This window comes from Pelecanus crispus, chromosome 11 (genome assembly GCF_030463565.1).
Source record: "Pelecanus crispus isolate bPelCri1 chromosome 11, bPelCri1.pri, whole genome shotgun sequence".
Lineage (NCBI taxonomy): Eukaryota > Metazoa > Chordata > Aves > Pelecaniformes > Pelecanidae > Pelecanus > Pelecanus crispus.
Window position 1 is genome coordinate 11,023,058 of NC_134653.1, and position 121,896 is coordinate 11,144,953.

A 121,896-nucleotide genomic window follows, 5' to 3' on the forward strand; every position below is an offset into this window, starting at 1 on the left:
CTGTTACAACATGAAATGAAAAAGCATAAAAATCCAGTAAAATGAAATTTCCAGATTTTTTTTAGGCAAATACAAACCTGGTTTTATTAAATTAAAAATTCTTGTTCCATTTTTCATTTTTACCATTATAGTATGAAATTTATATGATAGAATAGAATGAAAAAATTATTTAAAAGAAAAAATTCACTCTATCAGTTTGTTTCTTTATTTCCAATCTTTTAAAATATGTTTTTATTTAAATCAACACTTCCTCATTAATTTAATCCATCACAATTTTTTTAGATTCTTATTCCCAGCATTAACCAGAGTACTTAGCTTCTGTAGAAAAAAAATGTGATTACATGCCATAAAGTCACAAAGTATTTTCATCTGGAATATAAATGGAAGTAACCTTTCCAAACAGAATATATTAACATATGCTGGAGAATCCATTGGTTATTCTGAGACCTCTTTCAGTCTTTAATCACTAGAGCCATCATTTTAGAGTCAGTTTTACAAATGGCAAAAGGACCAATAGCTCTCATGAGAATGTCTATGTGGGGGGGGGTCTCAATCCGGGCAAGGTCTCACAAATGTGCTATATTCTAGTAATTATTTTTTAAGCAGAAATGTCATCCCATTCCCTAAAATGATGAACAAATCTGATTCTTCAGAATTCTATTAAGCTCCTTGCAATGAAATAATCCTCATCTGAGAAGTACAAATATGCAGATGGCTTCATCCTATTATTCTTTCAAACAGAAGGAAATTAGAAGGAACTAGAAACTAACAAATATCCCCAGGCAAGATTTGCAAGACCCTGAAGAAAATGGAGAAGCACATCTGTTGCTCTTCTTCTCTTGTGATATGGAGAACAAAACTGATATAATACACCTAAAAAGGGCTCATGTAAGGAGAAAGGAAAATATTTAAGACCTCCTTTAAGGAAGTAAATTGTCAAATGCTCAGAAGAGCTGTATCATAATGTTTTTTAAAAGACCAACTCTTTCTGCTCTAACTTAAATCAATAAAGTTCAAGCTCCTGCCCTTAGGAGAAGATGCAAAACTAAGGATGTCAGTGGCAATACATGCTTTCTTTCAGCCCCTTTTTCCCAGATCCCAGAAGCACCATGCAGTCTTCTTGAAGGCGTATCCAAAGGCTTCATCCGCCAGGAGTCTAAGTGGCGTGCTGGTGTGGATCCTCCAGCAGGGAGCAGCTGCCTGGGGACTGGGCACTGCAATGTTCAGTGACTGTGATGTGGGTCTTGAATTCTTTGGATCTTGGTGGCCATCATAGAGACTATGCACACTTGAACTTCCTATCATCTTTTATCTGTTTGATCCATTTAGACTGTAAGGCCTTTGGACTTTAAGTAGGGACATTTTCTTATGTAGATAGGCAAGGTGTCTAGAACGATGGGGCATTAAATCTTCAGCTTGGCTTTCAGAAAGCTTCCACACTTCAGCTAGTAAATAAAAATAACAATTTGGGACAATGTCCGTGTCATTTAGCACTAAAAACATCCCAAATTTCCATTATGTCCTTGAAAAGCAGATTAAGAATTTCCTTGCTCTTGACAAGACCTTTTTCTGAAAAGTGGTAATGTAAGTTTGGAAGCTGGGATTGTTAATGTACCTTACAGCTGTGGAGCAAGTGAATATGAGGGATTCTTGAGGCATGAAGTATGTGTGAAACCACTTACTGGATGTCAGCTGTAGACTCTGACATTTACTATAATTATTAAAGAAAATATTACAGCACATAAGATTAATAAGACACAATGAATTAGAATTTACTTAGTGAGTTTTGTTAGGTAAAGAATTATTTTAGATGCAGATCTGGGTTATATTCACCAGAACTAGAGCCAGAGCTTGGATACCTGAGACATAGCAGTTTAAACAATTAAAGAAAAAAGCACAGGAACAAAGGGAGCTCAGAAAGGTTCTGCAGAATTGTAAGCAAGTTCACAAAGGAGCTGGAAGGCATAGTTCACACGTAACAGCTCAGAGATGGCTGAACAAAATGAACCTGATGAGACAGGAAGATGTGGAATTAGGCTCTTCTCTCTACGCATAAGAGTAAAATACATTTTGTGAATTGGCTAATGAGCATGAAACATGATATAGAAAAGTCAGCATGGAATGACTTTTTCGTCATTGTGGGACAATTCTGCACTGGGGACATAGGATCAGCAGATGGGAAGCAGCAAAAGTCATCTGACCTAAGGACCTCATACAGTAAGAGACGGGAGAAGTGCCTCTCACTTCTATCAGTGCTGCCCTTTCTGTGTCACACGTGAGTTCTCAACCTCTGGGAACCACAGCTGGGAGAGATGGAGTCACTGGATTTCATGGCCTCTTGGTAGGGTATTTCAGAGGAAGGAAGGTTGCACAGTAACGGTGGTGTTCCTACAGTAATTGCCCAGCTTGATTTGCAGAGAATTGCTTCACGTCAGCACCACTTGGCTTGATAATCAAAACTAGGTTAGCAGAGGAATTTTGGCTCCATTTATGCCAGGAGCTAAGTTTTCCCATTCTGGACCCCATTGTCTTTGTGCAGGTCAGAGACAGGAGTTCTCTTTGAATTGCCCTTGATTTTACCCAGTGCTCAGCATTGCAACGTTCACACCGAAGCTTCATCCTCCAGATTACCATCATCAACGCTATGGGGAGGATCTACAACAATCTGAACAATAAGGTCACAACCAGTGAATGCAGACCATTGTCCAGCCTTATCTAATGCTGTATCTTGAGCATATGGAAGAGAGCTCATTTGTCTAAGAGCACATCCATGTCTGTAGTCAGGACATACTGAATGTTTTGTTTTCAGAGTTACAAATCACGCAATGCATTCACCCAATCAATGCAACTTGTCTGCTCCAGTTTATCTTGCATAATACAATAAGCACTAACTACCATTGGTTATTTTTATGAAATTGCATTCTTTAACTTGATTTGACACTGTACTGGCTCTCTGCTTCCCTCCCAGCAACAGCACACTGTGTGGAAGAAGTTTGATTTTGAACAGAAATCTATGAGTTTACATAGATCAAGGCAGAGGTATTATTTCCTATATAAAAATTAATGAATGCAATAATCACAGACAGCATTCACTACCAGAAAGAACACAGGCTTATTGACCTCGCAATAAGCTCAGGCAGGGCTTTATGGGTGGAGTTTTTCACGAATTAGTTTGACAGAGAAAAGAAACATTGCTCAGCACAGTGAGGAATAAAAGCTAAATAGCCAAATATGTTATATGTTTGTGCCCTCATCTTTCATCTTGTCTGCCACTTCCTTTCTGTATTTATTCAGCTGATATTTAAATGACTGAAGACTATAACAAAGAGGAAGACTTCTAATTGTGTAGGCTATCTTTTCTTTATTGAAAAGCTGAACTTTTTCAGTATTTTGCATTTTTTGCTGTAGAAGATCTGTCTACATAGCTAAAGTGCAACAGAAACATAGCTAAAGACTGAAGCTATATTTATGCACAAGTCCACATGTGAGCCTGGACCTACAACAAACATTTTGCTGGGGCATAGCCTTAGTCTTCTGGAGAGGTCATGCTTGCTGCTTGGTAATAAGTGTTTGACTAACCAGCACCCTTGCGGCAATGGATGCAGGAAAAGGAAGAGCTCATTTATGAAATAGTCATCTATTCTATATATTTAAGACACAGCAGGGAGAGTTGGTACCAGGTTTCAAGCACCAGAAGCAGAGTTTTTCATTTTATAATGAATATTGTATTCTTACTGTAACTCCTACTGCTTGATTTTCAAAGCCTAGATTCCCCCCACTCCCGCCTTGAGAACTGGCTCCAGCAGGATTAGGAGGCAGAGGAGCTGACTTGCTGCTGAAGTGTCTGTGAGTGTTGCTGAAACATCCTGCCTCAGCACCCCAGTCCCTCAAAGAGCCTTTCCACCTTGCTTTGTGAGCTGTCAGTGAGGAATGCTGAAACGGCTGGCTCTCGTACTCTAACATATGGCAAAACTTCCCTGATTTGGGCAAACAGGACAAAGTGTCATAAGACGTCAGCATAGAGTGCTGTGAGACCACAGTTCGGGCTCACAGGACCAAAGTGTCAAGAGATTTATTTAGGTACCTGAAAATGCAAATAGGTGTTTATTAGATATTTTAACGTATGTAATTCTGTAATTTTTATTAAAACCTTGTGAAATAATGGCCTTGCTTGCCTAAACCTTTTAGAAATTCCATCTCTTAAGCACTGAAATATCTCTAAGCATCGGCCTTCAGTGCGCAGGAAGCCCAGTTACAGAGAAAGCTAGCAGCCTGCTCATATTTTAAGGAAGATTAGAAAAACATCAGTGTGGGACAGCAGAGCTTCCAGCTAAGGTGATGATCACCACTGGGCTAACCAAGTCCTAGAAGCCCCTTACTCTCTTTTAATGAGAAGAAAAAAGAAAAAGTGAGTAAATAAGGATAAGCTAGGTGCCTAATTCAGCTACCAGTAAGCACAAATGCCTGCATTCAAGATTAAGTCATTAAATTTATTGAATATTCATATTTAATGAAGTACAGGATAAATCTCTTGTGTTTTTATTTAGCGTTTTGTGATGTACATGCAAATCAGATTCAGTACTGATGATATAAATCACCCCATCTTCCCTCAAGACCTATGGGTATCTGTTGTTGTTTCACATATTTGTTAGCAGTAATAGTCTCTGTTTCTTGCTGTTTTGCCCTTCTGCAGTGCTGAGTTCTGTAACGTACCACATGGAAAGGAAGAGAAGAGATTTATTTTGTCTTTTCCACAATACCTGAACTGCTCCATACACATGGGTCTCATTCCAGGGTCTAAATCTCCATGAACCAAAGTGCCGGCTCATACAGCTGAAAGTTAACACACAGACAAATGGAAGTTGAGTCCCAAAGCACCAACATCTCTTTCTGGCTATCTTCTACCCTGGTGCTCACCAGAAATAAAAAGCATTGAAAACAAACTTGTCACTTCACAAAGTCCATCCATACTATAAAAAGTTAAATTCATGGTCTTATTTCCCATCCTTCACTCAGTGCTCACTGCTCAGAACCGCCACTGCATCACTTACTCCATTCTCACACCTGGGCCACAGAGAGGCAAGAAAAAATTTACTGAGGAGAAAAGTAAAAATATAAACATAATCACAAATCAGATTTATACAGCTATAAACATGAAAAACAACATGTGAAGATTTTTTTTTTAATTTGTTTACTTTGTGAAGTTCTGACTTTATTGTATATCACCAATGCCACATCTGCTCACCATGACTTGAGGCATCACTGCTGGACTGAGCTTTGTATGAGCACACATAGCCGCATGAATCCTTATTAATACAAGCTTGCAATCCTTACAGATCTTGTTTCAGAGCTGACACTTTCTAGTTAAAGTTGGTCTTTCCTTACTTTATGGCAGAAAGAATGACAGAGTCCTTTGTACTTGTATGCCGGAATCGCACTAAGTCTCCTCAAGGATAATAGTACATACAGCTGGAGTGCAGAACAGAAGGAAAACGCCATTTCTGATTTTAAATGCATAAGCAAATTTGCATCCAATTTCCATGCTTATTAAAACAAAATAATTTTTCTCTCTGCACATAAAGGGCTACAAGCCCCTAGTGACAGAGCGGGCTGTTTCAGATTGGCTGGGAATCGCAGGTGCTGGTTAAACTTTGTCAGGCTTCTCTGCATAGCAGAAAACAAACAGCCCAGGCCCAAAGCCTGCAGATGTGCACTTAATGAACTCTTGAGTTCATCTGCTAAGAGAAATCATCCATGTCTGTCACACATCACATGTATTGAGGAAAGGGGAGAGGGGAGCCTGGGCAGCACCCCAGCCCCTCCTTCCGGAAGGAGCAAGCCCTATGGTTCCAAATGGAGCACATGAACGTGCTTCCTCGTGACTGCTGTAAGAAATCACTTAATGCAGCAAACACTAGAGACCATAGAGACAAAATAGTTTCTTTTCATGTGTTTTACTTAAGCCCCTATTAGCTTCTTTTGTGCCTGAGAACAGGAAGGCTTGGAGTGGGAATTTGTTGATGGTTTACCACAAGGCTATGCTTTAAAAAAAAAAATAGACTCAATGTGATGAGAGACCTGTGAAGAAACTAGAGTCTTCGTGATGAGGATTTAATTATTCTAGTATTGACAAAAATGAGAATTAAAGGAGGAATCAACCTGCTGACTTCCACAGGCGGTAAAAAACAGGTTTATCTTTCACTGTTTATTGAGCTCTTGGATGTGATAAATTCCAATAATGGTCTGGTGGGTGTTTAGTGCTTTATGATAATATATCATTGGGCTTAAAGTAATCATGGTCTTAGGCTATGAAAGTAACAAATAAGACTTCAGACAGCATCATATTGCTAAGCTCAAATATTCCCAGAAAGATGGTAGGAGAGGAGGGGGGAGAACAAGGAAGGAGTGATATTTAATGCAAACAGAGTAAATAATGCAATCATGTTGATCCCAGTAATAGCAAACAGTTAAAAGTGATAATGGAAGTTACTGGAGTAAAGCAACAACATATCAAATATAGACAGAAAGCAATTACAAAAGGTATAACAGAAAATTGAAAGGACAAGCTAGCTGATGTAAAAAGCTCACAAAAGCTCTGTAAAACATTCAAGGGGAAAAAGTTGCACTTGCTAATAATAATCCATGAAGGCTCAGGGAATGCTAATTAGTGTAGAGCTGCTCTTCATTTGTACAAGGACGTATGGGCCTGTTCCAGGTTTAAATAAATGACTGAATGACAGAGACTAAATTCATTGGCGTTCTTTTAAAAGTAAAAAAAATTACAGAGTTCTGGCATCAGCCGCTAACACACCAGAAATAGATTTACTGGATTTTCAGAGACTTTCAGAGATTTTCTAAAGCCACCATTCTAGCTGCAAGGAAAACATGACTTACCACACGTAGCGTGAACCCGCCGCTGGCTGTGATTTGGGCCAATGCTGTTGTGCTCAGCTCAGGAAATTTGCTACCTTTCAGGCCTTTTCTACCCCACTCATTTTACTGCATCTACCTTTGCAAGGAGCCCAATTACTTACTGAATTACTTTCAGACTGGAAAAAATAGAAATACAGATACAGTACAAAGCAGGGAATACTGAATAGGAGGAAAATTAGACACCAGTCATCTCAGGGTTCAATTCCACATTCAGCCTCAGCTTTTCTGGACAAGTCAGTTACTTCGATGTCTAGTAGGATTTTCAAAGCCATGTTACCCTCAAAAGCCTCAGGGCTTAGTCCATGTTTCCTCAGCACAGGGCTGAGAAGGGTGCTCATTACTTATTAAAATTGCCAGTTCTACAGTTGCACTTTCAATATCCGAAGAACAAAATTCACGCAAGGAAGAACAGCCGCAGGAATCAAGTTGCGGTCTCAGATGGGTGATGCTGAAGGCCCGCAGCATTGCCTTCTTATTTTCACAGTACAGACGTATTTGCTGATAGAAAGCAAAATATCTAAGGATAACACCACAGTATTGAACTGCCTTATCAGAGGATGGCATGTTTGCTGTCAGCCTTAACAGAATTAATTTTCTTTTCTTTCTTTCTTTCTGTGGTGAGTTAGAGCAGTTGGCAAGGATCATAGCTATTCTGCTGTGTAAAAAGTAACCTGGGACAAGGTCGGGAGCCTCAGTCAGTGTATCAGCACATAAAGCGGTAACATTCATTTTAGAGATTTCCTCCTGAAATCCTATCCCCTGTAGGAAGGGAAGCACTGAGCTGGCTGGGATGTTGCGCACGTCACCACGTTTGGCCCCCGAGAGACCTACAGACCCAACCTCACACTACATTATCATTTTCCCCCTACATGTTCTTAATTAAGAAAAACAAACGAACACTTAGCCCCAAGAATCTGATTCATACAACTATGTATCTTACATTAGACAGTGCAACTCAGCAAATATTGAAATTTAGATTTTAAAAATAAACACAGCACAGACTATTAACTATGAAGGAACCTGTGCTTCTCCACCCTTGCTGAGAATGCTCATTTCTCTAAGTATTTGTTTTCTTGCTTTTAACCGCGTTTGTTTTTTAAATTGCCGTATCTTTATTTAACAGCATTGTTGCTTATGCATCAAAAACACTTGTTCTTGGAATCTGACAGCCATCTAATAAAGATGATGCTTTAGAGATTAAGCTGAACTATAAAGAAATTGTAAAATTCAGTATTAATGATGCATTTCATTCTTAAAAAATAGAGTTCTGCGCATCACTGAGGAGCCAACCAAATATATGAAATATTCATTGTTGCTTTTGATAGAAAAATCAAGTAACATGCAATACCATCTTTATCCAGAGGGCCTTACTCTCATTTCCAGTAGAATTCAGGCATTTGCCCATATTCAGCTCACCAAGCAAATGAATTAATCATTTTTTCACTATTGTGCCTGCAAAAAAAGAATAGTAAACACTAAGCCTTGAAAGTTTTCTAGTAGGAGTCAACATCTCAATGTTAGTCCCATTCTGCGTTTATTCTCTGTATTAACATAAATTAATTAAAGATACAACAAGCAGCTTTAACTGACATTTTCAATAGGCGATACTGAAAAGGCCAGTCCAACTGGTACTGAAGTCTTGATTTTAAGAGCACAAAATCAATTGCAAATCTTAGATATGCAGAGCAAATGATACCTAAATATTAAACTCGGAAGAGTACAGAAGGCAACCTTAAACTGAATCCACCATTTCTGCACTGAAAAGCACTGTAACGCAGTCACGCTGTATAAAGCGGGTCCTCTAGAGCTACCTGCTCTACTGTCCCAACAAGGCAGAGCTATCAGCACCCCAGGCTGTGGGTGAGGGGCTGTGCAGGGGTGCCAGGTACCACCTGGGTACCTGGGCTGAGCAGCTGGAGGCAGGAGTGTGCCCATGCAGACCACCACGGTCATACAAACGCTCCTCCCAGCGCCCCAGGCAGACTGTTCGTGGCTAGCGTGCACAGACCTCAGTCTATCCTCGCTTCATGCATGTGGCTCTGGCGATTTGAGAGACCAACATTGCCGATTCTTCTGCTTGGGTCTGTGTATCTGATTATTGATTTCTAAATATAATTGGAGATACTGATTTCTTGGCATTTAGTTCTGCTTTAGAAAATTCTCTCATGCGTTAGTTTTCCGTGTGTTCTCAAAGAGCACCGTGACTTCTCCGCCAAGTGAGAAACTGCAAGCTATAGTTTTTGTTAGGCATAAACACTTTGAAAGCGGAATAAATCTCAAAACACAGGGCTGGAACCAAGTAGGGCACCAGTGTGCTGCAGAAGGCAAAGAAAAGAAAATTTTGAGAGGAGACAATGGGCAAATCCTAGGTTTAGAAGGAAGCATTAAATTAGCAAGCATTAACACTTTTTTTTTTTCCTTTTTCTTTTTATTTAGAGCATTTCCAATGTTTAAGGTCAATCATCAGTAAGTCCCACAGTTCAGAGGTCAGAATATCCGGTACTCCCTCAAGACGTATGGACATGTGCATTTCTTCTTTATACATTCCCCTGACGTAGCAATACCTTTCATAACGTTCACCAGCTTTGAGCAAAGATGTACTGAAAATGTACAATTTATTGTAACTCTTACAACACTTTGTTTTTTCCCCCATATATTTCATCACAGCAATATAAAATTCAAGGTCATTAAGTAGAGAGCATGATAGTTTATTAGAGCTTCATCTCAAACTCTGTACATACTTGCTTTTTCAACATTCTTCATTTTTATTATGATCTTGATAGAATTTCCCTCAGAGAGATTGGAATGATCACCACATGAAGTTTTAATTATTTAGGCCCAAACTAATGCAAAATACCAACAAAAATAGCATAAAACCTTTAGCATCCACATTTCTAAGAATGGTACGGTTTGCAAGCTTAAATATTTAAATGTAAGGGGACTGTATTTCAAGTACTGTAAAAGAGAAACATTGCCACTTACTGGCAGTACCAATGTCTTTGCAATATTTGTAGGCATTTATGTGCATCTTTCAAAACCTCTATTAACCTTTATACTATTTGTCAATAAAAAGACCCATTAACATTTAAACTGTATGTCCAACTGTCTATTTCAAACAAGAATCAAAAGATAGCCTGTAAGAAACAGTTATTTATTATAGACTACGTTATTAGGACTGTACATGTTGGAGATTTTGAAAAGCTCACATTTCTTAAAGTTTAAAAAAAAAAAAAGGTTAAAAAGTTAAAAAAAAAAAAAAAATCATCATCAATTGGCAAAAAGACTGCACATGGCCTGAGCAGGAGATGTGACAGCCGCACAGGCAAATGGGTATCACCAACAACACAGTACAGCTTTGGAAAGAATAGTACAAGCAGCTGTAGCCACTTCAGGAATACTGGAGGTCTAAAGAGATCACACTGTATATGGAACTGAAATTTAAACACTGCTTTTGCAGTAGGATCATCAGAACTTACCTGACATTAACAACTAGTCTTACCCGACATTAACAATTTGTCTTCATCGAGCAAAGCTTGATTTTAATCAAAGATAACGTAATCATTGGAAAAGAACAAAAATCACAGCTGTGCAAATGACAGACTCTTCAATCAAGCTGCTGAACTGGAAGTGCCAAAGACATAATTCACCAGTTCATGTATGTCCCCCAAAACTTTGTTTCAAGCACCACTGATTTAGTAAAATCCATATGTGCTTCTGTAAAGTGGGTATTCCAAAAGGTAAGGAAAAATGATCCCCAAAATCTAGAGACTGGAAGTGAAGTCAAGCAGTCTATTACCACTGCTTTTACAAATCATTCATGAAGACAGTATGACCTGTTCCACTGAAGAGGGAAAAAAAAAAAAAAAAAAAAAAAAAAATCAGTAATTGTCTTCAAGTATGGGAGATGCACTCACAGTGACAACAGAGGCATTCATTTCATTACTGTACAAGGAAATCTATAGACTCCATAGAAAATATACAACCAAAATGGAGCTAGTGTGACAAACGGTGCTCATGTAGCAACAATAAAAATGTAAAGTCTGCAAGTTCAACAAAAATGTATTTCAGTGGCTTCGATTCCTCAGGCTCGAGTCTTACGCGGCACCACTTCATGCGATCATTCCTTTCATCTCATGTCCGTCTCGTCTTCTGTTTTTTTGTTTGTCTCTTTGCATCCTCGGAGCCACCTGTGTCAGAACCTGTCTGTCCAAGAGCACGTACTCCTTGCAGTCGAGTTGTCAGCTGTAGCAATAAGGGAATAAGCTGGGGGCGGGGGGGGGAAGCAGCGGAAGTGAAGCAGCTTGTGATTACAATGGTATGTAAGGTCTCAATGATAACGTTCTTTAGACCCACGCATCCCCAAACAAACAGAATCTTTGTCTAAATGGCACATCTACAAAAATACCAGAAAATCGCAGAAAATCTTGGGAAGGAATCAAACTAAACTTCTGGGAATTTCTGATAATCAAAACCTAAAATGATTGCCGGTAACCTTTTTCCCTACAGTCATCTAGCCAAGAACAGCAGTTTAAGTCCTGAGTCCAGAAAATGACCGCTATTTTCAGTGGTCAGGCACTTCAGTGTCACTGTAGAAAATCCTGGAGAATCCCATGTTCTGTGCCGTCTTACCCATGTTTAAGAGGAAATCAAATTGCACAGACAAATTTCTTTTATCAGCAAAACAGAAATCCAGTCATATCAGAGAAGACTAGAAGAGCATGGCTTGTTAACACAGGGGGTTATATAGCAGGTAGTTATATTCTTCTTGAGAGCTTTTCACTAGGGAGGGTGTAAAGCTGAAGAGACCAGACTCGATGACTTGCAAGATTTTTTCCAGTCTGATTGTTCCTGAAGCCAATAAAATAATTATTTTCATTTGTATGATCACTGAGTCTGGTTATCTGAATTTGAATGATGCTGTATTGTTTTTTTTCCCCAGAGCCATCAAATGAGAAGACAAAATTCAGAAGCACCACAGGAACCCACCTTCACACTAAGGTTTTTTTTAAAGGATGGTAGTTGTCCAAAAACTTGGCTACATTGTGGCTTTTCTTAAAATATGTCACATAAGGTGACTGCTGACTGCATCTCTGTCTGGATAACCACCTCAACCCTCACTTAACACAGTACAAAGTATTAATTCATAGGACAATAATATTTGGATAAAACAAAAAACCCCATTACCTACCTTGTCATGGTTGTAACCAGCCAACAACAGAAGCAGTGTCAGTGGTAATGCGATGTAAGATCCTTGGGCAATATCTTGTTCAGGCAGCTTTCTCTGCAAAAAGTGGGGACCATGGATTTTGGGTTTTTTTTGTTTGTTTGTTTTTTAAACAGTCATTTTGACTATGAAATCCCTCAGCTTTAAGCAACATCAGCAATAAGATCATGTGGCACATCCAGCCCTACCCCTACCCCTCTGACTTCCTTCTAAGTGCTACTCTAAGATTTACTTTACCTTCAACTTCAAAGCAGTCCCCTTGATCAGATTCATTCATCTGTTACCTTCTCCCTGGGGTTTGCCGGTTTTTAAAGCTAATTCACTGATGGTCAGTCTCCACTTTACAGTCAACCTGGTGTGCTTTGATTTACCTGTCACATGCTGCCCAAACCTCTATGATCCCAATGATAATACTACGGCAACCGTACTAGCACAAAATCTTTCAGGTACCTCCGCATTGTTCATTTATAACTGCCATTTCATGTTTCCTTCATGTTTCACTGGCATCTGAACATGCAGTGATGAAGAAAAGAAATAGATCATTTAAGTATTACAGAACAAACACTTCACTAAATTGACTGCACTGTTCAGAAGTGCAAAAAGACACGTCTCTCTCTCAAGGGAGAAGTTTTCCCCTGCTGTTAGTTTGAGAACCCCTCTGCCTCACCCTCTACCTCAGCTCCAATAAATAAAGCTCTCTTTTTGGCCTAGCGATACTTCTTTCATATATACAGAACTCTTTAAAGGAATTTTGACAACAATCCTATCTTTCTCCTTCAGCCCCCAATTACTGCAACCTTTCAGCTAGTGTCATGGTTACAACTTCTTCCTGAACTCCTTACCTGCCTCCCATAACATACCAGGTCATTACATCCCTGCCTGATGCCTTAAATGTGGCCAAATCCAAATTCATTGTCACTTTAATGCCTCTGATAAACTTCTTTATATTTAATTAATAGAAAGTTTGGTCAAGACCACAAAATACATGCAAGCTATACTACCTCACGCTGCTCTCAAGGTGAATGCTTGAACATTTAAGTATTTTGTACTTACAGTGGGACTGAAGATCAGTGTAATGTGTTTATGATACCCAATAGCAGTGAACGAAACTTGAGGCAGGGTGTAGTCATACTGTGATTTAGACAATGTAGAATCCAGGAGCACCACGTAATTCTGTGGGTAAAAAATACACTCAGTCCACAGCATCAGGAGCAGTCTGAGACAAAAATTAGATTTAAAGGCAAAAAGTCAGTTTAACAGGCTTCAAATCTTCTGAGATACTGGTCACTCCAGCATGAATACAGTACTGCAGGCACACCAGAAATAATACGTCAGTGTCCTTAAGGAAAAAAATTAAACTGACCTAAGCTAATTATTCAGCAATATTCTTACCTCTCCATCTCGGAGCAGTGGTGGGAAATGGAAAAACAGGGATAGGCCTAAGTTGACTGTATGAATTGGGTTGTCAAGATTTTCACTTTTGTAGAGTTTCACCTGTGAGGGAAAGAAGAAAACACAAATCAGGTGTTTCTGGGCCTGCCCCACACTAGATATTTCAGACATCTCACATCTTAAGGGATAAAAGCACTTCAAAATTCATCATGTGTTTTATAAACAGGAAGTTGTCAAGTAAGAACACCTGGAATTGTTCTAATCTGGGATGTGAAAAGTCACAGAAACAGTCTTTTTACAGAACTTGAAATAATTTAGGAACAACTGAATGTCTGACATTTTCACATATCTAGCGTATTAGAATTAGTCTGTGTTGTGCATCAACCAGAACTGAGTAATTCTTTTAAATAATCGCAGCAGTTTCACAGGAATTCGCAGCTGGGGGTTGTTTCTATTTCTCCAATAGGCTCATTTTGCTTGATTTCAATTTCTCTACACTTATTTAACAAGCTAGACATTCTCAAGCTACAGAATAGGCTTGAAGTCCTCAGCAAATACAGTTTGCTCAGAAACCAGCATAATTAAAAGAGGGTTGTATATAGTCGAATAAGGCTGGTGGGGGCAGCAGCACCTCCTTACATGAGGCTGCCTGTACACACAAATGTTTATCAGCCACTGCGCCTCCTCCAGAGGACAAAGTGATGGGTTTTGTGGACCACTCTGAAAGAGCCTTCTAGCATCTATACCATTGTTTGTAAACCTCGGGATCAGACATTTGCGAAGACTCAACTCTCTCTGCAGACACAGCCCAACTAAATTCTCATTGATTCTGCCCAGTGCTACCGTGGTTGCAGCTCCAATCACAGCTCAACAGAGAATTTCCAGTTGTTTCATCAAGCCCATGCAACTAGAAGGGACCAGACTGAGGTCAGAAAACTGCTCACTTGTGTCTGTATCAAATCTTAGCACCTCTTCCAAAGACAAAAATTTCTGCCTTGCAAGCAACGGTGATGATATGCACCCATCAACAGCACATGTGCATTACATGCAACACAAGACCCAACCTTATATGAAACAGGTACAGACTTGGATAACTTCGATATAATTAAATTTTGACATCAATTCCTATTTGCTTAGGCTTAACTGCAAGGGTGTAAATTCCCCCAGAAAAATAGCTTGCTCAGGTGCTCTTCAGTAAGGTGATACATTTTCCCTTCACACCTGCTCTGAGTGTTGGATCCTTTGGATGTCTCCCAAAAAACCCAACAGCTTAGCAATGAGATCTTGGCAGGTGAGACGCATGACAAACTAGTCTGAAAGAAATCCAGGCGCTGCATTTATATTTGTAGGTAACATTTCAAGAAGCTTTTAAATCTGAGAAATACTACCATAACTCCTACCCCATTAACACCTCTTCCAAATACTTCCAGCATTTGCACCCTAAGCCAAAAGGATCACAGTTGTTTAGCAAGTTTTTTTTCAGATTACAGTGCAGTCTTTTGAATCTTGAAAATTTCGCTTTTACTATCTGTCTCATACTCTCTCTTATAACTGTACTTTTAAATTCATGTGTCCTATGGTATCGTTCAATTCACATGGTATCTTCTTGCTAGCAGACACACTATCAAAAATTCCAGGTATTTCAGGAATTAATGCAGTTCTGTGATACAGAGGACTCATTCCACCCCTGGTGCCTTGCTCTCCCTACGGACAGGGCATCCCTAATCAGGGAAGCAGACCCAGAAATGTACAGGCCAACCTAAGAAAGTATTTCTTAAACATGCTCCCATGAAAAATGGAAATATTAAAGCAGTGAGGAACACTGGAATCTTAATTCTAACTGAAATTCAAATTCACCTTCACTGAAGTATTAGTCATAATTTGAATTAAATGTGTGCTCTGGCTACTGAACAATTTGCAGTGACCCTGCAAAAACACATTGGGAAACCAATGGCAAACATACTTGAAAAAGATGAAAGGCTTGAACTTACACATAATGTGGAGAGATATTCAGAAGATGTAATTACATTTCCACTTAAATCAAACTGATTAATTTGCCGGAACGCTATAATATTAACATCATCAATGTCACTGTTCCCAACCTGCAACATAAAACACAGTCACGTTTTTACCAACAGAGGAACAGTTAACAGAGGACAGTTAGCACAGCACAAATATTGCTCATAATTTTAAACAAGAAGTGAATTTTGTTCTATACTAACCACATAGAAACTTGAAGGCTTTCCAATTGCAAGTACTTTTTCTCCAGCGTGCACAGCTCGCAATTACAGACTTGTGCATTATCAGCACAACACTGATGGCATTAAGTTAAACTAAAAATGGAAGAAGTATCAAAAGCACGTTTTTTGGTAGAAGCTGAGTTACATACACAGGACTGCCTGATGTCTGAACATTGGTCTCAGTATTTTGCAACTGTGCTGAGAGATGCATATTACTATGCTAGGGTGTTTACACAGTTGATTAATGACGAATATGCTTATATCATAATATAACCTACTTCAAAGATACAGAATTTTATATTCTTCAAAATTGTTTAAAATACAAAACATTTGTGTTTCTAAGTCTGAACTCCAATCACGGTAAGGAAAGAAATGTTTACTCAAATAATAACTACAGTAACAGACAGGTTATGGTTAGGCCAGGTGCCATATCAACATGGCGCTATATCTGGTGCCACTGAGGCTGTACGTTTTTCCTGCAGGTGTCTTTCAAACGCTTCTCTCTCCTGGAGAAAATGGCAGGCTAGCCAGGATACTATTAGTACAAGCTACTGCATACAGCTGTCAGTTGCAGTACATAACCTTCATAGGATTTTCCGGAATTTGGGTTGGCATTCTCTTCCCCTTCCCAACCAGCAAGCACTCTTAGCAAGAACACACTAAGGACTTGAAAGATTTCTGCCCTTCTGTTTTGCTGCAAAGGAGGGCACCCTGGTCAGGCACGTCTGAGCTCCAATAACGACCATCTCCCACTGAAAAGTTCTGGACATCTAATGAAGGCTAATTAACCTTTGCTGGATGTCAAGAGATAAATGCGAGGCAACTAACCTGAATCTGTAAGGATGGAGGGAATGCTTAACAAGATTTCATCAGTTTTCAATTCAAAGTTATTGTTACATTTTGTAAAGATTTGCTAGTCTGAATGAAAATTTCATCCGCATCACGACTGCAGGATTTGGACCAAATCAAGCATAACAAAATCTATCTATCGGTCAATAACTACATACAAAGATAGCATAACATGACAATTTATGACATTCTCAAGTTGCTAGTGCTTTGTTCCACATCGTAAAGAAATGCTGAAATGTATTCTACACATTTATTCTCTTGTTTCTTGAGGTACAGTTTTTGTGACTGTGAATGAATCCTTTTCACTTGTTTACTGTTTGGGCTTTATCTTATTTCAGTTTTAAGCTATGGTGCTGACACACAATATGGGGCCCGTATTTAGGGAGCTAACTTGCTGAAAGCCACTTGTCTAAACAGAATGCATTCAACTACATTGCTGCTGATAGAACAGACATAATGCCTAGACAGATGCATTTCATGTTTAAGTGATACTACAAAAAAAGAAAAAATTACCTCAATTGCACGATGCTGTGGTAAAGCTCTTTCAATGTGATCGTTGCCTTCAGCTTTGAGTTGGACATGATACACACAACCAGGCTAAAAGCAACATTCAGTGATAAATCCCAGCACTGAATAACATGTACTTTAATTTTAGAAGACAGTAAGAGATTCCATTTAAGATACACCACCCAAACAGACCTAACTATCCAGTTATAGTTTTCCTTATCCCAAACAGAAAATTTAACTGAGTAACACCATTAGGGGTGTTTACTGCCAGCAAATACAAAAGGCCTATCAGAGAACTTTCACTAGTTTATCACATTACAGTATTAAAAGAAATCATCTGCTGTGAAGTGTTTTAGCTAGAAAGAAAATACATTAAACACAATTAAAATCTGATCAAATACTGCTTTCTGCTTCAGCATAATTGCTTACTCCATACATAGTGGTCCCAGAAATTCAGCTTCCATGTTTCCTGCAGAACAGCTTACTTCACATGCATGCCATACAATCATCATCACACATACACCCAATATCCTGCTAAAATACAGTCACAGTGTTTTCACAAGAGAAACTAAACACTTCCCCAAATTCTTTTGCTTAAGATAATTCCCTGCTATAACACCTGAACACTGCTGAACACCTGTTAGACACATTCAGTACATTGACCGGGGGCTCATGTCACATCATGGGAACTGTTCAGTATTTCTGGGAGGCCATCACAGTCTACTGGCAGCAAGTTCCACAGACTTAGACTAAAAGTTTTTTCCCCCTTTACTGGAATGAGTGTTCATTACATGACAGCGTAACACAGAGAGACTCAAGGGAATCTGAGCTAGCAAACGTGATGGGAAAACAGAAATCGGTAGCTAATTAATAAAACACATTTTATTGCTCCATTATCACACTAACATAAAGGTAAGTAACAGAGAGCATTCTGATCCTTACCAGAAGGCCACGTAGCCTGAATTTGCCCTCTTCATCAGTTATCGTGTCTTCTCCATAGATGCTACAATCCTTCTGTCCCACAGCTTCTACTGAGACTCCTTGCTCAGGCTCTCCATTTAAAGAAGAAACTGTGCCATAACAGCTAGAGGTATAAAGAAAAGTAATTGCTACAGATGTGCAGATGCTGTTTTAATGCACATTTTAAAGACATTTTATTGTTATAACTGATGGCAAAAGTAATATATTTAGTATAGCATGGACAAGAAAAGGGGAATTTGTAACGTATATGTAAAACTGTTTAAAGCATTACAACTAGCTGCAGTTCAGAGCACAACTTCAGGAACCCAAGTTCCCTGACCTCCATGAACAGCCGCACTTGCCCCTGAGGGCAAGGAAAGGAAGGATCCTGAAGTCAGATACCTGAATTGGTCTACCATCCCTAGAATAGTCCTCTCCTGTCCCACTGGACATAGCACAAGCCACCACCAGTACCACTGTCACAGTGCTTTCATAGCAATGTTTCTCCTTACAGTCCTGCCACCTGGGCTTAGCTATATATCCACATGCATGAGAAAAGGCTAAAAAGAGTACTTATACACAGCACAAGAAAGTTAAATTGTGCCTTCTAAAGCACTCTCCAAACCTTCAGAACAACCATGTATAAGGAGAAAACACACATTTTGCATAATGCATCCTGATACGGTATGTATTATTTTGCATGGCATTTCAGCTCTACTGACCTGTAAGCTGTTCTGTAACCAGTTATCCGAATTTTAAGATTCTGTCCTTCCTGCACTTCAATCATTTGTGATGATGGTTCAAAGCGAAACTCTTTCATCATGGGTTTAAAATAATACTGTCCTGGGCTCTGTGAAGAGGCATAAAACAAGCTGTTTACTGTTAGTGACACAAAAATTCACCAACTCCAAACAATTACATTTCTGCAAGAGCTCCCTAAAGAGCTGAAGTTCTCTGTCCCAACCGTAGGTTAAACTGGTCAGAAAACACGAGCACTGAAAAACAGGGAGCACATTGGACAATAAATCAATGGAACTCCACCAGGTGATAAAGCCTGAAAAGGAGAAAGGAAAGGATGGCCCTAAAACCTTACTGCAAGACCTCAAGGACAGGAAAGTGACCAGGAGAGAAAGATGTCTGCAAGGAAACTATTAAGGCATGTCTACACACGTGTACAGATCAATAATCTGATTAGATTTCTTTCCTCTAAAGACTCTCAAATGATCATCAACAAATTGGCTTGTTTCAGGTTTACAGACTGCAAATTAGTAACTGAGATCAATCAACATCATCTACTACCTGTTGGGGAGAAATCTCTTGCCAGGTTAGACTTCACATCTTTCTCTTGCTTAGACTGTAAGTGCTGTCCACTCTAAGGGATCTACAACTCTCACTGTGGGTTATGATTTCAAAGGACACCATACACCTCCCTTGCCACTGAAGAGAGCCAATAGCATCCCTATTTTGGAAGGCAAAATAACACAGCATTGCACATGCAGCCACATTCAAAAGAATCAATTTCAACTTACCAGATTGGAAAAAGTCAGCATGCCATTATCCTGTGTAAGGAGGTTGGACCGAAACACCCCTCCACTGAGAGACAAGAGAACTCCAGCAAGAGCCTGGTCATCCTCTGATTTGATCTATTTTTGAAAAAGCAATGGTTTCAAGTGTAAGCAAGGGCTGCTTTATGAAGAAGGCTTCAATTCAGAAGCCCCTTACAGAGTGCACAGATGTGCTGACTCTGAGCACTCAGCTGTAAGCAGAAGAAAACTAGCCACATCTGCAGTGCATTCCCTCCTGTGAGACTGCAGGGCTACAGAAGCTTGTGCCCTCAACATCTGGGCAGAGCTGCACATAGCATGTGCCACCAGAACAGTCACTTCTCTACCACTTCATAGGACATGCTGGGGGCCAGAACAAAGCATCCCAAAGACTAGAACCAGGCACTAGCTGGACCAGGCTGTTCATGAGAAAATCACCTTGAGGGATAAAACTCATTAAGAAAAGCTGGTCCAACTCTACAAAAGCAAACAAAGCCAGTCTTTTGGACTGCAGGCTCTAACTTTCACTCTATAAACCTTGCAAAATATCTTCTGCACAGCAAGTCATGGTCTACAACTAAGCTCAGCCACTGAGACTTGTTTCCCCATGACAAAATTATCCCCAAATCCCACAGCCATTTGTGTTTGGCTGGGACATGTGGGTTAACTTTTTTGCCTGTCTAGCTCTAACTGCACACACTATTCATTCGGAAACAGAAGTATTTAGAACATTACCTCAAACGTCACCCCAGCAAGAGCAAAAGCTTTGAAATCCCCAACTGTTCCTTCTACTGCAGTCAAAACAAACCCTTCCTTCTGAGCAGTAACTGTATATTCCAAGTCACTGTGGAGCGGCCCAACACTTCAAATAAAAGGAAAGAAGAATTCATTTTAAAAAAAGCACTTGGATATCACACACACTTTGTCACGTCACCACTGCACTTTAACTAAAGAATGCAAAAGATCAAAATAAATCTGTTAATTACCTGTAAGCACCTTTGTCATCAGTGAAAACTGTGATGAGCGGGGATGTTGCTCCCTTTTCACCAATGACAATCTCAACACCTTCCAATTCAGGATGAATTCGCCCTTCCAGAAATAAGCCTGCTTTTCCATGAATTTCTATCAGCTTTCCAGGACAACTCTCTTGGTCATTGCAAAGGGGATTTAAGAGAAAGAAGAAAGCAAAAAATACACTCACCATTCTGTCTTACAGCAAGAGTTTAACTACTTCCAAAGTGACCAGTTGATGTTCTTTTACCTTAGAATAAGAGATCAACCCACACAATTCTATGGCCTTTCAACACATCTTAAAACATCTGAACATTCACAAAATCAATAACTAAATTCCAAAGCTATAAGCACATCTCCAAAACAAACATTCTGGATTTGCTAAGTGCTTTGAGGATTCATTAAGTTACATATACTGCAGCCACATGGAGAAGATTCCAACAATATTCCCTTCTAACTGGTATTACACTGAGCTTTGACAAAATTTTTTTCCATCAAATTCAGGTCAGCATATGTTGTGTTTAATGACATAAGCAAAATTTCATTCCCTCTGCCCTCCAGTGTATTTAGAATGTGCACAACAAAGAGGCACATAAAAAGGGGTACCTAACATTTTCTAGTGATTTCAAACAAAGTATGTTCACTTAGGAACCTGAGGACAGGATGGACTTGAATTTGGTAACAAACTGAGAACACAAACATTGCTTTTGCACAACTATTTTTCTAGATGAGAGTAATATGAACAATTCTGAGAATCTGGCATAATGTCCAGAAATCTAGCCCTTCCTCTTGTGCCAGGTGGTCTTTCAGCACTCAGAAGCATATTCTCCTGATAAAAACTGTACTTGCGTCCTCTAGCAAATACCCATGCTTCCAAATTCCAGAGTGAAATTGGCCCAAAGAGATAGCTGCAGTTGAAACTTTCCTAACGTTACCTTTGAAGAGCTATTCATATGTTCATCTATAAGAGTACATTTCTGCCTTAAAAAAATCTACTCCTTTCAAACTAGATTTTATTTATATTTACCTCCACTAACAACTGTTTCCACATAAGGCGGGTAGAAAAGTAGCTCTTTTGATGATGGCGTCACAGTAATTTTCTCTCCAGACCTATAAAACACAAATAAGATACAATTAGAAGAAAATGGAATTAGCAGCCTCTCATGTAGAACAGAGTACTGCATATTGACCCAAGAACCCATCTAAATACCCCAAGGAAAAAAATATCAACAATAACCTAAGCAAAATTCATATGATGTGGTACTAGTTTCCATTTAGCTGAAAGTCAACAAAAGCAGGCACAGGTACCCATACCGCAGCTCTTTCCTATATGGAATACATCACTATTCTGTTCGGTGGAAACACCAGACAATTGTACAAAGAATACACCTTGTCCATTGGAGCTTGGTATTACCTTGCCCAGTATGAAAATTCATATAAGAATGGTCCTTGGAGTTCCTCCACCATTTCTTGCACTGGTGGCTTTGTTCCTTCCTCCTCTTGACCCTTCTTTTCTCTCTCCTGTCGGCGGGCCTCAATTTCTGCCAGCTGCTGCTCCCTACGTAACTCCTGTACAGATTTCAGGGGCCCTAAAACTAAGGCAGGTTCACTGTCAATGGATGACCTGAAAACATGGAGGAGAAAACAAAATCATCTCCTTTCATATGGAAGGATAAGAGCTTGTTATATCTGTTAATTACTGCCTTTATACCACAGCAGACAAGTCCCAGGATTTTTTTTTAAATCCATTCCTTTTTAATTCTGCTATTTATTCCAGGCATAACTAAAACTTTTAACCTTCATATCAATCAGTTACTACTAGAAAGGCTCGTTCATAGGGACTACATATAACCTACGTGGCCTAGCAGGAAGGGACCTACTTGCAACTCTCACAAATTCTGCCCCATCATGCTATAAACATCCAAGAAGTTACGGCCCTGTTGCCTCTTCCTCCCCTCTGCCATGCTTCAGCATCCCACTGCAGAGCCAGTGCCACATGCCTGCATCTCAACCACTTGGCAGAGTCAAGCATCTTAGTTTAGCTTAGGTTTTGGTAAGCAGAGCCTTGATTTTGCACCAAATACCAGACAGCAGCTTTGCTGCAGGGGCAATAACCTCCCACAGAAGCTCTGACAAGCCAGCAGGAGTGGTAAATTCTTAAGCCAAAGGACCAGTTTGCAAGAACACCTTTAACAAAGCCCTAAACTAAAAGAGAAAGGCTGGAATTCCAAACCTGAGAACAAGCTTAATACAGAAAGGATGAGTTATACAAAATAAACAAAAGACTGGTAAGCTCACTTTTTTTTTTTTTCAGTACTGGGCACCTTCCCTCAGAACCTACCTCTCAGGAGTAGAGCATACAAGGAGAAAATAAACTTCTATCACAAATAAATACTTCCAGTAGCTGGCAATTCCTGGGAAAAGCTCTGAGTTCTAACCTATCTGCCCTGTACATTTGAACTATCCAGCTCACTGTCACTGTCCACTGAACAGATTGCTAGATAAGTTTTACCAAGTTCTTTAAATCAGCTCAGAACAATGCATCTCGTCTCACTTTCCCTGATCTTACATCCTCTCTTTCCTAGCAATTTCTTCTAGTCTCCAACCGTCCTTTGTATCTTATCTTCTGTCTCTTCTCCAATAGTCTGAAAAACTGTCACAGAACATTGCAAAATTCTCTATGAGGAGTGAACTGAAATAATCGTGATTACTTTTCCTACAGCCACTTTAGATTATCAGGATAGTTCTGTCTCCTGCTTCAGTCTTCACCTATATTCTGTCTTTTTTAAGAGAAACAGATACTATTGCCCTATCACACTAAGTTTCATCAAGGCTTTAAATTCTTCCTCTGCAGTCCAGAGACAATATAAAAATGTATCAAAAATTTTTTTTGTCTTAAAACCTATTAAAAATCTGTACAGACATGCACACAGTCTCATGACATTAATAATAAACTACTACAGTCTCACTTTTCAAGCACAGCAAGCCATCATCAAAAATTGTTAAGAATCAGCTTCATTTTTGGTTGGGTTGGGTTTTTTTTATTATAACTTGAAAGTTAACAGGTCACTGCCATGCATCTGGTACACAAGCATAGACTTTTAAACAACTGTCTAGCTTTTAAATCCAGAGCTGTTCCTTTTAAGTTGATGGCATTTCACAAATTGGACTTCAGCTGAAAAGCTTCAGGCAGGCTTGAAGAGAGATGGTCTGCGGCAACTGAGCTGCCTTCAAAGCACTTGGTCTCAAAAAACCCAACCAGCCCAGAAGTTCAGTATAATATTCACCTCCTCATGAAGCTGTTCTTAAAATCCTAATGGCTCTCTGCTATCTCAATGTTTCTTTTCCAGCTGCTGTAGTTGCTCAGTAGTTGCAATTATAGGTTCATTAAACTCAGGGAACTCAAGGCAATGCTTTACAGGTAATTTGTTTGTCTGAAAAGATGTTTTCTACACTCAAAAAGTTTGAGAACCTATAGTCTAGAACAAGTGGACATCAGCAGAGCATTAATAAAGCACTCATCGTTATCAGACACTTCCAGGCAGATCTGGCACCTCATACAATTAAAGCTGTTCACAAATCGGTGCTCCCTAGTGAGCTGTCTGTTCAGCTAAACATAAATTGGCGCATTAGTGTGTAATCGCTCTGCATGGTTTTCTTTTTATAACCCTCTTCACACCAGTAACAATGCTCTAAAGCAGTAGATTCTCATTCTGAGGAAACAAAAAAGGAAAAAAACAAATGCCAGTGCTAAAGAGCTCAGACCTAAGCTAAAACAGTACCCTCAGAATCTGAAATTTTAGTTCATCAAAGTGTATAAAAACTCAGAAAATCATTCCTTTTTACCATGACACACAAGTAGAAAGGGGCTATATTGAAATGAAGTGACAATGTTCAAAATGAGGGCTGGGAATTATTTATCCATCTACAAAGAACTCAAAGCACAGCTTAGCATAAAACCTTTTGCAGTCTAGAGTTGGATGCCATCCCCTTAGAAAGCAGCCACTGTGGTATTAAAACCAGAGTAAAACTTTACGAGAGATGTCTTTTTCTTCCCCTTTTTATAGTCCCAAGATTTCTTTGTTCTTACTTAATGGTAATAGTCACATCCATCAGTTTATCTGTTACAATCGTGCCAAGGACATGGTGTCGAACTGCAGTGAGCGTCAGTATACTAGGAGAGGACCTGTAAATCAAAGTAACAGAGATGAATTCAAGGTCCCCCTACTAAAGAAAATAACCAAATCTTATTTAACAGAGTTTCTGCTCCCATCCCTAAGTTTGAAGTGCTTTATAAAAGATGATATACAAATTATACAACAAAGCTATAGCACTGAGATGATAGCATACTGGAAAGGGAGCATTTTCCAGCTCTGAACCCCAACTCACTGCATGACATTGGCCAAATCAATTCCTTCCTTTGTGCCTCCTGCTTCCTCTCAAGCTAAAACTGATTTGATTGATTTCATACGTACAATCCCTTTACACACAGCAGAAGGACACACAAAAGTTTGTCATATTAGACATCATTCACCAAGACACCACAAGTCTAATGGCGCTTTGCTGCCAAAAGAGGGTTTCTGCTTCTATCCATTCACTCACTTAGTGCTGGCTCTCATATTTAGCACATTTCTCTTTGAAGTACTTTTAATTCACTAATACAGCAGAAGAGAATCAGATTTTAATGCTGAATTAATTTTTTGCCATGTTAATGAATTAGAAGTAGTCTGGGAGCAGAAATCCTCTTTTTGGAAGCAAAGAGCCATTAAGCATATTGCCAGACCATAACCTATAAATAACTAATAAAACATGGCTGACTTAGGAAGATCAGCACTGCTTACTTGTGGTTAGGGTGAATATTTGTTCAGCTTGCAAAAACTGGGGTGAGCAGAATCAAATCACCACAGTCATGGCACTAGGGACATACAATGGTGGTATATGCCTCCTAGTAAACTTACTATCCTATCTTTTGCATTTCAATTCTCACAAGTGATCAACAGTTTCCACTGAAATCTGCTTTGTTACAAAGCAAAACCAACATTAAACAGACAGAAGGCTGACAAAAATACCCATTTAAAGTAGCAAAAGCATCTTTAAAGCCTATCATTAGTTGACTATTTTAAGACTAAAAAGGGCAAGAGAACACATCTGATACACTTTGCTAAAGCTTCCCTCTATTGGTTAGAGACAGTCATAGCAACATATCCTGAATTGCTGAAAGAAAGCAGCTGCAGCAGAAGGAAGCTTTATGAAAGCATACTGATAGGCATAAGATCAAACCCAGATTTTGCTCTTACGTGTCATAAGTGTAATATTCATGTTCAAACTGGTGGCAGGAACGTGGGGTCACTTCATATACACCTGTAAACATTAAGTCAAAGAACGATCCACTGAAAAAAAATTCAAGTTTACTGTGTTGGCTGAATTATCAAGATCACATGAGACGTGAGGTATAGAAAGAATTACAAAATTTGACTATATATCTACTGCCTTCCACATGGACACTTGTAAATTAATTCACTTCTGTTCAGTCACAGATTGCTATTGGAAGCTGTGCAGTGCTTCTAACGTACACTACTAAAAAAAACCTATTAGGCATCACTACAGATAAACATAATTACAAACACAACAAACCAAACAAGCTCAGAAGTAACCTGTTATGGTCCCACAGCTGATACCCTTTGACTGATTATAGAACCAATGTATTATTGTATTGTGAATGAGACCACTGGCTCTGAGGATGAAATGTTCAAAGCTGAAAACTGAATCAAAACCAAACATATTTGTTAACTGTTTTGCTAAGGGCCCATAACAGAGAACTAAAGACATTTAATTAAGACATTAAAAGGAGGAAAAAAAAAAAATCTGATTTGAAAACATTATTTTTTCCTGTTATAGATAACCCTGTGGTACTTTTAACAGTTAACCCTCAAGAATCCTGTATTGAAATGAACAAGAATATTTTAACATGCTCTTCATTTATCAATGATCAAAGCCCTTCACTGAGTCCAAGAAAAAAAAAAAATTATTTTACTTCTGGAATCTGTATTTAGGTGAAGGACTAAATAGTCGGGAGAATTCTAAAAACTTAGAACAGAGCATTTATATACAGATGTAAATAAAACAATGTCTCTCAGAAACCTCAGAAACCACAACAGTCTGGTTTTGTTTTGGTTTTTTGTTTTTTTTTTTAAATTCCGAGCAGTATTAGTTGACTGGTTCTTTTTCATTTTTTAAACTAACATTTTAGAGCTGCTACCTGGCTTTGAAAGACAGAATCTATTAACTCCTTTGGAGAGGTTATAAACACCAACGTTCTCTGGTCCATTTCCATCCTGATAAAATTCCTATGAAGCGACAAAACACAATTCACTGTTAGTAACTACCAAACAATGAAATGAAAACAGTATTTGCCTAAAGATACACTAATGCTTCTCTTTTATAGCAGCTAACAACATAAGACCACCAAATCTAAGAGACAAATCTCAAAGCACTCTTAAAAATCAACGTTGCCGTGCTACATGACTCCCCAGAGACATGAGAAAGCCTTGATTCCAAGCACAATCCAACCTACCTACACAAGTTCATTAAAAAAATACAAGGATGTTTGTTACCTACGTACCAGTGTAATTGCATGAGAAAGAGAACACCTCAGCATATATCCAGTCTGCCTGAATTCTACTCCAGAAACATCTTCCTCCATGACTTCCAACTCCAAAGACTTATTCTTCCAGCACCAGTCTTCATGTATAATGCTTACTAGAATACACACCACACAAACCATTTTAGTAATGTAAAACTGTGTGTATAAGGGCAGGTTTTGTGGTATAAAAAGCTTGTATCACTCTAACTTCCCTGACAATAACCTTCAAAGCCAGATATACAACAATGACTGTAGTAACAGACCTGGCACACAGCACTGCAGCATCACCAGGAATCCAGCACATCTTGTAACAGAAAAGCTATTATAAAAAGGAATAATGAAATCTGGTCACTCTGGAAAGTTCTGCAATGTGCACTACCATTGTGACAGTCAAAGAAGCCTGGAGGACATCAGAATCTAACTCCAGTTTCACCTGGCAGAAAGATGTTCTGACTCTTGTATAAAAAGAGCAACCTGTATATACTACTTCTACACCTTTCCCTGGAAAACAATTTATTTCCATAGTAGGCCAAGGCAGGCTGGCCAAAACATGTATTCCTCTTAGGAGAGCTACTCTGGAAGCAGAAGAACTAGGCTGTTCTTAGGCTTGGGACAAGTCAGTTCATGATAAAGCTTTTTCCTCACACCAGCCATGCAGACCCTAAAACTTAGGGGAGCAGTTACCTGTACGCTGACAAAAGGGTAAACATACAAGATTAAAAAAACTTGGTGCGCTGTTACACAGTATTTTTCCAGATTCTCTCAAGTTTCAGAACGAGTTCCATGTTGGGCATACTGTAAATGGTATCCATAATAACAGAAGTATACAGATTAAGTCACAAATTTAGCTACTAAGGTAACACTTCAAGCAGTTCCCCATAATCCTACCTTTGTATTTTCCAGGTAGCACATTTTCAAATGTGAAGGCCACTGAGTCCATGGTTCCAGAGAGCTGCAGGTTGCGTTTTTCACCCTGGCGGCTCACAGACTGTAATGTCACCATCAGATCACCACAAGCATCTGTGCAGAAAAGACAGCAGAAAATGAGACTGCATTCTGGCTTGCCAGCTTTGCCTCCAAAACCCCCACTCCAAGCAAGCTTCGTGTATGCTAAGATTAAAATGATTACTCTCTTCCAGTAGAGAACATTTCAAACGTTTCCAATTAAAACTGTTATTCTTATTTCTTAAGCACATGTTTACCAGTGCTTTTTTGCATTCTTCAGGAAGTTTGAGACTGTTAATCATATTGTTTTATCTAATGGCAAATAACAACCAGAGGCCAACATTAATTCCCTGGGTCCACCTTGCTCTGCAGGGACTACAGGGTGCAGAAAACACCTGACAGAACACCAAGTGCAGAGAGGATTCAGAGAGGAAAAATGAAGGGGTAAAAATGACAGAAGTCAAGCTCCAATCACCATCTGCTGAAATCAGTGAGTAATCAAGGAAAATAGCAGGAGAGAGGACCTTAGACTAAAATAAAGACAAAAAGCTTACGAAAGAGAACAGAGATTGCAAGCTTCTGTTAACAGCCTGAGCCTCTATCCTACAGGCTTTTCCATCCACTGTTTTTCTGGGGTTTTTTTGTTTTTTTGTTTTTTTTTAATGTCTTTTTTGCCTCTAGTACTTCTCTGATTGATGTACAGTATCCCTAGTGTCAGCCAGGAGCATTTCCTTCCAGAACTTACCCATCTTCTGAGGAAGGCAAACTGGTCAGAATTCCTTTGTGAGGAAGGAATACTTGCTTATTCCTAGCAAGTATTAAAAATAGGTACCTAACTTTACTCCAAATTTTATTAAGGTACCTTATTAGGCTGTAAGGTGTCCCAAAAAAAGAGCTGGTTTACCTATGCGCTGGAAGTTAATTTACTTATCTGCTGATGGGGCTAACCACAGCAAGCATCTTGATCTAAGTAGTACTCATTCACACGCGCAGTGCTGAAGTTCTCTGTTCCTGTTTCCACTTCACTTTCAAAACTGGCTTACCTAAACAGGAGATCTTCCCTGAGACGGATGCCAAAAACTGAGAGAAGGTCACATCCATTACTGGTCTGTCTGTAACAGTAACAGGGAACATTTTGGGTTTCAAAGCCAACCCTGCTCTGGTCTCAGCCTCTGGAATAATCACCTGTAGAGTACATGACATCAAGACATCACCAGCTTTCAAATACCGGTCCAAATACAGCCACTCTGGTGAGTTCAATCCACTTATCAGAAATTAGAAAATGGAAATTTACCGTAAATCCCAAACAAAGCAAAACCAGCCTCCCAAATATGCTTTTCAAAATTCTGTATTAAAAATCCTCCAAAGAACTGCAATAAAACTGAGCTAAAAATCCTCCAAGCAGCTCAGATTCAAAAGCCTGAGTGAATTTCACTTCAGGTTGTACTGCTGCTTCTACATTAGGCTATTTCATTATCTATAAAGACAGTTAGAGGCCTTATAACTATGCACTTCCTTATCTTCCAGCCTGCACCATCTCCCACAATGCAAAATTTATGGTGGTTGTGCTACAGGCTTTGCTGTGACCTATAATCTCAGTAACAATTTAGGCACCTGAGAAAGGTACACATTACATGTCTCACAGGATAATATACTAAGACAAGAAGTGATCTAAGGGACATCACAACTAAGAGGAGAGAGAAATAAGAACTTCCAACCTCAATGGCCTGATCTCCTTTTAACAAGTGCAAAGAACATGGAGCATGGGAATCTCAGCTTATTACAGGGGGGAGAAAAAAAAAAACCCAAACCAAAAAAACCCCTGTCACTGTTTAAAAAGTGCAAACAGGAGAAAAGGACCAGGAAAATCTAAATTCAACTTTTCAAATTTTAGATATTAAATGTTTAAAATCTTCTAAAACCTCATGACAGTTCTACAATGAAGAAGCGGAAGGTCTTTCTTACCTGAACATTGTATGTACCCGATTTTGCCTTAAAACAAAATGTCCCGTGAGGGTCAGTTTCTGTTGTAACCAGTGATGCTTTGTCCTTGTCTTGCGGCATCATGGTTACCTTGTATTTACTAATCTGTTTGACTGTGTCAGGGAAACGAGTTACTGAGATTTGGCCACACACACTGAATCTGTTAAATAAAAGCCAGCCATCAGAATAAATATCTTGGTTTGACAAAGCTCATAAAAAAGTACTTGTTTTAAAACTTCCTTAAAAAGTAAACCTCACCATGTTGAGGTACTAACACAGGAATTGGAATGGATTTCTCCTGAAAGAGTGTTCATATCAAAGAGGTACTATAAGCAAACACAGTGGAGCAAGTGCAAACTCACGTACAATTAATGGGATCTTTTCTTTTACAAGGAAGTCACGATGATGTTATGTTTTTATTTGCAAGCAACTTGCTTCGCTCTTCCCCCCCACCAACCCAATCACTTCAAGCCTTTTTAATTTTTTTTTTTCCCAACTATGCAGGCAATTGACTTAGGATTGCCATCCCTCAGGTTTTAGATGATTTGAAATGTTTTGTGTCAAAGACCTCAAACATGATTCATGTGAACACAACCCTAGTACACTTAACGTTTGTGAAAACACAAGATGACAAATTAGAAGCTGTAAAGTTTTACCTTTCACCTTCAACAGTACAACATGTTTAGTGACTGAAAAAACCGTAACTGGTCATTTAACAGCATGCAGGGTCTGATCATTTAACAGGACGCAGGGGTTTTTTTCTAATTAGGTAAGTCTGCATGAGCTAGCTGCCAATTGCCTCAGTAAATTCCTAGTTTTCACTTCTCCGGAAGGTTGCCACTATTTTCTCCTCCAGGAGAAGCTCCTGGACAGAGAACCATGCCCCTTTTGTCTTCCTCAGCTCACATTGTACCTCCCACCACTGCCTTACACTCCCCAAATCATCCTGTTAGTGTTATACAGGCTTATGCCAGTCAGTCAAAGAATCACAAACAAGAAAGAGACAATATATATACATGAGACAACTATGACCTTGAGAGTAATGAGTAACAAAATGCAGAGGTTTGGTACAACACCACACCAGACAGTCACGTAACTCCACTCTTGCACAGGAGGGTATCTGAACTGCAGCATCAGCATCAGAAAGCCTCTCTGTTCCTTTCTTGGTTCGCATACAGTTCTATAATTGCTCAATATACTCGTGTCTTAGCATCTTCATTTGCAAGGGAGAGTGTATTAAGAGGGGGCTGTAAGCCTAAACTAGTATTGTGCAAAATACTGCGGACAAAACATTACCCTGCATTCATTTACCTTGAATTTCTCGAGCAGCATTTAGCTCCTCACAAGAGTATGCAAGTCTGGGCATGACATGGGAAAGGACTACCCATTTTCAAGACCTTGTCCACATATCAAATTACATTTTCATCATGACACCAGTACTTACCCTGTTGCAATGATGTTTGCTAACTGAGGTGTATTTGGTGCAATCTTCACTGTAATAGTATCAAAGAAGAGATGCTCTTTCGTGGCATGAATTGTGTATGTACCTGTCGTTATGTTCTCAAGGCGGAAAGAGCCATCAGCTTTTGTTTTTACTGTAACAAATAAAGAGATGAGTTAAAAAACAGAGCATGTCTTGACCGTCTATCCTTATGTGTCAAAAGAGCTAGGGGGCATGCACTGCTTTTAGGCTATTTTTAATTTACATTGCATGACAAAGAAACAGTATTATGCTTTCTTACTAGACCAACCTTCATTTCTGTATTTCAAAGCACAATTTGGCATGTGGTTGAAAGAAAATAAAAGAAATTTTCTACAGCAAAACAAATGAACACCTAATACTCTCATCTAAGCCAGAAAATGCAAAATTAATGAACTGCATGAAAACCAGCTTAATATTTCAAATAAATTGCAACAAAAGTAGTGTATTATCCTGAAGGCTTAATTCCATCTCATACGCTAATCCTGTACTTATGCTTAATACAGGCTTCCCTGTAGCAATGAAGCCCAAGACCACTGCATACCTTTAATCTGATTGTTCAGAGTCACAGAGGCATCAGCGACTCCTTCTCCTTCAGGACCATTCAACACCCTGCCTGTGACAGAGAAACCCATCACATGGAAAACAGGCTGAAACAGGAAAAAAGTTAACATTAGTCTTTACTCAGTAAAAGCAAACACACACCTACAGCAATCAACACTGACTGTTCTCCCCACACACATATAAAGGAAATTTATTTCTAGCTTTGGGAAAAAAAATTTACCAGGATAATCACAATGAAAGTACACATCAATCTCCAGGCATACTGTTCCCCTAAGTACAGGAACAGATTCCCAATTTGTCTGCATCAGTGCAGTCCAGAAGGCCCAAGTCACAGATCATAATGCCATTACACAAGGCACTCTGCAAACCATACAAACTTACAGGCTCTTCTCCAGAGATGTGACAATCTGAATGAATAAATGTAAGTAACCTGAAAGATTATTACCCGTTTGCAACATGCAGATGAAAGTGAACATAGTAGACAGCTTTTCCCTATTTTGTTTCTTCCTAGTAAAAAGGACTGAAGTGTAGAAATACAGCATGATGCCAGATATTGTCTGCTACCTGCTGTGCAAGAAGGTATGCATAACAAATGTCTTCAAACTTCTTACCAAGAAGTTTTTCCGTAATACACCTGTTTCCTGCCAAAATCAGTTATACTTTTACAGGAATGAATGGCACAAAATTATTATTTCCTCTGAATGCCTTACCTCAATTTGTAAACTGTCATGTTCTACAAGGAAGTCCAATCTAGATGGAGCAACATCAAAGGTAATTCTCTCTCCCCTGTAGAATGGTATCTGAAAGGAGACACATCATTTCGACTCCTAAGAAGCTATGATGACAGAATTGTTTTCCATTACCATTTTCCATGTCCTTATCACCATCAGACCCCTCTATGAAGGGCTGAATGGGCTCTGAACTTCCTGGAAAAAATAACTCGGGGAGCTGGAGACAAGAATAAAGACAGTATTTCAAGACTGTTTGATGGAAACCATATGAGATTATACGAAGAGACAGAAAAGTAACCCTCTACTCAGAACACAGCAAAGATACATGGATGTGCAAGAGCTTACAGATAGACTGTATGATCACTAGAAGGGTTAAAGGAATGAGAGAAGAATCCCACTTCTAGATTATGCAGACTGAGAATGCAGAACAATCATTCTAGGCAGTGCACAGACAACCATGCTCCTACACTTCCCAGACATAATAAAGAGAATGGGAAAAAAAGAAAACAGAGAACTTAAAGGACATGAGGTGGCTGTAGCCAGCTGAAACTTTCACTCTCCCAGCAGCCTGTAGGTGCGGTTCTGTGACTGGCCAATGTATTCAGGTAATTCAGAGCCTGATCTCCAAATAAGTTCTTCCTCAGAAACCACAACACAGAACCCTATCACAGCTACTTCACTGTCATATACTTCAGGTTGGAGGTTCCTATTCCAATTATTTCATCCAATTCAAAATATTCCAACTATTTCTGTTTTAACAGCTACAAAGTTATGCATGATCTAGTTTAGAAAATGAGAGTTAACAACCCAATGGATAAACAAGCAATGAACTTTCTAGCTACTTACCACAGTGTATTTCCCACTTGGCAGAGAAAGAAAGCTGAAAGATCCGTCTTCTCTTGATACAACACTGCACAAGTAGGATAGAGACTCATCTCTTGATTGGAATCCATCCACAGGAGAAATATTGCAGCCCACAACATCCTGTGGCAATAAATGCAATACAACTTTTTTCCCATGGGAGAACTGAGAAAATAATTTCAGGGGGCATGTAAGAGGGTTCAAAATACTATACTGTGAATGAAGGATAGGAAGTACAAAACCATTTTAGAGCCAAAGTTTGATAGCATAGCTTACAATTCATGTATAGGTAAAAGAGGAAAAAACAACCGATCAACTTTATAGTAACAAGGACAGAAAACTTGGAAATTCAACACCCCCCAGTACCCCAGAACTGCACTGCATGTTTTAACATTAACTGACTTCAGTTCTGTGGGCAAGGTCAACATCACAGAACAGAGCTCTACTCTACAAAACAAATCACAGTACGTGACCAAATGTTTCACACTCATTTCATAACACACTTTTAAGGCTGTAATAGAAGCTGTTGAACTTTGTCTTCACATCAAGATGGCAAAGAGCAATTAAGACCTCATGCCGAAGACAAACTACAGCTACTGTACAGTGAATTTCAGGATTTGTCTGGCACCATCTTGTGTCTTGTGCAGAAGCTGGTCTTTCACCATGGAGGAGTGTCATCCTCATGAGGGAACACATTTACTAACCAACACTGAACATGTGAAAAGGTGTAACTGGAAAAATACTGTCTTAAAATTGTAGTCCTTGACACTGTTGACTCACAGGGAATATACAGATCAATAACATGCTGTGAATGTTACTATGTTTTGCACTTGTTGCTTGCTTCAGTTCAGGTCTTTGTCTTCTATGTCCCTGAACAGCCTGATTGTTGAGGAACCTGGTTGTTTGAAAACAATAATGAAGAGTTCAAAAGAGTTGAAATGAAAAGAATTTCCTAATTTCTTGTGTCCAAGAAATAGGTAGACCTTAAGTCTCAATTTTGACAACATTTAAACAGATAGCTATTGTGCTACACACCTGAGTAATTCCACAGAGCTCATGTGAAAACTCAGCATGTACCCAAATGCTGTGTTACAAGGGCCTTGTTGAAAAAAAAAACCCAAACTCAAAAAACAAACAAACAAAATACAGCTTGAGGGATTGTACAGTTTATGTTTTCTATAAGCCAAGCTCAATGAAGGACACAGATGAGTAACAGGGCAATACAAATCTAGAAGCTATTTAGCTGCTTCTTATTTACATCCATACTCATATTGAAAAGGGACTGATACACCATTACCTCTTTAGTGACTGAAGAAGAGAAAAGGAGAAACATGACCCCTTTCATTGGTTCTCCATCACTCCTTACTGACCCAGAAACATTGTAGCCGGCAACAATCAAAGGGCTAGCAGCATAAGCATTAGAACTTGTCACCCGTACCACTGTGTTTGACTGAAATACAGAAACACATACATTTTCATCAAAAGTAGGCACTTAGATCTCATTTACAGCACCTAAATAACAATCAGAAGCTGTATATTCAACAAGAGAAACAGAGGCTAGAGCAGCAATACTCAAAGAGGGTCCACAGACCATTCAAAACACAAAGACACTAAAGCAAAGACACTTGCAAAACAGTATTTTTCCTGTTTCACTGATTTAGCAATTGGTCAGGATCTCAGAGCTCCTCAGAAAGCAAGCAGTCTGAGAGGGAAGGATTAGAGCATCTTCTATAATATTCAAGCTCCTGGAAAATGTATAGGATTAGAAGACCAAAAGCAAGAGCTCATTTGCCAATCATTCCCTGGCTGGCTCCACTATCTCCAAGCTGGGCCTGCACAAGGCAGTTTCTTGACTACCTAAATTAAATTTATGAAAACTCCATTAACCTTGTCCGCTCACAAAAACCCCTCCTCACACTAGCTGATTGAGACAAGGTCTAGCAGATCTGCCATAACTAAACACGTAAACCAGAACTTTTGTAGGCTCTAACCTCTTTCAGCATCCAGGTAGGATGAGATGCAAAGATTTCATATTCGCCAGGAAGCACTTTAAAGAAAGCAAACCTGTAAGGCAAGAAAGGGGTTATGTCTCTTCAGAAATAATCACAAACACTTGTTTACAGAAAAACAACTCAGACTCTATACACGTTAGAAAAAATATTTCAGAACTACCATAGTCCCCATCAATACGGCAGAATTGAAAGAATCTTGTGTAAATGAACAGTATGCACCATGCACACTCACTTTCCTCCAGGTTGTGTAATAGTTGCTTGTATGTTTATGTCACTGCCAGCATTTCTCAGTACAACCTGGACTCCAGCAGGACCTAATGTCTGACCTTTGCTGAGAACCTGTCAAAATGAAGAGAAACGAGAATATAAATTGATAAAAATAACTTGCAGAGCTGAAGTAGAATGTTTTTATGAAGGCAGAATTAGCATAAGATGGAATAAAAAAAGATAAAGGAGTCTAACCTTTCCGTTCACAGAAAACCCTGTGAACACAAAGTTAATATCACCTCCCTTTGTGCAAATGTCATTAATGCCATCCACATGGATGTCTACGCTGGTTGGTTCTGGAGGGGAAGAATGATGAAACAGCATGGTAGTTAGTGAGAGAGCAATCATGAAGCAATTCCACTTTACTTTACAAAACTCTCACAGAAACGCATTAACTCAAGCACACAAGTGTTGTTCTGGAAGTCTTGCCTCAGCAAAGTTAAAGCACCCACAAAACCTGATGTCAAAAATCCCCTTTCCCCCTCCCATTGCAGCCATTTCTGTCAAAAACCCACATTCCTTCAAATCAGTTCATGGGTTACTTTCTCAGTGTCTACGTTAAAGCTTTATTTTCCTCTGGTACAGTAAGTACATTTTAGTTATTAAAACCATACGGTAGGGCATATCTCTTTTGAAAAGCGCTTTATTTTCCCTGCCAACTGCAAGTTAGAGAAGTTAAGTCCCACACTGCAGATATACTGTCCTATTGTAAGAAGACATATGAGCACTTACCGAAACTCCACCCTAGGGGAGGCTCAATTTTAAGAATGAAATCCCCCTAAAAAAAAAAAAAGCAGTAACTGTCTTCACTGATCTAAATTCAACTTAGCTAAAGGATTTAAAAAAAAACAAAAGTCAGAACACAAACATCATGCTGCAGAGAGTAACACAAGACTCAAGTGTCCCATTCTCCTTTCCTCCTAAGATACTCTGTTCAAAGAAGCAGCAACATCTACCCAGACAGGCTGGGATGCTGGGCTCACATCCAGCCAGCTAAGAGCAAAAACTAAGTATCATCATGTTTATACCGCTTCCAGACCAAATCTGGCTCATGTTCAAGCAGCTCAGTTAGAAGGTATTCAAATCTATCTCTACCTGCCCCAACAGATGTGCTCTAAACCAGCCTTTAGTATTTCCACTAGGAGGTCCTACTCAAACATTCTGCCCAAACAAGGGATAACAAAATTTCAATCTTATTAAAAGCTCTGGGCCAAAAGGTTATTAATCTACACAAAGACTCTGTTTAAATCAGTGGGCACCACATATGTTCTGCACACATATGTTCTGAAGTTCATCCATGGAAAGGCTCAAAGACCTAAGAATGAAATCACTGAGATCAGAAAGCATCCTACATTCTTAGATTTGGAAGGGAAGGATTTATTTGACAGGACAAGGAGTAATGGTTTTAAACTAAAGGAGGGTAGGTTTAGACTGGATATCATGAAGAAATTTTTTTACAGTGAGGGTGGTGAAGCAGGAACAGGTTGCCCAGAGAGGTAGTGGAGGCCCCATCCCTAGAAACATTCAAGGTCAGGTTGGATGGGGCTCTGAGCACCCTGATCTGGTCAAAGCTGTCCCTGCTCCCTGCAGGGGGGTTGGGCTAGATGACCTCTAAAGGTCCCCTCCAACCCAAAGCATTCTATGATTCTGTGATTTCTGATCCCTAAATTAACTAGTGCTTTAAAAGGCAAAACACTTAGACCATCTGAGGGCAGCTTATATTTAATTTGAATGTAAACATTTTTCCAGTCTAAATAGACATCAAACTTCTGATACGTTCTGAGCTTCCTGTATCGTTATTTTCTTAAGAAATTTTTAATATCTGCGATTAGTCGTTAAAGTTATTTTCAATCCAGTCATATCAAAACACATTCACATACAGATTTATTTTCATTTCTATAAGTAGATAACTGAAAGCTTTATCTGTACTCTACAGGAACCTGTCCTTTTTGTGAATATTTTTACAGCTGGCAGTAACTCAGGCTCCCAATGCTGCAGTCATACAGATAAATACCACAAACACAACACCGCAGCTAAAGTTACCTGGCTTTTCTCACGATAATACTTAGCACTGAGAAATTAAACAGTTGCATTACAAAAAGGAACAGTTCAAAGTTTGGTCCAAAACAAACTAAATTATGTCCCAATTCAAATGGATGGGTGGGTGGTGTTCTGACATTTAATCTGCCGGCAGCTCCTGCCTCCAGCGTAGAGGAGACAGCACTGGTATTTCAGTTTCTTACCTTATCATAGAGGGGAATCATGAAATACCCATTGTTTGGAGCGCAATCTGTCTGGTATTTCAGAGTACCGTGTTTTGTATATAACTTAACCTAAAACAAACAAACAAAAAATACAAAAAAGGTATTTTAAAAAACGTGAGCAAAGCTGGATCCAGGCACTCTCTAACCAAGTGCTTTTACACAGCAGCACCCGCGTGTCCCCAGGGGGTAAGAGGGGGAAGGTTTATTGCAAGAAGACTACAATCCGCCAGGCAAAGTGGGCAAAGAGCTCGGTCCCGGGCTCGGAAGAAAACGCTTAAAGTAGAGCCCCGCTGCAACCGAAGGCACGCCGCAAGCACAGTCCACTCGAACAGCGGCCAGGGCAAAAGGGCTCCGGTCACGCCGCGCAGCCAGAGCGCCAGGCCAAGCCCCTACGGCCAGACAGAGAGCAGCGTGCGAGGGCCGGCCGGCGGAGGGCAGGGGAGGGGAGGGGAGGGGAGCGGAGGGCAGGGGAGGGGCGGCGGCGCCCACCTCGATCAGGGAGTAGTTGATCTCCACGTCGGACTTGACGAAGCCGCCGCAGCCCACGACAATGTCCTCGGAGCCCCGCGCCAGGCCGCAGCAGAGCGCGCAGAGCAGCGCGGCCGCCCAGGCCCGCGTCCAGGCCCGCATCCCGCCGCCGCCGCCGCCGCCTGACTCAGCGCCGCCCGCCGCGCTGCCGGAAGAGCCGACCCGAGCCGGGCGGGGCCGGCGGGTGCTGCCCCCTGCCGGCCGGGCGGGCTGCGGACCCGCTCCCCGCCGCGGGCTGTCCCGCCCCCGCCGCCCGCCCTCCCCCGCGCCCTGCGAAACCCTCCCCGGGGATCACCCCGAGCTCGTTCGTGCCGCGCCCGTGGGATGCGCCGCGCCGCAGCCCCGCGGCGAGGCGACACGGCGCCCCGCTGGCTTCCCGCCTGCCCGCCGCGGCTGAGGCGAGGGAGCGGCGCGGGAGCCCGCGGCCCCTGCCCCGTCACGCGGCGCCGTGACCCCGAGCAGCTCCCGGCCGGACTTTGCCCGCTGCCGCCGCGGCGCCTCCCGCCGGAACGTGACGGGGCGCCCCGGGGCTGCCGCCGGTCCCCCACCCGCCCGGCGGGAACGGGGCTCCCGGCCGCCGCGCAGCGAGGAAACGCCGGTCCCGCCGGCGCTCAGGCTCGTCCCGAGGCACGGAGCGGAGGGCCCGGGGCCGCAGGCGGCCCGCCCCCGCCGGCCACCGAGCCGAAGCGCGACGCCCCGGCCGCCACCTCCGCGGGCGGCATGGCGGCGGGCGGTGCGCTGTGCGGCGCCCGGGAGGGCTCCGCCGGGCTCTGGGTGAGTGAGCGAGCGAGCGAGCGCCGCGGCGCTGTCCCGCTGCCGGGGGCCGGGCCGCCCCCTCAGAGGCCCTGCGAGAGCGCGGCCCCCCGGCCCCAGCAGCCCGCGGGGGCCCCGCTGCCGGGCGGCCCTTGCCAGCGGCCTGCGCGGGAGGGCGGCGGGCGCGCTGGCAGCGCCCAAGCGTGTTTCCATCAGAGGCGGCTGGTGTGGCGGACTTGGGCGCCCAGGGACGAGTTTTCACCCAAATAGAGAACAGCCCCAGTCTTTATCCAGTTACAGTAAATTTGATGAGAGTTGTGTGGGCGAGTGCAGTCGGGCTGCACTGCTGGAAGGACACTGAAGTTGGGCCCTTTGCTGTCTTCAGAAGGTATCCGCTGAATGACCCACTACTAAAATACCTTTGAAAGGGCTCCAGTGAGTTGATCAGCCCAGAGGCGCGTGGATTTCCATCCTCAAGGCTGATAAACTCCCGTGACAATCTGTGAGCCGTTAACCTGCTTCCTCTTTTCACCAAGTGATTCCTTTCCCCTAGCCTTGCTTTGCATCATAGCCTCCACATAAGGGACTCGAACCACCTCCACAAGCTGCTGAAGAAAAAATACCCTCGCCTGTTCATCTACAGTTGCTATATTTTTAGTAGTATTATGTTAGCAGATGAGATCCGACTATTCAGTCAAAAAAATTACAAATGAATTATAGATACAGCTGAGGAAATGCAGCTGCGATGCAGTTTATGCACTAGGACAGCATTTTGCTCCTAATCTCCATTTCACCGGTCATTCCCTACTGACTATTCTGATGGCTTCCAAATGCCAATAACCGTTTTCATTCCCAAATCATTTTTCTCATTCCACATTCAAGAATTTAAGTTTCCTCTCTTTTTTTTTTTTTTTTTTTCCTAGTTGTGGTACATGATGTCCTTGCTTTGGCATCTTTCATTTTTCCAACCTTCCTCCCCTCTCCCCCTTCTACTTCCATTCCCTCCAAAATGCTGCTGCTGAATCCTCCCTCCCTCCCTCACCTGTGACACCTTATTATTCTCCAGCAGCCCCTCTGTTGCCAAATGTTTTTTTACATTTGAAACCCTAAATCAAATTCCTCTAACGTTATAGTAGATCTCAGTTGTAGCATTAGCAATTTGCAATAGCTGGTGAAATTCTGCATACATTAGCTTTACTGTTTCACTTCCATGTTGATTATGTGGCAGAACTGGAACCAGACATGGTACACAAACACCCCAAGATTTACCTGGTGCTTTGAGAGTACAGTCATTGCTTGGATCCCTTGCGCCTATCTCTGGATCTGTTTTCCTTTCTACTACTTGTATCTTCGACACAAGAACAAAGGCTATATCAGGATGTCCCACATCTTCAAAACCAAACTGGTAAGGGTGGAGAATGGGGTTTGATCCTAACATTATCACAACTTTGATACAGAACTTAATTTTTCTATATCATTAACTCTTTTCTGATGATCCATCTCTGTGTTTGCTTTGACATTTACTGACTCGGGTAAAGTCAGGTCAGTATAGTCAAGTAAAGTTGCAGGAAGAACTGTCATAAGATCTGTACTTCCATTCGGTTTGCTGCTACTTCCCGTAACACTCTCTATCCCAAACTTGCTCTTCCACCTCTCCAGTCTTAGTGCCCAGGCTGCTTGGAGCATTCAGTTCGGTAGATCGTCCCATCATCATTTCAGTCCATTCCAACGTGTGTTTGCTGTCTCTGCCCCAGGTCCTTGGATTCATCCTGGTAATACTGTGTTTTTCTAATGTCTTCTTCGCACTGTGGGAAATAAGCCAAGGAATCCCACGGGCTCCAGCATTCTTCATTAGCCCTGCTATGGTGGGAATCACAATGGTAATTCTTCCTTTGTTTTGTCTGCATGTGGCCCAGCTTAGCCCTCCTGGGGCGGATCTTGTATTTCCCGTGTTTCTCACTATATCTGAGCACAAAGATAGCTGGTGGGGAGTAGAAGGCTGGAGACGCGCTTTGTGAGTTTCTGCTGTGTGATGCAGCAGGGGTTTGGAGTTGGGGCAGACCACTAGGTCTACAGCTACGGTATAGAGCCCTGTGGGCAGAGTACACCTCGCAAGAGCTGAGGTAGCAGTAGTGTTTAGAAAGAGGTCTCACATAGACAAGACAAGATCTAGTTTCTCATAACCGCAGCATGTGATTTAGTGTGGTTTAGAATGAAATGGGATTTCTGTTCAACCTAAATGCCTATCCTCCCCTTCTGTCATTGCATCTTCATAGCCTAGATTCTCCCAGCCTGTTGGCCCACTTGTAGTTTTATTACTTGCCCTTCCTGGAGAGACATTCTTGGGTGCAAAATTGCACATAATGCTTTTCAGTTTTAGCCTTTTAGGAACAATACTGCAGCTCTGAACATCTTGAAAAGTTTGGGCAAGAAACTAACTGATTTTTCTCTATTGCATCTGTTAATTTGATAATAATGTTTGGCAATCCATTACCAGCTATTTATTTGGACAAATTTGTACTTCCTCGCAGATCCTTGCCATGTTCCTTACCCAGGCAGAAAGAACAATGGGCATCCAGTCTTCAGGCATCCTGTTGATTTACTGGCTTCTCTCATTTTTGGCTGCAGTCGTGATGTTTAGTTCCAAAGTCCAACATGCCCTGGAAAGAGTAAGTGAAATCATGGATCTCGTGCAGGGGTATGAAGTCTCTAAACAACAGGGCTCTTTTTGCCTCATTGATTGTGAGGTGGAGAACCAAATTCCTCTCTTAAGATATGTGCTGAGAAAAATGATCAGTGACATTTTGTCATCTCCATCCATGTTATCCTTTTCAATATAGACAGAGTGTGGTTTTCTGAGAGCTCGGCAGACTTCATATATGAATAAAAGCAAAATGAACATAAACACTGTCACTAAACACTGGCCTTACGCCAGATCTTGTATCAGTATAAATATGTTGCTGTATTATACATTTTTATTATTTGGATATTTGTGGTGAATGTTTATTTGTGGAGGAGTGCTGGCTGGGTTTACACATCTGAGACTTAGCGGCCATTTTCCTCAGGCGAACAGTTGTACCTTTCCGTCACAACAAGGAGTAAACAAAAGTTTATGTTACCTGTGTGTTTAAGTCATAGGAGAAAAATATGCAGCCACTAAACAAAAGAGAGTTGGGAACTTGCTTGTTCCTGCTGTGTTGAATGATACTCAGGCACCAGGCCTCTTGTAAAAATAACACTTTGTCACTTCTTGCTACCAAAATATAGTTCCAATACACTCGGACTTTTTCCCTGGTTTTTCTCATTTGCAAAATTAATTAGAGAGCCCTTCATGGAGCCCCTTAGACACACCATTTATAATAAAAACTGGCAGCTGCCTTATTATATCAACAACTCATCCCACTAGGTGAGCAAGGAGCTTGTATCCCTCAGAGCACCCAAAGTTCCCTGAATAATGACGCAATGTGGACATCTGACTGGACTAGACTGCTACGAAGCCTCACGATAAAACCATCACTATAAATAATAAATATGTCCATTATTTAGCATTTTCTGATATTCCAGTTTCAGGAGTCATCTATTTAAGTAGCTTTACATAACTACAGTTTAAATAAATGCACCTCATGCTTCAAACCTCAGAGCTTATGGCTGGTAGAACAGGAGAAGCCATCTTTCTCCACTGATTTCACATGAAGGTCCTTACCTCATTCTCAACAGCATTCTGTTCTGTAGGGCTTCCTGGAAGACCATTTCCGCCACATTACAACTTACCTTTATGCTAGCCTGGTGCTAGGAGAACTTGTGTTATTCTGCTTAGTTGATCACCCTCCCTTCTTCTCTAAAGCTGTCAACAATCCTGTAAGTATAACGTAGCTTTTCGTAATGCATTGCTTCATTGCTCAAACAGGAATTTAAATTTATTGGATACACAGGAACATGAGTATCTGGGAGATGTAAGATGCATCATTCGGTATAAAGGCTCACAATTTTAAAAGGTAACCAGCAGAATTTGGGATAACAGCACTCTGTCTCTCTGTGTATGTTTTGAAAAACTAAAAACCTCTTCTATCCATACTCTTGTTTATTTTAATTAAAACCAGTAGATAGCGCTCATATTGCTTCCCCATGCTTTCCTGTGCAGTAGGACTCTTTTTCGGGTATGAGTATGGCAGAGCTTGGTGCTTCAGAAAATAAGAGTCTTTGGGTATGAAGATGATATTCTTTGTTCCTGCATCTGAGACATTATTCAAAGTCAAATTCACCAAAGCCTCCCGATCCCATTGATCCTCCACAATACATTTACACTGTCAGGGTCAATGAATGGGGTATGTGTAACTTTTTGATTGCTTTTTCTGGGGAAGCACAGAAGGGGATTATATTCATCTGACACATGCCCTTTTCTATATATAAATATCACCCATGTTTTTCCTCCCATCAGAATCGGTGTCCAGAAGCCAGCAGCTCTTTTCTTTCCAAAATCACATACTGGTGGTTCTCTGGGTAAGAAAACACAGAAAAAGACATGCTTTTGCTAGAATATCAGAAAAAAACAGCAGCATAAGAGAGGGTGTAGATGACAGCCAGTAGGAAATATCTCAGCCCCTGAGTTATGTTATGCAGTGAGGATTTAAATTCTTTCTCTGGGGACTTGAGGTATTCTCACAAGATCAAATTGTAAAAATTTAACTTACTTTTCTCAAAGTAGTTCAAAACACAAATCTGTGATTCTAGATAATTCTGTTCCCCCTTCCAACTACCCTTCTAGTGCCCTCCCAATCTTGAAATAGACTTCAGCAATCTCAAAAGATCACTGTACGCCAGCCACAACCCTATCTGTCTGCCAGACCTTCCTGTAACAAATGCTGGGCAAGGGGAAAATAGCGAATGAGGACATTGGCCCAGCGCTGCTTAGCATTCAGAAGTAAAATGATTACATACCTTGGGCCTAACGTCTGCTATGTTAAGGCCTCGTCTGTGCTTCACTGAGCCACAGAGTAAGTAAAACTGAACTTTGTGCCCCACTGTCTAAGACCCAGCTCTCAGTATGGACTAGAGATGAGGGCTTACTTGCAAATCCTCATTATGTTGACAGAAGATAGCATAGGGATTTGAAGCAAAACTGCTGTTCCTGAACATTCATATTTATTCTGGGAAAGGACAGTCCCAAGTAGTGTTTTATGTAAGTCCCTATGTGCTCACTGTGGTGCGCTAACTTAAAGCCCATCTGCTTTGAAAACATTGCACGCACAACAAATCCTTCTGTGCTTACCTTATAGCAGTCTGTGTGTTCTCCAGGCTTGTCTGGAAAGGCTGTCAGCAGTCCTTGGGGGTGGATGACTTGTGGCCAGTGAGGAATGAGGACTCCTCTGAAGAAATTGTTGCCTGGGCTGAAAGAGAGTGGAAGAAGTATCATAGCAGAACCCAGCAGTGAGTACTTGATCTAGAGAGTGTGTCATGGGCTCAGCTGGGCAGTTCCTCTCTTGCCTTTAGACGATATAAGCAAATACGCTCATAGGTGCTGGTGTGGCATCTCCGAACAGGCTTTAATCCCCTCCATTCCCCACAGAGTGCTAGACGGACTGCTTCAGCACATATTCAGGCTCTGGACATAAGCTCTGCTAGGTGCTTCCTATCTGGGCAAGAGAACGGTTGAAAGATTCAATCCCACTGAATTATTTGTCTATTAAACACGAAGAAGAAAAGGATAGCGTACATAGAATGGTCCAGGTACTGCTCTGCTATGAAAACTTGGGGGTCTTTACTCTTCAGTCAGTGAGCGCTTGTCACGAATGCAGGTTTGTGAATCCTGCTGATTATGTTAATTTATTGTGAATGAGTGACTTTACACAGTTTGATTTAGTAGCAGCTTAGAATTTACTTGTAGCAAATCGCAGGATTTGATTGTAATATTTTAATAGCACTCAGTCATCAGTGATTAACAAAGTGATCAGACAAAATTGATCAAAACAGTGACTTAGTTACAGGTTCGAAGATGGCAAGGTTCACTCTATTACTACATGGAAGTGCATAAAGGAAAATTAAGTTACACTGAGTTGGAATGATTCACAAAGAGATTGTGTATGTAGGGGATAAGGAGGACCCTCCCGTTGAGTCACGAGGTTCAGAATAGACCCCCTTGCTTTCTAAACTCATTCTCAGAGAGGAGTCTAGATGCGGCTAGGTCCAATCTTAGTCTCAGACTTGGTCAACGGTTTATAGGAATAAAGATAATGCAGCAGTATAGGACTCACTTTGAAATTAAATCGTATATCTACAGACTACTTAAACTGATTCACACATGCATACACACAAACTTGAATACATATATAAAAATGGTACACCTGTTAAAAATTCCCCTCAAGTTCAGTGAAATACTCACGTCTAATGTCTTGGCATTTCTCAACGGGTGAGGATTGAGCCTTGAGGAGGGAAGGGTTTCAGCCCAGGCTCCGCTGTCGGTCTTCAGCAATGGATTTCTGGTTGTAGCAAACTTTCAGAGTCTGCTAGCTTTGCTAGCTCTGAGAGGCATCTTGCTCAGAGGGAGATGCTGGTGCAGCCCGTGGCAGTCCAGGAGAGCTCAAAGGGCCTCACTTAGGACTGCTCTTTATAGGATTGTGAGATGATTGGCTTTAGTCATCAGTAAATTTCCATCTGAGCCACAATTCAGGTCTGTAGTTGCTGGAATTCCAGTAACGATACCACTCTGTTTCAAGGCTGTCAGGGATAGCTGTTTGTTCTCAATCCCCTCGTTAGCCATAATACAGAGATTTTAATAAGGACAGGACCACTCTCTGCTTCAGCCATGTAGAATTTTCTGGTACAATTAAGGGGTGCTTAACTGACCAACTCACTACACAAAGGCCGCAGTCTGGGATTCCTGAGGTTGTAAAGCGGTTGAAGAGAGAGAAAAGGGGGGGGGAATGCACCACCACAGTGCTCAATGAGTTCCTTTGTGCAAAATCTGATTTTAAGTGTTCAAATCTGCTGAAGAACATCCTTCCATTCCTGGAAGCACGTAACTGGAATTTTTTGTGAGGGATCATTTTTGATGAGCATTTGTACTGAACATGACCCAGTGTGAGATATTTAATGATTTTTTTTTGAAAGCATGAGATCCCCAAGCTTTCTCCAATTGTGGCTAGCTTTCTCATTGTTTCTTTGTTTAGAAAAATGGAGTCTGCTACATTTAAAAAGAGTCAGAAGTGTGAAACTGGCATAGTGGAAGCTGAAGAGACAGAGGTTCTGCTGCAATCAGAGCACAGTCAGAGTGGGCCCTTACTGAAAGCATTTTGGAGCATGTTTGGAACCTACTTCCTTCTCAGCACTGTCTGCTTAGTTATCTGTGATATCTTCTTGTTTTCCATCCCAAAGTTACTGAGGTATGTGCATATTTATAATGCATTTCTATCACATGTACAAGACTGCTGTGTGTGTGAGCTCACACAGAGATGTGTATGCCAGCACCCACAGAGGGGACACACAAACACCTTTTGAAATCTCCTATTGCTGATGAAAAGAACTGGATTAACGTCTGTGCTAAGCTCACAGTCAACTCGGTGGGAGTAAAAACCAAACCACTGTCTAAAGCTGTGCATACTTTCTCCACTGCTGTATTCCAACAGTGGAAAGGACAGGCTGCACTAAGCCTTTGGACAGCTTTACTACAACAGGAGTGATTTAGTTGATGGTTCTACATATCACATCATTTGCACAGGCTGTCAGCCACTTGCTGTAGTCTTAAGGCTCCATGTTCCCTGACTAATTATAAAGAGCACATCTGTGCATCTTACACATCTTAAACAGCTTCTTTAGTCAGCTGACATAATGCTTTGTGGATTGTGTTGGTACAACACAAACCTGCATTACAGTATATTTTGAGGGGCACAATCACTTCTTAGTCACTAAGATTAAAAGAAGTTCTGGAAATGTCAATGACTTCCTTAGATTATGGCTCCCAACTTGCATATTTCTGACAAATTCATGAAATTCAGGAGCCATCCTTAACACTGAAAATGAGGTCTCCCCTGAGAAGATGCTGAGATCAGAGATTGCTTCAAAACCAAGAGTAGCTAAATGTCAAAAATCAGGATATTATAAGACATAGGATACTCAGCAATTTTTCCAACTCTTCTGCCATTTTACTGATAAACATCAGCTGGAGAGACTACAGAAAAATCCCTGGTATTTCTGCCTTTTTGTGTGTGTGATAGTTCATCAGTTCTACATAGATTCATCAACATTTTGCTTCTGTCTTGCAGCCTTTTCCTGGAGTTCATTGAAGATCAAGAAGCACCTAGCTGGCATGGTTATTTCTACGCCTTCACTATGTTCCTTTTGGCTTGTCTCCAGACTCTGTTTGAACAACGATATATGTACATGTGTCTTGTTCTGGGGTTGAGACTGAAAACTGCAGTAACAGGGCTTGTGTACAGGAAGGTGAGTCTGTAGCTTCCTTTTCAGCTTCATTTTTTTCTAGCCCTACATTAGTAGTTACACTGTTGGTACGTTGTTCTTAACAGTATCAGGGAGATGTTATTAGAAACTACTTTTAGGATGTAATTCTGTGCTATATTCATCTCTGAACAGTATGTAGGAGGTATTTTACTATTTGTTTTTCGCATCTTGCCTCTGAAGGAAAAGCCAAGTAAAGGAAAGGGGAAAAAAGCAATAAAAACTTTCTTATGCTGTAGATTATCATTGGGGAAAGGAGTAAATTCTTCATCTTAAAGTGAAGTCACATATCCCAGGCAACAGCATGTTTTCAGTACCTAGGATTTGACATTTTTCTCCCTCTCTTTTTGTCTGTCTTTATAAGGAAAAGAAAGTTGTTTGATTTTTGGACCAAAGCTGCTGTTTGATGATGCCCTTCATTTCTTCTCTACCCTGTCTAGATCCTGGTTATGTCAAATGCATCAAGGAAAGCAGCAACAGTAGGTGAAGTTGTTAATCTGGTATCTGTTGATGTCCAAAAGCTAATGGATCTGATTATCTATTTTAATGGGACCTGGCTTGCTCCTATTCGGATTATCATCTGCTTTGTCTTCTTGTGGCAGGTAAAATATGATGACAGTACTTATCAATCCCTTTCTATTCTAGGTATCAAAGGAAAAATGAGTTTTCAAAATTCTGCTTAGAGCTTTGCTGGTTTTAATAACCTGAAATTGCGATATTTTTTTTAGCTCTGTAGCATGGTGGATTCACTTTTCTTTTTAGAAGATATTTTTATTGGTATAGAATGCTTACCTGATCCTTCACTTCATCTTCTCACCTGTGTATTCAGCATTCAGTCTCTTTTAGGGCAGAGACTGAGTATGGTTATTCTGAGCTGACTGATAAACTTCTGCCTCATATTTTCCTCTGTCACCTCTCTTTTCAACCAAAATGCGGTGGCCCAGTGTAGGCTGAGTGTCCAGTTTCAGCTCCTCAGCATAGTTACAGAACATGAAGGGGAATGGTCTGAAATAGCAACTTGACATACTTCATCCTGAACCCTGATTACCACAAGATCAGTGAAACAGTTTGAAGCAAAGTTGTATGATATTCAAAAAGAGTATTGGATACATTGAATTTCATAGGTATCGAGGAGTTTAGCAAGGAGTGATCAAAACCCAAATTAGAAATAAAGGATGATAATCTAAAAGATCCTTTTTTCTCCCTAATTCAATGTATGGTATTTTCTCAGCAGGATAAAACCTTATTTCTTAGTCCCTGGTTTTGGCAGCACACCAAATGGAAGTGTGAGCACTACAGAGACAGTTGATTCCCAGGAGCTTTGCAGAGGCCTTTGAGACCTTCCTTTGCTAACCAGGATGGACTGTGCCTCGTGCCTGGCAGGATACTATGACCTTGGAAAAGTAGTAACCATGCTATAGACTGTTGAAAAATCATCATCCCTTTTCTAGTGATGCTGACAGGCTGAATGTGGTTGCATGTAGTTGGAACATAATTAACACTTTCTTTGCTAGCATTCATAGACCATTTGTGTAGAGAATACTTTTGTCTCTCTGTGTTTACCAGCACTCACCTCTCTAGCAAACGTAAGCCATCTGTAGAGAGATGTAACTAAACCATGAGAAACAAGGTCTCTATTTTGATATGCAAGTCATTATGAGCCTTGGTATCGAAAAGCTGTGCCAAGAGTACACAGCACAGTATAATGCTACCATTTCATCTCACTAGTTGATGTAAATTCAGACAAGCTGGGTTATTTACGCTGCAAGAATAGTTTGCTGAGGGTTTGGGTTTGTTTTTTAAACAAAACCTGGTTTTGTTTCTGGTCACTTACTTATGCCAGCCACAAGATGTCCTTCGTAACACATCCCATAACAGATGGGCAGAAACAGAAATTATTTGAATTGCCAGCATGCTTCTGGATCGCTTTCAGCACTAATGTAGTTCCTAAAAGGGAAGCAAATAGATTCAGCAGAGCATGATGACAGAAGTTACCCTGCCTGGTGAGTTAACAATCCACAGTGCTTAGGGAGCACAATTCCCAGGAAGGGCAAAGGCAAGATTAGAGTAAAGCCTTAGCTATGAGGGATGTTAGGCATAAGTTCAAATAAGAGGGAAGATGAGTGAAGGGGAATGGAAAACAGTCGTTTCTAGTAATCACCAGAAGTTCTTCCTCTATCCTTTTCTCTCCTGGCAGCTTCTTGGGCCATCTGCCTTGACTTCGATTGCTGTATTCCTTTTTCTTTTGCCTTTGAATTTCGTGATCACCAAGAAGAGGAGTCAGTTTCAGGTACATTTTGCTTCATAAAAATAAAGTGGTTTACTGACTTGAATTATGCTACAGTACTAATTTTAAATCTAAGTTAAAGGCTGCCATGCTCTTCCAGAAAAGGATCACAGGGAACCCAAGGCTACTGACGATTACAGTAGGCATGCATGTTGGGGAAGAAAAAAAAGGAATATTGTACTGAAGCGTATCACTAACATTCAACATCAAGTGATGGCTTAATATTTATTATTCAGGCTGACCATGACTGTCTGAAGGAACATAGGAGGATTCAAAGCCTGCTAAGTTTCTTGAAGTTTAGAGTACGCTGTTGCATGTTCAGTCTTTTACCTTGTTTGCCCACCTTTTCTGTGTTTTTTATGTATTGCCAGTGAAAATAAAGCTCTGAAGATGAAAAGCAAAATATTTCCCAGCCTGGAAGATTCATAAGCAAAAGAGTATACACAGCTCAACTGCAGGGAAATCTATTCAGAACTCAGGCAGGAATAAGGTGTTTTTTCAGAATAATTGCACAGTTAAATATTCAACCAATTAAATGATAAAACTCTTAACATTGATTACAGGAGATCCAGATGAAACATAAAGATGAGCGGGCCAAACTCACCAATGCTATTCTCAGTGACATTAAAGTAATCAAACTATATGGCTGGGAGAAGACTTTCATGGAGAAAGTGCTTGGTATCCGGAAGCAAGAACTTCAGGCCCTAAAAAGATCTCAGATTCTCTTCTCAGCATCTCTAGCTTCTTTCCATTCATCAACATTCCTGGTGAGTGGTTCATCTTCCTACATAAAACATGCTATTACTTCCATTTCTTTTTGTACTCCTGTCTGGACAGATTTCTCCTGTTGGACAGCTAAACATGTCTGCCCAGAGGAGTTGGCGGTCTCACAGGAGTTGGAATCAGCCACACAGACATTTACACTGTCCTAACAGTTCCATGGAGAAGTCGCCTGGTCTGACAGTGTGCTCCAGGCAGACTGAGCCTGCTTTGCAAGAACCACCTGGAGACCTCCAGCTAGACAGAGTTCGTGGCACAGTCAGTAGCAGCACAAGCCACTTTTGCACTTGCTGTTGCAGCTCAGCCATATGTGTTTTCAATGAGAAATGGCTGTGCTTTCACCTTGCTGTGATTGCAGCACCAAAACTTCCTTAAAGCAGAACATGTGTCAAATGATCAGACTTGGTTTTGTCACCAACGTGCAAGGCATTTGCCTATGATATTTGCAGGACAGGTACCACGTATATGGATGATAGCCTGGATTTAACTAAATGGGTTCCAGAGTCTTTAGGAAGGGGCCTGTCACCCTTGAACCATTCTCTTCCCTGTCTGAAGCAATGGGTTTGCTTTTCCTTTGCTCCCTTTCAGATTGCATTTGTTATGTTTGCTGTCTACACGCTGGTGGATAACAAACACATCCTGGATGCTCAGAAGGCCTTTGTATGTTTAACACTGATCAACATTCTCAACACTGCGCACTCCTTCCTGCCGTTATCCATAAACGCTGCTGTCCAGGTTAATTGCAGGCTATGTTCCTTTTTATTTGGCCATAAGTGGTTTCTTACATATCACCATTAACAGGTAAAGGTAGGGATTTCTTAGGGCTTTGAACATCAGGGCTAGCTATTTAATTGCTGTTGTGAAACAGTAAAGTGCAAGGACTTGCAGCTTCGTACTTCATAGTATTGTTTTTCAAAAAGGCTCCATATATTGACAAAATAGTCACCAAGAACAACAACTAAGTATTGTGGGACCAATCACAAGGACCATTAGATCTCAGAGGTGCTTCCAGTTCTGTTTCTAGTCACAGCAATCAGAATAGATGGAGCAAAATCTCCACGGGAGATCAATGGAAACCCTGCTAGCCCAGGCCAGAGAGAAAAGCATGTCATTGTCCAGTAAGACACTGGGAAATTGCACTTCCCTCTTGCACCCCAAGACGACTGTCACAACTCTTCATGTACAGAAGCAAACACTGGAAAGATTGAAGGATGAATTGGAGAAAAAAGCACCAATTTCACTGTGAACAGAATATGGTTTTTTGCTCAGCTAAGTGGAAATAAAGGCAGTTAACATAAGGAAGAGCTGCATTTGTCCATCTAAACCTACAGCATCTGCAACATAGTACCTAGTCAGCATTCTAAGTGGGTCTTCAAGTTGAGTCTTCACTTTAGCTAGGGTTTTAGCTTCCTTTCTATTTTAAATCTTATTCTTTTGTGTCCTTCTTCATTTCAGGCCAAAGTTTCTTTAAACCGCTTAGCAGCTTTTCTGAATCTGGAAGAACTGAATCCCGAGAGCTCAGGCAGAAACACTTCTGACTGTGGTAAGCTTTTGTGTTAGCATTGCTGTCTTATAAGAGGAGTAGCTTCCATTGTTCAGCTTCCACTCTTAGGGTGCCTACCATACTCAAGAGAGAAAAATGTTTGCTGCTTACTGTCACTCTATCTTTCAGGCATATTTCTAATGATGAAATCTAATCTGGTAATTAGCTCCTCCTTTTCATACTTAAGGTTCATTATATGTACTATAAATACACACTGAAACAAAGTCACATAAATAGGGATGTTTCTGTACCTACCTTTGAATTTATAAGTGTTCTATTTCTCCTCATATTCTAGTACAGGCAAGTATCACCATAAGAAATGGGACTTTTTGCTGGAGCAAAGAAACTTCTCCTTGTCTTAGAAGGTACAGACTTACCCTTAGTCATCTCAATCCTGTAGGTCAGGGTAGATGCTGAATGAACTAATTCCTCAGGACCTAAGTGAAGCCAGTGTGGAATACCTAGAGGCTTCTGAGTTTGCTTCATATTTAACGTTGAATTCTGAAAATTGTGAAGTCAGACAAAATGTAATCTTGCTTTTATACTTGGGAGCACATAAATGGGAAGGTGCCTGTATCTGGATGTTGCCTTAATACATGGAGACTGCTTGCTTTACACAATTTTCTACTCCAAATACAAAATTACAGTAATTTAAGTCAAAAAAGTAGAATTGATGGTATGGAGATATTATAGATGACATCACTACATGCTTATTTAAAACACATTGCAGCTTTAGAGAAGAAACAATGTTGAAAAGTGCTGATGTTCAGGAACGTTTTATATCCAGTGCTTTGGGCTAGCCTATCTCCAGAGTGGGGACCTGGGTCTTGGATCTGGGTTTGAAACTCAGATGGGGATGTGGATGAAGACTTTCTGGTTGGAGGTGTTTTTGAAGGGATGACTTCTGTTCTGCTGCAAAAAGTCAGCATGACAGGAAGAGTAACCCTGTGCAACTGAGGCCTCAGGTATGAAATTAGGGGGTTTAGTTGGTACATTTTTATTGCTACAAGCAATAGCAAGAATTTTGGTCATTTTCTTTTCAGAAAGTGTATCTAAAAGGTGATAAGAGACTAATCGTTTCTCTGTAGGATAGATCTTACTGTGCCCCAAGGCTCTTTGCTTGCTATAGTTGGCCAGGTGGGCGCTGGAAAGTCCTCCTTGCTATCAGCATTACTTGGTGAGCTGGAGAAGACAGATGGCTGCATGACCATGAAGGTAAATTTTTCCCTGAGCGTTTGCTTCTAATTAGGCTGTCTTCAGAGATAGTAAGGTATTAACCAAGGCATCAGGTACTTGATAAAAACCCATTTACTGCGGAATTTTAACAAAGGCTGTATGTAGCAGCCCATATTTAATTATCTGAAGGTGCTTAAGACCTCTCTGATGAGCCTGGCCCTTGGGAATGGGAACTGGAACAGAACTTCAAAGATCCAGTTCCATTTCCCACTCTGACAGTGAGCTGAAGCAGCATTATGGTAAATCACGTCACATACTTGTACCTGTTTCCTCCTCTATAAGATAATGAAAGTGCAGGCTCCTATTTTGCAAAGCCCTCTGAGACCTGTCAATGGTGATGATCATTCCAAATTTCTATAAAGTTAACTGGGAGAGTTTTTCTTCAAAGACGGGTTCCCACAGTGTCAAGTTGAGCTTATGAAAAAGATGGTTAACATTCTTCCACTTCCATTTTTATAGGGCACCGCAGCTTATGTCCCCCAGCAAGCTTGGATACAAAATGCTTCAGTGGAAGATAATATTCTCTTTGGGAAAGAGATGGATGAAACATGGTTCAACAGAGTCATAGATGCTTGTGCACTGCAACCTGATTTGCAAACCTTCCCTGCAGGGCAGAAGAGTGAAATAGGAGAGAAGGTACTGGCTTAGGTTTATATTTTGGCCAGCTTTTCCACGAGTAGCTACAACTTTGGGTGTCCTGCTTAAGACACCTACAAAAGGACTAAACTTGCAGAAGGCAGGTGCTCAGTAATTTCTGAAAAGTTGGGCCATGATTTAATGGGGTCTGAAGCCCACCTCCTGACAGTTAACCTACCCAGAGGTATGAGAGATGCTTAAGAGAAAAATCAACAAATCCAGGTCATTCCTGCATCCTCTTCTGCAGGAGAGTGGAGTTGCTCAAGAGAATCTGCCTCTGCATCTCAAGAGCCCTATTTGGAGGGAGGGAGGAAGGAAGGGAGGGAAGCACTGATTTAAAAACAAGGAAATCATAAAACCTCAGTGTAAAATGGAGCCAACAGTTGGCAAATATGCTGTAGCTTTGCAATAAACAGTGTCAATACATTTTTACAGGGAATAAATATATCCGGAGGGCAGAAGCAAAGAGTGAACCTTGCTCGTGCTGTGTACCAGAAGGCTTCAATTTACCTTCTAGATGACCCCCTCTCGGCTGTTGATGCCCACGTCGGACAGCACATTTTTGAACACGTTCTTGGACGCAACGGCTTACTGAAGGACAAGGTGTGTTATAAATCCTGAATTGTAAGAGATTGCAAAATGTATCTAATCATCAGGGCCCTGAAACGTTTCCAGTAAGGTGAGTTACTCACTTTATGAAAGGCTCCCAAATTCCTTTTTGCTAGCGGCAGATGGTGTACTACTGTTAACAACAGTGGAAGTGGAATGGGTAACCTCTGCAGTCCACACAGCACAGGGAAGTCCTGCAGTGAATCTCACCTAGGAGGTGGAAGACTGAAAAGATAGGTTCTCCTGAAAGACTGTCTTTATCCTCATGCAAACCACATGCGTAGTTCCAAGCCTTTCTTCTACAGCAAGTCTATAGTTCTTTGATCTTCTGTCAACATTATCCTTCTCCCTTTTTGATATTTACTTCTAGCATAGTTAGGAAGAGCTGTCTGATCTCTTCCAGCTCATTGTATCTTATCATAATGTCTAATCCCATCACTTTTGAATAGTTGAGTGGCACCTTTACAGTTCTCATCACCCAAATGGTCATCACTTAAACTTCAGTCTCAAAATCCATCTCAAACACTTCTCTTCCATTCTTTTTTGCAATGGTTGTGTTTTGTTATTCCTTGGTATTTCTCTGCTGTCAAGCAATCTGGGTAATAAATGTGGTTACGTAAGAAGGGATGCTAGGGCAGCTCTATTTGTTTCATGGTATGAATTGCCTACAAATACTTGATTCAGTTTTACATTGTAGAAGGAATATATGTAATTTCTTTCATTAGAAAGTCCAATTAAAACAGACATGTCATTACAAATACCTTTCTCTTCACATGTAGACGGCTGCAAGTATCAGAATTTAATTATTGTATTGAAACATAGAAAGACTGGCAAAGAAAGAAGGTATCAGACTTAAGCAGTACTCAAAGGGCTTGATTGTATATTAGAAATATGTAACACGCCAATTTGTTATCTAGGGAAAAATTACTTTTCTTACATCCTTTCCTACATGTAATTCTCTGTGCAAATATGCTCAGAAATTTAAACGAAAAGGAGACGCACTCTAACTCCATTCAGGGTGATGAAGTTTTCAGGCACAAATTTGATTCTGAAATATTGATCTCGGTGACAATAAATGTGGCATACTCTTCAATTAACATCATTCTACTTAAGAGCTTCAGCCTGAGGGGAATCAACAACATGGAACCGGTCAATGAGCCAAGCAAAAGGTCCTCCTACACACAGGGTGCTAGCCTGGGACTTTAGGCTTCAGTTCCCATCCTCACTCTTCTATGCTGTGCGTGACACAAAGCAAGTTGATTCACCCCTCCACTCCCAAGTTCTGCACTTTCAAAATGGGCACAAAGCTGTGCTGCAGAGATAAACTTCATCAAAGAGACAGTCAGAAGTGATAGGAATAAATAACAAAAATATCTCCAAGTTAGTAAAAATCATAGCTCACACTAAGTACATGTCTGTCTTTAGAAGACAGCTGACTGCAACAGCTAGAGTGAGCACGGAAACACCAGAACAATTGTAACTGGTCCCTCTTTATTCAAGCAGACTCGTGTGCTGGTGACTCACACAATCAACATCTTGCCTCAGGTGGACAACATTGTTTTGCTGGTGGATGGAACTATCTCAGAAATAGGTTCCTACCAAGAACTTTTACAGAGAAATGGGGCCTTTGCAGAATTTCTTCATTCACACATTACTGCAGAAGAGAAGGCGGGTGCTGGTTTTCCAGGTAACCCAAATGAGTTGGAATCATTCTTCCTAGGTCTATCAGTCAATTGTTTCCTTAATATTATGCTTAACAGTAAAGAACTGTAGGGCGGGGGGGGTGTCTGCTACTGTTCACAGTTGCAAAGAGGGAAAAGAGAATAAAACTGAAAAGCCAGTCTTACATTTGTTCTATTATGGACATTTAAAGCAGTGATCCAATCACAATAAGCTGTCACTTTGTGTGGGGAAAATATGCCTGTCAAATTAGCTGACTCATCACCTCAAAATTGGTTCTTGAATCAGTTTCATCTTAGTGGACAACAATCATGCAGTAAACAAAATTATCCACTATATATGATATTCTTCAAGCCTCACCTTGATATTTCTATCCTTAGAAACAGTTCTTCATAATGAATCTTTCCTCAGTATTACCAGTCTCTCAAAGGTTATACAGGACAAAAGGGATTCTAAAGCATTTAGAAAAAAAATGCATTTGTTTCACAGCTATAGGAGACACCAAAGGCACCATCAGCTCTAGAAATGGTCCATCACAGGAGAAGCTCTTTAGGTAAGCTTAAAGCTGTCTCAGACACTGAAGAACTTGCTCCAAAAGCCTATACAAGCCTACATGGAGACGCTGAGTATGATACAGGTTTGGGAATGATCTGTAAATTAATAATAAAAGCAAACAAGCAAAACTCAAGAATAGGTAAGAAACTGCTCTTGAATGTTGATGTTGACTAACATTTTCTTCGTATTTCACAAGGAGCCAGAATTTGGTCCAGAGCTCATGTACAAAGCATATTGATGCATTTGCTTGCTGTTCACTTCCCATTGGGGCTGTAAGGTCTGACTCATTTCAAACCAGCCACAGCTAGTGAATGCTTTAAAGCCTCTGTTTGTTAATAGCTTGACAGAGCCCATTCCCTGTGATAAATATGGACAATGGTTGGGGTCACTCTGGATGACCCTGAAAACTGCAGCCGTCAAAAGAGGCATGAATTATAGGGGTGGATGGGTAAGGAGATCCAGCTTTAAAATACTCATTGCCCGGGCTAAAAATTGAAAGGATTTTTGTTTTCTTTATGAAGTGACAATTCAGTCAAATCTTCTGCTATGGGAAGGGAAACCATTCCTGTAAGTCAAGACTGTACCACTGCTGCAGCCACCAAAGGAATATTAACTAAGGGAGAGAGAACTCAGCACGGCAGGGTAAGCATACCATCTTCCTGTAAAGACAGAGACACATACCATGGGTTTATTACTGACCTACTCATGGCAGGTGGGTCAGCTCACTGCCTAAGTTACACCACTGCAACTCCAGCGAAGTCAGCTGAGGTGGACAGCTTTGCCCTATAACTGAGACAGTCATTTCAACATTATTTTACATAGCACCTTCTATGCAAACTGTATTCCCTGGATGCCCCAATCTAAGCACTGGTTCCAAAATAGGAATAATGCAGAGAGCACACTGTGGAAATGAGAGGGGAAGAAAAAACTATGACCACTTGAGGAGAGAGATCCTGATTCAGGAATTGATCTGAAGGCGGAAAGCACGCTGGGGCAATCAGGGTGAAGTAGCGGTAAGGGACAGAGAGAACAGATTACAAGGGACTTGTAATCTTGAGTCTGTCCACAAACTCCTGAGGCTGGTGGGAAGAGGTAAAGAGGCACATCGCTGTTCTCATCTTGCCCAAGGGAAAAACCTCAAAAGGCTGAGGCAAGGAGGGTACTGTGAAAGGAAAGAAGCAGACATGGGATTCCAGCTGGGAGGAGTCAGGCATGGATGAGGTGTGTATTCATAGCACATTGTAGCAGCAGTAAAACATGCGGAGGAAACGAATACCTGAGGCTACACACTGGTACTGAGAAGAGATGAGAGTAAGAAGTCTGACACCCCTAAAGGGGAGCTGCTCTTCCTCTAGGGAAGCACAGTATTAGCCAGACTGGAATTCTCACCTCCGCCGATCAGTAGTTACTCACACAAGCAGTCAGCAGGATACATGATAGTTCTCACTGACCCTGACAGCAAGTGAAAACCACTGCCTGGCATAAGGAAAGCCTTACATGCATTTCAGCAGTAACATGAGCCTATTGCAATAACATTCCTCAGTTGATAATAATCACTCATTAACGCCATGGATTTATTTAAGTATGGCTTCATTATTCATCCATGAGGAAAACAAAAAAAGAACTGAAGTGGTTGCTATGGCCTGTGACATATAACTGAGTAGGTGTGCCATAATAAATCATTCCTTGCTTCAGAGCTGCTTTTCCTTGCTAACAAGCTTGATCCTCCCAACCTCTCCTCCTATTTTTCCCCCAATTGTTTCACTCTAGGTTAATACTTCGATTTATGCAGCCTACCTGAAGGTGACAGGCTTACCACTGTGTGTGTACATCATTCTGTTGTTCATGTGTCAGCAAGCCGTGTCATTTTCTCGTGGTTACTGGCTCAGCATCTGGACAGATGACCCTGTTCACAACGGGACACAACAGCACACAGAGCTGAGAGTTGGAGTCTTTGGTGCACTAGGAGTCATTCAAGGTTCGTTTAACTTGCTCATCTAATTCTTCTCTGTATTTCCATCTCTCTTTCCCATATCTAGGATGTTTTCTCAGAATATAAACAAGTGCATACCCATGGGCGCTTAGCCTCCTGGGCTTTTGGCACCAGTCCCAAAGGTTTGGCATGGAACCTAAAACTACAGGCTCTGAGGCACAGAGAGGATTTCGAAGGGATCCGAACAATATTTCTAGTGTTACTGCCTGAAATTCTACTTCATGCTATACTAGAAGTGTTCTCCTGTGCCCTTCAGCAGACCATGATGAATAGTGTCTTCCTCTATATTTCCTGCTGGAACTAAATGGCCTGAGCCCCTAAAAAACATTCAGCAATGGAAGAACTGCAACATCCTTATTTTTCTATCCTGCCCCCTTGTATCCAACATCATCTGCATATCTTTCTTCCTCTTTCTTACCCCTTTCCATTCCTCCAATATAAATTAATCATATCAAAGAACAAGTGGTGGCTCTTCTCCATGCTGAATTAAATCTTGGTTTAGGTCTTCTGAGTGTAAAGAAGAGAGAAAAAGAGGAACTTGTGGAATTCGACATCTCTTTAAATCTTTCTCTTTAAAAATGGCCACAATTCTTTCAGTCACTCTTAAAAAAAAAAGAAAAACAACAAAAAAACCCCCACTTGTTTTAGGACAGACATAAAATCTGGAAAAATCTCAGCCCAAGTGACAGAAGATTGAGAAAGCTTTGAACAACTTGAAAAGAGTGGGAAGGGTTGGGTACCCTTCTGTGCTAACAGTGAACCTGTAGGCAGGAAACCTAAGACTGAGTAATTCCAGTCAAGCTCATTTTGTGAAGAATAAAGAATTTATCCTGTGTGTTTAAGTGGCTGAATCCATGGCCCCCATCAAGCTTGCTTAGAAACTCTTCCACCCCTCTGTAACTACCCTACAGAAAGGGTAGCTTACCCTGTAGCTCTGAGGCTTGGCTTAATTGCTATCAAAGAGAAGGTCAGCTCCTTTCACAAGTATAGCATTCACAGTACTAAGTGAAGAATCACAATCTCGCAAAGGGGAACTCCAAGGTGAGTTTGTTCAGACCTGGTAATTATTATTTTTTTATATTACAGCCCTGGGCAGATTTACCTCCACAGCAGCAGTCCTTCTAGGTGGTGTGTTAGCATCACACAAGCTGTTTCTGCAGTTGCTGAGGAATGTTGCTAGATCCCCAATGGTCTTCTTTGAGCAAACACCCATTGGAAACTTGCTGAACCGCTTCTCCAGGGAAATGGATGCTATTGATTCTGTCATCCCTGACAAGCTGAAGTCCTTCCTGGGATTCTTGTTCAACTTGCTAGAGATCTACCTTGTGATTATAGTGGCTACACCAAGGGCAGCAATGGCCATAGTGCCCTTGACTCTTCTTTATGCTGCATTCCAGGTAAGAGCTCATAGAGATACACAGACAGGAGAGGCTGAAGCAGCATGGCCGTGTCCCTGTAGAAAGTCTCCTTCCATTTCTTAGGAGACATGCAGAAACTAGTTTCATCACCTTGAATTGCATCTGAACAAGAGTAATGTCAGTGGCTCTTCCAACATCACCTCAGCCTTCCAAAGCATCCCCAGAGACCTCACAAAGAGGCTTGTGCTTTTCTGATGTCCAGATCAAATCCTACTTAGAGCTGTACTCCTTGTCTCCTTTACTGTAAATGCAAGCATATTAAGACCAAAAGCATTTTTCCTTTCCTCCAGAATTCCTACACTGGTTTTTAATATATGCATAATATATCAGCTCTCCCATTGGGCCCTGAAACCTCAAATGCTTTGCCAGCTAAGACTGAACATGAGGGAAGGGCAAGTAAAGGTGCAAGTATGCCTCTGTTCTTCATCAAGCAAAGGGCTGGTCTACAGGAGAAAGTAAGTGTGAGTTTAGAGGCTTTGTGAGTTCAGAGTACCCTGGCTTCTTTGCATTAACTAACTGTGGGGTTACTCTTAATGAGGGTAGGACGTAACACAGGCAGAAACGCTACCTCAACCTTTTAAGGACATCTCCTAGCTGCATTTCAGGTTTTATAATGCTAGGATAGTACATACTATTGCACTTGTTGAGCCCTTCCCAAATTTTCTGTGGAGCACCTCCACAGAGGTGTAAACCTTCTAATCACTTCCCCTTCCATTTCCCTTTGTACCAGCATTTCTATGTCATCACCTCCTGCCAGCTGAGACGCATAGAGGCTGCCAGCAGGTCACCCATCTACTCCCACATTTCAGAAACTTTCCAAGGAAGCAGTGTGATCCGTGCTTACAAGGACCAGGAGAGGTTTATTTTGAAGAGCAATTTTCTAGTGGATGAGAATCAGCGAATATGCTTCCCTGGAGCAGTTGCTGACAGGTACAAATCTGCAGTGTACAAAAATGTTTATTCCTATGGCCTTTGGTGAGTGGAGATGGCTGCTCTTCGGGCTTAGATGGAGGTACACAGAAGATGAGGCAGTGGTGCACAGCGTTTTGAGGGTAGAGTAGCCCCTCTTCCATTATCGCTTGCACTGTGCCTCTGTCTGGCAATGTGCCTCTCACACAACCAATGTGCTCCCATCTCTGTTGTGTGGCTAGGCCCACACATGCTGACACACAGCTAGAGGTATCCCTTGGTGTCCAAAACGCAGGAAGCTGTAAGTACATGCCTGGTGAGGCCCATCATCACATGACAGAGTACATGAGGCCTATGGTAGATGCAGAACCTATCAGACAATAGAGCCATCAGCCACCAGTCATGAAACAGGTGAGTAGTACCAGCAAGAGAGAGAGATGTTAGACCAACTCATCCAAGAAGCTGTGTGCTGGCTGCTGTCATCCAGCAGGCCTTGGAGAAAATCCTAACAGAGACCATAAGCCAACCAGTTTGGACAGACTGGAGCCATTAATGAGGTACAAGGTAGCTGGATAAGAGCAACCAGGGCATGACAAGAGCTTTGTTGAGCACCCTGTACCCCAGCAGCTCCACAAGTGTTTTGCAAAGTCATCACAGATGCTGTTGAGAGACAGGAAGAGGGGACCCAGCAACAGCCCTGTACTCTCCTCCTCTTGCAGGTGGCTTGCTACAAACCTGGAGTTTCTAGGCAATGGCATCGTGTTGTTTGCAGCATTATTTGCAGCAATGGGCAGAACACATCTTAGTCCAGGAACTGCTGGCTTCTCCATTTCATATGCTCTTCAGGTAATTCAGCATTGAAGTAATACCATGCTTGCCTTTCATTAAAAGCAACTTGCTTTTTCATTTCTGCTACCATTTTAACTTCTAAGAAATTATGAACAATTTCTGTGGCTTTCTAGATGCCTTCTCCTACCCAATCCTGTTGTCATTGCTGAAACCCAGAGCATCTGGAGCACCTGGCCCCTTAGAGAGAGTGAACCTGATAATTTATCACCAGCTATCTTTGTCCTGCATCTGAACTCATACTTAAGTCACAGCATGGTCTCAGCAACTGAAGCACGGTCTTCAGTGTGTCTTATCATCTTGTTACACAGCAACCTATGAAACAGTCACGCTATCTTTTAGCACACTATCTTTTAGCAATGTCAGTAGCATTTCATTCTCTATAAACTTGCTGAGAAGAACCTATGGGAGGAGCTGGCTAGGCTCTTTAAGCACAGCTTTACAAACTTTCACAAGGATCCGTGGTTATTTTTTAGCCTTTTAAGGGATGATTTCTCAAGTAATTAGCTGATGAGGAGGTCTTAAACACTAAGACAAAGTACCAGGTACCTCGCAAGCACCGGTCAAGACTTGTTTTATCTGCCCAAATGCTTCTGTTTCTTTCTGCTAGATAACTGGTGTTCTGAACTGGATGGTGCGCTCCTGGACAGAAATAGAGAACAACATTGTTTCTGTGGAGAGAGTGAGAGAATACTTGAGGACTCCTAAGGAGGTAGCTAACCACCTATTGACCTTACTAGCAGAGGTGAACATCTCTGCAAACTAAACAAGTAATTTTTTTGTTCCACCTGGACAAACCCCCTAGTTTCCCCCGTCTAAAAGGCCAGTTATGTTTCCTTTAACTGCAGCATTTGGTTTTTATCCAAGTGACTAGGCTTGTTTTATAACCTCTGATCATCGTTATTTCCTTAAGAGAGTTAAACATTAGATTGCCATTAAAATAGCTTCACTTGGTAACACTCATGGAATGAGCCATATTTTCTGCCCATATTTGGAGCATGTATTTATTGTGCAAGTTCAGATGCAACTCTCTGATAACTGATGGCTGCTAGATAGCCTGTTAGCCACTAAAAATCTCCAGTGCAATCATTTTTGTTCTGTAATCATTAACATTATTTCTCCATATGCTGACCCGAGATCCTACTAAAGGAGACTTTCACAGTCCTGTTCACAGGGGCATATAAATATTTTTTTATTGAACCACTTACAATGTCAGAACTCTGACACGCAAACAAATATTTATCTCCATTTTCAGTTAAGATGATTGGCATCTTTACACAAAGTAAAAAGTCAGCATTTGCAATAGGAAAGTTAGAGGCCTTTTTCTCTTTTGGAAACAGTAAACAGATCAGGGGAATTTGGCACAGATGTCTTCATAAGCTTCCCATTTGAGTATGGCCACTTGATTTGGTAATTTAAATCAGCTTTATACATTGCTGCTTGTTTTCATCTATTTAGGCACCCTGGACTCTGAATGGCAAACTTCAAGATCAAGTTTGGCTCACTGAAGGAAGAATTGAATTTAGAAACTATAGTTTGCGATACAGGCCAAATTTGGAGTTAGCACTGAAGCATGTCAATCTAACCATCAATGGGCAAGAGAAGGTAAGCAAAGCCACTTGTTTCAGAACAGCTACAAAGTGTAAACAGTGCTTTGCAGTGATCAGACCTGGGCAGATACCGTCCCTGCCCTACACCAAGGTATAGTCACTTGTAAGTGTGAAAGCTGCAGTAAGGTCTGAGCCCATCTGTCACACTGCACGCCTCTTCTAGAACAGAGTAGTGTTGCCAGGATTGCTGCATACACTAGACATTCTTCTGAGTGAAATTTTATTTCACAGAGAGTTAGGCAGAGTTACAGCAAAGGAATTTTACCTTTTTAATCTAGTGCCACATCAAGTCCCTGTTCTACCTGCTAAGTCTTGTAGTTATTCTTCCCATCAAAGGCTTTCAAGATTCCTTTTCATACAAAACAATTACAAATTATAAATTATTCCCTTTAAGAATGTATTACTAGACTATGTGAACCCTGAACAGCCCTGAAGATGTGATCCATGCAAAGCTGTCTCTCTTCAAAAGGCCAAGAGGAACTACATGACAGGTCTGTCCAACTGTGGAAAGTGATCAACATCGAAAACAAAAGCTTTCCATTGCACTTTACAGATCGGCATAACTGGAAGAACAGGAGCTGGGAAATCTACTCTTGCTGTGGGATTGCTGCGATTAGTGGAAGCTGCGGAAGGAGCAATCCTAATTGATGGACTAGATATTGCTCAACTAGGTCTCCACGACCTTAGAAACAAGATAACTGTCATTCCCCAGGTATAAAATTAATTTCCAAAATGCTTCAGCAATGTGGTAAGTCTTAACACCCAAGAAGGGTTTATAAAGATTCTGTGAAAGGAGGAACATTCAGAAATTTCAAAGTTGGAAATAACCTCTATGCCAGGCTGGTCTCCCATTCAATATAACATTAGCCACAGATTTGCACCCAGCAGGGAAAACTAGAGTGCTCATTTTTATAATTCATTTCAGGACTTGTTTGTACTGTCTCTATGCTCAGGATCCAGTTTTGTTTTCTGGCTCTCTAAGAATGAATCTCGACCCATTAAACCGATACACTGATGCAGACATCTGGACAGCTTTGGAACTAACTCAGCTCAAGAACTTTGTCGCAGATTTGCCAGATCAGTTGGAATATAAATGCACTGACCAAGGGGAAAACCTAAGGTACCTTATCTGCAGAAAGACAGTAGCAGGGCAGTGCCAGCCCATGGGCTAGGAGAGCATAGAGCTAGTGGGACAAGGAGTCTTAATTCCTAAAAATGAAAATAAAATAGAATAAAAAATGATGCCCAGAGAGCAGATTGCTGCATTATTGCCCTGTTTAGCAGCATAAAATCAAATCATAAAGACACCAAGTGGAACACCTTTGAGACTTAATCATTGTGGTGGCTTGTGTTTGTGGAGTACTTAAAACACTGGAATCCTGTTCCAAGTGCAGATGTCCTGGGTGCTATAGTAACACACTCCCTTCATTTCCTTACGTTGTTTCATGCTGTTACCTGCAGTGCCACCAGCTTCAATCACCCTTTCAGGGAAAGGGAACAATCACTTTTTCATTACTATTTTCAAATTAATCACGTATTCTGACCCCAGGGAAAAGTGACTACTGCTCTCAGTTTACCATCTTTCTTCTTACTTGCAGCACTGGTCAGAAACAGCTGGTTTGTCTGGCCAGAGCACTTCTTCAGAAAGCCAAAATCCTCATTCTAGATGAGGCCACAGCAGCAGTAGATTTAGAAACTGATCTTCAGATTCAGTCCACCCTGAGGGCTCAGTTCAAAGACAGCACAGTGTTAACAATAGCCCACCGGATAAACACCGTCATGGACTGCGACAGGTAATACCTTTAATCACTTTTCCTAAGGAGGAAGGAAGACACAGGCAACCTGTGTGAACTAGATGAACCACAGAGTGTTAGTGAACAGCAATTTCATTTCTGTCCTTTTCTTGTTTAACCCTCAAAGCTTTGCTTTAGAGATTGTAGGAGCTATTTTACATCAGCTAGGCACCGACAGGTTAATTGAACATCATTTATTCCCACATGATGCATTTCATGCTGTATCATACTCCTTTTTCCCCCACTGACAGCAAAACCATGGCTACAGCTCTTTGTTTCATCTTAAAATTGTGAAGCTAAAATACACGTTCACAAATCTTATTCCAGTCTCGGTTGCCACAAAACTCTCCTCCCACAAACTCAGTACTTGAACAGTCACTCATCAGAAACCTCTTTCTGTCCCACAGCTGTTTCCCAGCTGAAGAGCTGCTGGGACGCTTGGTTGAGTAACAAACAATTACTGAAATTTATGTTAGAAATAAGTAACTAAGTTTGTTACAGCTGCTGGTGTATCCTGAAGCTTACACTTCTGTTTTAATGTTCACAGGATTTTAGTCTTGGAAAATGGTCGGATAGCTGAATTTGATACTCTGGAACACTTAATAGCTCAGAAGGGACTGTTCTACAGACTGATGGAAGAATCAGGCCTTGCATGACTCACTCATGGAGTATACCGTAATGCCACCACTATCAGGAATAATTGATCTCGTAATTGAGTTACCTTGGTTTCATTCTAAAATGCCTGACCTTTGACCAAATCTTGTTTGAGCTGTAACGGCAGTGAGTAGGTGAAAAGGGATGACTTGGGATACGTGTTATTTCCGTAGGAAACTTCGCAATTCCGTTTTCATTGTGTTTCCAGATACCAAAACCTCACTCTTCTGTTGAAAATGAGCTAGTCAGAACTTTACTGCCTTGTTGCTTTTATGGTATAAAAGCAAACAAGCCAAAAGAAAGACTACAGCATTTCCAATTTACACTATAAATGGAGCCCAAATATACTGCCCTACTTAAAGATTACACAGATTATTTTTAAAAGCCAACAAGATTTTATGGGCAGCAACCAAGAATTTAACTGGTAGCAAGCAAAGACAAGCTGTAAACAGTTAAGTTCCATGCAGAACAAAGGTAGTCTTTCGCCAGTGTCTTAAGGACTGCTCACCTGAGTGCTGTTCTTACACAAATATGGTGGACTCCAAGGCAGCGGCTGGATCTAGTCATGTAAAATGCACAAACACTGGGGGAGTAGGGAAGGGGAAGCGGGATGCCACTAAGCACGAGAGCATACAGCTGCCTGTGGGCCACCTGTTGTTGCAGCTGGGGATCAGATCCACTTCATCTCCTTCCATGTCAGCTTTGGAGGGGCCCTGAGTGAATCACGCTGTGCAGAGGGCTGACAGACTGCCTGGAGGAAGAGAGCCAGTTTAGAGATGGGCCCACTGACGCAGGAGAGAGTAACGTGGCTGGGAGCGGGCAGCAGAACATCGTTCCTTCTGCTTGAAGGCTTGGAGCAGCCCTGCTGCCAAATGCCAGTTGGTCACTGTGGAGCATGTCCAAATGCCAACACTTCCAAATTGAATTTGGCCACAAGGAATTTGCACGGTGGAAAGTGTCCTCCTCGGATCCCTGCAGTGTGGCAGTCTGGCCAATGGGGAAAGTAGCAGGGACTCACCTGTTGACATCGTGGTTCATTCCTGGTTTTCTTCTTGAGTGCAAGTTTACCTCCTGCATGTGCCACCCAGGCACTGCAGAGCCTCTGGCATGGTCATCTTCCAGATGTTACTTTAACAAACCAAAATGGCAGCTGAAAGCAAAGCCTTCTGGGCTTCCCACAGTGCCAAGGAGCTGCAGTCAGAGCTATCCCCAAGTCTCTCCTCAGGTATAGCAACAAAAAATGTGACAAATGACACTGTGAGATACTGCTGTTTGCTGTGACTTTTGTTAAAGCACTTCATTTTCTAGAAAGCTGAAATAAAAGTAGAATCAAGCATTGAAATGGCTCTCTCCAGTAAGCTCAAGTAAATACAGTATAAAAAGGAGTAATGGGGGAGGGGATGGGAGAGTTCAAACTGGCAAGAGTCAACCCAGACCAGCAGAACCCAGCAGTTTCTTCTCCAACAGCTGTTCAGGAGCCTCTTCACCCACGTTAAGAGCAGTTAACAGCTTCTGCTGGACAAGTGCCTACGATATCGAAGTCCAATGTCTGCTGCCATACTGGTGCTCAAATACCAGGAAAGAGGCGATTTTTCCCTCTGCCTTCTCCAACCCTTACTCAAGGGCAGACACAAAAAAAAAAATTCAAACAACAGATACAAGTTATGAGCACTCTAAAGGTTTATCAATGGATCTCAAAACCAGGAGCATTTAGAATTAGTGAGATATAAGTTAGGTATTTTTTCTTAACTGAGGTCAAAGAGAAACAGAAGTGCCCACATTGCTGGGTAATTCTGAAATGGACATCTTTCAGCATACCATAATCTCCGATAAACATCTTTTAAATGCTCGCTTTCTGTTCCTAAGTTGGTAATGAAGAGAGAAGGCAACAGAAGGTGAAAATAATCAAAACATACTTTCACACTGGTAATCTTTGAAAGGGCGCAGTTTTGCTGTTGGCTTGCGCAAAGTAAGAGCAAGCAAAATACCATCAGCTTTCGCACATCAAGCTGTGCTGAAAGAGCAAAAGAAAAGGGATTCCCAAAATAACATGTGACAAAAAAACCCTGTGTTTCAGATGAGCCAGAGTCCCCAACTTTATGTCCAAGTGTTACTGTAAGTGACAAATCGGGAGCTCAAGTCTCAGAAAAAAGGTAATAGTCATCACAAGGAAGTTATCTGGAAGTTGGTTAAAGCAAAATATATAAAGGAGTTAATACTTGAAGATACCATCCTCTCTTGAAAATCTGGTTTAAGGAACAGAAAGCGGTGTTTAAATGGACAGGTCTGCTGGGTCTTTGCAAAGGTACTTCTTCCTAGATTAGACTATTTGATTGAATTATGCAGTTAGCACAGGAGGCAACTACAGCAGGCTCAGAACTATGCTAACAGCCTATTTCATAAGTTGCTCTGAAGAAATTTTAAATATTAAGAAATAAGTGTCTGTCCAACACGTCCAGTAATCTGAATGTCTAGAGCTGATCAATAGGAGCGCCTGGACTTGCCCCATCTACACTTTTGCAGTATTAATTTTTAATAGCTATTGTGCAGCCTTAAGTGCAACATACACAGAGCAGCTGTGTTTAGCTCAGCGTTAGCTACCCACTCAAAGTCCACATAAAAAGTCCACCGATCTAAAGAGGGTTTATTGACACCTCAGCGACTTTCCAACTCACTCTGTTTTACCCTGTGGAGCAAAACAAGTGTTTCACTGTAGGTCAGTAGGGACTCTAGAGAAAAATCAAGTTTTTACCTAGACCACAGCAAGAACACACGATGTCCCTGTGTTTCTGTGGGAGAACCCGTATTCCCAACCACCCTCTGGCCGGGTGGGCTGAGCTGCGTTCCTGCCTGAGGCCGGCTGCGGCTGGGCAGCCAGGCCAGGCCACTGGCAATGGAGGCAGAACCCAGAGCGGGGTGGGAGCCCGCATCCCGCTGCGCAACCCCCGGGAGACAGCCCAGCCCAGCCAGCCGGAGCACCTGCCCGGGGCAGCGTTTCATCCTCACAAAGCCACCCACTCCACCTGCTCTGCCAGGTGAGCCAGTACAGGACTCCCGTGCAATCGTATGAAATGAGGTCAAGAGCTTAATTAGTCCTATAAAACTTTCACTGTTCCAGTTGTCTGTCCAATCTGACCATCGAGAGTTAGGGCTTTCATTCAATTCCAAGTTAATTTACTTTCCGCCCCCGCCCCTTCTTCCTCATTTAAGGCTATCTCAAACCAAGTGAAAGCACAGCATACGCAGGACAGAAAAACAACCTAAAAAAAGATTCCTGTCTCATGATTCCAAGTTTAAGGTAATACCGAAATTGCCAAAGCTAGAAAGTAGGAATGAAGGTGTCAAGCATTGATTTACACCAAGTTCACTCACAAACACGTAGTTTCTAAGTCGCACTCCTAGCTCCCTAGATGGTCGCAATACGCACAGGAATCCCAAAATGTTAAGGCATCAGTGACCCAGAGCACAACTGTTTCTGTGCTACACTGCAGTTGAACCACTAAAGGATATCTTCAGAGATGTCTCAAGACTGGAAACAGTTTTATAGAAGTAGCTGTATTCACACGCACAAAGCACTAGGGTGTTATTTGGAAGTCTCCTGAAAATCCTGAGCTGTTTTTTCAGCAGAACCAGCTCTTCCAGGTGTGAGACACCTTCCACGTTGCAGCAAATAATGTCAGCCAGGATGTATCAACATGCACTGAAATCCAGTACAGTAAATTCCATGGTTTTTACTCTTTTGTAAATATTAACATGTTTCTAATAAATATGTTAGTGTTTTTTATTAATACCACCACCAGCAGCTTCACATGGGCTGCAGTGGCACACGCAGCATTTCCATTAAGACAGAAGATACAGCACAACAGGAGCTGAACTGGTTTCACAGATCCTTAACATTTTAACAAACAGATTGGAACAAAATGGTTCTGAGAGAAAGAAAAGAGCTTTGCTTTGAAAGATAAGGGTCTTTCAAAAACTGGAAGAAATGGTCCATAGAGCAAAGAGCACAGAATGAACTGGAGAGAGGCACAGCCTTTCTCTAGGTAAGAGCAAGGATGCTAAGCCTGGCCACTTACTCTCGTGCCTGACAGGTATTTGGCAAATTTTTCACAAAATACACATAAATAGCCAGCAATGCAGCTAAATGAGGTTTCCATTTTTCTGCTGATCTAAATGGAATTAATCGTGCCATCTTTATCCAAAAAAAGAAGGGAAAAAAAAAAAGATTAAAACCATGGAGCTAGGCTTTCACATGCTCTGTAGGAAGTGAGAACCTACCCACCTACAGAAGCACAAGACTACCAGCTCTGAAGATCCTGCCAGCGGGCAGCTAATTACCTCCTCACCAGGAGGGGACCTGGAGGACAAGAACAGGATGAACGCAGGCCATGCCACAGCAATACCCTTCAGGGAAACCCTGCTCTGCAGCAGCTGGATGAAGGTGCCCAGCTCACATCCCTCCCGAGGCGTAAGCTGCTCGTTGCAGTACACACTCCCAGTACGGTTCCCACCTCCTGTCCCAGATGCTGTCTTTCAGAGCTGGCATTAGCTTTGCTGCATAAAGGAAAATACGTGACACCAAGGAAGGAAAATACGTGACATCAAGGAAGGAAAATACGTGACATCAAGGCATTCAAAGGAAACAGGTGTCTGCTACATGACTGAGCTCAGCTGCTGGAATTCAGTGTGACACCCCTGAATTTGCTCGCGCTTCCTCCCCCCGGGCAGCTGGAGGGCAGGGTCATCACCCTGGGCCACAACATCACTGATCCCTGCGGGACAGCACCGCTCTCTTGCTTTGGAGGTCACGTGCCGTCAGGCTAGATTTCACTTACCCACAAGTGCTGAAAGTGTCCCAAGTACTAAACAAGCATTAGCTCCAAACACACGCACAAAAATGAAAACAGATTAAATAAAGGGAAGTCTGCTTGTTTTAATGCCAGATTCTAATACCTTACCTTGCAGCACGTTGTATCGTTTTCTGCAAGTGGCCCCAGTAACACTGCATGCAAGGGTCAGTATATAGCCCTCTCCTTCCAAGCTGAAACAGGATCTCACAGCTATACTGCTCCTACCTCAAGGTACCCCAAAGTACCTATACAACACTGCTCTTACACATAGGATCTGTGGGAAGAAAGCTGCATTTGTTCAGCTATCCCTGTGTGTGCAGTAAAGGTTAGTTCAGACTGATCCTCATCATGCATAGTACAGCTTTGTTCAAGTTACATCCAGCCAAAATATTCATCATTTTTATGAGGACAGACATTTGGAATCAGGATCATGAATCAATGCAGCAACAGCACGAAGCACCGACAGGTATTTAGGGCAAACAGAAAAGACCATCTACTCCAGAGCTGGGGCAGAACAGTTTGTGCTAGCAAGTGTATAAATACATAAACTGGGAGAACACAGCAATGCATATTAATAACCACGTCATTGAAAAAGAGCAAGACTGAAGCACACACACAGAGCAGTCTTCTGACCCCTTGCCACACTAGAAGGTTATCCGACAAAATACAGCATTTTGGACAAGCAGTTCACCAAATGATCACAAACAGCCCATGAATAGGACAGAGAACATCCAGTGACACTTTCCAGTGCACCCAGTTTGAGACTGCAAATGCAGTTTAAGTCATTCCTACACAGACAACTCCACTGCAAACATTTAACACAGCAGAAACATAATTCTACAAGTTCTGTATTTCAGACGAACCATGCTCCTAAGTGCAGTTCCATTGTTTTCAAAGGACTCACTCACACGCATGTTAAGGCTTGTAAATCTCTGTTAATCAGTGTGCAATGGAAAGCATCATTTCCTCAAATCTGAAATCGGTTTCCACCAAAGAACGAACTCTAGCAACACAACTTCCCTTGAAATCAATCCCAAACCTGCAGAGTACTTGCAGAGCCCCCCTCTCAGTAATGAGCTACACTAAGCCCGCAAGACTTTTCAAAGGTATTTGAAATCCGGTCTGAATTTCTCCACCGGACATTCTCTGCAGCTCTGCCTCGAGGAGAGCATTGGCGATAACTAGTTTGCACAGGCAAGGAGAGAGCACAGGGAGCTTTCCTGTCTGGTCGTCCAACGCCAGCGGCCCCTCTCCCCTTTCCTTCCCAGGGGTCTCCTGGGGGGTGGAAGGGGAAGGATCACGAAGTGTTCCTGGAGGATGACTGTCCCCAAGCAGGAAAGATCTCATGGTGCTGTTCACAGTTCCTCCTCTCGGTCTCCTCTGCAGGTAGATCAGTCTCCATTTTAATGCAGCCGAGTAAAACAATACCAGCCACACACCTTATCTGACAAGCTCATTTCTCTGCTCTATCCTCGGTTCCTTACTAACCATTTGCTCCAATCTTTCCACCCTTCTGTCCCTCACAATGCTGCCTAAGTGTTAGGTGATTTGAAAAACCAAAACCCGCCACTCCTCCCCAGACTCCCAAATCATCCCTTGCTCACTCCATTTCCACGGAGGAAATTAACACCAAGCTGCCCAGGAAATGTGGCAGAGGCCATGGACACCATGGGTATGACAAAAGCCCGCAGTGGCGCTGAATTCTGCTCTACTGATCCATCGTTATTACCTGGTTTGCTCAAACCGCAATACTCAAATTACAAGAGAAACCATGAGATGTGATCCAGCCCTACCACAGCACAGTTATTTGTACTCAAGGTTTCTTACCCTAACACCCCCCAGACATCAGGCCTCGCAGCCTGCCTAGTCTAAGCAGTACCAATAATTTCTATTTTCAAGGCAAAAACCTGAACTGATGAAGCTAACCCTTTGTCAAATACAAACCAAGAAATGACACGTTGTTATCTTTCAAACAATTTTTACTGCAGGTTCTTTGCAAATATTTGCATAGTCATTACAAAAAATACCAAAGAAAATTTCAGTCTATTCAATTCCAGAGTTGTAATTTACAAAAAAATAAATAGCTTTACTCTAAAGAAGACAATCGTCCAGTATTACGGTCAGCAATATCATTCACAGAAGTCCGCATTCTCAGAGTGCTGAGTATTTGGGTCCGTCTAACTTAGTTTGCCTTCTTCCAGCATTTTGCTTTAAAAGTAAGACTATTCAGAGCACGAGAAAAGTAACTTTTTTCTTCCCACAGAAAACTGAACATTCAACATAGATCTTGAAAACCAGGCTCCACTGCTAATTGAATTGTTAGACCCCTCTGACACACAACTTTTTAAAAAAAAAGTTTTACTGTTTTTAAACAACTGTAACAGAACAGTTTCCCACAAAATTTAAGAGTCAACAGCAGCAGCATGAAGGGCATGTTTCTTTGATATAAGGCTAATGGTCCTTGATGTGGCAGAGCTTCTATTAAAGCACAGAACTGCCAAAGCCAAGGGTATTACAATCAATGTCACGCTGAGCCTGCAACCTCCGCTCGGGCAAATCCTCACTTCTCAACCTTGTCCCCACAGGCATAACCAGGATTCACCACCCAAGTCAGAATTCCTGAGTGAACTGGGTGTCAGATCAGGTATGGCATACTGCAACACACCAACTGCTACACGGATTTGGTTTTGGAGTGATTGTCATTCTAGACATGTTTAAATACTGCTTTGAAGTTGACTATGCTTTTTCACATCAGCACTACTGACTTGTTATAGTGAACTTGCTGCTCTACACTGTAAACACATGAAACCTTTAGGAGAATGCACAAAAGCATTAACCATGTACAGTAAATGTCATCATGAGAAAGTCTGGCACACGTTATTTCACAAGAAGAAAAATCTTTGGGCTATAGTACTATATGCCATAAAATGTTCCAAGTGCATCCCATAATAGATGGCTCACCAAATGAGGAATCAGCAAACAAGCAAATAACTAGCATTTGCAAAAGTATTTTTTTAAAAAAAGGGGAGCCTTCAGAACTTAAGAGCAGATGAAAAGAAAACTTTTCTGAGCTCCTCTGATGAATCACTCTGCCTTACATTTGAGCATATAATGGCAGATTTCTGGCAAAAATTAAAAGTCTCTGAAGTGTTTTGCACAGTGTGCGTGCTTCTCCTAAACCTGGCTAAAATCAATACTAAGGAGGATAAAGAAAAAAATTGCATTTTTATGTTACTTCTGTCGCCACACTCTGGCTGACTTCACTAGGTCTGAAACTGAACTGTACAGTTCACAGCAGCTCCGGGGAAGTTACAGTTCCCTGAATGTATCACCTCCCTCTTCCCCCACACGAACTAACCAAGTTCAAATGCTACACCAAGCCTGAATCTTTGGCCATGCTATAGAAAATGCCTTTTTCCTGAAGTAGGTGGTCTGGGCTACCACACTCCACCACTTCTCCTCTGTCCAGGACTAAAACCCTGTAAAAGAAGGGGGGAAAAAAAATGGTCACAAGAAGATCCAGAAAGCCAATGAACACAGATGCATATACACAGACAGAAACTGACTGTAGCGTAGCCATTATATGCAAGTGAAGACAGTCCAGACTGTGTGAAGGTACACAACTGTGTGAGGTTCTCAACTCTGTTCTTCCTGACCTCATTGCAGATGGTCTGTCTGGTCTATTTTTTTTATGTAGCGTACATTTACCCAGTCATAGATCTGCAGGCTGACATGAGACTTCTGACTGTGCTCTGAGCCAGCCAGAAACTGGATGGCAGCACTTCCTGTCAAGGTGAGTGAGAGCCCCTAAGACCTTGCAAGATCTGGGATAACCTTCCCGTAATACTGCACCACATCAACTGCTGTCATACAGCTTCTGCTGACAAAATACAAATGCAGACATAGCTTACACAAAACAAACGTGCAACTGGAATTAGGAAGTTTACAAAACAAATTACCAGAGTCAGTAAAGCCAGCCCACAGTTAAAACACTGCCTTCAGCTACCTCCACTAATTGGCCAGGCACTGCAGAGATGCTTGCTAAGCCCTTAGCAGGTGCTGCTGCACGGTGTTACCCACCACCGTGACTGAATCGGGTGTTCACCTGGTGACAGTACTGCTGGTGCTGGGCCTCGTGCAGGCAACGCTCCCCTCTCTTATCTTTCACTATTGACAGCACAAAGAGAGGTCTACAAAAGTACACAAAAATCTTATCACTGGTCACTTTGCTCTCTGCCATTCTGTGACAAAAAGGACAAGAGAGCTTAAAACTGAAATTATGAGACAAAAACTCTGCCCTCAACCACACCTTAGCAAGGCAGCCGAGGATGAGGGAGACTGTGTGAACTACAACCAAAAGTGATGGAAACGTTGAATAAACTTCAGACAAGTGCAGGACCTGCCCCCTTGATTCCTTATGCTGTCTGTGCCTAGTTTAGGGTATGAGCTCCCTAAAGTTCTGATGCCTCTTCCAGCTGTGCCTAAATTAGGGCAAGACCCAGGAATAGACTCCTATCCTCGCCTCCCTCCCCTTCCCCGTTTGCCTGGGCAGGAATGCCACAACAGCAGTGCGACAGAGGGATCAGAGGAGCTCGCCAGGCCAAGCACAGCCACCCCGCCCATCAAAACAGGGATTCCAGCAGCTCTGCGGAGAGGTGGCTACATGTGCACAGGTAAACATTCAGCTAATGCAAAGATGCTCATTTAAGTAGAGCACAATGCAGGTCACGCATGCCATTCTTCAAGATAAAAGTGGCATTACTTTACCTTGTGTAGTCCATGATTGTGTTCAGACGATGTGCTATAGTTAATACAGTACATTCTTCAAATTGAGACTTTATTGTTGACTGTATAAGCTTATCTGTTTCAAGATCAACAGCAGCTGTGGCTTCATCTAGAACCAGGATTTTGGACTTCCTGAGCAGAGCTCGTGCCAGGCACACCAGCTGGCGCTGTCCCACACTACGCAAATGGGATGGGAGGGTAGGGAAAAAAGTCAGAACAAGTTTGCAGTATTCATTTTGAAGCCCAGCAATTCCTTGTAAGAGCTCTTCTAAAGTATAGGTACCAGAATCCAGCAAAATAGCTCAGGTCGGTCCTACTACTTCACTGCAGAGTATCTAACAGCATCTGAAACTGCATCCCCCTCACAAGGAAGCCTTGGCAACATAGTAAGAGAATACATTACAAATGGTTTCAGCATAACTGAACCAATACAGCATTGAGGACTGGACTTTACATGGTTTCTACAGACTGAACATACATATCCCTGTTATGGTACAAAAAAGCAAGCTAATAACTCCCTTAGAAAAATTGCATCTGTTGGGCAAGAGCCACGGTAAGTTCAGAGCATCCACTATAACAGGCTGCTGCTACTAAAATCCTTTCTAAGACTGCCCAAGCTGTTGAACCTCACAGCATCCCAAGTTATTTCTTAAATTACATCAAATTCCCAAACTTGAGAGTTTAAAATATGTTGAATAAAATCTAGTTGGTTGATTGCCTGGTCATGCATTAAGAATTCCCCAACTCCCTCCCCAAATTCTGATACGGGGCAGGGGGAGCCCCACACTGCATTGCTATTGCTAGGGTCTAGCTACATACTGTCCCAAGCGAGCCGTAAGGTGCCTGGAAGCGGAAAGTCTAGTTGCAGATGGGAGGGCACACGCACACCTCTCTTGGTTCTCATTTAGTTCTTAAGGCAACTTTCACAAGCACGGCTCTGACATACCTGAGGTTCTCTCCACCTTCAGCACACTCATGATTAAGTTTATCAGGAAGGGACGATACAAAGTTTTTCAGGTGAGCCAATTCCAAAGACCTCCAAATGTCTTCATCGGAGTGTTGGTCAAAAGGATCAAGATTCATACGCAGAGAGCCAGAAAACAAAACTGGATCCTAGTCATACAAAGAGATAATTGACAATGTACACAGAACATGGCAATTGCTCCAAAAATATTGCTTAGATAGTGAAAGGAAAACAACATGTCCAGGTACAGCTGCAAGCAAGCTAATCTACTGAATTCAGGAGTGAGACTTCACTTTTTCCAATAACAGCAAGTTACTCTCCCTCACCCTTACTCCTTATGCCTCTTGGGGGCCTGGCATCTAATCTCTCCAGACTGTGGCACTCTGGACCTTTCCATGAGTCAGTAACTCATGAATCCAGAAGGAAAAAAAAAACCCCAAAACAAAACAAAACAAAAAAACCAGCAAACTTTCTGTTTACTGAGCTACTAAGTTAAAGAACAAGCACTCCCTGCCCAACCTTCTGTCAGCAGGGACTACTAGGTCAAGTTTCCACTTCTTAGGGACTTACACCATCTGTAAATATTTCAAAAGTCTTCAGCTGCAGTATTAATGAAATGAATGCATTTTTCTTCTTGGACATGGAGAAATACTACTTTGGAAATACTTTTGACTTAGTAGTGTCAAACTGATGCAAAGTGATCAAAAAGAGAAAGCAAAGTCCCACCCAGATTTCCAAAAGTGGTGCAGAAAACCTTTTACAGCGTGCTCACTTGTTTTTGCCAGTGTGCATTTTATGGTCTTACTCTGAATCAGAACAGGCAGGCAATAAAGGCTACAGAGCAAGAACAAGAAGACTCGAGACTGTAAATCCAGTGCTCATAAAGCCATATTTCCAAACGTTTTGGACTATCAAACCCACAGCCGCTGGGCTAGAGTGGGATGGTTATGTACAGGTTTCTGTGAGTGAACAGTACTGCATACCTCGCTCACAAGATCCTGCCAAAGCCAGAATGCTTTGTACAAAGGCCCAAAGAGTGCACATCAAGCCTGAAATAGCAACTCAAAATTCCAATCCCTCACAACTAGACTACGCAGCAACTTCATTCCATTTCTAAAAAGAATGAAACTACCTAAAATGAAAGTGGAAACTGATCTCTAGAAAAAGTCCCCTGAGGGCTCTCCACAAGTGGAAATACTCAAGCTTTACTTCTCCTCTACTGGCCAAAAGAGCAATGGTCCCAGTTAACTCAGGGACCCCGATCAGGTGTTCAGCTGGGATCAGACCTCCCCACTCAGGCTAAGCTGTCTATAGCATTTACGTGATCAGCATGGGGTGCTGACAAAGCCCATGAGTCTAAAGACCAAGGTGTTGCTTCCACATCACAATTCAGCCATAGCCAAGCCCCTGCTTGTTACCCAGCACAAGCAAATTGAAGCCAGTCTAGGAAAAAAGCTTGGTTTCAAGTCCATGAAAGAGCATGCTGAAATGACTCAGTTTCATAGCTATAGATCAGAAAAGGAATAAATATATTCTCCCCAGTACATTACAGAAACAGCACTGTTACAAAACGAGTTCTGGTAATGGCAGAATTTCACACCTACCTGTGGGATGATGGTGATCTTGAAGCGCAAGTCATGGAGCCCTATCTTTGCAATATTAATTCCATCAATAATAATTTCTCCTTCAGCTGCTTCATTAATCCGAAACAAACCCAAAGTAAGTGAGGATTTTCCAGCTCCCGTTCTTCCAACTATTCCAATCTGTTGGGTAGAAGTACAGGAACAACTTACTCTGGAAAAGAGTTAAAGCATTTCCAAGCATCTACCTGAAACTGTGTCCTGGTTTCAGCTGGGATAGAGTTAATTTTCTTCCTAGTAGCAGGCATAGGGCTGTGTTTTGGATTTAGTAGGAGAAGAATGCTGATAACACACTGAGGTTTTAGTTGTTGCTAAGTAGTGCGTATGCTAGTCAGGGACTTTTCGGCTTCCCATGCTCTGCCAGGTGCACAAGAAGCTGGGAGGGGGCACAGCCAGAATAGTTGATCCAAACTGGCCAAAGGGCTATTCCATACCATGTGATGTCATGCTCAGTATATAACTGGGGGGGTGGGTGGGGTGGGGGGGTTGGCCGGGGAGCAGCAATCACTGCTCGGGAACTGTCTGGGTATTGGTCGGCAGGTGGTGAGCAATTGCATTGTGCATCACTTGCTTTGTAGATTATTATTACTATTATTATTATATTGTTATTATTACTACTACTACCACTACTACTATTTTACTTTATTTCAATTATTAAACTGTTCTTATCTCAACCCAGGAGTGTTTCTCACTCTCACTCCTCCAATTCTCTCCCCCATCCCACCGGGGCAGGGGCAGTGAGCGACGGCTGTGTGGTGCTTAGTTGCTGGCTGGGGCTAAACCACGACAAACTGGCAGTTTTCAGAAGGTTGTCATATTTTCTGGGCTATCAACACCCCAAAACAGCATAAGAAATTGAGGCTGATCAAAGGGGAAGAAAAATCACTGGATACAAAATAACAAGAACAAAAAGCAGTCAAAATTTGCAATCTAGTCACAGAAGTTTTCGATTCTCCTAGAAAGGCAGATGGAATTCAGTAGAGCAGCCCAAGGTTTCCCTAATCCTTTGTTTGGTTCATGCTTCACAGTTATAATTGCTGACTTGACATTTATCATCTTTGAATTTATAGCAAAAATATACCAAAAGTGCTCAGTTTCATACTGTTATGTTTTGCTTCCCAGTTAGACTGAAGTCTTCACCAATTCTTTTCTTTTTTTTAAATAAGTAAAAAAGACTGCTATTTTGGTTGGTCAATATCTCTTGCCATCTGCCCTTTCTAACCACTCTTGAGGTTGTATACATCTGCCCATATTTGTAGGTAGAAAGGGTGCACTCAGGAAAAAAGCAAATGCCTCGCTGGATACCACAAATAAGGAAGCCGGATAGTAGATCTGTCTTGCAGCTACCTTTTATGCTGCCGTGCAAGATCACATGATTACTAGACATTAGAGAATCCACATAGGACTGGGGTGGGATGCGTGAGCACACGTGCGAGGAAGCAGTAGGAGACACACACACATATTACCATCAGTTTGGCCAGATCCAGATAATCTACTCTCAAGTCTCATTTTTTCCTGCAGAGTCTCACCTTGCAACTTCTGCCTCGCTAGATCAGGGCTTCCCCCCTCTACTTAGCAGCTCATTTTCTTGAGACTATAATTAACTCAATCTCTCTGCAACCTGTACTCCTCTTTGCTTACAGCAAATAAAGTAACAAAATTTCCCAGGAAGGGGAGAGAAGACAGCACAAACCTCACTTCCTTATGAAACCAGACCAAAAGATACTTCACAAGCCCACATAATAGCATATCTTTATCCGATGATGTAGGACACACCTCGAAAAGGGTAAGAGCCCACTACATCTGCCAGTTACAATAAGACTGATTCTACAGAAGCTCTTCTAGTTCCTAAAGATCCAAGGCACACTACAGAACAGGGTTAGACCTCTCTTTGGCTTACGCATGCAGATTTATAAACACTCTACTATAAAATCAGATTCATTACCTTCTCACCCCCATTTATGGTAATATTTATGTTTTTCAGAACTAAATCCAAGTCTTCCCGGTAACGTAGACCATAGCCTCGAAACTCAACCTTTCCTTCCTCGGGCCAGGTACTCGCTGGGGCAGTTTGCTCAATACTCCATTCAGCCTGAAAGAACCACACAAACATATCTGATCAGTTCCTTATTCAACCGGACATGGGCTCAGAGGACTCGAGGAAAGCAATTAAGAGAAATACTTGTTAGTGTGTAATTCACAAAAGGAACTGTGATGATGATGGGAAGAGAGGGAAAGAGCTGCCTCAAGGCAGATGAAGTGGTATATGTAGCCAAAGGCTTTGCTATCACAAATCTTGCTGGATAAACTTTCCTCTTACAAACAGCAGAATCACAAAGGCAGCACACATTCACATAACCTGCTTGTACACTCCCACCACAGTAAGGAAACCACTGGGGAAGCCAGACATGCAACCCGAAGCAGTTTAACTGAGACATAAGCACTAAAAGATGAACAAGCTGGTAAACAGCTGCTACCTTAGCCTCCCACAGAGGTGGGAGAGGAAAGAACACCCCCCACTGCGTTCACTGCCAGTGCCAAACAAAAAGGCTTTTAACTGTATAAACATTGGTCTGCTACCAGAACCTGAGAAAAAAATTCTAGGAAGAGTCCTCATAAGGTCTGGCTGCAAAAATGGTGACTCAACTCAGGTTCAAGTGACAGGCATGGCAAAGAGAAGCCAGGGGGAGCTCTGTTCTGTAGCCAAAAGGGGCACAACTGCAGAAATGAGTTGTTAGGCGATTTGAATCAAAACAAAAAAAGTAAAACCTCTTTACTCCCCACACTGAGAGCAAGAAGAGAAACACAAAGAAAAAAAGTAATGTTTAAGCACTTAGGAAACCAAAACATTCGTACAGCTCCACTGCTTAGCCCAGGGCAGAACAGCACACTTCCTAAATAACACTGTGTAAGTCCCAGTGGACACACCTCAAAAGCACCCACAGGAACTACCCGCTAACATGCAGGCTGTCCCTAGAGGGAAGGCACTGACAGCCCTACGCTCCATCCCGTCCCTCAGCTCGGAGGACGTGCCCAGCTGCACTCTCCAACCCATGCAGCCAGGCTGTGGGTGAGACCTCAGAACAGGGCACTGACTTCTACAGGTGTGGTGGGCAACTCAGTGTACCTCCTTCTCCATTTCAGCATATTCTTTGACTCTTTCAACAGCAACAATGTTGGTTTCCAGCTCTGATGACATGCGAACTAGCCAGTTCAAGTACGCTGTAATCTGCAAGAAGAAAAGATGACCAGAAGCAGTTTACACTATGTTACCTGCAGTAAATAAAAAACATGAAACAACCAAAGCGCTGCAAGTTCATGGAATGCATAATCTTAGACAAGACCTTGGCTAATCAGTGCTGAACAGGAGAAAAGTCCAGATACCTTTAATATGCAGGGGATGAGTCGTCTTAGCCACATCCCCTCACACAGGCAAGGCACAGAAGGAACCTCCCAGCATCTCTCCAGATGCTATTTGTAGTTATTATTCTCTTACTATGTTCCTTATATTAGTTTTCCCTCCAAAGTCATAGCAAGGTTGTGACTTTCTGATGCAGTCTTACAACAGAGAGCTTTTTTCCTTTGTTTGGTTTTAAAAAAGGTAAAATTACCTGCAGTGAGTAGGACACGGAGAGGCCAACCAGTCCTGCGCTGAGCTTGTTGCGTGCAATCACCGCAAACAATGCTGCGAAGAGGACAATACAGTTCCCCACATACTCCAGACGGACAGCCAGCCACCTGGAAGACAGAAAAATGTAATGCATCTTTCAGGTAATTCACCCACAGAGAATTAGGAATGTGGCCAACCAATGTTCTGTCACACATCTTGTTTTTGAAAAGATTAGTAATATGGCATCTGCGTACTGCCAGTGACACAGGAACTGCAAGATATTTGAGGTTCTGCTCCAGCAGCATGCAAACCTAGAGGCATCCAAAATTAATAAACCTTTCAAGTGCATAAATTCCTGTCTTAGTTCAGAAAGCAGTTGCGGTTAACATTGGGATCAATGAATCAAAACTTTTTAAAAAATATCACCCAGAAGTAAGGCAGGAACTCTCAGAAAGAAAAGAAATTCAGAAGTAATCTTAATTCCATCACAGAAGTTTAAGCAAAACATCTGTGAAACAGATATATCCACACAGGCTTCCCTACCCTGGACAAGTACGCTGAGAGCTGTGATTGATAAGGAGCACAGGCAGCAGAACCATGTCCTCCCTATGTAGCTGCCTTTCAATATTTCAACCCCAATGTTACCTGTTTGCAACTATGCTTGGATAATAAGCTTTCTGATTTTGATCCACTTTCATGTCGTTCTGCTTTATGAAACGTTTCTGCTCCTCAAAGGCTCGAATGACACTGACTCCCAGGAGGGTCTCATTGAAGTGAGAATACACAGGAGAACGACTGACAGACTCAAGGCGTTTGAGCTGGCGAGAAGTGGCCACATAAAATCTCTGCAAATCAGAATATGAGAATTACGGTTACATCCCGACTGTGTCTGAAAAGACAAAGGGAACTGTAAGAAAGAGAGTTCCCTGCCATTTGGGCTGTTACAGAGATTCAACTTACACATGGGAATACATGCCTTCTCCAACACTTTTAGGCCTAAAAAGACCATTACATACACTCTTCTGTCTTTAAACAACTGCCAGTCAAACCATCTCATGCAATAGCCATTTTCTCCTCTTTCTCTTCTCTGCAAGCTTAGTTCAACAGTATAAAACACACACATCACCGACTTTAAGGTTAACTAATGGAGCCGGATAGATTCACTAATTCAAGAATGAAAGTCAAAACCCAGCTGCTTCTCTCTGATCTGTACTGGCTCTACTAGATTTCTAAGAGTAAAGCAAGAGTGAAGCAAGCACACCCTGCCTACACAGGACAGGAGTGAAAGGCTGCCATTGTTTCTCTTGCTCTGTAAACAATATTCTGACGAAACAGGCACATCAGCAATGCATACATACCCCTCTAAAGGCTACTCTTTTGTTTGGAAGCAAGTTTTAGAAAAGCCCATACATTTTCCATATTTTGGCTCTGAGCAACAAGCTATACAAAATTTGCCTCAAAATCTAATGGCATTTTTATAAAGTCTGCTTAGGTATTAAAGGACCACCTTCGGCACAGAAGTCATTCTATGCTTGACAATGGAAGGAAATGCCCTGCTAATGTCAGCTAATCAATAAAGCACGCAAAGCACTTTCAGTCAAGCATGACTCAAGTCAAACACATTAAAATCCATTCCAGTCCAGAACTGTCTTAAGTAACAGAGGATGAGTGACTGCTGGTCCTAGTGCTCCCAGGTAAACCCTCCTACCTGCACAAACAAGTAGACCAGTCCCAGAGGTGGAATAATGACGGCAGCTATAGGTGTGGCCAGCAGAATGATGATACAAGCGCCAATCACATTAAATGTCGAGCCCATGAACATTTTGATGATTGGTGGAATGGTGGAGTCAATAGTATCTATCTCCTTAGAGAAACGGTTCACCAGATTTCCACTGGGTGTACGTTCAAAGAAACTCATTGGAGACCTGAGGACATTGTGCAGCAGGTTAAGGTGCAGGTGTCGTGAAGCAAATATTCCCCCTATTGACACAACCATCGAGTAGCCAAACACCGCAATACCTAGAAAAGAAGATTTGTTTTTAACTGCTTCCACCTCTCACACAAAAATTTTTCCTTCATTTTGTCATCACTTAGCATTAGCACCTCTCTAGTACAATAATCCTGAGAACTAGGGTTCACTACAGGTAGACTCAGCAATTCCTCCAAGTAATTAAAAATAAAAATAATCAGTGAAAACACCACATTTCTCTCATGGAAGAAGCTGTTTCTCCATTACAAAATTTTGTGTAATACTTGAGCACTTTCCTTGAGTAAAGACCACTGAATTTTAAGGTAGCATTTAGTTTTTATTGCAGGATTTTTATGGCAATTCTGAAGTGGTGTGCTTGGGGTGTTAGGTTTCATGGCAAACAAACTTTGACTACAAAGAGGACACATAAAAAGCCACTGAGCTGGCCTCCCTGTGGTACCTTGGATGGACCCTCAAATAGTCAGATGAACCACCAGCCTACACAGCTCAGCCAGGCCGTGGCTGCAAGGGATGCAGTGTAGCCATGGCCTCCTGTGAGAAACTGTCCCTGTGAACCAGGCCAGCATGGTTCGTTTACAGGCCAAGGAGCCATTTCCTGGGTCAGACATTTTGCCACCAACTGCTGGCTCATCAGCCCCTGCAAACCACTTTCATTCTTGTTTTGTACAAACGAAAGAAAACCATATTCACTAACTGAATAATTTTATACGTTGGTTTGCTTGCCTCTTTTTTTTAAATTCACTCAAGTTTTTCAACTTTCTATGAAGGAAGAAAAAAAAACCCCACACTCAAATCCTTAGCAAACTGCTGCTGTAGTTCTGGGGATACAAGGTCACCAAGAGCATTAGAAACATTCTGAACCAGCTAATCTTAAAACAGGTAAGACCAAACAAACCTTGAGAAATTCCCAGTGCTCCATACACTCCCAGTCTGACATTTGTGTACTGCTGTGTCCCGTTGATAACAGGATCATCTGTCCATAAACTTAGCCAGTAGTTGGAAGCCAGGGAGGCTATATGATTACACATAAAGAGGAAAATGCTCAAGAAAGAGATAAAGAGTCCAATTGCTTTCATGTAGTCCCAGTACACTGTTGCCTTTACCTGAAGACAGAAGGGAAAAAAAAAAAAATATTCATTTTGCAGATTAAATTTCAAAACCAGCAGTTCCCCCTTCTTCAACCCGTATTTAAAATCAGTATCCCTGCATCAGGCCATAAAAACACAACAGTCGCACTCCAGAGAGCCACTGCTTGGGAACACAAGCTGCAAAGCGTTCTGTGGAGATGTGCCAAACCCGACATCCCTCCAGGGCAGGCACACATCATCTTTCCCTTGTCTTCCAAGGGAAGGGAGGAGAAGGGAGAGGGATGCCTGAAGTAACACAGAGCATCAGTGGCAGAGCCAAAAAACTTCACTGAGGAGTTCCAGGTTTTGGCTCTCTCTTTTTACCACAAGATTATATAGCCTTTAATTAAATCCCTGCTCCACATGGCTTGTATCCTATGATCTATGTTTAACCAGAGGATTCAAGCAACACTGCTAGGAGGTGTAAGTGTCATTTTCCCAGGAACTTCGCTCTCAGGTTTCTCAGAAAGCCCTGGGTATCCTGGAATTAGATACTTGTGTCTACAGTGGAAATCTGGCTTGAATTCATCCGAGTCAGTGCCAGCTCCTTTTGCCGAAGGGCAGATTTGATTAGGTCACCTAACTTGTCACAACCTCTCTCCAAGGAATAGCCACAAGGTTTTCATTTCTTCTTTTAAACTTTGATGTGGTCAAGGCCCATCGTCTTAAACAAAAGGTTTGGTATCAGCACTCCTCCTGCACACCAACGTGGGGCTCAGCTTTGGGAGCAACACTTCCATGAAGTAGTACACAACAAGCAGCAAGTCCAAGAATGCACTCAGACCTTTCTCACCCCAGTTACATAGTCTTTGGAAGCTATTTTCTTCTGAACCCTGGGGATTTTTCTGAAACTGAAAGAGTGCAGGAAGCAGGAACGGGAGAGCTTACCCTCCCAGTCTTTGCTGTGTCGGCCTCTGTCAGCTTCCAGGAATTCTTTTCAGCAAGCGGCTTCTGCAGCTCTGCTGTGCTGCTCTGGTGCTGTGACTTCCCAGTGTCTCTGCTGTATGTTGAGGAGTTACTGAGTTGCCTGTTTGAAGACATTTATTTTTCAGTCTTAGCATGATGCAGGCCAGGTGTTTACTTCATAAATAGACTTCAACAGTCCATGTCTCCAAGTGAGTGGCTTACATTATTCTGCTGATAATCAATCTCCTAACCAGCCATCGTCAGGCCAGTGGTTACTAGCGCTTCCCTCCTCCCCTCACAGTGCACTCCTGATCCTCCCTGATGGCATTCAGTTCTCAAGTATCCATCTTCAGATACAAGTAACAGGCCAGCCAGTCAAAGAAGTTTTGGTTGAGCAATCAAACTCCAGAAAGAAAAATGCCTGGTGATCATCAACATCAGCCGTTACAAACCCTATCATCATATACAGTGCAGCTGCTGAAGTGCAAAAAGGGTGCCCACACTGGCATCAAAATGTGCCATTGTACTGCCAGGCACTCATTAGCTTCCAGAAATATAGTATCTCTAGAGCACCATAAGAATAAGGCATAGACTATGAGACTGATTTGGGGAAGATATAATCAGAGTGATTGCTTTTGGCCTCTCTTGAGCATAACAGCAGCTGTACTAGGTCAGACTAATGGTCCACTTAGCACTTCATCCCATCTGACAGCAGTCAACTGCAGAAGCTTTGGGAAAGCATACGAAAGCTGGACTAGTCAATACAATACTGTCCCTTTTATGTGAGCCAAACCCATGGTATCTTGCTACAACACAACCGTTTCTTCACACAGAAAGAAGAATAGCACAAGAACTCTGTGTGTGCAGCCACGCATGCACCACAGTCTGTACCAGCAACTGGAGCGGGGCTGCAGCCTCAGAGGTTCACACGCCCAGGTGCCAGCAACTGGGGAGACTGGGATCCGGGGGCAGCTATTGGGCAGCTGAGTGTCTGAGCCCTGCTAGTAGAGGGACCCACCCTGTACATACACACGTATTCTCACTAATGAACCTCCATCCTGCTCAGCCATAGATGGGAACAGGACGAGGCCATTTGGTGCTGTGTTTGTGTGGATGCTCTAAGTGTCCGTGATCTGCGTGGCTGGCCACGTATACACGTGGTGTGTATGCACGCTCTATGTGCGTGTGCCTGCCTGCTGGGAGTACATCTTCAGCCTTGCTACTGTGTGGCCGGCCATGCACACACGTGGTGTGTATGCACGCTCTATGTGCGCGTGCCTGCCTGCTGGGAGTACATCTTCAGCCTTGCTACTGTCGGACCTGGAGCCATGGAGCAGCAGCAGCCTCGCCTCTCTCAGGCTCCTGGATCCAGCACAATGCATTTTCCTCTAACAAATACCATAAACACCAAACCACTATTTGTCCACGACTGAGTAAGCGGGGGGCGGGCAAGAAAAAGAGAGACTACACACCTATGCATCAACTTCCCAGGGGCTTCATTCACAAGGACTCCATTTTCTATAGGCTTTCCTTCCTTTCCAGATGGACTATTTGTATCTGGGGGGGGGGGAGGGGGAGAGATGAAAAAATAAACATGAAAATGGTAAGCAAAAAGATACAAAGGTTTCATTTAAATCCTAAACACCTGATGCAGTCCTAATGTGCAAACAAAGGGGGGAACACAAGTTAGTATTTACATATACTAACAGATAATTGACCAGGTAAACAAATCAGCTCAGTTCCACCCCAACAGGACTAGTTATCAAGACAGTGAACATTTATTTTTCTATTTTTGTACCAAATATAGGTCAGTAATAATAATGTAATATAATTACGAGGACATACTTGATGTTAAAGCATGCAGTACCAAGTCACACTATGACTCACTCTGTGGGGAAAAAAACCCAAACAATCCAACCACTCCTTTTCAAACCACATCTTTTACAGTTAACTATAAATTATTTTCATTTTAGAATGCAATGAGAAGACATTCTAGTAAATGACGGAATGAAGCTGTAAGAACAGAAGGCATGTGCTATTAACTTTGAGCCTTCCTACAAAATTAAGCAGGAAGCAACATGCAAAAGCCTGGTGTTTTTAAGATTAATTTAAGCAAGATATCTTTTTATGAATGTCACTTCTCAAAAAAAAAAAAAAAAAAAAAAAAAACCCACCAAAAAACAAACCCAACCAGAGTCTTGTTATCCCACAACATCCCATTTGTAACAAGATGCAGCACACACGAGACAATTGCCTAAAACACTTCACAAAACCTGTCAGCTTGAAATACTAAGCTTTCTCTGAACAACTTAATTCAGTGTAATACAGTGCCACAAGTAAAACTTCTAGGTTCAAGTTATGTCATCATTTTCCTAACACAAACCAAATGACTGACTCCTAAAAAATTAACGGTCAATTAAATGGAACTCTATTTTCAAGCATGAAAGTTAGTTTAGAATTTGTAACAAAAAAAGAATTTTGCCTTTTAGAGGATTTATGCATAGTTTACGCAAACAAAAAAGCCCACCTGCATCTATTCAAAAGATATGCGGGAAAATTTGTGTAGATCGAGACTCTGAAGTTTTCATGTTTTTATACTAAAGCAAAATACATGCATAAACCAGTTCATCAATACATTAAGCGTGGACTGCTTGAACATAGAGCTGTTCCCTCCTGCGTCTGCAACCTGAACATTGGTTCATTACTCTAAAAACCCAAAGCTAAACTGTTCAGTGTGGTCTAGAAGCAGAAAAAAGCAGAAAATGTAAAAGAGTTCAATAATTTACTTCTTATTTTTATTTATGCAAATGAGAGCAAACCAATATGGGACTGCTGGTTATTTTAAGCACTTGACAGCATTTCTTTTGACAGGCTGCCATATGAAAACCAGCAAGCATTCCAGCATCGTATCACTTTAGAACTAAACCCACATGAACAAAACAAAACCACAAAGAAACCATCCTGCCCTAACAACTCTTAAATTCGATTTTGTGTTGTAGACTACAAAGATTTCCTGCTTATACTGCATTTACCTCTTGAGAACGAAAAATGCTCAAGATTGCCAGAGTAAATCTGGCATGTGCATCTAGGGTATAAGCTCACTGAGGGCTCTGTTGAAAAATGTGTCTAGAAATAATAAAAGGGAACAGCTGCAAAGTACTGAATACACATATGAGAACAAAAAGGACCTTTGGGTCTCAATCCTGAAGGAAGCCTCTCTGGGTACACTCTTAAGTCCAGCATGCATCTTTGAAGTTTATTTAAAGCTTCCTCATGGAAGCGTTTGAGGTAAAGAACTGCTGCTGCTGCTGAGTTATCTACAAGCTGACACACCAACTGCTGTAGCATCACACAAACAAGTAACATGCAAACCAAGCTGATACCTTCTATTGCGTAGATGAAATTCTTCTAATAATGACTCAATCTCTTGTAAATGAACTGCAGCTACTCATATTACTCCAACACAAGCACTAACATAAAGCCACAGGGCAAAAAAGCAGTTACCTGTTTCCTGAGGTTGAATCGTTCCTTCTAACGAAGGATCTGAGTCTAAAAGTATATATAATTAACTTTTTCCAGAACACACTCAACCCATTTTCAATCTTTACAAAAACAATACATCTAGCAGCACAACCTAAACCACAAAACCATAAATGCCCAGGGCAGGATCAAACTTGCTGAAATGGACCTCTTTTTAATCCCAAACCTCATACACAATCAAAAAAGACAACCTTGAGAAAAAAGAAAAAATCCAAATCAGATGGCTACAAGTGACAGACCAAGAAACTTCCTTTCTTTCAAGATATACACTAAGAGAGAATCAGAAAAAGTTACTCTAAAGTGGCCTCATATTGACAACAACAGAAAAACCTCACTGTGTACAGGGAACTACCCTATGCATTTTCCCCAGTGGTGGGGAAGGGACTTCAAGAATCGTAAGAGACTCCCTGACCTTAACATTAAAGATGCAAAGCATCATGTTTTCAGAGCGGCAACTTTTGACCACACGGCCACATCTCTCCTCCCACAGCTCTGCTATTCTGCCTTGCTTTAGTCATGCAACTGCAGTGGCAGGAGGAGAGCTGTGGCAGCAAAGGTTTATTTAGTCCCATCTACTCTGTAGTCCCCGGTCATCATCCTGCATGGACAGATTAGTAAGAAACAGTGAGATACTTCACACTTCCAAGCATCTTGATATCCTAACAGCACTCATCTGGAATCAATATTTGCTTCTGCCATTTGGGGCAGAGGCTGCAAATAGCTTTTACTTTAGGAGAGAGAAAGGAAAGAGTTGAATTTTGCTAGAAGATAACTAAAATGAATTTAAGAGAAAGTCACATTATTTCCTGACGCAGACAGGTGTTTCCTGAATTACTACCAGGTCTAGATTCCACAACAACGTTTTGAAAAAAATCAACACATCTCAGTATTTAACTCTTGCCTTCCAAGGAGTCAGAAAGAGAAGCACCCAACCATCCCTACAGGCATCATACAAGCTATCTTAACTATCCAACACTGCTATTAAGCTTAACAGCCTCATGCTGTTAGAAAGAAGCACAGCTACAAAATACGGGTGTGCACTGGGAGACCGTGTTGATTGTGAAGGCACAATGCTTTTCCTTGCAGATATGAAACCCCAGCCCATAATGCAGAATTCATTTTTATGAATTTTTATTATTTACACTGCCTAGCATATAATACAAACCAATTCAGCAAGGAAGCTATCTTCCTTTCAAATTCAACACTTTAAAAAGAAATCTAATTTTTTTTCTCGCTGCTGCAATTAGGAAGCAATTTATACAGAAGGCAAGCAAGACCCTGCAGATCTTACTCCTGTACCATACTATCTTTTTCCAGAAAGCAGATTTCTACTTCATGGAGGACAACAGCTGAAATTTGGGGAATTAAGTCCACAACATTTAAGAAAAAACTTGCAAACATTCAAATTGAATAGCTACAAGTGACAGATCAAGAAGCTTCCCTTCAAGACATGCAAGATATGCAAGATATGCAGATAGAACTAAAGCTACAGTCCAGATCCTTAGCAGCTCTCAGAGTACTTTTACCCCACTTCCCCTCCAAAACAAAACTGAGTAACCTACTGTGCTGACAATTCTCATGTAAAAAATGAACTGAGCAGTCATTGAAAGGTCTTTCAGCTTTTTATTTGACTGCAAGGTCACAGACCCAAATGCTGGGGAGACAGCCATCTGAAGCACAGCCCACACAATCTAAATGAGATTTAAAATTACTAATTGTGCTGTACATCTCTATCTTGCAGGCACTGCAGTTGAGACCAAAGATGAACCAGACAGTTAAAAAAAAATATTTCAACCTTATGGTGCAGTTGCACTTCTGTGGAGCCACTTTTACTACCCACAAACACTAAAAATAGCTCCAGGCTTTTCAAGAACAAACCAAGTTTTTATGCTGAAGCCATCTGGAAAAAAACAGCAAAACCCCAACCCCCACACCCATTTTGTTAAAACAAAAACTAACATCTGCTGCATTAGTTTGTGTGGGAGAGATGGGGAAAGTCATAAGAAAGGTAATCTTAAAGTAACTATTTGCTCTCTGTACAGCAAGAGGTATTGCAGCAACAGCTCCAAGTCTGAAAGCAGGGAGGGGTGACGCCGAAACAGAAACGCACTCACAGGAGTCAAGGGCACGTCCACCAAGACCAACCTGCACAGGCAGGAGTAGCACTGGCATCAGCAAATCAGCCACACGAAATGCCAGAGAATGGAACAACTTGGATGCTTTTCATACAGCCTGGTAGGTTAATTTTACATGTAGTTCCAGATACTACTGCCACTCTTGTCACTGCCTTCTGCATCAAGTAGGGTGCTGGAGAAGAAAGGGGAGCTCGCACGTCCCCTCTGAGCCATTCCGGAGACTCATGCGGGGGCCCCTTTCTGGAGTGGGGAGTTCTCCCACACACAGAAGGAACAGCGTGAAGCTGAGGATGGGACAGGCAGCAGTGCAGCACACAGCCAGCAGGTAACCCTCAGGAATCCCAACGGGAGAGAAGGGCTGGGAGGCAATGGGGGAGCCAATCCTCAGAGGCTGGGTAAGAGCAGATGCTCTCCCACTCTTGCAAGAGCAGGATGTATTCCAGCCAGAGAGCACTAATCCACAGTTTTGTATTTTGCTCCATCTTAAGTGTTTTCAGGCTGTCAAAATGCAGCTTCAGGCATAAGGGAGCCTCCCTTTTAAAGTGGGTGTGCAGATCCCCTCCAGCTAGCTCAGGCTGACTCCCATCACAGATTACTCTGTGTTTATCCAAGAATCTGTGATTTTTTAATAATATTTAGTGGTCTTTTAAACATCTGATAAATATTGATGTTATCCCTGTGAACCACACAAATAATGCTCTTACTTCTCTTTTTACCATTGGCAGAAGATCACTTGACTAAAACTGAGAAATTTGCTGCAAACAGGCCAACCCTGTGATATAGCAATCCTCTCCAAATCACCAGGGTCATACTGAAGTTAAAAGCGCCTTTTATTAGACAAATACAGAGAAGCGTGGCAAAGGATAAAGCACTGGCTCACTTTCCAAAAGAAGAATCAGTATTTAAACGGAAAGTAAAGTAACTTAGTTTAAGGTAAAGGACTTCAAAACCTACGATGCTCTTGGAAAGGGCAGGGGACAAAGGCTAAAAGAACAAGGCTATTAAAGGAGGCAAATCTTTGTACAAGTTAAATTGTTAACTTCCTAGGGAAGCGCAGAGAAAGTTAATTTGTCTCTGGAAGTCTCGTAAACAGAAAACTGCAACAAGCCTGATTGTGCTCAAAGGAGCTACAGGAGCACCTACAGAAAATAGGCAGAAGCTAGCTGGATTCTGCTTCCATAAAATCTTTTCCCGCAGTGCTTTTCACAGTGGGAGACCCCATTGTGAGAGACCGAAAGAGTTCATGTATGCCGATGCCTCAGACGTTGCTGCGAGACAAGTTAAGGTCTCCACAGAGACAAATGGAGCCTGCAGAGCACCACTGACCCGCAGGAGAGCGGGGCCAGCACAGAGCCGCCTCCCGGCGTGCCTGCAGCTTGCCGGGCACGGTCGGGGGCACGCGGGGTTCATTTGAGGAGGGGGCTCACGACCGCCAAAGGGCCCCTCGTGACCACCCTCCCAGTGGCGCCTGCGCAGAAGAGGAAGAAGATTCCGGAACAAGAACCATGGAAGCCCTCGAAGGGCAGAGACCGGAGGCGGGGACCGGCCTATAAAAGACACAACTCCGTGGAGCCACGTGCACACCCACCGCCGAGGATCACCACATTTACCATCGACATCGTGGAATCCAAGGGTGGTGAGATCTAGTGATCCCTCTCCCCCTCCCTCTTCTTTCTTCTTTTTCCTTTCCTCTTATAAGTATTTCAGTTAGAACCCACATTGCCTATCATTGCGCTTCCTAGTTGAGGTTGCCTACTGTCACGCTTTCCAAGTTCAGGTTGTTTTTTACCATCAATAAAGTGTTTAATCGGTTGGTTGGTGTCATTTCGCTTTAATTTAGCCCAAGAGAATTGCATAACCGCCACGATCCTCCCTAGGCAGCCCAGTTTGGATCGTGACATAAGTTGGCATCGTGGACAGGATTCCCTTGCTGGTGCTTTAGCACCTGGCCTTTACCGCGAGTCATTATGGCCTCCCTGGGAGGTCTGGCTGTAGACTGTGCCCCTCTCCTGGAGAGACTGGAGGGCTGTAACACCCGACCTTCTCCCTCTGGCGTGACTTGGGCCCATAACAATTGGCACAACCCACAAGCAGTAGTGGACAGAATCTCCACCTTGGCTAAGGAACGGAGACTGAGGCTTGGAAAGGGGAAAGCATTAGTATGTGCCATTTTGGGAGCTGCTCTGGTGGCAGCACAGTGGGATAAACATTTAACACAATAAGCAGAAGAGGAAACGATAAAATCCCTTCAAGATCTGGTGAAGGCTTTACAGGAACAATTAGAAAATGAAATGAGAAGCCTTTCTGATCAGCTCACTGCTGAGCAGATGACTAACCAAAGATTACATGCCGCTTTGGCAGAGGCTTTGGAGCAGGAGAGAATACTAAGGGGGCAATTAGATGAAACCTGTTCCCACATTGGTGTAGAAGATATGGATGCAAACTCTGGCAAAGGAAAAGAGTCGGAGTTGCTGTACCCTCTTAAAGACCTAGAGATGTATTCCTCTGGAAGGAATGAACCCAAAATGCGACCTCCAATTAAGACTGAGACTATAAATGGTGGTCAAGGAGGACCTCAACAAGTTACCACCTATACCGTTCCCTATTCCTCTACTGATTTGGCTAAAATTCAGGGAAAATATTCCCAGGGACCCCGAGAAACAGAAACCGAATACGTATGGAGAGTATCTCTTACCGGGGGTGACTGGATCTTGCTGAGTGAGGATAAGGCAAGAGAGTATTGGGGACCAGGGGTTTTTATAACCACAAATGATAATAGAGAGCTAGTCCCTGACCCAAAGAGTAGCATATTGGGCAGGTGGATTAGATCCTATGGAAAGGGGAAACCCCTTCGCAATTAAAATGCCTACGGTGGGCCACATTTTAGAGAGCGTACAGAAAACTGCGTATCTCCAGTTGATGCATAATCGATTACTGGTTCCGCAGCAGCCCTCCCCCATGCAATATGCAGCAGACTCTGAAAGGTCTTTCATCCTCTTATAAGGGGACTACCCAATGTCTTGAAATTATATGCAGTACAACTACAAGACTGGTTGAGAACACCCCAACCCCGGCAAAGGGAAGGCCCCCCACACATGACATGGGGGGAAGTAGCACAGGAGTTAGTTAATTGTGGGAGACAAATGGGATTTACTGGCCAGGGGGAGACCAAATGCAAGGCGGATCTTAAGTGGGTGGAAGGGAATGGGGCAACAAGCTCCCCCACGCAATCCTCGATGACCCGACCCCCCCCCCCCCCCCCCCCCGATGAGGCCGATGCAACCCCCTGATAATAGAAGATACACATTATGGGCAGAGGGCATCTCAAAAGGAATTCCCTGGGAGATGATGCACGGGTTACCCACTCCCAGTTTGAAAAATTTGGTGAGAGGATGGGACAAGATAAAGGGAACCCCATCCCCCTCAAAACCCAAGGACCTTTCCCTCCAGTCCCAGGAACACGGAACAGTAACCCTGTCCTCTCCCCTGGAAGAGTGCGTTGATTGATTTAAATGTCCCCGAGTCAGAAGACCCCCTCTGCCATCCCCAGTAAGTGAGCTGGTAGATGGCCAGTGGACCTACATGAGAAAGCTCACGGAAAGTATCAAAGGAGACTTGTTGATTACCTTTCCCCTAGGCCCTTTAAAACTCCAGTCACATTTTTGGTAGATACAGGAGCACAGTGTCAGCTCTCTGGACAGACGTTGCTAACTGCAACAGAATCATTGCTGACAAGAAACAAACAGATGTTTTGGGGAATTCTAAGACACAGCCTACCACCCAAGTGAAGTGCTGGCTGCCGGGAGATACATCTCCGGTTGAAGTCACAATGACATTACGCTCATTGCCCATAAACATTTTAGGACTGGATTTATTGAAGGGGAAGGCGTGAGTAGACTCAAAAGGAAGGGAATGGAAATTCCGACTCCCCGAGGCTTTGGTAAGACTTTTACAGTTGGTGCGTGCACTTCCTCCTTCTAAACTACTCAGTGTAAAACCCTGAGACCTCATGAACCTGGGTGGACATGGCAAATGTCAGATGCAGCATATAGAGTCAATAACTGCTGGGGAATTAACAGATGCCCATGACTTACTGCATTTTGTCCTAAACCTCCACCTGTACTCCCTGGGAAAAGGGAGATTAAAGACCCTATGAACCTGCTCTGTTATCCAGAAGATGAAAGAGGGTCAGAGCAGACCAGAGAACTTTTCCAGGCAATGCAGCTGAAGGATCGGTTTAACAGCTGAGATCCCAGATTTTGGTTCACCTCTCTCCTAATTCACTGGGACTTACAGGTTGGGGCAAGTGGCTTTTAAATATTGTTACACTGTTGGGCTGTGGGTTCTTGTTCTTGATGATCGGCCTTGCAATTGTAAAATGTACGATCTCGCAAATTCTATCTTCTCTATCCTCTCTCCCTCCTATCCGTTACATGAGAATCACCACACTGGATGAAGATTATACAACGTTTGAGCCACAGGGTGGTGTGAGAGACTGAAAAAGTTAATGTATGCTGATGTCTCAAACATTGTGGCGAGACAAGTTAAGGTCTCCACAGAGACAAATTGGGGTCTGCAGAGCACCACTGACCCACAGGTGAGAAGGCAGCTGGCACAGAGCCGGGGCCATACAGTCCCACCTCCTGATGTGCCTTGCAACTCACTGTGTACGGCCGGAAGGCATGTAGAGTTCATTTGAGGAGGGGGCTCACGACCACCTGAAAGACCCCTTGTGACCACCCCACACAATGACGCCTTGCACAGAAGAGGAAGAACATTCTGGAACAAGAACCATATAAGTCCTCGAGGGGGTGACACCGGAGGCGGGGACTGGCCTATAAAAGACACAACTCTGAGGAGCCACGTGCACACCCACCACTGGAGAATTGCCACGTTTACCATCGACATTGCGGGATCCAAAGGTGGTGATCTCTCTCTCCCCACACTTTTCCTTCCCCCCCACCACTTTCTTCTTATAAGCATTCCAATTAGAACCCACATTGCCTACCGTTACGCTTTCCTAGTTGAGGTTGCCTACTGTTATGCTTTCCAAGTTCACGTTGGTTTTTACCATCAGTAAAGTGTTTAATTGGGTGTTTGATGTCGTTTCACCTTAATTCAGCCCAAGGGAATTGCAAAACCACCACAATCCTCCCTGGGCAGCCCAGTTTGGTTCTTGACACTCACCCATACAGCACTAGCTGTTTACAGACAGTGTCCACCCAAACCAGCGTCCTCAGAGTGACAACTGAGACGTATCAAGAAACCTTTCCAAGAGGAGAGCTAGCCTACAGCAGGGCATCCTGACCTTGAGCCTCAGCTTGCTACATCACCCCCAAATCCAACTCCCCATCAGGGATAACTGGATGCATGAGAGGGAGCCATAAGATGCCACTTTGCACATCCAGGAAACACTCTGCTCGTTCACAGCCTCCAAGGGCAGTTTGTGTTGCCAGCCTGGATAGTAGAGGGCAGCTTCAGAGAATAAGGCAAACCATCACAGACCTCACACAAGACGAACATCAGGACCAGCCCCTTGCCAAAGGCAGCCATTCAACACCTCCTTAACACTTCACAGCTTTGTGAGTGCAACTAAATGTGGCACCACTTCTGTTTTGCCTGTGAGCAGTAGGCTAAAAAAATGCCTCTCCTGTCCCTCTAGGGAATGGGTGGGAACCAAGGATTTTCCAGATGGAAGATGAAGTGAAAAGTGGGCTCAATCCTTCCCTTGTTCTGGGGAGCTTGGTCTGCAGCACTCAGCAGCGGGCATTTGCTACCAAACAGGCCTCAAGCACGTGCCAACAACTTAACCCCAGTCAGCACGGTGCAAGCACCCCTCATACTTTTTGACATGAGCATATGGAGGAGTGTCAGGAAATCAGGCAATTTTCTTCACAGGCAATACGATGAAGACGACAGGCCGGAGGCAAGAGACTAAGATAGCTTATTAAAATCCAATACTGCAACCGTCTGCAGGTTAAAAAAAAAAAAATCTAAAGTATATTCCTATATCAGTAGGGCTCTACAGCTGTTTTGTAAAGCAGAAGCAGGTGTCAGTGATGTCAGCTAGAAAAATGAGCTGCTGCTTCCTCCTCCCCATCCCCAAAGGAATTATCTGCATAAAGAAGACACATCCTAATAAGCACAAGAAGAGTGTATAAACCCCAGCTGGCCTTCAGTTGATCTCACAACCATCTGAATTTTGCTTTAAGTGAGAGGAATTTTACTACAGATCTGCTCCACATTTTCCTAAACTTTAAGAATGTGTGTTTAATCTCACAACCTTCAATACCCTCAAGAAAGAAGCACCTCTATGTATAGGTACATCACAGATATTTCCTTTAACTTTCCTTCCACTACTAATATTTTTACTTTAACGTGACTCCCATAACATGCCACACATCAGCTTATCACAAGAGAAATTATCTGTAAGCTTACCGCCATTCTCCATGCTTTGTTCAGCATTAGCATATGTACGAAGAAACTCAGCAAAAGCCCCATCTTGCTTCAACAGCTCCTGGTAGGAGCCCATCTCAGAGATTTCTCCATCAGTCATTACCAGAATTGTATCCATTTGAGGCAGATAGTTGATTGCATGGGTTACCAAAACCCGTGTCTAAATAGCAAAAGAAGAAAAAAGTTTTTCTAACATCTCAACATCTCAAATTAGTAAATACAATGGTTGAACTAGTGGTCTTGCTGCTTAAATTCTGTGTATAACACAGTAATAACTACTGACAGGCATGCAGCATTTTTAAGAAAAAATACTGTTCTTGTCTTGATTTTTGCATCAAGGAATTTTGAATTACAGAAACCAGAGCACATTTCATTATAAAAACCTCAGTGTTTTATAAAAGTCCTCTAAAAATCTCAGATGGATCCTTTCATTTTTCAGATGTTTGAAACCAAAGCCTGAATATGCAACTTGACAAACTTGGAATCATTTGAACTCAAAGAAAAACAAATCATTCTCTAGAGACAAGTATCTCATTATGACATACTTTATTTTTCAGGATTCCTTTCGGTCCAATAACTTTTTCAAAAATATGTTTTCCAACATGAGCATCAACAGCTGATAAAGGATCGTCAAATAAATAGACATCTGCATTACAGTAAACCGCCCGAGCAAGACTGACTCGCTGTTTCTGTCCTCCAGACAAATTCACACCCTGGGGAAACAAGAAAATACGATCCTTTATTTACAGCTGAAAAGAGATGTCTTGCTACAGTCTGTGAAAGACACAAGTCAAAGGTGGTTAACACAAATAAATTTCAACATGGTATGAAGCAAATCTCCATCACAAATAATTCCACTACCAAAACAGCATAAGTAATCACAGTCAAAATCCTCTTGGAAGGAAGCACGTCTATTAAGTTCTCCCTGTCAGTGAGGGCTAGTCAAAAAAAGCCTGTTTGCTAGTCTTGTAGAGCAATTAACCCAGACTGACCTACCTAACTGTACATTCAGAGGCTACTTTTCTTCTCAGCTGTATTTCTGCAGTGCTGCCTCTAATCTAATAAACAAACTCTTTTCACACTCTACAATTTGGTTGGCTTGCTGACCAATAAGGAAGATAAAGCTGCACCCTTCACTGAATCTGGGGCTGTCAGTTGCAGCTATACCCGCCTATAACTAGTCAGCAGGCAAAGCACGTACCCCTACATATCCCTGTCTTCTGGAGAACATCAGCTTAGCAGAACGCCAAGCAGGTTACATACACATACCTTGCTGGCCACATGGTATGGGGACACCCAGTCCTGCTCCCATAGCAGAGCACTACAACATCTACACAAGTTTCTAAATCCCACACCCCACACACTTTTGCAACCAGGTGCCAGTTTTAGGGCAGTGGTCGATTTTGCGGTTTGGGGGGAAGGCTAGAGTTTGGGGAGGGGGGTTGTTTGCTTGTTCTAAAAGAAACTGAAGCATTCAAAAGATTCTTCTCTTTCTGCTTCCATACATTTTTCTGCTCTATGACCATGGCAACTTAAGAAACGATTAAAAACGTTTGCATCATTGCAAGATGTTTTTGCATTGGTAATTGAGGACAGGTTTCCTCCCCTTTGAGGCTTAAAGACAAGAAAAACATACTGTTCAAATATGCCCCTTATTCTAGAGGATTCCTACTCTGAATGTTTTCAATTCAATACGACTTTAAGATGAAGTAGAAGTCATATGGCCTTAACTACAAGCAATAGCACTGTTACCACAGAGTGAGTATTTAAATACCTTTTCTCCTATTTCTGTTTTGTCTCCCGTAGGAAGAACCTCTATATCAGGCAGCAGCGCACAAGCCTCAATCACACGCTTGTACCGGCTCTCATTCATCTCCCTTCCAAAGATAATGTTGTCTTCCAGAGTTGCATTTTGGACCCAGGCTTGCTGAGGAACATAGGCTACCGAACCCTGCAAGAAAAATAAAAGTTCCTTATTCAGTACTTTAGACCAAAAGTCTGCACACAAAGTCAAAGCACAGCAGGACTTTGTGAGGCAGGCTGTGCTAATCACCTCACTAATTGCCTAGGGTCATTTCAAAACTGCACGAAGTAGTTCTTGGGCTACCGCCTCCTCCAAAACGTTGTTTTTATAATCCTCTATACAAGTGAATGTAACAAAGTGTGCTGGTGGAAAATAAAGGACTTCAAACAAAATATGATTCTCTAACATAAACTTGGAGGAAACTTTTGTTTAGAGAATATGCTTGCACAATTACTCAATGTCAAAAGTCATTAGTACTTTCATATAGTTATAAATTATGTTCTGCATTAACAATTTAATCTGGAATCCAAGTGTTTCACCACCCCTGCTAAAGATTTCTGCACAAAGTAGGGGAAGTAGTTTCTATATAAAAGTCACTTCAAAGGAAGAGATTGAGCTACTGCAAAGTATTTTGCTTTGAAGATTAGTTCTGCCTTCTCCTTCTGCACAAATAATCAGTGATTCAGATCTCACCTACTTTATTTTTCCAGAGCAATTTTGGAGGTGACCAAATGTGCATTCTTTTAAATGCAACGTATTTGTTTTGCTCTTAAAATAATTCTCTTTCCATACATTACAGCAGCAGCAAAATTCAAAACAAGGAGTTCTTACTTATTTACGTACTTACTTCCAGGTCATTTTTCCTCTGTGAGCTCTGTACAACTCTGATGTCTTAAGAAAGTACAAACTACAACAGCAGCTTTTACCATGTTTGGGTATCTGAGTATACCCTCTCTCCTTGTAATTCTCTGATGTCTAAGAAGGTATGAACCAATACTGCTCTTCCTCAGGCTGGACTATGTATAATAGCATCTCCCCGCCTCATACCTGGCTGCCAACAAGACTCTGGACCAGAGTACTTATCTTTGACTCCTCCATCATTCTGTCTATTTGGCTAAATCTGAGACCAACAGATTTAGAAGTTGTTGGGTCAAGGCTTAACAGGCAATTACACAGAGCGCAGGCTAAGGCATATACATGGCTTGCCAGAAACCAGGCTAAAAAATGCATTCATTTGAAAGGCTGTCTCTTCCCCTCTTCACACTACTTGGAAATCTAGAATCCCTCTGGCAATACCCACAAATAACTGAACAATTCTTCAGACACATCACACCTTGACAACCACGTAGCCTTCCTTTTTGTCCATCTCCCCCAGTAATGCAGACAGCAATGAAGACTTTCCACAGCCAACTTGACCAACAACAGCTACCAGGGAGCCTTCAGGAACAGTGAAATCAATGCTGAAATAAAGTGCACATAATTCAGCCTTGCTTGCTGGCACATCCCAGCGGTTAAACAGTCTATTGAACAGCCCATATAAAGACAGATGCAATGCGAACACCCACTGCAAATGCTGACACAGCACAGAAACTTTAACTGTTTGAAAATGCAAACCTCTCATTCAGAAAGCACCCAGCTCTTCTTATACTTAGGATATGTATGTAATTAGTCAAAAGGGGAAGAAGGAAAAAAAAAAAGCACTGTTACACCACCTGTCCAATATTTCTCTCAAATTTTCTGTGAACACAAATGTAAATATCAGTGGATGCTTCCCAAACAGCATCCTTGTCCCAAAGAATACACAATTTAAGGCCCAAGAAAGAGCAACCAAAATTAAGGAAGGGCACAGGGTACAGGGAAGACACAGCTTGTAGCTGCATCACCCCAGTTACTTTGTTAGTCATACCATGTGCACGGTTCTTCACTGGCTTTCTCCAGCATGGGAATCAAGGATGGCTACAGTTCAGCGAGAGTAAGACTTTAAAAGGAAGACTGAGAACACAGCGCAAACATAAGGGACTACGGATAATTACGAGAGGCTAATCTGGCTGCATCCTCTAGATGGAGCTCATCCCATCTGCAGCACATAACAAGAGCTTGAAATCTCTGAGGCTTTCTTTCCTCCCATTACACCTCTTGGTACTCCCCTTTACGCATTCCATACATAAAACATACTCTGTAAATTCCTCTAGTTCATAAAGCCCCTGGTTTAAAAAAAAGATATAGAACAAATGTTATTTGTTCTCCTGTTTCTTTAAGGCAACAAACTCTTCTGCATATAGATTTTGTAATTCAAATACAGATCATTTATGATGCAGCAAGATTACAGAGCAGAACAAAGGGTACTAATTCTTACCTGTTCAGTAAAGGAGGATCATTTCTGGCCCAGCTAAACGTTGCATTCTTTACGACAATGCTTCCTTCAGCTGACAAATAGAAAATTCATATTTATAAAAGTGCCAACGCAAGCAGCTGAATTGTATGCTCTGGACCATGCCACAGAAGTCAATCTAAGCACACATAGGCAGAGGTATAAAGCTACTTTTCCAGCAGAACAACAACCCACTGCTTACCAAAAGCTTCTGTTCTGCTTTTACTGAATTTATGAAGACAGCAGAGGTTCTGAGGTTACACCTATTGAATAACCAGGAGGTACATGAATGTCAACTGTACAAAGATCCTGACTACACTCAGCTGCATTGTGCTTTATCCAGCAACTCCACTGCAGCACTGCAAAGTCAGTTCAAGAAACTAGCAGCCTCAATCTGACTTGTGCTTCAATGCAAGCATCAGCTAACCGGCCAATTCCGTATGTGAAGCCAAGTTACTACAAGAATGATAGGGCAAAATAAATCTAACTACCAAATAAAATAACTTTGACCAAAAGTACTGTTCAGAGAAATGGCACCTGTAGATTTTTACAGTGACAACTCAAAATTACCGCTCCTAATTCAACCAAGTATACAATAAATACTTAGCCTAGGTAAATATTTACATTAGTATGCAAGTATAACCCATTATGGACCAAAAAAACCCCACACACTAAAGATTTGTGAGCAATGTATTCATGGTTATCAGCTGAGAAAGAGGAAGAGATATTCCCAAAAGGAAAATGGGGGGGGGGGGGGGGCGGGTGGGGGGGGGGAAATACAGAAGATGACTGCTTACCGGAAAGCCGAGTGACTAAACTGATATAGAACTCAGCTAACCACATGAGAGGGAGTGATGGGGATTTCACTATCTTTATAAAAAGGAAGTAAGAAAAATCATTAACAAATGACTGACGTAGTTAAGGTCAAGTTTTGTTTTGCAAGAAAAAGGGCACTAGTTTTTCAGTAAATCTGCCTTCATGCTTATCTTTGCACAAAAAAGAAGAGGCATTTGCCAGAACTGGGGCTTATCCTTTCTCCTCCAAGGGTTCTGAAGTGTTACATGGTTGTTCTTCTCCAAAATGCTGGGGTTTGGCACAGCATTAATTATCATTCTGTTAACTGCCTACAAATTTCAAATAGCTACACTCAGAACAGTCTAACAAGTAATTTTTAAAGTGACCATCTGTGTCTGGATGCAGCCATTCTGTAGTTTGGACACAGGAGTTGGGGACAGGAAAGAAACTACCTGAGAAGGTGATAGAAACTTTATATAATTGTCATTTTACAAACTCCCTTCTCTGCTTTCTGGCTAAAATTTATCAGCAAGATGCACCAAAATGGAGTAAGTTTGTTACAGAAAGCAAAAGAAACACTGCAAAGCCACCCCAAACCTGCACACACTGATTTTCAACAGGAAAAGAAACTCACCCTCTGGGATGGGTCCCCTGATTATGCTGTCTGGATCTAACTCTTCATGAGACAGGAACACCCTAAGGCGCTTCAAGGAGACACTGGCCTGCATGGGAAAGGGATGCAAAACTATCTTATACTCTGCTCTTTACATTTAAGAGCTTATTGTTTGGCACCACATGTATGTTACATCGTTATTATGCACTCCTAATCCCTCCTTAAATCCACTGCATAGTTTCTTGGATAGTCATCAAACTTGCACTTCCCAAACCACAAGAAATATGGCTAATTTCAGGAACACCCATCCAGCATAACTGGGATTGATAATTTTGCTTGCACAGCATTTAACACACAGGAAATGCAAAGCTTCTTTTCTGAGGTGGCTGAATTTCATCAGTGGACATTCTTTAAGCACAGGAATGTAATCTTTCCACCCAGTGGCTACTTCCATGCAGAAACACCTGTTAATGACTGAAGTCTTACTTCTACTATGCTGCTGATAACCATAGGAAGCATGTTCAATGGAAACCTGAGGATGTTGAATAATGCTAGGGAAACAAATGCCTTCTGAGCATCCAAGACGTTGTTCTTGTCTATTGTGACGTACACAGCAAACGTGGACAAGGCAACCTGAAACGAAGTATAATTGTTACAGTTAGGGTAACATTTTTTTAAAGCCACTAACTCAGGAGTCACACAGTCTGACAACTGGAATCAAAGGTCTATAAAGCAAAGAAAGAGTAATGTTCTGGTAACTTCCTTGTTGCTGATAATGCTTTTTGCAAAACAAACATTTGATTTAAATCTGTTGTGATAAAAAGAAGCTGATAGCTCTTCTGGGAAAGGTGTCAAGTGCTGACTTTCTTCACATAGCAAGGGTGAAACCACAAATGTCCCAGGCTATTTGTGGTCACACTGCAGAAGAAGGGAAGGAGAGGAATGATCACTAGTCTTACTTGCTGCTCTCTTTCAGTTTTAAGGCACTCCCCATGGTACCAGATACTGGATCAGTAACATATGTAGACAGAAACGTAGAAATACCCCAGTGGTAACCCATTTTATATTTTGTAGAGACTACCACAACCATAGATTTCGAAGTACAGCCCACTTTATCACGGACAGATTGTTTTCCAAGAAACTTGAAATGTTACTGCATTACAAAGATGAAGCCTTATAATACCTAAAAAATTCATAGAATCATCATAAAATTCACAACAGAAAAGCTCCATGCTGAACAAGAAAATGACATGGAACCATTGTTATTATCAATTATAAGGTATAAAAGTAATTTAAAAAAATCCATATACTTATTTACATTTTTTAAAACTGTGTTGATCAAATTATAGCAACATTAAAGTAAACTAAGTAAAACAAAATGTTTACTTTCAGATCTATTCCCTCCAGTGTTTTCTTCCATGGTAACACCACTCATACCTCAGTACATCACAAGACCCAGCAACTCTTTCCCACAGAAAGCCTTCCTTAAAACAAGAAAGCAAGGTAGGCTAACCTTTGGCATTGCCCCTCCCACAAGACTTGAAACAATTAGCTCAAATGCCTAAGGAACAGTCTCATCTAAGCACAGCATCCATTGAAGACCTTAGCGTTTCTGTTAAAAATGTGACCGCTTTGAAGACACAAGGCACGTATGAAGCCACGTATTGTTCTTCGTACGGTGGCTGACTCAGCTGTGCCTGGTACAGTAGCTTGTTTGTACAACCCTTAGTTCGGACAACCATATCCCAGGGAGAAAGCCCGCCCACAGAGATCAAAACCAAGACAGGGTCCAAAAAATAACCTCACAAGCAGCATGTCTGCACTCTTGTGTTACCAGCAATTAGTCTGAAATACACCCTTATCAGCACACACAGCAGCAGGGGAGGTACTGCAAAATGAATAGTTTCCTGACACTGTAATAAAACAGTGACAATAAATAAATAAATAAATAAATAATAAATCGATGTTTTAAAGAGCCCTGGCCATGGAAACAGGAGGAGGAGCAGAGGAAATAAAGTTTTGCATTCAAAAGTGCTTTCAAGTAGACGCTTGCAATAATTCTTTAGTCAGAAGTTCAGAAGAACATACACAGAAGAACAAAAAAACTGAGAAACAGGGTATTGAACAGCAGCCTTGCACTTTGGGCTGGACCGATTCTGCCCCAGTAGCAAACCCCCTGAGGTGCAGGACCATTGCCACACATTCACAGCGTGTGCTGAAACACAGCTACTCCTTAGGTGACTTTGTCTTCTCAGACTCCACAGAACAGCATTAAGAAGTCCACCTGCAGAGTTTTATTTAGAAACTTCATTTAATAATGTACTTATATTAAAACCATCTCAGACTTCTTTTAGAAAAGCATTCACTCAAGAATGCAGCTGATGTCTCCTACCCAGGGCATTGCTTCTTCTGCCTTTCATCATGCCCAAAACATAATGTAAACACTAAAAATGTTTGTGGGGAAGGAATCTGAGCCTGGAAAGTACATTTAAACACCTTCAACTGGAACAGTACATATTTTATCCTAATGTAGTCATGGCTTTTATTTGCTTCTGCAGACTAGAGCAACAGCCCCTTGTTCTAATAGGGTCTGAAGCAATTTTTATGTGATCTCACCTTCTCTCCCTTTTATTAGTTTAAATGTAAACTAACCACAAATATAGCGGGGATGTTTCACATATCAAGAATATTTTTTTTTTTAATTAAGAATTTGAAGCAATCCCAGGGTACGCAATGGCTTTACCTCTCCACATTGTTCTTAAACAGATGCTGGGAGAACCCAGGCCAGAGGTACGCCTGGTGCACAGTGTCCCATTCGATCAAGGACTTCTATCTAATGACCTGCTGCTCTCAGAAAGATGCTGAAATAAGGGAAGTTTCACTCTGTCAGCCACAGCTACCACCTGGAGGGTACTGTGCACATTAGCAACCTCTTCTAAATCTGACAGTACATTTAATCTTAGGTTCCTCAAGTACACCACCAAAAATAAGAGAGGGATGCAGAAGAGGTTTTTATTTTTAAATACTTTGGCCATTAACTTCTAGAATACATCCAACTTGGACGTTACTAAGTTTCAAAGAAAACAGTAGCGCCTTTTCATAGAGAAGTGGAGACATAAGTCTTCAATTTCCCACCACTGCAGAGTGCATTCTGACTCTTCCACTCATTAAAAAACAAAACCAAAACAAGTTCTCAAGTGCTGCCTTAGAAAGCGTGATCGCAAAAAGGAGAACAGACTTCTAGATTTGTTTCACTTACCAAAAAAGGAGCACAAACCCAAGTGAAGGTTGCCATTGCAGCAAGGTAAGCAGATTTTTTTAGGACTTTGAGTTCTTTCTGTCTGATCTCTAATACCTTCTCTCTGAAGGCTAATTCCCAAGCATAAAGTTTCAGAACTTTAATCCCATTGAGAATTTCATTCATCAGCTTAATTCTGTTGTCTTTGCTCTTCATTTGAGCCACCTAAAAACAACATTGCAAAAAATAATTAGCAGAGCACAATACTTGGCAGAGCCACAAAGTTCTGAGCTTTGTATTTTGCAATGGCAAAATTTACCTCATTATCATCAAAAGCTTACTAGCTTCCCAAGCAGGAAATCTGAGATGCTATCTGAACAAACAAATATGCAGAATTAACAAGATGTTTTAAACCAATTAAAGGAATGCTTCATACAACTAAAAATCCGAACCAAGATCAAAACAACTGTGGCACTGGTTTAAGTGAGATTAACCCTGCACCAGGGAGCCCTGGGACTCACGTTCCTTCTAGGTACAATATGCAGTTAAAAAATAAGCCACTATAATCAAGCTTCAGTGATGTGGAGTTGGCATCTAACCTTAGACCAAACTTGGTTTTGCTTCATTTTCAGCACTATCAATGGCTTTCTGATGGTGCACTAAGGCAAGAAGCTTTCCATTCAGCCATAAGAATAAAGTCCATACCATCTTCATAAAATATTTTAATGAGGGCAGTGCAAAGTTGAAACGATGTTGTGACTCAGCACTAAGCAGTCAGTAGACTGCACTGGTACAGCCGTCCCAGACAGCTGTGACCAGTGGCACTGTGGCTGTGACAGGCTAGACATCCCCTATTTCTCCCATGTAGGAACCAAATGCCGTGGTACATTTTGACGAACATCTAGAGCTAAAACGTTTCATTTCCATAAATCAGTCTCCTCTGACATTTGGTAAATTCAGTTAATAGTTAAGTCTGTACCAGAAAGCACATGGCTATTGGAAGTAGTTTTTGCAATACAAAACATGAGAGTTTGAGTCTACATTTACTCATGTGTACTCTCTGTAACAAACTGATCCCCTCTAAATATAATCAACCAGGGATCAAGAACAGCCAACAACTAAGACTTCTCTCTCCTCACCCCTCCAGGGGAGGGGGGGGGGGGGGGGAAGAACAAACCACACCACCACCACCGCCCCCACCCCGACACTGCAACCACCATCCTGGAAATGGAAATGTGAGTATTTCACTCATTAAGGTTCATTAGGCAGACAGTAGTTTATGTTTGCACTTTAGTTCTTAGGCAGCAAGTTAAAAACTCAACTAATTCCAACCCAATCATCAGGCATTTCATGAAGCTGGCTAACCTGCTACTTTGGTCTTAACTACTCCAAAAGGTTTAGATCACTATGTACAGATACACTGTAAGGCTAAAAAATACGTGAGTTTGCTTATTCTGCATACACAACACCTCTGACCTTCCTTTCCCTTTTTTAAGGGATAAATAGAGGGAGGGACAAAAATTTAAAAGGACAAACTTCAGGAACAAGTCAAAGAACAGAATATGTTTCTTAAAAGCACTCTGTTGCATATATAAAGGTTCTAACCTGATAGGTTTTTGTCTTCATTGCCATCACAGCATTTATTGGAACAAGAAGGATCATGACAGCCACACCTGCCAGCACTGAAGGACCTAAATTCTGAAAAGCATTTATAAACATTTATTCAAACTCATTTTTAAAAATCTTGGGTCAAATCACTGCATATGCTACAGAACAGCATTCTGAAATAGCTTTTCAACCTCTTCTTCCCTTTTCAAGAACAGCTTGGGGGAAGAAGAGGAAGATCAAGTAGGGGCTTGGGTTGATGTTTATGTACTTTGATTTTTGAAACAAACATACATATACACCCCCCATATAGACAGGTGTATATAGATATAGATCAATCTATATATATATATCTGTATCTATCTATGCACACATGCAGAGGTCTTTTAATGTTTTCCAGTTTTTGCTAGTTTGTTCTTCTGAAGTAGAGACCCATGCAGGGAGTGACTGACTTCTTGGGGAATTTCATTGCCTTCCTGACTGACAGTGAGAATCAGGAAGAGTCAGCCTGGTGACTGTCTGGACTAGAAAAGCAAACATCTCATACAGTGATTCTCAGAGTGTAGTACCAAGACAACTTTTCTTTAAAGCAAGTGACAAGTGAGATACTATAGGTGCTGCAGTCCCCCAAAAGATAGTAGCTCGTGTCTGCATCCTCCCCACATGCATTCAGATGTGCAAATTAAGAACCTCCTGCCTTCCTTCTTGACAGCAGTAACAAAAGCAGCTCTGAATGGCTTCTAAACAAACAGCATTTTCTCCACACTGCTGCAAACCCTCCAGTGGTCTGCACAACAGCTGTTTGTAGTCATGACCATAGGAAACAGCACGCTGCGAAAGTCAAAACAGGAAACAACACACCACGCTCACCTGCCACAGTAAGTACAGGGCTAATATCACCTGGAGAGGTGCAGACCAAATCATGTTTATATAGGTAGCCAAGTCCATGAATCTCTGAGCATCCACAGACATTAGATTCACAATCTCACCCACAGTAGAAGTCTTTCTAGCAGAATTTGTGATAACAAGTGCCTAGGTGCGGATTAAAAATAAAAAACAATTAAGGTAACATGAAGGAAGACTTCTCATTTGCATTTTCTCCACAGAATTCAATTGGTTTACATAGCTTCATCTTTAAAATTACAAGCAATTCTTTCCCTGCTTTGTATTCTGTTTCCCTGCACACCTTACAAAATGCAAGTTGTATAGTTTGAAGCAAGCAGCTGGGTTTAAACTAATACAGAATTAAAGACAACAAGCAGTCTTTGGGGTCAGGGTTGGTTGGTCGGTGGTTTTATTGCTTGGGGGGGTATTGTTTGCTGCTTTTGTTTTTTAGTGTAAGAAGCGGAATCTTCATTTCTTGCCACACGTTTTTCTCACACAGAACAATCAGTCCACAGCCTTCTAAAATGTTCCAGCTTATTCCAAGATGAGGTGACACTACTGCTAAGTCCTAAATGAAGCTGTAAACGTAGATGCGTCTTAATTTCTGCACAAACTGAAGCAGTTTCACACCCCTAATCTAAATGAGACAAGGTTTCTTGTTTGGCAGTGGGAAGAAGGTGCCTGAACTTTAACTAGTAAATTAGAAAACTGCACTCTTTTAAAGGCTTTTATTGATAAATTAGATACTCCCCTATTTCTATTAAAAGTTAGGAATCAGCCTACCAGAGTCTCTTAACTACTTTAATTATTCAGACTTAAGTGAGGCATTCACACAGCCACTGAGAGGTACTGTTGTATATTTAAAGAAACACCTACCTTTCGATAAATTACACCAACAATAGCTGTTTTGAGCCTCATTCCAGTTACAAAGCAAATATGAAAATACTGGTGAAGAATCAGCGTCTGAAGACAGGCACAAACAAACAGCAGCCCTGTATAAAAGTAGCCTTGCCAGTTTGGGGCACCTTCGTTATTTACGAAGTTGATTAGCAATCTATGGAGAGAGGAATTAGTTCTCTTGATGTATGCGAATCAAAATGAGATGTCAGGTTTACAACCTTAGATTATTCCAAACATTATATGGGTCATGCAAGCACCCAAAGTACCAAACTTAGGTAAAACACTTAAGCAAACTTCTTAGAAACTGGAGATCATTTTATACTAGCACACATCACTCCCTCCTCCTAACAATGTACTACTTTAAAACAGAAAGTATCACATACCTTACATGTTCAGCATTCTCTTGGAACTACACTAAAAAGTCTCATACTCCCTCCAGCTAAAATACAACCGCTTACAGTTGTTTTACTACTTCTCACCTTAAAGCAACGCAACTCCTCCTACCCCCTTAGCTCTCTGCTGCTTCACATACTGTGACCTGTAGTCCCACAATCATTACAGGTTAGAATTAAATAAACTCTCCTGCTATTGTTGATTATGTTCCTGCCTGGCCTTCCTAGTGTTGGAAAGGAACATAAGAAGTCAAACATTTAATGTATGATGTTATAATTTGAAAACCAATGGACCAATATCATCTGTGTGCACGGTCTCTAACTTGCATGACAACTCTTCCCCATGGAACCAGCTGAATGCAAAGCAGCTTGGTGAGTGAAATAATACCAGTGTTTTAAACTCTGTCCACACCCTTTTAATACAATAATAAAGTATATAGGTCTTACTTCAGAATTTCTGGGCCTGCAAACATCAAGAGATCATGTGCAGCTTTAAACAGGAAGCTCATGAGAAAATACGGTCCAAAGGTTTTATATAACACCTTGAATAAAGATGCTTCAGAGCTTTTCTGAGATGGTTTTACAATCAAAGCTTCAGCCTCTTCTGTCACATCACCATTTGAGTCGCTTGATTTTTGCTGCTTTCTGGGCGAGTATAACACGTTTAACGGTTGCCTGAAATAAGAGTAGGTATATTATGTAGCCTTTATTCAAGCATAAAGCCAACTGGAAAAATGCACAGTATACAAATGAGATGTTTATGAGCTGTTTATTGCCCTTCTTAATAGTTTAACTGGGTTTTACTGTCAATCAAACACCTTTTTAATCCTATAACCATAGCTAAATGAACTGGCCATTCAGAAATGGTCATCTTTGTAGGGATAGGTAACGTTCCTGTTGAATGTCTGCTATAGTCTGCCCTGGGGAATGAGGAATAGGAATAGGGCCGTAACCTGTGTTAAACTTAAAGAGCTTAAAAACTTAAATAAAAATTATTATTCTAGAACCCAGTATGCTGAACTTTCATCAAAATCAAGGCCTTACTGTACCACCGGAGTTAAAAGACTGCAGTCAGATTTATGCCAAGTCATCCCCAATGGACTGAACGCATTCATTTCATACATCTGGCTTATGCCAAACTACATACTTCCAAACTTCTGAGGACAAGCTGTATGTAAAAATACACTGTGTGAAGCAAGAAAGCAATTTTCCTTCAATGAAAAGGTACTTCTATTTGCTGCAGTAAAGTATGATCAAAGTAGGATGGAAACTGCAGGCATGCAGTCTTTCTAATTTTAGTCATCTGGCTTAGATGCCCAGGCTCCCTATATAGCCAAAGGAAAGAAATAAGCTTCTCCCTTTTACACCCTGAACTGCCCTCCTAAGGCTTCACTAACTATAGAGGGAGCCCAAACTCCTAAATTACACGACTGAAGTTTGACTCTGTGAAAACATTCCCTCCCCAGGGAAAAACCACACATTACAAGTAACAATAACCAGCTTTGGATCATGAAAGAGTAAGGGAAACTTGATGCAGCTCTTCATAAGGAAGACACACAACACCCTACTTGGTTCCTGTTCTGTATGCACTCAAGGACAACTACAGAGCTGCCACTTGGGCCTTACAAAAGCAGGCTTGATAACAGATGACAAAACACCTCTAAGCAGAGGCTGAATAACTTGAGCTTTTGAACCTCCCCATCTTGGAAGAACTGCCAGCCAGGATAACTGAACTTACCTCTTGGTCTTTGCCCACTCTTTTGCCCAGTTTCTAGCCAAACCTGGCACTATCTCCTCCGATTTGTCCTCTTTATTTAATGACCACAAATCCTTGGCTTCCAAAGGTCTCCGATAACCCTGAACCATCAACCTGTATTAGAAAGAATCAGCACTATATATTTAAGAACTCTAGAGATACGTGTGTATATATGTATATGCACCATAAGACAGTGGTCCTTACATGCAGCCCCAAAACAGAGCCAGCTCTTCACAAAAATGCATGCAAAAGTTAGTACCTGTAGCAACACAGGTCCAGATGCTAAAACATACATCCTCCTGTTTTTACTGTGAGAATTAGACACCAAAACATCTAAGGATCCAGGATATGCCACTGAATTTAAATTTCAAGGAAAATAAAAGAAAGGATGAAGTGATCTCATTTGAAAAATCAGCCAGGCAATTAATATTCCCATGCCTACCAAGTTTCAAAATCTTTATTAGCCTTTAATTTTACAAAGCAATTCCTTTCATCTAGCTTTCTGTTGGAACTCTGGCCAAGTACCAACCACAACTATACACCAATATTATTTTACATGTTTCTGTGTTTTAACTCACAAAAACATGTGTTGTGATCAAATCATAACTAAAGCTAAGTTAATTAAAAAAAAAAAAAAATATCTATTGGACCAAAAGAGATAATAGGTTTGAAAGCCTTAGGTTCTAAATACAGCAGGTAATTTCTACCTTCTTATATTTCCCAAGGAAAATTTTTTTAGTATATTCTTTCAGCAAACATACTAAATATATACTGGCAAAATTTAAAATTGCAAAGACCTTACAAAGGAAGTAAAAAAGATTAATCAAATTGGGGGGGGGGGGAGTCAATTTAATCTAGCTACAAAACAACCAACCAAAACAACCAACATCACTATTGCATGATTATTGCTAATTTAACTCTGAAAGCAGGATCCTAAAATGCCATCTAACTTTAACTGGTGCTTTATGCATCCTCTTGATCTTACCCAGTGATCCACCAGAATGTGATTCTGGAAAGGAAAGAAGCACTGAACTCTGGACATGGATTCTAAAGGAGAGAAAAAGAAATCAATCCACATACAAATGACTGATACACAGCCAAAAGAAAAAAAAACAAGCAGAAAGGATGCTTTTGAAATTCCTTTTGTTTATAGTGTTTTTTTCACATTACTAAGCTTGTCATTTATGCTGTTGAGAGCTTGTTCAGAAAACACAAGCACAGCTTCAGGGCTGTCAGCAGACTAGACCACTGGGACACTGGAGTCGCAGTGTTCCGTATCAACAACGCAACAAATAGTTGAGGGAATTTTATAAGACAGTGCAGGCCAGACAGTCTCTCAAGATGTCATGATCAGTGCCTACCTATATCAATGCAACGTATGCTACCATATGAGAGCATAAATAGGTTAATTGGATAGAGTTAGTCATAAATGAAGATTCTGTTCTACTGTTCTAGCAGTTAAGTCCTGTGATTCCACCAAAACAGATGCACAAATGAAAAACAAACTTGTAAACTCCATAAAAGCATCCCAAAACAGCCCCTAAAAGCCGTGCATCTCATTTATCAATAAGCATGGGAAACTTAAGTATCCACAAAAGTACGCAGCTAGCTCGGGTTCTACATCCAGCACAATGGCTGGCTGTTTTAACTACTCTTCAGGTTAACATCCTCTCCTAATCTGGTTGGATTAAAACAGCAGAAAGGAAGGCTGGAAGACTTTCAAAGGCACTAAAGGTGATTTACTTGCAGAATTCCAGTGCAGATTTGTCTCCTCCCTCTTTCACTGCTCTGAACAGCATCTAAACAATGCTAAAACCAGCCACTCCTTTGGCACAAAAACCACTAAGTTTTTATCATCAACTATAATTGGAGCAACTCAGGTATTTCCATCTACAAAAGTCACCAAACATCATTAGAGTACTGCAATTAAGACAGACAGAGCCAAGCGTTTCCAAGATTTGCATTTTTCAACTCGTGTTTGTGTAACCTGGCTTCTCCACTAAGCTATATTGAAGTGTGTTGTAATCAAGCTACATGAAACAGACTCCTGCATTTCCTCTTCACACAACTTTTCTTACAGCTTTGTAGGGAAAAATAACAGTATGTGAGAGACAGATGCTTTTTTGAAAGGGGATAAGAGTTCCACATTTCCGAAGTATTTAAACTCTTGCAACAAAATGACTGCAAGCAAATCCAACACCATCACCTAATGAATACACAAAAGTTTTTAAACTCAGAGAAGTTTAAAAAAAAAAAAACAACGGGGGGGGGGGGGTGGGAGGAAGGGGAGTACTTTCAGCCTGCAGCCACACCAACATTCCTGACAGACAGACTTCAGCAAATACAGGGAATACTTTCAACTTTAACAAAATTTCAAAATACTCTGAACTTTACATAAAATGCTGTATCACTTTTTTCCTTTATACTTGTTTTCATCTACTTGCAGGTGGAAACTCTAAATTCAAGAGTCCATTAGATCTTGTACTACCAAAAACTGGACTTCATTTGCATAAAGCAAAAGTTTAAAACATTAAGACACACAAAGAACTATTAGCCCTACTGACATTCATGCCAGATAGAATGAAGACAAGTTGTTAGAAGTCTGGACTTATGTAATGTAAACAAAGCAAAAACAAGAGACAAAACACATTGTCTGACTTCTACATACATCAGTACATCTTAGAAATTTCACTGCAGTTTTTTAGCTTAAGTAACATATAATAAGATTTTACTCAAGACTTAAAAACATTTCTGGTTTGGAAATGCTTGGCAGAAGGGAATAAAGCAGAATTTAAGACTAACATGACTTGCTTTGTTCTTTTCTCCATCATAACATTCAACAAACACACCACTCACGAAAAAAGAAGGTTAAAATTTGAAGTCTGCCCTATTTCCTAGAGACACTCCTAAAAATACTCAGAACACAAAACCAAACACTGTGGTCTCAAAGCACCTTGTAATTATTGTAACCATGATCAAAGCAGAAAAGAAGGTTTCCATAAAACCACATTATCCTGTCAAATACATTTCATCCCTGAATGAGATGAAAAGAACCCAAAGATGAAGAGGATCCAAAGACTCAGCAGTATACTCTTCTCTCCAGGCACATACACACAGACTGTCTGGCACACTGGATACCGACGGAGCAGGTAACTGTGGAATTCAGTAAGCGCAACTGGTTACAGACCTTTTCCACAGTTACAAAGGCAACATTTATTTCCCCCCTCACACATTTCACACCTTCCTTCGTCAGTCAGTGCCACCTAACAAACCTAAACAAACCAGAATTACGCCTTGTAAAGAAATACAGAACTGAGGTTTCTAAACTTGGCACATCCAAACTCCAGACAGTGACAGGTGTCACTCCACTGTGGCTCAGGTAGTCCAGCCCAGGTCTAAGCAAGCAGTATAATGATCCAGCATCCCTTGTGTCACTTTAGATCCATGCTATATAGCTAGCACATCTAATTAGGAACACATGCAAAAGACAATGTCTAGATAAATTTCTACATCCAGACCACCCTCTAACCTTAACTGCTCTTGCAAATGAGCTAGTTAAATTTCTGCTTGACACAAGAGAGGTAAATATGGGTATCAAATGCATCTGTCCAGATTCACAAGTTTTCCAGGTGTAGATTATTCGCCACCTTCAAGGGAAGGGAATACACATCCTTATGAGTTACTGCCTACTGAACAGTATCAGATGACTAGGAGGACAGCATTTCATAGAATCATAGAATCGTTTAGGTTGGAAAAGACCTTTAAGATCATCCAGTCCAACCATTAACCTACACTACCAAGTCTACTCTAAACCAATCAAGGGTACACTAGACTAAACCATGTCCCCAAGTGCCACATCCACCCGTTTTTTGAACACTTCCAGGGATGGTGACTCCACCACCTCTCTGGGCAGCCTGTTCCAATGCTTGACCACCCTTTCCACAAAGAAATTTTTCCTAATTTCCAACCTAAACCTCCCCTGGCGCAGCTTAAGCCCATTTCCTCTTGTCCTATCGCTAGCTACATGGGAGAAGAGCCCAACCCCCACCTCACTACAACCTCCTTTCAGGCAGTTGTAGAGAGCGATAAGGTCTCCCCTCAGCCTCCTCTTCTCTAAGCTAAACAACCCCAGTTCCCTCAGCTGCTCCTCATAAGGCCTGTGCTCCAGACCCTTCACCAGCCTTGTTGCCTTTCTCTGGACACGCTCCAGCACCTCAATGTCTTTCTTGTATTGAGGGGAAAATCAGTACTTCCCACCGATTGCCAGAAGCACTACTGAATATAAAGACATATGACTTAAACTTTCAGGAATGCTATTCAGGAATGACTGAAACAGTGTTTTGCTCCTCCTCTTATACAGCCCACCCTGTTTTGCATGTTATGGGCTTCATCTTCTGCATCACCAACTGAAGAGCAGAAAGAACAATCTATTGCAAACAAGTCAACAAGATTTGAATTATTTGGCATCTGGGAGACCAAGGCCCTGTAACTCATTATATAGAATACTGCACGTATGATACTTCAGCACTCAGTATAGACTGAACACTTACGGGATCATTTACTGTTTCAGAAAACAGAGGTGGTCGTTCTGGAAAACAACACAGGATGAGCTGTACAAATAACAGGATGAAGTAGATGCAGAAGGTGGCATAACGAAATGCATCCACTTCAGCACCCTACAAAGGAAGGTCATATTCCAATTAGAAGGCTTGAGGAACTTCTTTAGAACATGTTAATATTAAGCACAAAACAGCTCCTTCCTGTAAATTCTGGAAACTACATAAATGTTACACTACCCACCCCCATGCAAATTAAAGTCAATATGTATTTTGGTAAAGGGAAGGTAAAGAGAGGGGGAAGGAAATGAAAGATACCATTTATTTTTAATCAATCACTGCCACAAACATACAAGCATGAACTACTGTAGAGAAGTTCTCTTTAAAGCATGGTTTGTACCAACACAGCATGCCCCAATTTGAAGTCAAGGTACTCTTTACAAGAGCAAGGCAGTTATGCACCGGGTAGTAAGGAGTTTTCAAAGCAGATTTGTTAATTAGCGTGCACACAGAAAATAAGAATTAGAGGAGCAGAATTTAGATTACAGTTTGTTGCGTTGTGCTCCAATTCCAGAGGTTCTTCCATTTTTTAGACTGGGACTGATACATAAAGCATAATCCACAGAAATCAAAGCACAGGGATGGATGGACACACCCCCCCACACACCCACCAGTAAAACCCCACTCCCAACAGCTAAAGACAAAAGTTGGCTGAAAAGTTCTTAAAATTCACAATGTGGCTTAAAGGTTTCAAGAAATAAAAGTGATATGCCATTTTCAGGCAGCTCTGCAATTAATCTGATATTTGAGGAGGGCTTACTGTAAAGCAGACTGACATAAAAATATTTCACTTGTACACTTTCACTTTGTCTCAGCAGATGAGGCCACGTTACCATCAAACCAAGTGTTTCAGGAAGTCTGCTGTATAATCAACAGGAAGGTGACGTAAACAGTTTCATATCAAAGTTTATACACTTCTATTTTACTCAAGCAGACACATCCCCTTTCTGCAACAGCTAACAGAATTTTCTTGGCAACTGTGGCTACAGTTAAGATCACTGTGAATTTCACTAGCATTTCAAAACAAGAACCATTAAGTCTTGCTTGTTTTGCTTTTATAACCCAAGTAATGAAGGTACCCTGAATGGATCATTAACTGACTTGACGGGCATAATGACTCCATTACTGCAGCATTTGGGATTATTTTCAATTGAATGAGGCTAGCAATCACTTACCGTATTTAAGGCATGCATTATTTTGGATCTAAAAACTACTGTGGCACATAGCAATGAGATGAGCCAGAAAATCGTCATTACACCTGAAGACTGGACTCCTTTTATTCTTTCATATTGTATGAAAAATGTGGCAAGCAACTGTGGACAAATAAGATGAAAATATATTCACAAGCTTTAAGTTTTACAACACATTATACACATACACAAGGTACTGTGTTAAAGTGTCCTTATTTAACACTTCAAATCCAGTATCTCCCAGACATTCTAACACCCAGAGGTTTTAAGTGTAATTCAAAAACATGTTTAAATAGGAAATTCTCTGGAGCAGTAAAGATAAGCAGTGGACAAAAAAAGGGAAAAGGAATATTTATTACATAGAAGTAAATGACCACATACACAAAAGCACTGTCAAAAGCTGCCAGCCTTTATTTCTTTACTTTTCTGGCTCTACATCACAAATCAACATGCAATTATAGTGACGCTATATCCTTTCCAAGTATTTCCTGACTAATTCTTTTTAAAATAAAAAGATTTCTTTCCATACAAGCCACAACGCCAAACACCACTGAGTAAATATTACTCTATTTCTGTATTTTGCGTGTTTTCAGAGTTGTTTAGGAAGCTGGTACAACTTAGTAATCTCACTTGGCTGCTGCAACATGTATTTTTGGTCAGCCTGACAAAAGCTTGACAATTGCATTATTAAATGACCACAAACTATTTAACAGCTCTTGCATCTCTCAGTATGTTTCAGGGTTGTTGGGTTGTTTTTGTTGTTGTTGTGTCCCACCCCACCCCCCCCCACCCCCCACCCCCCGAGTATCATGTTTAATCACTACCGTTCCAAGTCTGTGATAAATGTAAGGCAACTGACAATAAATGAATAGCGAGGCATTTTCCTTGAAATGCAAGCTGCAGAGATACTGGTGTGAAAGTAGACAATACTTGCACATCTAGGTAGAAAGAGTTAGCTGGGGACACGTATGTGCCTCATGTGGCACTTAAGACTTTCCACCATGCCATCAAATGTAACAAAGAAAACATGCACTAAAGAATGCTACATGCAAGAGAGTTTGTAATAAAATATTTAATAATGCAATGCCTTCAACAGTCTTTTACCAAGTTCAGTGTGATTTGTATTATTTAGGTTTAAGCAGTTCTCTCAACTTGATTCCTCCACCCCATGCTTGAATCAAGCTGTTAAATGCATGGTAGCTCAAGCCTACCAAAATGAGGCAAGACAACCAGCACTGGCTTGTGTGCTGACATGCAATGCACAGAGCACAGCTGGGCTGGGGTTGTTTTTATTTTCCCCCCCTAACTTTTTTATTCAAAGAAAGCAGACATTTCAGTCAATATTTCATGTACGTAAAGATTGTAGCTTAAAGAATTACAACACTGTGAATAATACTAAGATGCATGTTATTGCTTAAGGCTTTGCATGAACAAAGACCGTAACAGAACTTACCATGGTTATACCCAATACTGTAGGCCTAACAAGAAAAAACGGAGCTCGAAAAATATTTTGACTTCTTTCCCAGAAAGAGTAGAAAAGGTCTGCCCAGCAGACTACCCACAGCATTAAGCCCAAAGCCTGCAATACAAAAGTGTATTTCATACATCAGTTCACACAGATTAGGCAGCACAACATACACATGAACAGTAGATGTTATGGGTTAGTAAAAGAGGAGTCATAATCAGATAATCTCTTTTGGGCAATTCTACAACATGCACAAAAGAAGAGTAATTTGGCTTTACCTATTGGATCCCCACTAGAAGAAAAAAGTTTACTAATTTTTAGTACCATGTAATTCAGCATATTATGAAGCAGAAAGCTGGTGAATCTCACTCCTGAATAACAGATTGCAGAGACAAAAACTCTGCAATACACCATGCTATTACAGTCCTTAAAACTTTTCACTTATTCTACGGTGGGGCGGCGGGGTGGGGTGGGTGGGAAGTAAGAAAACGGTAAGTATCTATTTCACAATAGAAGTGGAACAGAACACCTGCAGCAGCTCTAGAAATCTATGCTGTGTAACTTAAAAAGAATTTATTATCCTGTCAGCTTCTTATTATTGAAATAAAGGCCTTGAGATTGAGTTCCCGTAAAATAGTCTTCTCCAACTGCTCTTACAAATGATTTGCATGCTTTTTTGCTATGTCAGAGTAAATTTCAGAAAGCCTACTTTCTGAAGGCAACGGAAACACATAAGGCTTGAAAATCAAACACAAGTAGAACCAGTAAGTTACAGCTGAAGTGTGCACACAGGCCAGGATTGATGCTCAACAAAAATAGCATGCTAAAACATAGCTGAAAATAGATTCAAACTTCCAGATAAGCTTAATAAGTTCCGATTTTAAAAAGTCACGTACCGTTTTGGCTTTGTTGAGGTTTGACATTTGTATGTATCCCCTGTCATGACAACGAAGGTACAGGAAGTACACCGGAAAGCAGACCCACAGGTAAATGCAAGGAATCCAGACCAGGACTGTGTTCTGAAAGCATTGGGTAAAGTCTGGATTTTCTGTGTGCCATGTCAGATTCCAATCCTGGGGAGAGAAAACGCATCGAGTTAAAGGAAAACAAACTCAGAACTTCAGTATTTTAAAAAAAAGGAATAGCCACTATCTGCCTTATTCTGTATCTCTTCCTATGTATTTATTTATACTTGAATTAAACTGGCTCCATTCTGTGATGTATCTAATTTTATTGCACGTTTTGTAGCTCCAAAGTTTTAAACCTTCACAAGATCACATCAGTGTCACTTTTGTTGGCTATACACAGCTAACATAACACACAACTCACTCAAATGTAATACGGGAATCTTTAACAGTACTTACCAGGATCCTTAACAGTATTAATCAAGGATTTTCACGTTACCATTGCAGAAAAATAACACGACAGTGCTAGCTATCTCCCATTATAACAACTGTGTGTGTATGTATAAACACTCAGATACACTGCATTCCCAAATTTCAGTGTGGAAACATTATCTGGCACACAGTAAAAGTGAACAGCACAAGACAACATCACTTCACTATTTGTAAA

General features: G+C 41.6%; 3 protein-coding genes across 5 annotated transcripts; 1 reads left to right on the forward strand and 2 right to left on the reverse strand.

Moving 5' to 3' along the window:
• Window positions 1–10,648: 10,648 nt before the first annotated feature.
• NOMO2 (NODAL modulator 2) lies at window positions 10,649–39,040 on the reverse strand. The gene is made up of 31 exons (XM_075718906.1): window positions 38,900–39,040; window positions 38,390–38,479; window positions 36,879–36,924; window positions 36,342–36,442; window positions 36,112–36,218; window positions 35,859–35,931; window positions 35,165–35,317; window positions 33,853–33,990; window positions 32,986–33,075; window positions 32,256–32,361; window positions 31,676–31,826; window positions 30,214–30,391; window positions 29,292–29,433; window positions 28,192–28,323; window positions 27,283–27,419; window positions 26,920–27,007; window positions 25,958–26,021; window positions 24,751–24,846; window positions 22,075–22,284; window positions 21,688–21,770; window positions 20,636–20,795; window positions 20,385–20,511; window positions 19,635–19,748; window positions 18,828–18,955; window positions 18,088–18,229; window positions 17,152–17,235; window positions 15,541–15,651; window positions 13,550–13,651; window positions 13,211–13,330; window positions 12,122–12,214; window positions 10,649–11,196 (listed from the first exon to the last, which is right to left on the reverse strand). Exons 1-31 carry the CDS (start codon window positions 39,038–39,040, stop codon window positions 11,065–11,067), a joined length of 3,639 nt encoding a protein of 1,212 aa, XP_075575021.1. The 3' UTR covers window positions 10,649–11,064.
• Window positions 39,041–39,658: 618 nt separating this feature from the next.
• ABCC6 (ATP binding cassette subfamily C member 6) lies at window positions 39,659–66,693 on the forward strand. 3 transcript variants are annotated; one of them, XM_075719243.1, is made up of 32 exons: window positions 39,659–39,692; window positions 40,921–41,096; window positions 41,446–41,571; window positions 42,223–42,360; window positions 43,424–43,549; window positions 44,130–44,191; window positions 44,987–45,118; window positions 46,858–47,070; window positions 47,950–48,127; window positions 48,583–48,744; window positions 50,340–50,432; window positions 50,993–51,196; window positions 51,798–51,944; window positions 52,665–52,752; window positions 53,048–53,117; window positions 53,841–53,967; window positions 54,448–54,624; window positions 55,060–55,227; window positions 56,734–56,933; window positions 57,294–57,298; window positions 57,361–57,466; window positions 57,990–58,110; window positions 59,239–59,446; window positions 60,548–60,858; window positions 61,610–61,809; window positions 62,508–62,634; window positions 63,245–63,346; window positions 64,093–64,239; window positions 64,798–64,956; window positions 65,198–65,364; window positions 65,843–66,037; window positions 66,585–66,693. In XM_075719243.1, the coding sequence occupies exons 1-32, from the start codon at window positions 39,659–39,661 to the stop codon at window positions 66,691–66,693; spliced, it is 4,578 nt and encodes a 1,525-aa protein (XP_075575358.1). The 3 variants fall into 3 exon arrangements, with proteins under 3 accessions (XP_075575358.1, XP_075575359.1, XP_075575360.1); XM_075719244.1 differs by lacking the exon at window positions 57,294–57,298 and having other exon boundaries at window positions 39,659–39,712; window positions 40,920–41,096; window positions 56,737–56,920; window positions 57,403–57,466; XM_075719245.1 differs by lacking the exon at window positions 57,294–57,298 and having other exon boundaries at window positions 56,734–56,920; window positions 57,403–57,466.
• Window positions 66,694–73,532: 6,839 nt separating this feature from the next.
• On the reverse strand, window positions 73,533–121,289 carry LOC104036240 (multidrug resistance-associated protein 1). The gene is made up of 30 exons (XM_075719242.1): window positions 121,221–121,289; window positions 120,313–120,438; window positions 118,845–118,982; window positions 117,604–117,729; window positions 114,039–114,100; window positions 113,036–113,167; window positions 111,745–111,972; window positions 110,882–111,059; window positions 109,991–110,152; window positions 109,121–109,213; window positions 107,537–107,740; window positions 104,764–104,910; window positions 104,299–104,386; window positions 102,855–102,924; window positions 101,832–101,958; window positions 100,469–100,645; window positions 99,240–99,407; window positions 98,677–98,854; window positions 88,036–88,120; window positions 86,546–86,684; window positions 85,426–85,633; window positions 84,249–84,559; window positions 83,186–83,385; window positions 82,542–82,668; window positions 82,058–82,159; window positions 80,876–81,022; window positions 78,895–79,053; window positions 77,273–77,439; window positions 76,309–76,503; window positions 73,533–75,020 (listed from the first exon to the last, which is right to left on the reverse strand). The coding sequence occupies exons 1-30, from the start codon at window positions 121,245–121,247 to the stop codon at window positions 74,912–74,914; spliced, it is 4,380 nt and encodes a 1,459-aa protein (XP_075575357.1). The 5' UTR covers window positions 121,248–121,289; the 3' UTR covers window positions 73,533–74,911.
• Window positions 121,290–121,896: the final 607 nt, after the last annotated feature.

Excerpts from the sequence above, each read along its gene's own strand:
- NOMO2 (XM_075718906.1), bottom strand. The coding sequence starts at position 39,040 with ATGCGGGCCTGGACGCGGGCCTGGGCGGCCGCGCTGCTCTGCGCGCTC. Across the intron at positions 33,076-33,852 it reads CAAGTGGGAAATACACTGTG|ATACCATTCTACAGGGGAGA; the intron begins GTAAGTAGCTAG and ends GTCTCCTTTCAG. Across the intron at positions 19,749-20,384 it reads TTGCTGGGGTGACGTTTGAG|ATCAAATCAGAGGATGACCA; the intron begins GTAATGTTCTAA and ends TTTCAAAAATAG.
- ABCC6 (XM_075719243.1), top strand. The coding sequence starts at position 39,659 with ATGGCGGCGGGCGGTGCGCTGTGCGGCGCCCGGG. Across the intron at positions 57,467-57,989 it reads TCACAGGAGAAGCTCTTTAG|TGACAATTCAGTCAAATCTT; the intron begins GTAAGCTTAAAG and ends TTCTTTATGAAG. Across the intron at positions 59,447-60,547 it reads TGCACTAGGAGTCATTCAAG|CCCTGGGCAGATTTACCTCC; the intron begins GTTCGTTTAACT and ends TTTATATTACAG.
- LOC104036240 (XM_075719242.1), bottom strand. The coding sequence starts at position 121,247 with ATGTCAAACCTCAACAAAGCCAAAACG. Across the intron at positions 110,153-110,881 it reads TTGGTGTAATTTATCGAAAG|GCACTTGTTATCACAAATTC; the intron begins GTAGGTGTTTCT and ends ATCCGCACCTAG. Across the intron at positions 81,023-82,057 it reads ATGCTGAAATGGAGAAGGAG|GCTGAATGGAGTATTGAGCA; the intron begins GTACACTGAGTT and ends TGGTTCTTTCAG.